General features: G+C 50.4%; 3 protein-coding genes across 11 annotated transcripts in view; 1 reads left to right on the forward strand and 2 right to left on the reverse strand.

Annotated features, from left to right (window-relative positions):
* Positions 1-14,289: 14,289 nt before the first annotated feature.
* On the reverse strand, positions 14,290-88,434 carry DNMT1 (DNA methyltransferase 1). Of its 8 annotated transcripts, none has more exons than XM_055238201.2 (42): positions 88,180-88,434; positions 84,032-84,175; positions 77,992-78,227; positions 64,870-64,906; positions 63,617-63,724; positions 63,199-63,418; positions 59,905-59,980; positions 58,135-58,213; positions 56,513-56,547; positions 55,419-55,503; positions 50,679-50,713; positions 48,963-49,050; positions 45,982-46,016; positions 45,318-45,399; positions 42,440-42,474; positions 42,091-42,136; positions 41,915-41,995; positions 41,731-41,840; positions 38,473-38,591; positions 37,931-38,023; positions 36,981-37,132; positions 36,662-36,849; positions 36,369-36,555; positions 33,753-33,850; positions 33,401-33,548; positions 31,854-31,969; positions 31,454-31,658; positions 30,912-31,045; positions 28,414-28,587; positions 25,824-26,045; positions 23,918-24,110; positions 22,991-23,075; positions 22,667-22,795; positions 21,928-22,210; positions 21,557-21,698; positions 20,028-20,194; positions 19,426-19,603; positions 18,691-18,886; positions 17,733-17,899; positions 17,345-17,461; positions 15,160-15,250; positions 14,290-14,645 (listed from the first exon to the last, which is right to left on the reverse strand). In XM_055238201.2, exons 3-42 carry the CDS (start codon positions 78,069-78,071, stop codon positions 14,611-14,613), a joined length of 4,851 nt encoding a protein of 1,616 aa, XP_055094176.1. In that variant the 5' UTR covers positions 78,072-78,227; positions 84,032-84,175; positions 88,180-88,434; the 3' UTR covers positions 14,290-14,610. The 8 variants fall into 8 exon arrangements, with proteins under 8 accessions (XP_055094176.1, XP_055094174.1, XP_063472052.1 ...); XM_055238199.2 differs by having other exon boundaries at positions 18,682-18,886; XM_063615982.1 differs by having other exon boundaries at positions 48,957-49,050.
* A 17,204-nt stretch (positions 88,435-105,638) lies between these two features.
* On the reverse strand, positions 105,639-115,612 carry S1PR2 (sphingosine-1-phosphate receptor 2). The gene is made up of 2 exons (XM_055238219.2): positions 115,308-115,612; positions 105,639-109,117 (listed from the first exon to the last, which is right to left on the reverse strand). Exon 2 carries the CDS (start codon positions 109,073-109,075, stop codon positions 108,014-108,016), a length of 1,062 nt encoding a protein of 353 aa, XP_055094194.1. The 5' UTR covers positions 109,076-109,117; positions 115,308-115,612; the 3' UTR covers positions 105,639-108,013.
* A 19,970-nt stretch (positions 115,613-135,582) lies between these two features.
* MRPL4 (mitochondrial ribosomal protein L4) overlaps positions 135,583-141,317 on the forward strand; it is an 8,374-nt gene continuing 2,639 nt past the window's right edge. Inside the window, exons 1-6 of one of the 2 annotated variants that reach the window (XM_063616072.1) lie at positions 135,583-135,614; positions 135,790-135,954; positions 136,041-136,107; positions 136,193-136,343; positions 138,555-138,606; positions 140,666-140,783. In XM_063616072.1, coding sequence (XP_063472142.1) covers positions 135,898-135,954; positions 136,041-136,107; positions 136,193-136,343; positions 138,555-138,606; positions 140,666-140,783 — 445 coding nt within the window. In that variant the 5' untranslated portion in view covers positions 135,583-135,614; positions 135,790-135,897. Of the gene's footprint in view, positions 135,689-135,789; positions 135,955-136,040; positions 136,108-136,192; positions 136,344-138,554; positions 138,607-140,665; positions 140,784-141,317 lie in introns of both variants that reach the window. The other variant, XM_063616073.1, reaches the window with a different exon arrangement.

The following is a 141,317-nucleotide window of genomic DNA, read 5'->3' on the forward strand; positions in this document are numbered from 1 at the left end:
GACTACAGGCGCCCGCCACCACGCCCGGCTAATTTTTTGTATTTTTAGTAGAGACGGGGTTTCACTGTGGTCTCGATCTCCTGACCTCGTGATCCGCCCGCCTCGGCCTCCCAAAATGCTGGGATTACAAGCGTGAGCCACCGCGCCCGGCCTTCACCTTTAAAATTAAAATAGGCCGGGCGAGGTGGCTCAAGCCTGTAATCCCTGCACTTTGGGAGGTCGAGGCGGGAGGATCACCTGAGGTAAGGAGTTCGAGACCAGCTTGGCCAACGTGGCGAAACCCCGTCACTACTAAAAACACAAAAATTAGCTGGGCGTGGTAGTGCGTGCCTGCAGTTCCAGCTACTCGTGAAGCTGAGGCAGGAGAATCGCTTGAACCCGGGAGGCGGAGGTTGCAGTGAGCCGAGATCGCGCCACTGCACTCCAGCCTGGCGACAGAGCGAGACACCGTCTCAAAAAAAAAAAAAAAAAAAAAAAAAATTAGCCAGGCGTGGTGGTGGGCACCTGTAATCCCAGCTACTCGGGAGACTGAGGCGGGAGAATCGCTTGAACCCAGGAGGCGGAGGCTGCAGTGAGCCGAGATCGCACCACTGCACTCCAGCCTGGGGCTGCAGAGTGAGACTCCGTCTCAGAAAAATAAGTAAAATTAAAATAAATAATAATAATCATAAAGCTCACTTATTGAGTGCTTGTTGTATATGAAGCATGGTGAGGAGGATATTACTTCCATTTTACAGCTGAAGAAACTGAGGCTCAGACTGGGTGCAGTGGCGCCTGCCTGTAATCCCGCAATTTGGGAGACTGAGGCGTGGGGATTGCTTGAGGCTAGGAGTTTGAGTCAAGCCTGGGCAACATAGTGAGACCCCTGTCTCTAAAAAAGAAAAAAAAAAAAAAGAAAGAAAAAAGAAACCAAAGCTCAGGGAAAACCATCCTTTTGCTTAAACTGTTCCTTGTCTTCTTTCCCGATCGCAATGATTCAGATGCCAAGTGGCCTCCCCTCAGCCACTCCCTCTTCTTTTCTTTGTAGCGTTCTTGGCTTTCCGGTATAATTTTGTGCATTTACTTGTTTATTGCTCAGCTCCTTGCTCTAAGCACAACCGTCCTCAGATGAAGTGATTCATGATGACTCCCCAGGGGAAAAAAACTGGTTTTCAGGGAGGAAAAAAATCTTAGGTATTGTGGTCTTCCAAAGCCAGCTCTATCAGACAACATTTATTCCTAAGTATTTAGTTTCTGCCTTTAGGGAAATATTAAATGTAATTACATTGAAATTAATTTAGTTGATGTAAATTCAATTTTAGAATAATTCGGGTTTTCTCCTAAGGAGGGTGATAATGAACAAAAAAAGCTGACAATGCCAGATGCAGTGGCTCACGCCTGTAATCCCAGCACTTTCAGAGGCCAAGGTGGGCAGATCTCTTGAAGTCCGGAGTTCGAGACCAGCCTGGGCAACATGCCGAAACCCTGTCTTTACTAAAAATACAAAAAATTAGCTGGGTGTGGTGGCCCGTGCCTGTAATCCCAGAACTTTGGGAGACTGAGGCAGAAGGATCAGTTCAGCCTTGGAGTTCGACCAGCCTGGGCAACACATAGTGAGACCCCCATCTCTAAAAAACTTTTGTTTTTTTGGGGTTTTTTTTGAGATGGCGTCTCACTCTGTTGCCCAGGCTGGAGTGCAGTGGCGCAATCTCGGCTCACTGCAACTTCTGCCTTCCGGGTTCTAGTGATTCTCTTGCCTCAGCCTCCTGAATAGCTGGGATTACAGACTACCACCACCACGCCGTGCTAATTTTTTTTTTTTTTTTTTGAGACGGAGTCTCGCTCTGTCGCCCAGGCTGGAGTGCAGTGGCGCAATCTCAGCTCACTGCAAGCTCCGCCTCCCGGGTTCACGCCATTCTCCTGCCTCAGCCTCTCCGAGTAGCTGGGACTACAGGCGCCCGCCACCACGCCCGGCTAATTTTTTTTTGTATTTTTTTAGTAGAGACGGGGTTTCACCGTGGTCCGGATCTCCTGACCTCGTGATCCGCCCGCCTCGGCCTCCCAAAGTGCTGGGATTACAAGCGTGAGCCACTGCGCCCGGCCACGCCGTGCTAATTTTTGTGTTTTGTTTTTTGTTTTTTGTTTTTTGGTTTTGAGACGGAGTCTTTCTCTGTCCCCCAGGCTGGAGTGCAGTGGCACGATCTTGGCTCACTGCAAGCCCTGCCTCCTGGGTTCACGCCATTCTCCTGCCTCAGCCTCCCGAGTAGCTGGGACTACAGGCACCCACCACCTCGCCCGGCTAATTTTTTGTATTTTTAGTAGAGACGGGGTTTCACCGTGTTAGCCAGGATGGTCTCGATCTCCTGACCTCGTGATCCGCCCGCCTTGGCCTCCCAAAGTGCTGGGATTACAGGTTTGAGCCACCGCGCCCGGCCCTTAAAAAAAAAAAAAAATTTTTTTTAAATCATCTGGGCATAGTTCTGTGTGCCTGTAGTCCCAGATACTCAGGAGGCTGAGGTGGGAGAATAGCTTCAGCCAAGGAGGTTGAGCCATGATCATGCGACTGTACTTCAGCCTGGGCAACAGAGCGAGACCCTGTCTCAAATACACACACACACACACACACACACACACGCACACGCACACACACACGCAACAAACAAAACAAAACAAAACACAAAACTCGTAAAGGAGAATGCCCTGAGAAAAATAAATAAGAAGACAGGAAAAAAAAGTTTATGCTTTTTATCCTCTGAGGTGTGAGTGAGGAGGCCACTCAAGTGTTTGGAATATCACCAGCTTTTCTTGTGGAAAAAATTATTCTAGAAGTCTGTAGAGAGCCAAGTGGAAGGGAAAACATTAGCTGGAGACCAGGAAAGAGAGGCACACCGCTGCAGCCTTTCAGGAGGGTGGCCTGGCTATATTGGTGAAAATATGAAGCTGGTCCAAAGGGCTGATAAACATTTTTACAAGCTTACTCAAATGTACTCTTAGCAACACAAAATCCAAACAACCTAGCAGATTGGGCAAAGCTTTAAAAATTCGATATCACCCAGTGGTAGTAAAGATGTTGTAGGGAAACAGGCCAGGCGCCTGTAATCAGGAGGCCGAGGTGAGTGGATTACCTGAGGTCAGGAGTTCAACACCAGACCCTGGCCAACGTGGTGAGATGCCGTCTCTACTAAAAATACAAAAAAAAAAAAAATCTGACCATGGTGGTGGGCGTCTGTAATCCCAGCTACTTGGGAGGCTGAGGCAGGAGAATCGCCACTGCACTGCAGCCTGGGCGACAGAGCAAGACTCCATCTCAAAAAAAAAAAAAAAAGAGGAAGCGATATATAAAATGGCATATATTATAGGAACCAATTTGTGTAAATCTTTAATAGCACATAGATATGCAGATATATGCAAATCATTTCCTGAAAAGAATCAGAACCTGTTAATGAGGAATGCTTTGGAAAGAAGGCACCAAGAAAGGAAAGATTATTTTTGGACATGTATTAATATATAATATGCATTTATGTAATATATGTGAGATGTAACATATAAATATATTTCTTGGCTGGGCACTGTGGTTCGTGCCTATAATCCCAGCACTTTGGGAGGCCAAGGCAGAAAGATTTCTTGAGCCCAAGAGTTCAAGACAGACTAGGCAACATCACTGAGACCCCATCACTACACACAAAAAATTGCTGGGTGTGGTAATGCACGCCTGTAGTCCCAGCTACCTGGGAGGCTGAGGTAGGAGGATTGCTTGAGCCCAGGAGGTCAAGGCTGCAGTGAGCTATGATTGTGCCATTACACTCTGGCCTGGGTGACAGAGCAAAAACCCTGTCTCTAAAAAAGAAAGAGGCTAGCACAGTGGCTCATATCTGTAATCCCAGCACTTTGGGAGGCCAAGGCGGGCAGATGACCTGAGGTCAGGAGTTCAAGACCAGCCTGGCAAACATGGTGAAAACCCATCTCTATTAAAAATACAAAAATTACCTGAGCATGATGGTGTGTGTCTATAACCCCAGTTACTCAGGAGGCTGAGGCAGGAGAATCGCTGGAGCCCAGGAGGTGGAGGCTGCAGTGAGCCAAGTGCTGGGATTACACAGGTGTGGGCCACATCAAGGTTTGGGTGCAAGAGTACATCTGGTTATAGATTACAGAAGCGTAATACCCTAACCCCATTAGATGTTATTTTATGTGTAGGAAAAGGTTTGAACCGGGTCCTTTTTTTTTTTTTTTTTTTGAGATGGAGTCTCGCTCTGTTGCCCAGGCTGGAGGGGCAGTGGCACAATCTCGGCTCACTGCAAGCTCCGCCTCCCAGGTTCACGCCATTCTCCTGCCTCAGCCTCCTGAGTAGCTGGGACTACAGGCGCCCCCACCATGCCCAGCTAATTTTTGTATGTTTAGTAGAGACGGGGTTTCACCTTGTTAGCCAGGATGGTCTTGATCTCCTGACCTTGTGATCCGCCCGCCTTGGCCTCCCAAAGTGCTGGGATTACAGGCATGACCCACCGTGCCCGGCCCAGGTCCTTTTTTTTTTTTTTTTTTTTTTGAGACGGAGTCTTGCTCTGTTGCCCAGGCTGGAGTGCAGTGGTGCGATCTCAGCTCACTGCAACTGCAACCTCTGCCTCCTGGGTTCAAGCGATTCTCCCGCCTCAGCCTCCTGAGTAGTTGGGATTACAGGCATGCACGCCACCACGCCTGGCTAATTTTGTATTTTTAGTAGAGATGGGGTTTCTCCATATTGGTCAGGGTAGTCTCGAACTCCCGACCTTAGGTGATCCGCCTGCCTGGGCCTCCCAAAGTGCTGGGATTACAGGCATGAGCCACCGCGCCCGGCACACCTTTTTTTTTTTTTTTTTTCAGACAGGGTCTTGCTCTGTCACCCAGGCTGTGCAGTGGCACAATCACAGCTCACTGCAGCCTCAACCTCCCCAGGCTAAGGTGATGCTCTTGCCCTGGTCTCCCAAAATGCTGGGATCACAGGCATGAACCACCATGCCCAGACTCATTTAAGGAATATAGTGACTCGGGCAAGAGACATGGGGTGCCCTGTGCTCTATCCTGTTTTGTCTTCAAAGCCTCGTTCTGTAGAGCTGCGCAGACGTGTCTCAGAGTCAGGGGCTTTGTGAAATTACGCTGGAAAACAGAATTGAGCAAACCCAGCTTAACATTAGTTACTTTCTCTCACATTGCCACAACAAAATATCACAGACTAGGGGGCTTAAACAGCACACATTTATTTTCTCAGTTCTGGAGGCTGGAAGTCCAAGATCACAGTCTCGGCAGGGTTGGTTTCTTCTGAGGTGGGGGCACCTCCTCCCTCTGTCCTCACGTGGCCTCCTCTGTGTGTGCCTATGTCCCAAACTCTTCTTCTAAGGACATCAGTCATATTGGATTAGGGCCCACCCTAATGACCTCATTTAGACTTAATTTTTTTTTTAATTTTTTTTTTTTTTTTTTTTTTTTGAGACGGAGTCTCGCTCTGTCACCCAGGCTGGAGTGCAGTGGCGCAATCTCGGCTCACTGCAAGCTCCGCCTCCCAGGTTCACGCCATTCTCCTGCCTCAGCCTCTCTGAGTAGCTGGGACTACAGGCGCCCGCCACCACGCCCAGCTAATTTTTCCATATTTTTAGTAGAGACGGGGTTTCACCGTGGTCTCGATCTGACCTCGTGATCCGCCCACCTCGGCCTCCCAAAGTGCTGAGATTACAAGCGTGAGCCACTGCGCCTGGCCAATTATTTTTTTTAAGGTGAAGTCTCACTCTGTAGTCCAGGCTGGAGTGCAGTGGTGCAATCTCAGCTAATGACAACCTCCGCCTCCTGGGTTCCAGTGATTCTCCTGCCTCAGCCTGCCGAGTAGCTGGGTCTACAGGCGTGTGCCACCACACCCGGCTAATTTTTGTATTTCTAGTAGAGACAGGGTTTCACCAAGTTGGCCAGGCTGGTCTCGAACTTCTGATCTCAAGTGGTCTGCCTGCCACGGCCTCCCAACGTGCTGGGATTACAGGCATGAGCCACCACACCTGGGTTTAATTTTCTCTCTAAAGGTCCTATTTCTGCCGGGCACAGTGGATCACGTCTGTAATCCCAGCACATTGGGAGGCCGAGGCAGGCGGATCCCCTGAGGTCAGGAGTTCGAGACCAGCCTGGCCAACATAGCGAAACCCCCGTGTCTACTAAAAATACAAAAATTAGCCAGGTGTGGTGGCAGGGATCTGTAATCCCAGCTGCTTGGGAGGCTGAGGCATGACAATCCCTTGAATCCAGGAGGCGGAGGTTGCTGTGAACCGATACTGCGCCACTGCACTCCACTCCAGCCTGGGCGATGGAGCGAGACTCCTTTTTTTTTTTTTTTTTTTTTTGAGATGGAGTTTTGCTCTTGTTGCCTAGGCTGGAGTGCAATGGCACGATCTCAGCTCACCGCAACCTCCACCTCCCGGGTTCAAGCGATTCTTCTGCCTCAGCTTCCCTAGTAGCTGGAATTACAAGGCATGCGCCACCACGCCCGGCTAATTTTGTATTTTTAGTAGAGACGGGGTTTCTCCATGTTGGCCAGGCTAGTCTTGAACTCCAAACTCAGGTGATTTGCCTGGCTTGGCCTCCCAAAGTGCTGGGATTATAGGCGTGAGCTGCTGCACCTGGCCAAGACTTTCTAAAAAAAAAATAAAAATAGGCCACGTGCGGTGGCTCACACCTGTAATCCCAGCACTTTGGGAGGCCGAGGTGGGAGGATCACTTGAGGTCAGGAGTTCAAGACGAGCCTGGCCAACATGATGAAACCCCATCTCTACTAAAAATACAAAAATCAGCTGGCTGTGGCCAGGCATGGTGGCTCACACCTGTAATCCCAGCACTTTGGGAGGCCAAGGCAGGTGGATCACCTGAGGTTGGGAGTTCGAGACCAGCCTGACCAACATGGAGAATCCCTGTCTCTCCTAAAAATACAAAATTAGCTGGGCGTGGTGGCGCATGCCTGTAATCCCAGCCACTCAGGAGGCTGAGGCAGGAGAATCGCTTGAACCCGGGAGGCGGAGGTTGCAGTGAGCCGAGATCCTGCCATTGCAGTCCAGCCTGGGCAACAAGAAGGTAACTGTTTCAAAAAAAACAAAAAAACAAAAAACAAAAAAAACAGCTGGGTGCGGTGGATGCCTGTAATCCCAGCTACTAAGGAGGCTGAGGCAGGAGAAACACTTGAACCCAGGAGGCGGAGGTTGCAGTGAACCAAGATTGTGCCACTGCACTCCAGCCTGGGCGACAGAGACTCCATCTCAAAAAAAAAAAAAAAAGTAAATAGAAATAAAAAGAAGGAAATACTAAATTGATGGACATGCAGATGTGGTAACAGTCAAAAAATGGGCAGAAAGGAGACATGGCAATGTCCTTATTGTGGTTTTTCTAGGGAAGTAGACAGGCACCTCAGCCTTACATGTTTATTTCAATAAAAAAACAGCCTTCCACTATGAACTATGGTATGGTGGTTCCTCAAAAAATTAAAAATAGAACTACTAAATGACCCAGCGCTTCCACATCTGCTTTATACTTAAAAGAATTGAAATCACTGGAGACCAGCCTGGGCAACCCAGTGAGACGCCATCTTTACAAAAAATAAAAATACATTAAAAGGAAAAAGAAAAGAAGCCAGGCACAGTGGCTTACACCTGTAATCCCAGCACTTTGGGAGGATGAGGAGGGACGATCATTGGAGCCCAGGAGTTTGAGACCAGCCTGGGCAACATAGCAAGAACTCATCTTTACTAAAAATAAAAATAAAAATTAGTTAGGCGTGGTGGTACATACCGGTAGTCCCAGCTACTCCAGAGACAGGTGGGAGGATCTCTGGAGCGAAGGAGTTCGAGGCTGCAGTGAGCTATGATTGCATTACTGCAGTCCAGTCTGGGTGAAAGAAGAAGACCCTGTCTCTAAAAAGAAAAGACAATGGTTTCTAATTCTTACACCAAAGTACATCCTCAAGTTGTTGTTCTTGGTGAAGGATCGTATACCTGAAACTGTGACCACTGAAAAAGTGGGATTAAAAACAAAGAAATTCAGGCCAGGTGCAGTGGCTCACACCTGTAATCCTAGCACTTTGGGAGACTGAGGCAGGCGGATCACCCGAGGTCAGGAGTTCGAGACCAGCCTGGCCAACATGGTGAAACCCCATCTCTACTAAAAATACAAACATTAGCTGGGCTTGATGGCCCATGCCTGTAATCCCAGCTACTCAGGAGGCTGAAGCAGGAGAATCCCTTGAACTCGAAGATGGAGGTTGCAGTGAGCAGAGATCGTGCCACTGCACTGCAGCTTGGGTGACAGAGCGAGACTCCATTACCAAAAAAAAAAGGAATTCAACAAGTTGGTTAGGTTCAAAAAACACAGTTTACAAAATCACAGCCAATACAAATGAAGCATCTCTCCGTAGGCAAAGGACCACAGTTTAGAAATCAAGAAAACATCCCATTTATATTAGTAATGAAGGGACTAAATACTTAGGGATCAAGTGATGAAGTCTATAAGATCTGGATGAAAAGCTGTGGACACAAAGGAATTCCTGAACAAACAGGACAAACTCTGTTCTTAGTAAGGAAGGCTTGTCATTAACATGTCAATTCTTCCAGAAGTCTGCAAAGTTAATGAAATCCCTATAAAACACCTGCTTGATTTTTAGCGGATGTGCCAGTTCTGAAGTTTCAACCCAGTCATTCAACTCCTAGAAAAGTAGCCTAGATATGGATACACATGTGTATACAAATCTATGTCCAGCCATCCCTCAGTATCCCCAGGGGATTGGTTCTAGGACCCCATGTGGTACCAAAATCAGAATGTGCTCAAATCCCTAATATAAAATGGCATAGGCCGGGCGTGGTGGCTCACACCTGTAGTTCCAGCACTTTGGGAGGCTGAGGTGGGTGGATCATTTGAGGTCAGGAGTTCAAGACCGGCTTGACCAACATGGTGAAACCCCATCTCTACTAAAGATACAAAAAAATTAGCCGGGTGTGGTGGCGCATGCCTATAATCTCAGTTACTTGGGAGGCTGAGGCAGGAGAATCGCTTGAACCCGGGAAGCAGAGGTTGCAGTGAGCTGAGATTGTGCTACTGCACTCCAGCCTGGGCAACAGAGTGAGACTCTGTCTCAAATATAAAATATAAAATAAAATAAAATAAAATGGCATAGTATTTGCATATACACTACACATATTCTCCTGTGTACATTACTTTTTGACAGAGTCTTGCTTTGTCACCCAGGCTAGCGCAATCTCGGCTCAATGCAACCTCCACCTGCTGGGCTCAAGTGATCCGCCCATCTCAGCCTCTGGAGTAGCGGGACTACAGGTGTGTGCCACCATGCTCAGCAAATTTTTGTATTTTTTGTAGAGAGGGCATTTCACCATGTTGGCCAGGCTGGTCTTGAACTCCTGGCCTCAAGTGTTCCTCCTACCTTGGCCTCCCAAAGTGTTGGGATTACAGGTGTGAGCCACCGCGCCCGGCCTCTCCTGTGTACTTTATGTCATCTCTGGGTTATTTGTAATACCTGACATAATGTCTACACATTGCTTTATTCTCATGGATTCCACATAGTACTTGGTAAGTGGCAAATTCAAGTTTTGCTTTTTGGAACTTTGTGGACTTTTTCTGAATATTTTTAAATTCATGGTTGGTTGAATGCCAGAGGTGGAACCCTTGGATAAAAAGGGCTGACCTGCATCACAATTCAATGTACTGCTCTTGAGACTGTAGTTGTTTCCAAACAATATAAAGAAAAAAAGTTCAAATAAAGGCATTCTAAGAGATTTATTGTATAACATAGTGAGTATAGTTAATATATTATATTCTTGTCCATGTGCAGTGGTTCATGCCTATAATCCCAGCATTTGGGGATGCCAAGGCAGGCAGATCGCTTGAGCCCAGGAGTCTGAGACCAGCCTGGGCAACAAAGCGAGACCCTGTCTACAAAAAATATAAAAATCAGCTGCCAGGCGTGGTAGCTCATGTCTGTAATCTCAGCACTTTGGGAGGCTGAGGCAGGCAGATCGCTTGAGCCCAGGAGTCTGAGACCAGCCTGGCCAACATGGCGAAACCCCATCTCTACTAAAAACATAGAAATTAGCCAGGCCTGTAATCCCAGCTACTCGGGAGACTGAGGCATGAGAATAGCTTGAACCCGGGAGGCAGATGTTGCAGTGAGCCGAGATCACACCACCGCACTCCAGCCTGGTGACAGAGTGAGATTCTGTCTCAAAAATAAATAAAAATAAAAATAATAATTAGCTGGGTATGGCAGCACATGCCTGTGGTCCCAGCTACTGCAGAAGCTGAGGTGGGAGGATCATGTGAGGCCAGGAGTTTGAGACCACCCTGAGCAACACAGTGAGACCCCATCTGCACAAAAAAAAATGTAAAACTTAGCTGGGCATGGTGGCATGCACCTGTAGTTCCAGCTACTCAGGAGGCTGAGGCAGGAGGATCACTTGAGCCCAGGAGATCAAGGCTGCAGTAGAACATCGCTGCACTCCAGCCTGGGCAACAGAGCAAGATCCTGCCTCTAAAAATATATACATATATTTTTAAAAAGGACAAAACTGATACACGTATTAATGGCATGGATGAATCCCAAAGGCATTTATGCTGAAAGATCCCAAACACAAGAGCCCATGCTGGCCTGAACAGGCAAATGTCATCTATGGAGAGAAAACTGGATGGGAGGCTGCCCAGGGACCGGGAAGGGGGAGATCAAGTGGGAAGAGGCACGAGGTGACCTGAGGTGACAGAGACATTCTCTATCTTGATAAGGATGTAGGCTACAGTGCTATATTCACTTCTCGAAATTTAAGCTGAACATTTAGGACTTGCATATTTCATATTCTACCCCAATTTTCAAAAATAGAGGAACAAGAGAGATTCCTAGGTAAGACAACCTTCGAGGTGCAAGACAGTTTTTTTTTTTTTTTTTCCCGAGACAGTCTCGCTTTGTTGCCCAGGCTGGAGTGTGGTGGCGTGATCGTGGCTCACTGCAGCTGCCGCCTCCCAGGTTTAAGCAATTCTGCCTCAATCTCCTGAGTAGCTGGGATTACAGGCATGTACCACCACGCCTGGCTGATTTTTGTATTTATACTAGAGATGGGGTTTCACCCTGTTGGCCAGAGTGGTCTTAAACTCCTGACCTCAGGTGATCCACCTGCCTGGGCCTCCCAAAGTGCTGCAATTACAGGCGTGAGCCACCGTGCCCGACCCAGAGCAGTTTATTTTTGAGACAGGGTCTCGCTGTGTTACCCAGGCTGGAGTGCAGTGGCACAATCTCGGTTGCAGTGAGCCGAGATTGCTACTGCAACCTCCACCTCCTGGGCTCAAGCGATTCTCCCACTTCATGCTCCTGAGTAGCTGGGACTACAGGCACGTGCCACCATGTCCCACTAAGTTTTGTAAAGGCAGTCTTAATAGACACTATCACCAGGCACGGTGGCTCACGCCTGTAATCCCAGCACTTCTGGAGGCCAAGGTGGGTGGATCACCTGTTTTCGGGAGTTCGAGATCAGCCTGGCCAACATGGTGAAACCCTGTCTCTACTAAAATTAGCTGGGCATGGTGGTAGGCGCCTGTAATCTCAGCTACTCGGAAGGCTGAGGCAGAAGAATCGCCTGAACTCAGGAGGCAGAGGTTGCAGTGAGCCAAGATCATGCCATTGCACTCCAGCCTGGGCAACAAGACCACAACTCCATCTCATAAAAAAAAAAAATTGACACTATTGGCTGGGTATGGTGGCACATACTGTAGCACTTTAGGAGGCCAAGCGGGAGGATCGCTTGAGGCCAGGAGTTTGAGACCAGCCTGGGCAATATAGTGAGACTGCATCTCTACAAAAGTAAAAATTAGGCCTGGTGTGGTGGCTCACGCCTGTAATCCCAACACTTTGGGAGGCTGAGGTGGGCTGATCACTTGAGGTCAGGAGCTCGAGAACAGCCTGGGCAACATGGTGAAACTCCGTCTCTACCAAAAATACAAAAATTCGCCGGGCACACGCCTGTAATCCCAGCTACTTGGGAGGCTGGGGCAGGAGGATCCCTTGAACCTGGGAGGTAGAGGCTGCAGTGAGCCGAGATTGAGCCACTGCACTCCAGCCTGGGCAACAAGAGTGAAACTCCATCTCAAAAAACAAGCAAACAAAAAAAAACAAGAATTAGCCACATATGATGGTACACTCCCGTAGTCCCAGTTACACGGAGGCAGGGGATCACTTGAACCCAGGAGGTGGAGGCTGCCATGAGCCGAGATCAGGCCACTGCACTCCAGCCTGGGTGACAGACTCCTGTCTCAAAAAAATAGAAAATAAAAAAAGATAATAGGTACATGGGCAATTGTTTTCTCACAAGGTCACACTATGCATTAGTACAAAGATTCAGTTGTCTTGATCAAGGTGCCTCGGAATCCAGAAAAAGAAAACTCATTATACTCATTATATACTTTAAAATGAATTTTTTAGCTTAAAATAGCAGCAGAAAGTATATTTAAAAAAAAATCTCAGATGGGGGAACTTTACCATATGTCAAGCTGAGCTGTTGTACTTTGCTGTGTGCATTTGCTATCAGTCTTATTCAAAAAATAAGCTGAGATCCCCATTTTTAGTCCTTACAAAAGTGATTCATGTGTTAAAATGGGAATGTCAGAAATGTGGAAGATATATGTTTAAGGTCTCTTGGTGGGGGGAGGGAAGGCGTTTCTAAATAGGCTACAAAGGCCGGGCATGGTGGCTCATGCTTGTAATGCCAGCAGTTTGGGAGGCCAAGGCGGAAGGATCACTTGAGGTCAGGAGTTAGAGACCATCCTGGCCAACATGGCAAAACCCTGTCTCTACTAAATTAACAAAAATTAGCCAGATGTGGTGGCAGGTGCCTGTAATCCCAGCTACTCAATCCCCGCTATTTGGGAGGCTGAGGCAGGAGAATTGCTTAAACCCGGGAGGCGGAGGTTGTGGTGAGCCAAGATCGCGCCACTGCACTCCAGCCTGGGCGACAGAGTGAGAATCCATCTCAAAAATGAGCAGGCTACAAAAAACTAAGAGTGACAAATATAAATTGACTTCCTAAAAATGGGAGGTCTCTGTATGGCACAGACATGATAAGCCAGGATGACTGAGCAGGGGCAGTCGTCCCAAATGCCCAGGGAGCTCCCAGCAAAGACAGTCATGTGGCCACCACAGAGAAAGGGTACATCCAGTGGCCACTGGACACCCAGAAGTGTTATGTCACTATTAAAAAATGCTGACCAGGCACGGTGGCTCACACCTATAATCCCAGCACTTTGGGAGGCCGAGGCAGGTGGATCACCTGAGGTCGGGAGTTTGGGACCACCCTGACCAACATGGAGAAACCCCATCTCTACTAAAAATACAAAATTAGTCGGGTGTGATGGTGCATGCCTGTAATCCCAGCTACTTGGGAGGCTGAGGCAGAAGAATCACTTGAACCTGGGAGGCGGAGGTTGCAGTGAGCAGAGATCGTGCCACTGCACTCTAGCTTGGGCAACAAGAACGAAACTGTCTCAAAAAAAAAAAAAAAAAAAAAAAAAAAAAAAAAAAAAAAAAAAGCTAATGGGAGGCTGGGTGCAGTGGGTCACACCCTGTAACCCAGCACTTTGGGAGGCCCAGGTGGGCGGATCATGTCAGGATTTCAAGAGCAGCCTGGCCAGCATGGCAAAACATCATCTCTACTAAAAATACAAAAATTAGCTGGATGTGGTGATGGGCGCCTACATTCCCAGCTACTTGGGAGGCTGAGGCAGGAGAATTTCTTGAACCCAGGAGGCAGAGACTGCCCCACTGCACTACAGCCTGAGCAACAGAGCAAGACTCCATCTCAAAAAAAAAAAAATCTTTGGAAAGAAAAAAAAACCCAACTAAAGAAGAGGTTTTGCTTGGGGATGGGGCAGCCAGGGCTCCAAGGGCAGCTCAGTGGTGACTTCTCTCTCCTTATTCGACCAGTCGCAGCACAGAGCTCTGCCTCATGGTCACAGGATGGCTGCTCTCTGCTGCCAAGCATCGCAGCCCACTCCAGGCCAAAGAAGGGCTACCACATGGGGAAGGCCAGCCAAGACTTCCTTTAAAAGGCTTTCCTGGAAGCTACACTAGCAAGTTCCATTTGCATGTCATGGGGATCAACTCACGTGACTCAGTTCTGAACAAACACAGACACACGGAGTGTCTAGCTTCAAACATGTGCTAGCTTCGAACTCCACGTGGGTCACCTTTAGCATGGAAGAGCTTGTTCCTGTCTGGCCTCAGCCAGAAGTCCCATGCAAATCACGAGTCCCCATCCAGGGTGGTTTATAGGAGAGATTTATTTGAAGAAATATTACAACATATAAAAACTACATAAAGTCTTAATTTCCACTCATACAGTGGTAGATTTGATATAATGCATAATAAAAAACTTTTAAAATCCAGAATGCACAAAGTACTGCACAATTTGATCACTAAATCATTAGTTGATAAGTGAACCTCACACAACAGCTTCATGTCAGCCAAGGCCACAAACACCATGTACCACACATGTGAACGGACAGATTGACATGTTAAAAACACAACATCAGTGCATGTTGGGGATTCCTGGTGCCAGAAACAGGGGTGACAGGAGGGCAGAACTAGTCCTTAGCAGCTTCCTCCTCCTTTATTTTAGCTGAAGGGAAATAAAAGAAAAAGTCACTTTGGGGAACACGCCCAGTGTCACACCACATGACAGGCAAGTAACAGACATGGACCATCAGGAAACGTTAACGTACTGATGTAACAGCTCACCCAATAAGCGGCAGAGTGCTAAGGGAATGTTCACGGAGACTGAACACTCCTCAAATGGTCCCCAGAGGGTTCTAGACCCAGAGGCTCAAGTGAGCAGCTGAGGCAGGTGCCTGCTGAGCCAGATTCACCGAGCAGGAGTGAGGGAAATGGCCCCAGGGCCAGCCCAGCAGCCAATCTGACCAAAGCCCTGATGTGTGCAGCACGCCTGCTCTAAGCACTCGACACGTGCAACTCACTCAATCCTCACAGCAGCCCCTTGAGAAAGATGGGGCCACGAAGGTGGGTAGGTGACCCACCTGAGTCCCAGAGCCCAGAGCGGTGGCCGGCAACTGCCCCCGCATGTACCCCCAGAGGGCAGTCAGGCCCCAGAGGAAGCCCGGCCCACCCCACCATACCTGAGGCACTCTCTCGGGCTTTGGCCAACATACAGAGCTTGATCTCCAAGCCAATGGCTTTGGCCAGGGGCGGCGGCACGGCGTTGCCCACCTGCGGGAGGGGAGAAGGGCAATGCCTGATGTGGACGCCCAGGCCCGAGGCCCGGGGGCAGGTGTACTGCCAGCCCCTGCTCAGATGGAGGACAACCTGGGCATTGCGCCCCTTGGGGAAGGGTTCTGGTCCTGCTCACGTGGGCCCAAATAATCCCTTCCAGCACAAGGTCCTCGGACCATCCAACTGGCCCATCATCCCACCCCACAGCCACAAGTCACTGGGCCTTTGAAGAGCTTCAGAAAGACTTGAGACAAAGACACGTGGGGCTGGGAGCAGTGGCTCACACCTGTAATCCCAGCGCTTTGGGATTAGTTGAGTGGATTAGCTTTGGGATTAGGTGGATTAGTTGAGGCCAGGAGTTCATGACCAGCCTGGCCAACATGGTGAAACCCCATCTCTACTAAAAGTACAAAAACTAATTAGCTGGGCATGGTGGCACATGCCTGTAATCCCAGCTACTCAGGAGGGTGAGGCAGGAGACTCGCTTGAACCCTGGAGGTGGAGGTTGCAGTGGGCAGAGATCATGTCACTGCACTCCAGCCTAGGCGACAGAGTGAGACTCTGTCTCAGAAAAAAAAAAAAAAAAAGACAAATGGGCCACCTAGACACGTTTCACTCCCAGCTAAGAGTGGCTGCTTCCCTGGCCAGCGCAGTGGCTCATGCCTATAATCCCAGCACTGTGGGAGGCCGAGGCAGGCAGATCACCTGAGGTCAAGAGTTCGGGACCAGCCTGGCCAACATGGTGAAACCCTGTCTCTACTAAAAATACAAAAATTAGGCCGGGCGCGGTGGCTCACGCTTGTAATCCCAGCACTTTGGGAGGACGAGGCGGGCGGATCACGAGGTCAGGAGATCGAGACCACGGTGAAACCCCGTCTCCACTAAAAATACAAAAAAATTAGCCGGGCCTAGTGGCGGGCGCCTGTAGTCCCAGCTACTCGGAGAGGCTGAGGCAGGAGAATGGCATGAACCCGGGAGGCGGAGCTTGCAGTGAGCCGAGATTGCGCCACTGCACTCCAGCCTGGGCGACACAGCGAGACTCCATCTCAAAAAAAAAAAAATAAAATAAAAAAATAAAAATAAAAATAAAAATAAAAATAAAATACAAAAATTAGCCGGGTATGGTAGCACACGACTGTAATCCCAGCTACTCAAGAGGCTGAGGCAGGAGAATCACTTAAAACCAGTGGGATGGAGGTTGTGGTGAGCTGAGATCACGCCATTTCACTCCAGCCTGGGCGAAAGAACAAAGTTCCATCTCAAAAAACAAACAAACAAACAAACAAAACAGAGAGAGTGGCTGCTTCCCGAGAACCAGATTCACGGGGAGGGGCGAAACGTGGTTTTCACAAGAACCCTGGACACTGGTTTTTAAGCAATGCGCGTGCCCTATGTTGATGAAAATACACTTAACTAACTCATAGACTAACTCGTTAAGCCAGCCTGACACCTGAGAAGCAGGTAGGAATTAAGGTGCTAGTTCATTTGAACCTACAGCGAGCGAGCTGTTGCCACCATGGGTTTTTTTTTTTTTTTTTTTTGAGACAGAGTCTTGCTCTGTCACCCAGGCTGGAGTGCAGTGGCGCAATCTCAGCTCACTGCAAGCTCCACCTCCCGGGTTCACGCCATTCTCCTGCCTCAGCCTCCGAGTAGCTGGGACTACAGGCGCCTGCCACCACGCCCGGCTAATTTTTTTGTATTTTTAGTAGAGACGGGGTTTCACCGTGGTCTCGATCTCCTGACCTCGTGATCCACCCGCTTCGGCCTCCCAAAGTGCTGGGATTACAAGCGTGAGCCACCGCGCCCGGCCTCCACCATGGGTTTTAACCTGCTCCTTTAGTGTGATGGATTGTCCTTCTGGCTCAATCTCTGCCTCAAAAACAAACAGTAAGGAACCAGCATAGGGACGCAGCCTGACTCGGATGTCTCAGCCCTGTCCCTCCTGTGGGCAGTCTTCCCACTGAGAGTGCTGGGGCTACCCGGCAGCCAGCAGGTGTCCTCCGGAAGTGACTGCGCTGGCCCCAGCCCCACCTGGTGACAGGCACAGAAGCCTCCTTCCTGTCCAGACCCAGCGGGCACCGCCCCACTGACCTGCCGGTGCTTGTCCAGGATGTTGCCGAAGAGCCGGTAGGTGTCGGGGAAGCCCTGGGAGCGGGCACACTCCCGCACGCTCACCACGCGGTGCTGCTCTGGGTGGAGCACGCGGCCCTGGGGGCAAGAGGCGCGGTGGGCAAGGGCAGTAGCACCCAGGCCGGGTCACCGTGGGGGACAGGGAGGGAAATGGCACCGTGGCAGCGTCCGGCCATGGCCTTGGCCTATTAGCCTGTCCCATGGACACGGAGGGGCAGGAGGCAGAGGCCAGGTGCCTGGGGTCCTGGGGTGCTGTCCCCCACTTAGCTAAGCCCAAGTTAGGGGAGCCCAGTTAGGCCTCCAAGTACAGGGCCTGACCCAGGCCCTTGGATGCCCCCTCCCCACCTACCTGCTTGCCCATGGGCTCGGGGTTGGTGACGGTTGTGCTGAAGAAGCCGTCCCACTCGAGCCTTCCATAGAGGCCAGCCCAGTGGTTGTGCCGGTTCCCGGTGTGGGGCAGGCACCAGGGGATGAGGGTGTTGAACTGCCTGGCTGCGGGGTCGCAGGCTTTGCCAGCTGGAAGACAGGACAGTGATGAGGCTGCAGTTATGGGATGGGGTATAGGCTTGGGACGGAGGACAGTGGCTCTTAGAGCTTTGGGAGGCAGAGATGGCACCTCCTGTGCAAGGGGCCCCTTGGGGTGGAGCAGCCAACAATCCTCGTTCTCTGGGCACTGTTTTTATTATTATTACTATATGTCTCACTCTGTTGCCCAGGCTGAAGTGCAATGGCATGATCTTGGCTCACTGCAACCTCTGCCTATGGGGTTCAAGTGATTCTCCTGCCTCAGCCTCCCAAATAGCTGGGATTATAGGCGTGTGACACCACGCCCAGCTAATTTTTGTAGTTTTAATAGGGATGGGGTTTCACCGTTGGCCAGGCTGATCTCGAGCTCCTGATTTCAAGTGATCTGCCTGCCTCCGCCTCCCAAAGTGCTGGGATTACAGGGGTGAGCCACCGTGCCTGACCTGCTTTTATTATTTATTGTTTTTCTTTTTAGAGACAGGGTCTTACTCTGTCTCCCAGGCTGGAGTGCAATGGCATAATCACAGCTCACTGTAGCCTCCTCAACCTCCCAGGCTCAAGCGATCCTCCCGCCTTGGCTTCCCAAAGTGCTGGGATTATAGGTGTGGGCCACGAACCCAGCCTGCTTTTACTACTTAACATGGTCAGCAGCTACCTTCTCTGGGACACCCAGGCTTGGTGTGTCTGTGCCCTGCCCTGGCCTCCAGGTTCACGGGCCAAAGGCCCAGGGCTCTGCCTTCCTTCCCCTCAGCCCACCAGGAACCACAACATACAGGCCCCACCTTCCACGCAGGAGCAGACCCCACGGAGGGCCCCGGAGCTGCTGCGGCCGTTCTTCCTGTCATGGTGGGTATACCGCAGCTTCCTGGCCATGGTGCCGTCCGAGAGCCGCACCTCGATGTTGGGCAGATCGCGCCAGTCTGAGCCAGGGGCCAAGGGGATGTGCCGCATGCGGGCGGCCACCAATGCACTCATGTCCTGAAAGAGTGTGGGGGGCCCAGCTGTCACCTCATGTGAGCAGCATCTAAGCATCCATGGTGGGCTGGGTGCTGGGAACACCATGGTGACCAGGAAGCCCCCTGGGGCTCATGCCCATCGGGAAAGAGACAGTCAGGGATATCGCACTTGGCTCGAGGCCACGGCAGGGACCTGAGGCAGCGCAGGGGTGGGAGAGCGTGGGAATCTAAGCTGAGCCTTTAGGGTGGGGGAAGGGGATGGTGAAAGGGCTGGTGTTGGCATCCTGGGAAAACATGTGGGGAGAGGCAGCGAGGGGGAAGGCAGTGGTGGGTGGGCAGTGGCTTGACACCATTCCAGATCAAGTCCAGGACTGCGGGAGCTCTGACACTTCCCACGACCATGCCAGAGAGGCCAGGGGTCACACAAGGGCTGAGGACTCGGGAGGAGGAGCCTGGGATCAGATTCCATGTCTCCCCTGAGTCTTGGGCAGGCTCTGACTGTTCCCATGGGGCTGCTGGGCTGGGCCTCGAGGAGAAGCCGCTCTGTCGGGGTGCCATTACCTTACAGATGTGGTCCCTGAGGATGGGCTGGTACTGTGTGCCCCGGAGCTGCCTCTGGAACCAGGACTGAGGCTCCCCATTGTAGGAGATCTCCAGCGCTGAGGCTCCATTCCGCACCTCCGGCAGGTCGGACATCGTGTCTCGCACCGTGATGGTCCGGAAAGGACCCGAGCTCAACCTGCAACAGAGGAGGTCAACACCTCTGGGGATGCACGCAGCAGCTGTCCCCTCGTCACAGGTGCCACCCCGCCTGCTCAGACGGCCTTCTCCAGAGGTCACAGCATTGCCCGAGGTCACATGGGTGGCAGCGTGCCTGGATGCCATCTGGAAGTGGGGATGGGGCTATGGCGTGGGCTTTGTGGACGACCACAGCCAAGCATGCGTCTGGCCGCTCTGCATGTGCTATCTACTAGGGAAGCAGATGATGCAACGTCAGAACTGGAGACCACAGGTGGCAGAGCGCCATGTGGCAGAGCACCGTGTGGCAGGCCAGATGCCGTGCCATCCTCTCCTCCCCAGGCCTCACCAGGGAGCACTCATGGGCCCCATGAGCTACTGAGGCCCGTTCGGCAGTGTGTGGAGGAGCGATGGGGGCCACCTACCTGGTTATGTTGCTCACAAACTTCTTGTCATCCACCACCACACTTAGCTGGCAGGCCCGGGGAGCAAACACATGCAGTGGCTCTGGGAACAGGGGGAGCTTCTCTCCAGGGGCCGCGGCCAGGATGATGGCCCGCCTCCGTGTCTGGGCCACGCCGTACTGACCGGCCTGTGGGGGAGAAGGACGGACACCCCCACCATCAGTGGGACACTCCCGACTGGCCAGACCCAGGCCAGGGGTCAGCAGCCTGAGTCAGGAGTGGCTGGCCAATGCGGAGCGCACTTGCAGAATCCCCAGTTACCCTGACAAGCGTGCTCCTGGTCAGAGGAGTTTGGAGCAGATAAAAAACAAAAGCAGCTGGCCGGGCGCGGTGGCTCACGCTTGTAATCCCAGCACTTTGGGAGGCCGAGGCGGGTGGATCACGAGGTCAGGAGATCGAGACCATGGTGAAACCCCGTCTCTACTAAAAAAAATACAAAAAATTAGCCGGGCGTGGTGGCGGGCGCCTGTAGTCCCAGCTACTCGGAGAGGCTGAGGCAGGAGAATGGCGTGAACCTGGGAGGCAGAACTTGCAGTGAGCCGAGATCGCGCCACTGCACTCCAGCCTGGGTGACAGAGCGAGACTCCGTCTCCAAAAAAAAAAAAAAAAACAAAAGCAGCTGAGCCCAGAGGGCAGCCACTGGGGAAGGTGGGAGCGAACCCTGCGGGCAAGTCCAGCCAGCTCTGAAAGCACTGCAAGGGCCCCAAGGTCTTAGCACTCGGGGAGAACACTGGAGACCAGGAACGCTGTCGCTTCCCTGATGGCTGTGGTCACAAGAACAGAGAACGTGGCTGTGACAAGTCTTGCCTGGTGAGCCTGAGTCGCCCTGAGGCTGAGCTAGGGGACCAGGTAGCCAAGTGCTTGCCCACTTAGGCAGACATCCTGTGCTAGCATCTGGATAGCGGTTTCATTTTTAATTATGCCCTCAATCGCTGAGCTGATACAGAGGATGGGGGATGCTTTTCAGATAAGGCCTGGGCCCCACAGACTATGTCCATCCCTGTCCCTGCAGACACAGCCACCTGGAGTGCAACCCTCGGCCATCTGTGGGGGTTTGTGTGTGCAGTTACCCAGAGCAAAACTGTCTTTTAAACCAATCGAACAGCTGCCGCCTACACATGGCTCTGCGCACCTCACTTCCCCTCCCCTGTGCAGACTCAACCGCTCCACGGTGCTCCGTGGTGGGCTGCTCACCATTCCCCATCGAGGGAAAGGAGCCTGGAGCTGCATGGCAAGAAGCCCCTTGTAGCCAGCCCTCCCGGGCATGTTCGAGAACACAGCTCAAGAGACGCTAGAGGTGGACTTGCTGGGGGCCGGCTGAGCAAGCATCTCCCCTGACTCTGCCAATGGGACACAGCACCACGCCAGCCTCTGCCGCTTGGATGGCAGGCCTGTGCCATTGAACCCTGCTTTCAGTAAGGGACGGCTGGGCTGCTGGCCAGGTCACTTGCTGGCCACATCCGTCTGCCCACCCCGGCCCCGGGGCCCACCTGCAGCACGCCGAAGGTGCACTGATAGCCCATGCGGACCAGGCAGCGGAGGGTGAGCTTCAGGACCATGGAGCGCTTGAAGGAGACAAAGTTCCTGACATTCTCCAGGAGGAAGAACCGGGGCCGGTAGTAGTCGCAGTAGCTGTAGGGGGCGGGAGAGACTGCAGGAGTCACCTCCACAGACAGAGGGGAGAAACGACCCACTGTGCCGGAAGCCCCTCACGAATGTTATCAAAGTCTCTCCCTGGTGAGAGCTGAGCTGTGAGCTTCCGGGGGGGCAGAGGCCTCCGTGCAGGGCGAAAATGACCACTGCTGACATGCGGCACAGCCCCGGGCCGTCTGGCAACACTGGGGGGCTTCTACCCGTTTACCTGAGGAAGGAAACCACCAGAGAGTTTTTGAACTTGGAGTAGGTGCGCGAATTGAAGCGGTTCATGCCGCTGAAGCCCTGGCAGGGCGGCCCGCCGCACAGCATCTCTACATCTCCCTTCTGGGGCAGCCGCTGGCCACGGGAGTTGGTGGTCTCCCCAGCCATGACCAGCTTCAGCAGGATGTTGCAGTCCTCTGTGAACACCGTGGAGCCGGGGTTGTTCAGCCGGAACGCCTGGGCCGCGGGGTCCCACATCTCGATGGCCCACAGCGTGTCAGAGATGCCTGGCAGATCAAGCACGAAGCCATGCTTTCAACTCTCCAGAAGGAGTTTTTTTTTTTTTTTTTGAGATGGAGTCTCGCTCTGTCACCCAGGCCGGAGTGCAGTGGTATAATCTTGGCTCACTGCAAGCTCTGCCTCCCAGGTTCAAGCGATTCTCCCACCTCAGCCTCCCGAGTAGCTGGGACTACAGGCACGCACCACCACGCCCAGCTAATTTTTGTATTCGTATTAGAGACGGGGTTTCACCATGTTGGCCAGGATGGTCTCAAACTCCTGACCTCGTGATCCACCCACCTCGGCCTCCCAAAGTGCTGGGATTACAGGCGTGTGCCACCGTGCTTGGCCTTGGAAGGAGATTCTTGAGTCAGGAAGGTGACCAGGGTTGGAAGGCGTTTCAGGTAGCACCTGCCCGGTCTGGGCTCACCAGGTATTCAGAGATGGGGCCTACGGGCGCTCACCTGCTTGGTGGAATCCCTCCGACAACCCCCCGCAGCCAGAAAACACATCCAGGGTCCGCAGCTTGGGTAGCTTGATTTCCATCTCTGGCTCGCTCGGTTCACAGGCTTGGGACTTGGGCTTGCCCTTCCCTGGGGGAGAGAGGCCAGAGGCTAAACCCGATCCTCAGAGTCCAAGTCCACCTTGCTCTCAAGCGCCTTGTTAACTCAGGCGGCCTTACTGTCCCAGAGTCAGTAACCCCAGAGGTGGTTTTACACTGAGGGATTCACAGGCAGCCTCCAAGTTACAGAAGAATAACTTGAAAAGAAACTCATACAATGACGTACCTTTTCCCTTGCCCTTCCCTTTGTTTCCAGGGCTACGGGCATGGTTGGGAGGATCTTCAAAGCTTTTGCTCTTTGCATTATAGGCCTGAAAAGGAGAGAACTGCAATCATTTGGGAGAGAAACGCACCAGTCCCCTCTCTAACACAGGCTAGTAAGAAGGCAATCTGATAGTCACTTAATTTCTCCCTCAGTGGGGCCATGACCAATTAGCCACCAATAAGAGTAGTCTGACTTTGCTACAATGGAAACTCAAAACAATCCATTTTATTAATACTAACATTTGATGTGGCTGACACTGAAATGCCTATTACAAGCACTTGAGAGTACTCTTGCTAGAACAGGAAAAAGTGCGATGCAGAATCTGCTGTCCAACTGGGCTATCCTCATCCAAGCCTGGGAGAACGTGGATGTATCATTTTAAGATAACAACACGGAAAGGCCAAGCCCCAACAATTTACAAGTCATGAGCTTGATCAGCTGACTCGTGGGCCCTCTCCATAACCAGGGCCACCCGCACAGGCATGTGGGCTGGGCCTGGACGTAGGCGCCTGGCCAAAGGGACCCAGGAGCAGGGGCACCTTCTCCAACTCATACTAAGACACCAGTCAGGCTGGTGGAAGCTGCCTCATGGTCCTCAACATTCAGTTGCACCAAGACACTAAAATGTTAGGTTCTCTAATGACATACTTTTTAAAAACCAGGAGTGTTAAACTCCGGAACTACTTGAATCTCATACAACTTGTGCTCTGGAGAACCCTTCCCAGAGCCCCCTAAAGCTCCTGCAGAACAGCTTCACGTCAGCCAACCACCCACTTCTTACAAAAGCTGAAACCCTGCAGCCAAGCCGCCCTGTGCATAACCCGACATCAGACTCCTTCTGGCCAACTTTGACCCCGAAGCCTTCCCTCTAGCAAGCAGGGGCACCACCTCGAGGAAGTAGAAGCGGTTGGGGCCGCCCATGGAGTACACCTGGACGCACTCGGGCAGGTCCTCCCCATACTCCACGGTGCAGCGGCCCTGCACAGCCTTGAAGTCCACCACAGCCTCTTCGTCGCTCCAGTAGAGCAGGTTGATGTCTGCGTGGTAGCTCGCCGGAGTGGACTTGTGGGTGTTTTCAGGCCTGCGAGCAGGAGAGGCCTCGTTAGGAGCTCTCCTTTGTGGTGAGCTTATGCTGAATTAAACAGCACCATGTTCCTGGAGTGCTCAGGGAACTGCTGGGTAAAGACCGCCCCCCCCTCAGTTAGGGAACCACCAGGTAAAGATACCCCCAGTTAGGGAGACACCAAGTAAAGACCTCCCCCCTCCCCAGTTACGGAACCACAGGGTAAGGAACCCCCGCCAGTTAGGAAACTGCAGGGTAAAGACCCCCAAGTTTGAGAACCACAGAGTAAAGACCCCCTCAGTTAGGGAACTGCAGGGTAAAGATATCCCCTCCCCACACTGGGGAACTGCAAGGTAGACTCCCCCCATTTAGGGAACCACAGGGTAAAGACCCTCCAGTTAGGGAACTGCAGGGTAAAGATCACCCAGGTTAGGGACCCGCAGGGTAAAGACCCCTCCCAGTAAGGGAATCATAGGATAAAGATATCCCCTCCTCACATTAGGAACTGCAAGGTAGATTCCCCCACAATTAGGGAACCGCCAGGTAATGACCCCTGACCCAGTTGGGAACCGCAAGGTAGATTCCCCCACAATTAGGGAACCGCCAGGTAATGACCCCCGACCCAGTTAGGGAACCGCAGGGTAAAGACCCCCCCAGTTAGGGAGTCATAGGGTAAAGACCCCCCCTACTTACGGAACCACAGGTAAAGATATCCCCTCCCCACATGAGGGAACTGCAAGGTAGATTCGCCCCCAATTAGGGAACCGCTGGGTAAAGATCCCCCAACCATTAGGTCAGCTTGGCTGCTTGCTCTGCACAACTGGCCCTGCCCTGTAGTGTCTGCCTGCCGGTAGCAGCCTCTCGAGTGTGTTTCTCTCGCCTGTACCACTCAGAACCCTTGTTTTATTTCCTGTTATTACAAAGGCTTCAGGAAATCTTTGATCTATGTTAGCTAAGAGGTGAGGCAAGTGTATAGCTTCCTGTACAGGCTAGTTTCAGGTTAATGCCTAATCACAAGTTACTCGGGTCTTAGAAAAAGAAAACGTAATAGGCCAAAAGCTTAGGAAAGAGAAAAAATCCCAGAGACAGGAGGACCTGGGAAGAGGTGGGGACAGCGGGACAGAACCTGGACAGTCATAGATAGAGCTTGGGAGGTTCTCTGGGGGTGCCCAGACACTCTACCCCTGTTTTTCCTTTTGAAACGGGGTCTGGCTGTCACCCAGGCCGGAGTGCAGTGGTGAGATCATGGCTCACTGCAGCCTCAAATTCCTGGGTTTGAGTGATCCCTCCAGCCTCAGCCTCCCAAGTAGCTGGGACTACAGGCGTGTGCCACCACACCCAGCTAGTTTTTTTTTTTTTTTTTTTTTTTGGTAGGGCTGGGGTCTCACTACGTTTCCTCAAGCTGGTCTTGAACTCCTGGACTCAAGTGATCTTCCTGCCTCAGTCTCCCAAAGTGCTAGGATTAGAGGCGTGAGCTACAGCGCCCAGCCAGCTTAAGGATTTCTTTTGGAAAAAGGGCTCTGCAACATTAAAATAAGGACCTAAAAGTGAGGGCTGGGAACTAGAATTCTAGTCATTATCAGTGCCCACCAATAATCAGAAACACTTGGAAAAACAGCTACTTCAACATAACTCTTAGAACAACCGTGGGTGCTATGCCACAACCCTGTTTCAGGCAGAGCCTTCTAGAAGAGTCTGCGGCCTCGTGGAAGAACAGAGGCCTCTGCTGACCTGTAGAACTTGTTGACCCGGATTTTGATGTCAGTCTCGTTGGGCCTGCCGTTGCTCTTCTTGGGACAGAAGATTTCTTTGATCCGGCCAATTCGGTAGGGCTCAGGGGCATCCAGGTTGCTGCCTTTGATGTAGTCGGAGTATTTCCGGTAGTGCTCTGGGTACAGGTCCTCATCCACAGGCTCCTTCCGTGGGCGTTTCACGGGACTGGACAGCTTGATGCTGCAGAGAAGCACCCACTTGGCATCAATGAACCTTCCACCTTGCAGTGGTCAGTCAGGCATGACTGACCAGTGACAATAACCATTTAAAGTCAAACACCTGATGAATTAAGGTAGGTGTGTACCCTAAGAAATTATTTAGGCTGGGCATTGTGGCTCACGCCTGTAATCCCAGCACTTTGGGAGACCAAGGCAGGTGGACCACAAGGTCAGAAGTTCGAGACCACCCTGGCCAACATGGTGAAACCCTGTCTCTACTAAAAATACAAAAATTAGCCAGGCGTGGTGGTACATGCCTATAATTCCAGCTACTTGGGAGGCTGAGGCAGGAGAATTGCTTGAACCCAGGAGGCAGAGGTTGCAGTGAGCTGAGATTGTGCCACTGCACTCCAGCCTGGGTGACAGAGCAAGACTCCATCTCACAGAAAAAAAAAAAAAAAAGATTTAGCCGGAGATTCAGTCTCACAGTTTGAAGCACGCATTCACCCTCTGCGCATTACTGGCTACGGTGGTGGCTGACACTGCTCAAATACGCCAGGCTCCCGCCTCCCGACCACTTGGCATCTTGTGTTTCCTGGCATGTGACGTGGGCAGAAGTGACCTAGGAGGATGTCACTGCCTGGGGAACGTCCTGTGTGCTTTCCCTTGGGCTCAAAGACTGGCAACTTCTGACTCCAGCAGCCCAGATATCCAAGGGACACAACAGGCGGAGTCCTCTGCTGACCTGTGATGGGCACCTCGTATGAGCAAGACAGCGGCTACTGTGGTTTTTGTTGAGACAGTTTCACTCTGTCCCCCAGGTTAGAGTGCAGTGGCACGATCTCGGCTCACTGCAACTCCTCCCCCCAGGTTCAAGTGATTCTCATGCCTCGGCCTCCCAAGTACCTGGGATTACAGGCGCCCGCCACCACACCCAGCTAACCCTGGCTAATTTATTTTTAGTAGAGACAGGTACGTCGGCCAGGCTGGTCTTGGTCTTGAATTCCTGACAGGCATGAGCCACCGCACCCAGTCCAGCTTCTGTGGTTTTAAGTCACTGTGATTTGGGGTTGTTGCTATGATACAACCTACACTACCCTGACTAAGGCTCTGATCTAGAAGTGACATTGGAGGCCAATGTAAGGTGACACGGGGCCTGGGACAATGGGAGTGTGGTCTGACTAGTGTGGAAAAGCCGTTCTTTGAAGAAGGCCTGCCGTTAGGGAAGGTGGCTGCCACGTTCTCCCCACTAGACCCCCCAGGAGTCTGACGGGCTCCAAAGGCGTCTCTGTGCTGACTCTCCCACTTTGCCAGGAGCACCTGGGCAGAAAACACTACGGGGAGGTGTCCCCTTCCCACCAAGGACAACCAGAGGGGGTAACGTGCCCCAACTGTGCCAAGGCTGGAAGGGACCCTGCTTCTCCAGTTCTCATAATTCATAGTAACTGAACTAAGACAAGGGAGCTGGGGCTCTAAGGAAATGGAATTGTGAGCCAGGAAAGCATCTGAAAAACATGGGCTGTAATTCCAACCACACGCTCATTCTTAGGAAAAACACAGAATGGATCAGTGTGGAAACGATCTGTGGCTTTAGGTTTTTCCTGGAAGAGCCTCGATCCTCTGACACAGAGAAGTCATCTGATGTGATTCCCTCTTACCAAGAAGTAACGCATGTCCATTAAACCTTTACTTTAAGCCAGGTACTGTATGGAGCACTTTCAACTCACTCAACCCTTCGAGCCCCGGCAGGCAAGATCCCACTCTCCCACTTCACAGCAGGGGATGGAGAGGAGGTGTCCTTGGGCAGAGGCAGAACTGGGGAGGGCCCCCAGCTGTCCCTCGCGCTTTAGCCAGTAAGTTCTTTTTTTTCTTTTTTTATTTGAGACGGAGTCACACTCTGTTGCCCAGGCTGGAGTGCAGTGGCATGATCTTGGCTCACTGCAACCTCTGCTTCCCAGGTTCAAGTGATTCTCCTGTCTCTGCCTCCTGAGTAGCTGGGACTACAGGCACGCACCACCACACTCGGCTAATTTTTGCATTTTTAGTAGAGACGAGGTTTCACCATGTTGGCCAAGCTGGTCTCAGACTCCTGACCTCAGATGATTCCCCGCTGCCTTGGCCTCCCAAAGCGCTGGGATTACATACGTGAGAAACCACACCCAGCCAAACCAGCGAGTTGACTTTTACACTCAGCTTTGCTCTGCAATAGCATCATGGTCAGTCTACACTCCATGATTTATGTTGTCTGTTTGCCACCTATGCCAACGTGACAGCTAGGACAACAGCTGGTGCAGAGGGATTGGGGATGTCTGTAAGGAGGGGGAAACCACAAAGCCAGCCTGGCTCGGCCTGGAGTGCCCTGGCCCCGGCTGCTCCAAGGGGGCACTTACTTGAACGTGAAGGCCTCAGGGGGCAGGTATACGCCATCACCGACTCGGTACAGGATGCCATTCTTGGTGGCTGAGTAGTAGAGGACCCGGCTGTCCAGGTCCTCGAGCTGCTCCAGAACCCTGGGGATTTCTTTTTGCCTCATCTCAGCCAGACGGGCACAGCTCACACAGAATCTGAAGGAAACAAAGGGACAGAAACATAAGGCCCTGAGATGGCCAGCAGTGGCCACAGCAGCTACTGCCAGCTTAATCCAGAGACTCTGGTAACCAAGAAGAAAAAACATTTGCAGATGCTAGAAGGAAGAGGTGGCTTTCTTGTGCTTTATGTTGACATTTTGAAGACACTTATTTGAGACCAAAGCCCAGAAAGTACATAGCAAGAAAATCAAACAACTTTTGAGTCATTGATACAAAAACCCTAAGATATCAGTGAACAGTGTCTAGAATACGGTTAAGAACACACCACGAGCAAGAGTCCCGAGTGGCTCAGTCCAGCAGAGACTCCTACTGTTGTCTCTATAAAGGATCAACAGGGATTTGAGGAAATTCAGCATTATTCTTGACTAGTAAGCCCTTAAAGGAGACTTGAAGACGGCCTTAAAAATACAGATCAAGGCCCAGCATGGTGGCTCATGTCTGTAATCCTAGCCCTTTGGGAGGCCAAGGCAGGAGGATCGCTTGAGCCCAGAAGTTTGAGACTAGCCTGGCCAACACTGAGACCCCGTCTCTACAAAAATTTTTTAAAAAATTAACCAGGCAGGGTGGTGCATGCCTGCAGTCCCAGCTACTCAGGAGGCTGAGGCAGGAAGATCACTTGAGCCCAGCAGGTCAAGGCTACAGTGAGCTGTGACCACACCACTGCATTCCAGCCTGGGTGACAGAGCAAGACCCTGTCTCAAATAAATAAATAAATAAATAAAAGAGGTTGGGTGATAAATAAATAAATAAATAAATAAATAAATAAATAAGGTTGGGTGCGGTAGCTCATGCCTGTAATCCCAGCACTTTAGGAGCCTGAAGGGAGCAGATGACCCAAGCTCAGGAGTTCCAGACCAGCCTGGCCAACACGGCGAAACCCTGTCTCTACTAAAAATACAAAAATTAGCCGGGCACGGTGGCAGGCGCCTGTAGTCCCAGCTACTTGGGAAGCTGAGGCAGGAGAATTGCTTGAACCCACGAGGCGGAGGTTGCAGTGAGCCAAGATCGTGCCACTGCACTCCAGCCGGGGTGACGAGTGAAACTCCATCTCAAAAAAATAAAAGATAAAATGAAAATAGAGATCAAGCCGAAGCCAGCATGAGACTTACAGGAGAAGCACAGATGCTCCCGGGTAGCCCTCTTGGCCTCCCTGGGTTTCCCTGGTTGCCACCTGCTCCTCTGGGGGTGCTGGCTGCCGCTTTTAGTTGAAACAAGTGAGGTACGGAGGTTAAAAAGAAGGCATGGGGCATTGGACATTAAAAAATAAAAGCTCGCTGGGCGCGGTGGCTCACGCCTGTAATCCCAGCACTTTGGGAAGCCGAGGCGGGCAGATCACCTGAGGTCGGGAGTTCGAGACCAGCCTGACCAACATGGAGAAACCCCATCTCTACTAAAAATACAAAAAAAGTAGCCGGGCATGGTGGCCCATGCTTGTAATCCCAGCTACTCGGGAGGCTGAGGCAGGAGAATCGCTTGAACCCAGGAGGCAGAGGTTGCGGTGGGCCAAGATCGAGCCACTGCACTCCAGCCTGGGCAACAAAAGCGAAACTCTGTCTCAAAAAAAATAATAATAATAAAAATAAAAATAAAAAATAAAATAAAAGCTTCCCTCAAAGCAGTCACCCAGTTAGAAAAGAATCGAGGCCGGGTGCGGAGACTCACGCCTGTAATCCCAGCACTTTGGGAGGCTGAGGCTGGCGGATCACAAGGTCAGGAGATCGAGACCATCCTGGCTAACACAGTGAAACCTCGTCTCTACTAAAAATACAAAAAACAAGCCAGGCGTGGTGGCGGGCGCCTGTAGTCCCAGCTACTCAGGAGGCTGAGGCAGGAGAATGGCATGAACCCGGGAGGCGGAGTTTGCAGTGAGCCGAGATCACACCACTGCACTCCAGCCTGGGCGACAGAGCGAGACTCCGTCTCAAAAAAAAAAAAAAAGAAAGAAAAGAATCGAATAAAAGTTCTCATTTACAGGAGAAAACATCTAAGAAACAGCCAAAAACATGCAAGAGCTGGGCACACACTGGAGAACACACGGGAAGTCTTGAAATGGGAAGAAGAACCCTGTTTCTGGGTAGGGAACCCTCTTACAAAGACGACGCCAGGTCATCCACATGCTTAAAGCAACTACAGGCCATCTACACACTTGAGCATCATCCATAGTCAGGCTGGCCTTTGACGAGCAAGAGACACAAACTGGGGGGCTGTTGGGGGAAGCCAACCAGATGGAAGCACACGGGAAACAGAAGCAATGTGGGCTGAAAGTGCCTGCTGACCCTGAGCCCGGCCCCAGTGCTCACTTGAACTTGTTGTCCTCTGTTGGCTGGGTTTTTGGAGGGGACTCGAATCTTGCGTAGTCTTGATCGTACCACAGCTGGTAGAAGTAGGTCTTCCCATCGTCCCCCTCCAGCAGGGACTCGGGATCCATGCCTCCCTTGGGAAATAAGAATGCGTGTCAGGCCAGGCGCAGTGGCTCATGCCTGTAATCCCAGCACTATGGGAGGCCGAGGCGGGTGGATCACCTAAGGTCAGGAGTTTGAGACCAGCCTGGCCAACATGGTGAAACCCCATCTCTACTAAAAATACAAAAAATTAGCTGGACGTGGTGGTGGGTGCCTGTAATCCCAGCTACTCAGGAGGCTGAGGCAGGAGAATCACTTGAACCCGGGAGGTGGAGGTTGCAGTGAGCTGAGATCATGCCATTGCACTCCAGCCTGGGCAACAAGAGCGAAACTCCGTCTCAAAAAAAAAAAAAAAATACAAATCAAAACAAAACAGAACGCACATCAGCAGTGACCCTCCATGGTAAGGCAGGGACTCGCAAGGGACACCAAGCACTCACCTCCATGGCCCAGTTTTCGGAGGGGGCTTTGTAGATGACTTTCACTTTGCTGTGGATATATGAAAGCTGCATGTCCTCACATTCATCCACCAAGAACAGCTCCAGAGGGTCCGACGTGGCCCCGAGGACTGTGTCTGTCCCAGCGCAGAACCAGTGGGCGTGAAACATCTGCCCATTGCTGCTGTCCTCCCACAGCGCCGTGACCCTGGAATCAGAAGACAGGCATGGGGAGAAAGTTCTGACTTGGCCAGCAGATATGTGACCGATTCTATGCAGGGGCACTCGTCCTTTTCGGTTTTCATCTAGGGCAAAAAGCTGCTGGTGCTATTTTGGCAAAACAGGCATCTCCTACTTTATGAGAAAGTGCATGCAGAAGTCAAGCAAAAAGAAAGATGCAAACCTTGCTAGATACAGCGGTTTTGAGGAATCATCTGGAATAACAGAGACACAGTCCCCCACTTCCAGGGTTTCTGCATCAATGCACACCTTCTTATAGTAACTCTTCTTCCCATCAGTCTGAAAATGAGAGCATAAGTTCATGGAGGATCATTCTGAGGGTCTTTGCTGGCCTTGACTTGCATGGTCCTCTGTTACTTAAATTAAGACATGACTCGATTTCATTAAGAAGTCAATGAAGAGTTGCTGCTAAAGAGAACATCCTGTTCTACAAGGGCTTCAATAATAAGAAAAAAGAAGAGAACATCCACCTTCCTTGGCCAGATGCTGTGGCCAAGGGCACTCGCGTCCCTCCCACTTCTGCTCAGCCCCTCGGGTCCCAGGATTCGATTTTAACAGCGTAGCCCCCAACACCTCACCATGGTCTGTAAGGCCACAGCCTGAACCCTGACCCCTGTCCTGCCTGTCACCCCCTGGCTCAAGCCACTCCAGCTGCAGGGGCCTCCTTCCTTTTCTCCAACAAGGTAAGCTGACTGCCACCTCAGTGCAGCTCTCCCCCAGGTCGTGTGGCTAGGTCCTACCTGACCTTCTCCATCTCAGCCCAGGTGTCACCTCTGCAAGGCCTCGTGGCCCCAGCCTCCTCCCAGCCCCCTACCATGCAGAGGCACTCATGCCATGCAGCAGTACCCATGTCTGTCCTCCTGCAGGGGCTCAGCCACGGCCCAGGCAGCCAGCAGGTGGCAAGCCTCATGATTAAGTGAACTGATTGCATCTTTAATTTATGGACGTCAGAGAAGCAACACAGAGGATACTCACTCCTCTCTCTCACACTGTGATAAAGGAACTGACCTTCAGTGAAGCCACTGACCACAGAACAGATGGGAGGTCATCTATTGGTGCCCCAAAAAGACCCACCCCACACCAGAGGGGGCTGTGACGGCTCTCTTGGAAACAAGCTATGAGGGGCCAGGCGCAGTGGCTCCCGCCTGTAATCCCAGCACTTTGGGAGGCTGAGGTGGGTGGATTACTTGAGGCCAGGAGTTCAAGAATGTCCTGGGCAACATGATGAAACCCCGTCTCTACTAAAAATACAAAAAAAGTTAGCCTGGCATGGTGGTGCATGCTTGTAATCTCAGCTACTCAGGAGGCTGGGGCAGGAGAATCGCTTGAACCTGGGAGGCAGAGGTTGCAGCGAGCTGAGATCGTGCCACCGCACTCCAGCCTGGGTGATAGAGGAAGATTCCATCTCAAACAAAACAAAACAGAAAAACAAGCTATGAGGGCTCACCTGCCTGACGCCCCTAGAACTGTGTCAAATGCCCATTTTGGGACATTAGGAGAACTGAGCCTTGTGGCCACACAAAAATGCCTTGCTGGTACTGAGCCACGGAACATGGTCTCTTGGCCAGTCCCGCTCCTCTCAGGGGCAAACAGACAGGTTTCTTGGTGCCGGGGCTCAGGATGCCCAAGAGGTCAGGCTGACAAGATATTAGGGGACAACCGGCTTATTGGGAATATGGCAGTGAGCTGACTGAGGGATCCAAGGGTTACCTTGACGGCTTCTCCAACCCAAGAGATGCGATTCTTGTTCTGTTTCTTTTTCTTCCCCTGGTGCATTTTTTTGGGTGACGGCATCTCTGGGATGTTATCATCGACTTCCTCATCGTCATCTGCCTCCTTCATGGCCATATTGGGACACCTGCAATGTCACTGGTTATACCTAAGGCCCCTTTTCTAAGTAAGACCAACCGGGGCTGTTTTCATCATAACAAGGACAGGCCCTGAGATAATGCCTAATGAAGGAATCCTGGTGCTGTCCCACACATGCGGGCCCTTCTCCACAGTGCATCAGCCACCAGCTGGCAAGTCCTCTGCCACAGGAGGAAGACTCGGCCCGACCTACCTCCGCTCTTGGCAAGCCTGCTTGCTCCGTCCACTGCCACCAAATTTAACCATGTCCTTGCAGGCTTTACATTTCCCACACTCAGGCTGCTGACACACCTAAAAAATGGCATTAAAAAGGCAAATCAGGGCCGGGCACAGTGGCTCATGCCTGTAATCCCAGTACTTCAGAAGGCCGAGGCAGGCAGATCACTTAAGGTCAGGAATTCCAGACCAGCCTGGTCAATGTGGTGAAACACCATCTCTACTAAAAATACAAAGATTAGCCAGGCATAGTAGGGTGTAGGGTGTGCCTGTAATCCCAGCTACTTGGGATGCTGAGGCAGGAGAACTGCTTGAACCTGGGAGGTGGAGATTACAGTGAGCCAAGATCAATCACACCACCGCATTCCAGCCTGGACGACAAGAGTAAAACTCCATCTCAAAAATAAAATAAAATTAAAATAAAATAAAATTAAATTAAATTAAAATTAAAATAAATAAAATAAATAAAATAAAATAAAATGGCAAATCACACAGCCCTTACTAACAATGAGACAAATGATGCACTAAGACTTTTAGGTCTCAAAAAAAAAAAAAAAAAAAAAAAAAAAAAGTGAGTCACACAGCCCTTAGTAACAATGAAACAAATGGTGAATTAAGACTTTTAGGCTGGGCATGGTGGCTCATGCCTGAACCAGTAGATTGGGAGGCTGAAGCAGATGTAGATGGATCACTTGAGTCCAGGAGTTCATGACCAGCCTGGGCAATATATTAAGACCCCCAACTCTAAAAAAATTAAAAATTAGCCAGGCATGTGACAAATTCCTGCAGTCCCGGCAACTCAGGATGCTAAGGCAGGAGGACTGCTTGAGTTCAGGCATTCAAGACCAGCCTAGGTAACATGGCAAAATCCCATCTACAAAATGTTTTTTTTAATTAGCTGGGCATGGTGGCGTGCACCTGTGGTCCCAGCTACTTGGGAGGCTAAGGTGGGAGGATCACTTGAGCCCAGTAGGTTGAGAATGCAGTGAGCTACAATCATGCCACTGCACTCCAGACTGGGTGACAGAGCGAGACCCATCTCAACAACAACAACAACAACAACAACCAAGACTTTTAAAAATGTGCCTATTTGGCCGGGTACAGTGCCTCATGCCTCTAATCCCGGCAGTTCGGGAGGCCAAGACAGGAGGACCACTTGAAGCCAGGAGTTTGTGAGACCAGGCAAGGCAACACAGCAGCACAGCAGGACCCTGTTTCTACAAAAAAAAAAAAAAAAAAAAAAAAAGCAATATTCAACCTCATTAGAAATATGGTAAGTGAGAGAAATAAAATTCCCTTCCCATTCTCCAGATGGGCAAAGGTTAAGAAGCCAGATAGGTGGTGTGAGGAAACAAGAACGCACACTGCTCAAATGATAAGTTGGTAGAACCATTTTGGAGAGCAATCTTCTAGATCAAAGTTAAGAATACACACCCACAGCCCAGCAATGCTACTTCTAAGCAGATACACTCGCGAGAAGCTTTGCTCAAGGATGCTGCCATATATTTACAATACTGAAGAGGTGCCTGTCACTGAGGAGTAAGTTAGGATATTCATTTAACAAAATACTACAGAATATTTAAAACGAAATAAATAGATCTACCAGTATCAACACATAACAGTTACACAAATAAAAACAATTTTAGGGCTGGGCACAGTGGCTCACACCTGTAATCCCAGCACCTTGGGAGGCCGAGGTGGGTAGATCACTTAAGGTCAGGAGTTTAAGACCAGCCTGGCCAACATCATGAAACCCCGTCCTCTACTAAAAATACAAAAAAAATTAGCCAGGTATGGTGGCGGGTGCCTATAATCCCAGCCACTCGGGAGGCTGTGGCGGAAGAACTGATTAAACCCGGGAGGCGGAGGTTACGGTGAGCTGAGATCATGCCACTGCACTCTAGCCTGGGTGACAGTGCGAGACTGTCTCAAAAAAATTAAAAAAAAAAAAAAAAAAAAAGATTTTAGAAGTTATAAAACATTGGACACACGTGTGTTAACCAAGAAAAATAAAATAAAACCAAAATAACAATGGTGAGAACACGCAGGCTCCTGTTAAGAGATGCCAGCGGGGATCAAAAGCAAAGCCCTGAAGCCAGTGTTTATCCAAAAGAAAGTCAGGTAATAGGTATCAAAATATTCCTGGTCTTTGGGTCATAGGACTAGGAGGTTGGTTCCTCCTAAGTGAAGTAAACATATATTTTAAAAACTCACAGAAAGGGACACCTCCTAAGGGCCTCGAATCTGAGTTGGACAAAGCGCCCACTTAGATGTGAATACCCCCTTAGCAGTCCAACAGGGGCCTTCAGACAGTGAGATGCAGGCACAGCAGAGCCACCCAGAAGCCAGGCTCTTCAATTAACGACAGTGGCATTATCAGCAAAGCACCCAAGCATGACTCTGTGGACATCTGTCCTATTGACCTTCAATGAAGCATGCAGGGTCCTCCCAGACCACTAACTAATTTCTGTCTCAGGGGTCACATTTGAGCAGCCAGAGTCTCCAGCCACAGAGAGAAAGATGGAGCAGTCCTCAGATCAGGCCAGAGGCTGGGCCACCTTAGGAGAGCAGGAGCCCCCACAGGTGAGGTTACCTCGCAGACGCCACATCGCCGGCGCTTAAAGGCGTTCTCCTTGTCTTCTCTGTCATCCTTTTCAATTTGCTCTGCGAAGAAAGTATCGAAGATCTGGTAGACCAGCTTGGTGGTGGTGGCTTTCGTGGGTCCCCTGTCCTTCTCCCTGGTAGAATGCCTGATGGTCTGCCGCCTCGCCTGGGCTCGCCTACGGGAGAGGTTCCAGCATCTCAGAGGACTGGGACAGAGGATGTGGGCCATGCTCTAGCCTCCCCGGTCTCCAGTCTTCACTCTGGTCCCCGCCGCATCCTCACCTCTGTCCCAGCGTGACCCCAGCCAGCTTGATCAGGTCCCGCATGCAGGGCGTCAGGAAGATGGGCTGCTCGTCACTGTCCCCAGCCTCGTCATAACTCTCCACCTGCTCCACCACAAACTGTGCATGTCGCAGGAGGGAGTCCTCCGTGAAGCGGTTCAAGTTGAGGCCAGAAGGAGGTACTGTGGTCTTGAAAGAGAACAGGTTTCTCTCATGCTTAAGCCAAACTGGCCTAAATCCAACTGAAGAACAGTGTCTGCTGGTTCTGAAGGCAAGCTTCCGGTGGGAATCCTGGATGCTGAGGACCCTCGATCTCTTACCTCGATCTTGTTGATCAGGTCTTCATAGGTCGAGTCAGAATTGCTCTGTAGGAACTCCACCACAATCTTGCTGATGTAGATCTTCTCCTGCATCAGCCCAAATATGGGCGCATACTCGGGACTGGGATCCATCAGAATGTATTCGGCAAACGCTGGGGTGAACAGAGGAGGAGTGAAAAAGGGGCTGGAATCTGATGGCCCCTACAGTGGCCACAGGGCATGGAGGAGTCTACCAAACTCACCCAACAGTCTAAAAGTCATCCCGTACCCAAATGTCAGAAACACAGGGCACAACACATCACAGCTGGCTTGTTCTGAAGAAGCCTGTCTGAGCCAGCCAGAGAGCGAAGACTAGCTGAATAGGCCTTCATTGAGCTCATCTCTGGTGTTTGGAATTCAGTTTGGGTTTGGGTTGCAAGAATAAGACCTCTTCTTTTTTTTTTGTAGGGGAGGACGGAGTCTTGCTCCATCACCCAGGCTGGAGTGCAGTGGCGTGATCTCAGCTCACTGCAACCTCTGTTTCCTGGGTTCACGTGATTCTCCTGCCACAGCCTCCCAAGTAGCTGGGATTACAGGTGTGCACCACCATGCGTGGCTAATTTTTGTATTTTTGGTAGAGAGGGGGTTTCACCATGTTGGCCAGGCTAGGCTGGTCTCAAATTCCTGGCCTCAAATGATCCCCCCAACTCGGCCTCCCAAAGTGCTGGGATTACAGGTGTGAGCCACCACACCCGGCCAAGACCTGCTCTTACAACTGGAGAGTCAGTTCCAGAGCCGGTCATAACTAACACAAGAGGCTACCCCAACTGAACCTGCTAAGGTTCCCACAGTCACATGGCCTTCCGCAAGCCTGCTGAGAATTCCCACAAGAGGCCCCGCCAGCCCCCAGGAAGGAGAACATGAAGGCCCCTTTCAGACCCTGGCCAGCCTATGATGGGCCACACACTTACAGGTGCTGAAGCCGATGAGGGCCTTTTCACCTCCATCAAAGCCGGTGATCCACCATTCATTTATGGGGCCAAGATTTTTGCCATTAACACCACCTAGAGCAGAAAAAGGAAATGGACTAAAGGCTCTGACTCACATCCCAAACCCAGGAGGCGCTCCAAGCGCCCAGCTCAGCAGACATCCCATCAGCCAGGTCGGGTGCTCCTCAGTCCCCACAATGACTTGGCCTACAGCTGCTCCTGGCACAAAGTCTCACGCCCTAACTTTAAGAGGCAGCAGCAGCTCCAGCTGACTGTTGCTTCATAAGTATGTTTTTTATTTATACATATATGTAAGTATATATGTATACTATATATATATGCTATATATATTATTTTTTTAATAGAGGCAGGCTCTTGCTGTGCTGCCCAGGCTCGTCTCAAACTCCTGGGCTCAAGTGATCCTCTGGCCTCAGACCCCCAAAGTGCTAGGATTACAGATGTGAGCCACCCTGCCTGGCTGTTTTTAAAGTGTGCCCCAAACATAATCCTGGACTATTCCTTACCTTCAAGAGATGGGTCATCATCATAGATTGGTTTTGCTGAACCAGAAAAGAAGAGTTCAATATTCTTCTCGATGAGGCCGGTGTCGATGGGACACAGGTGACCGTGCTTACAGTACACGCTAGACAGGAAACAAAGCACATGCTTACCAGCTAAGCCGTGAAGGCGGGCCTTGGTGCAGACTTCAGATCAGGCATGAGGCAATGAGACAATGTACAAGTCCGACACTCTTTTTTTGTTTGTTTTTGAGACAGAGTCTTGCTCTGTCCCCCAGGCTGGAGTGCAATGGCGTAATCTTGGCTCACTGCAGCCTCCACCTCCCAGGTTCAAGTAATTCTCCTGCCTCAGCCTCCCGAGTAGCTGGGATTACAGGCCTGAACCACCACGCCCAACTAATTGTATTTTTAGTAGGGATGGGGTTTCACTATGTTGGCCAGGCTGGTCTCGAACTCTTGATCTCCAATGATCTACCCACCTCAGCCTCCCAAAGTGCTGAGATTACAGGCTGAACCACCACGCCCGGCCCTGACACATATTTTTTGGTTGCAGGAACACTAGATTAAGACAGTGTTCTGTCACCTGGATTTTCTACCTTATTCTCCCACCTAAGCATCAAGAGTATGTGTGTCTGCAACAGCAACACCAAAAGATCAGTCAGACTTACAGTGCGGGAAATACCGGTTTCTAGAACACCTTCCACTATGCAGTGCAGCCACTAGCTCTATTCAGCTGCAGAACATTTCTATCACTCAGATGTTAATAAAGTCTCATTCCCATCAAGTAGCAGCCACTCTCCAGTCTCCTCCCAACTAGCCCTCAGCCCCCAGCCCCCAGCAGCCACCAATCTGCTTTCTGTACCTATGAATTCACCTATTCAAGATACCTCATATGGTTAATTTTATATTATACGAGTTAGACCTCAATTTAAAAAAGTAATAAAGCAGGTTATAGAACAGTGTGAAAAGGGATGTGGGAAGGAAGGACTTCTGCCTCCTTTTGGGTATAAATCTCAAACACCCGCGGCCCCACTGTCCAGATGCCCCTTGACATTTGGGAGCACGTTCTTTAGTGAAGACAGAGAGGCAAGATGTCAGACTTAAGGAAAAAGACATGAACTGGGGGTTCTGCTTACGAACCTGCTCATCTAGACAAGGACCACCCTTTCCCGGCCAAAGATGCTGGGCTATCCTCAGAGCCCCCATATGAAGTCTGCACAGGTCTCGGGAGAGCACCCTCCACCACACTCACCCGGCTTAGTGCCTTGGAAGCCAGAAATGCTCAAACAAAACACTGCACACCTCCTGCAGAGCTCCCCTACTGCGTGCCAGGCATGGCAGACAGAATAGGTTGCAGCCCTGCCCTCAGGACGTAAGGCCCAGAAGAAGAGACAGACAGATGAAGACAGCGTGGATCAAAGGATGGCCTACAGAAGAGGGGGTCCTGCTCCCCGCTGCACAGGTGGGCTGGAGGCTCTCTCCATAGGGGACATAGGGGAGAGAAGCTCTAAGTCCCAGGCGCCGGACCCACTGGTTGGCAGGCCAGACCCCACCCATGACTGGCTTCTATGCCACTTTCAAGCCAAGTACAGCAGTATGGAGAGTCCCTAAATAACTCAGGCAGTCCAGCTCCAGTGGACAGACGGCATGTGACTTCTGGAAAGTGTCCTCCAGGACACCATCCCACCCTCCAGGAACGAATCTATGATAGATCTCAACTCAGGGAGGAAGCTGAGACACTCAGGACTCTGGCAGCCCCAGCCCCAGGCTCCTCCAAGCCTTTGTACTGGTGAAGGCCAGAGTGAGGCCCTTGGGCATGGTTGCCAGTTCTGCCCACCACAGCACACCTCACTCACACCAGCAGGCAGAGGTGTGTGGCCCTGCTTTGGGCCAGGCCTGGGGGGCTAGCGGTTGCTGGTAGACGCAACAGCATCTTGATCTGGATCGGGATCCCATAGAAGGAGAGGGAGGGGAACAACCATCAGCCAAGCACGGGGAATGTATGGGTGCCCTCCCAGTGGGTGCAGGAACCGCTGCCTGGGGGTGCTTCCAACAGGCGTCCCCAAGGCACTTCCCCTTCCTCTTCACAGAGAGGGAAAATACCACCCAGGCCTAAAAGGAGGCAGGGCCGTTCCTGGAGCTGAGGCATTTCCCACGAAGAACAAGGTGAAGCCCTGGAGGGTAACTGCACCCGCAGGGAGAGGCAGCAAAATGGGGCTGGGGATGCCTGAGAGCACGGGGCCTCTGCCCACTCAAGAGCTGACATGAGCCTCGGTGAAGATACAGGCCGGACGCCAGGCACCTTCCCTCAGACAGGAGAGTCAGTGCTGAGGCCTGCAAGGCCCTGTGTGGCCCAGCCCCAACCCACCAACCACCCACCAGACTCACCATCCACCTTCCACAGCTGGCACAGGCCCCTCCAAGCCCTGGTAATGGTGTCCCCTTCTACCTAGGGTGCCCCACCCCAGCCATTCCCTCGGCCTCTTCTCTCGCAGGCCACCAAGGTCTTTACTGAAAATCATTGCCTCTCCCGTCTTCACAGAACTTCCTCCTCCCACTTATTCTCTCCGCATGTCACCAGGCTTTTAAAATCTGTCGTGGCTGTGACTACCCGACAGGTATCACCCATTTCTGGCTCCGTGAAGGCAGGACCTGAGCAGCTACATCCATGACACCTAGATCACTGGTACCTAGCACAGAGCAGGCCTTCATCTGAGCGTGTGACCCTCAGGATGTGGGCAGAATGGAGGGGTAATATGTGTAGTGTAAAAACCCAAAAACCAAACCAAAAATCAGCAAAGCTCTATTGTCCCTTCACTGGCTTTCCACGGTGGCTCTTTGAGACGGAGTCTTGCTCTGTCGCCCAGGCTGGAATGCAGTGGCACCATCTCGGCTCACTGCAGCCTCCGCCTCCAGAGTTCAAGAAATTCTCCTGCCTAAGCCTCTCAAGTACTTGGGACTACAGTCTTGTACCACCACACCTGGCTACTTTTTGTATTTTCGGTAAGTTTCGCCATGTTGGCCAGGCTGGCCTTGAACTCCTGACCTGAAGTGATCTGCTCACCTCGGCCTCCCAAAGTGCTAGGATTACAGGCATAAGCCACTGCGCCCAGCCCTCCACGGTGGCTCTTATCCACGAAGTGTTAGCTTAAGACATGTTGCAGGTCAGGCACTAAAAAACATCACCAGAATCGTGAGCCCATAGGCACCTCTGGGCAAGTGCCTCCTTCCACGAAGCAAACATGCACACAAAAGTGCACTTACCTGAAGCAGGTCAGTTTGTGCTGGGGAAGTGCCTCATAACTCTCAAAGCCAGACTCATTGGCGTCAAAGATGGACAGCTTCTCGTTTGTCAGCATCTGTGGCTCATCCACCTGAAGGACACAGGGCTGGTGAGCAGAGGGACGAGGGGCGGGCAGAAGAAGGCTGGGAAGAGAGCTGCACATACCGCGTCTGGTGGGTGCTGCCCATATTTGAGGTCGGGGTCGTCCAGATACTGCCCGCACTGAATGCACTTGGGAGGGTGGGTCTGTGGGAGCAGGAACACAGATGATGGCACTCAGAGAGCCGCTCCCAGCCGCCTCGTGAGCACCGCCACCAGCTTTATTCCCAGCAGACGTTTACCTTGGAGTTCATGACTGTTTTGGTGCGAGCCATTTTTTTCTCCGTTCTGGGGGAAAAGAAAAATCACAAGATCATTTGTTTAATTGTTTCAGAAAATATCAAAATCGCCCCTGTGAGGTTTCTGCCTGAGGCGCCTGTGGCACAGGGAGGCACCAGCTGCGGCAGTGAGGCCCAGGCGCGTGGTCACAGTGGCTCTTCACCGCAGGGGCGTCCTGCCTGACGCACCTTGGTCCTATGTTCACCAGCCCGATCCAAAATGAGCCTAAGGTTGCTCTGGCAATTACCAAAACCCCCTCCATCATTTTAACATTATCATCTGCTTTGGATAATGTCAAGAATAAATTCTTACGGTTCTTTGGGGGTCGTTTTGCGTCTCTTCTCCTCCTACACAGGGAAAACAAAAGAGGATTAAAGGCTAAGAGAGTGTTTTACACCCATATAGTGCTTCGGTGTTAAGAACTTTGTGTAAGTGATTATCATAAAACAGAGAGAAGGGGAGGGAGGCAGTGAGAGGGCCAGCAGGTGAGCTCTGACTCACTCTACCATCTAAAGTCATATAATCAAAAATCTTATAGCCAGGCCCAGCACAGTGGCTCATGCCTGTAATCCCAGCACTTTGGGAGGCCAAGGCACACAGATGACTGGAGGTCGGGAGTTCCAGACCAGCCTGGCCAACATGGCGAAATCATGTCTCTACCAAAAATACAAAGATTAGCCAGGCGGGAACTTGTAATCTCAGATACTCAGGTGGCTGAGGCAGAAGAATCACTTGAACCTGGGACGTAGAGGTTGCAGTAAGCAGAGATCACGCCACTGCATTCCAGCCTGGGTGACAGAGTGAGTGCGACTCCATCTCAAAATAAATGAATAAATAAATCTCATAACCAAAGACTTCCTGAAAAGATTCAGAGGAGAAGCCAATATTTTAAAACCTTAGCTTTCCTGTGTAAGTGGACACCTCAAGGTAAACAAATAATTGGCCAAGCACAGGGCCGGGCGCGATGGCTCACGCCTGTAATCCCAGCACTTTCGCAGGCCGAGGCGGATGGATCACGAGGTCAAGAGATTGAGACCATCCTGGCCAAGATGGTGAAACCCTGTCTCTACTAAAAATACAAAAATTAGCTGGGCATGGTGGCATGTGCCTGTAGTCCCAGCTACTTGGGAGGCTGAGGCAGGAGAATAGCTTGAACCAGGGAGACAGAGGTTACAGTGAGTCGATATCGCGCCACTGCACTCCAGCCTGGCGACAGAGCGAGACTGTCTCAAAAAATAAATAAATAAATAAATAAATAAATAAATAAATAAATAACTGGCCAGGCACAGTGACCCACGCCTATAATCCCAGCACTTTAAGAAGCCCAGGTGGGAGGATTGCTTGAGCACAGGAGCTCAAGACCAGCCTGGGCAACACAGTAAAACCCTGTCTCTACAAAAATAGAAAGTTAACTGGGTGTAGTGGCATTTGCCTGTAGTCCCAGCCACCTTGAAGGCCCAGGAGGATTGCTTCAGCCCAGGAGTTCGAGGCTATGGTAGCTATGACTGTACCACTGCATTCCAGCCTCGACAAGAGTGAGACCCTGTCTCAAAAATAAATACTAAAATGAGGCCGGGCGCGGTGGCTCACGCTTGTAATCCCAGCACTTTGGGAGGCCGAGGCGGGCGGATCACGAGGTCAGGAGATCGAGACCATGGTGAAACCCCGTCTCTACTAAAAAATACAAAAAATTAGCCGGGCGTGGTGGCGGGCGCCTGTAGTCCCAGCTACTCGGAGAGGCTGAGGCAGGAGAATGGCGTGAACCCGGGAGGCGGAGCTTGCAGTGAGCTGTGATTGCGCCACTGCACTCCAGCCTGGGCGACAGAGCGAGACTCCGTCTCAAAAAAAATAAATAAATAAATAAATACTAAAATGTAAAGGTAAGAAGGCTGGGCGCGGTGGCTCACGCTTGTAATCCCAGCACTTTGGGAGGCCGAGGCGGGTGGATCACGAGGTCAGGAGATCGAGACCACCGTGAAACCCCGTCTCTACTAAAAATACAAAAAATTAGCCGGGCGTGGTGGCAGGCGCCTGTAGTCCCAGCTACTCGGAGAGGCTGAGGCAGGAGAATGGCGTGAACCCAGGAGGCGGAGCTTGCAGTGAGCCGAGATCGCGCCACTGCACTCCAGCCTGGGTGACAGAGCGAGACTCCGTCTCAAAAAAAAAAAAAAAAAAAAAAAAAAAAAAAGGTAAGCAAACAATTGATGAGGGGGTATACAGACCGAGTCATGTCCCCTGCAAAATTCATATGTTAAGACTAACCTGCTATGTGACTGTATTTGGATGTAGAGTCTTTAAGGAGTCAATTATGGTTAAATGAGGTAATAAAGGTGGGGCCCCATCCAACAAGACCAATGTCCTTGTATTTTTTGTTGTTTTTGAGACAGAGTCTTGCTGTGTCCCCAGCCTGGAGTGCAATGGTGTGACCTCGGCTCACTGCAACCTCTACCTCTTGGGTTCAAGTGATTCGCCTGCCTCAGCTTCCCAAGTAGCTGGGATTACAGGCCCCTACCACCACAATTGGCTAATTTTTGTATTTTTAGTAGAGACGGGGTTTCACCATGTTGCCCAGGCTGGTTTCAAACTCCTGACCTCAGGTGATGCGCCTGCCTTGGCCTTCCAAAGTGCTGGGAAGACAGGCGTGAGCCACTGTACCCAGCATTTTTTTTTTTTTTTTTTTGAGACAGAGTCTTGCTCTGTTGTCCAGGCAGGAGTACAGTGGCATGATCTCAGCTCACAGCAACCTCTGCCTCCTGGGTTCAAGCAATTCTCGCGCCTCAGGCTTCCAAGGAGCTGGGACTACAGGCATATGCCACCATGCCAAGCTAATTTTGCTGTGTCCCCAGCCTGGAATGCAATGGTGTGATCTTGGCTCACTGCAACCTCCACCTCCCAGGCTCAAGCGATTCTCCTATCTCAGCCTCTCGAGTAGCTGGGACTACAGGCGTGCACCACCATGCCCAGCTAATTTTTGTATTTTTAGTAGAGACAGGGTTTCACTATGTTGGTCAGGCTGGTCTTGAACTCCTGACCTCATGTGATTCACCCGCCTCAGCCTCTCAAAGTGCTGGGATTACAGGCCTGAGCCACCACGCCCAGTCTTCTTTTTCCTAAGACCAGCCTGGGCAACATGGCGAAACCCCGTCTTGAAAAAAAAAAAAAAAGAAAGAAAGAAAACTGAGACCTTTACCTTTTCATCCTCGTCTTTTTCATCAGTAATCTGTGGATTTACTCTTTCAGGTTCTTTTTCTTCGGGCCTCCGTTTGGCAGCTCTGCAGGGTGAACAGATACACAGCGAGTAGCAGCTTAGAACACTAACCACATTGCCAACTCGCATGGAAAGTGACAAACTAATGCCTCCCCATGGGAAAGCAAGATACCCGTGGGAGCTCTACAGGCATACTGCCAGCTTGTCATCCCGAGACAAGGCCTTCAGAGGCCCCAGGGTCCCCACACATGTCTACATCACCACAGGTTTCTAGAACAGGCTTTTTTTTTTTTTTTTTTTTTTTTTTGAGACAGAGTTTCACTCTTGTTGTCCAGGCTGGAGTGCAGTGGAGTGATCTCAGCTCATTGCAACCTCCACCTCCTGGCTTCTAGCAATTCTGCCTCAGCCTTCCGAGTAGCTGGGATTATAGGCACTCGCCACCACACCCAGCTAATTTTTGTATTTTTAGTACAGACGGGGTTCCACCATGTTGGCCAGGCTGGTCTTGAACTCCTGACCTCAGGTGATTCACCCACCTCAGCCTCCCAAAGTGCTGGGATTACAGATGCAAGCCACCACACCTGGCCTAGAACAGGCTTTCTACTGATTCAGATGACACAAAAGCACAAGCATTTTAAACACTTACAGATCTTTGGGTTGACTTCTGTGCTTCTTCTCATCCTGACAGAAAAATAGGGGGGAGGTAGAGAAATAAAGAAGGGAAAAAGTTAGTTTCTGAGCCAGAGTGAGATAAAATGCAAACACCAAAGTTACAGGTTAGGGATCCCAGCACTGTGGAGCTGGAAGACAGGCAGGCCTGGGCAGATCTACCGGGTAAACACGAGGCTTCACTTTCCCTCCCTTAATTCCCCACCTGAAACTAACAAGAAGGCACTAAAGAACCTCCTAGACCAGGGCTTGGCAAACTGTTTTTGTAAGAGCCAGAGGATCAGTATTTTCAGCTTTGCTGACCATGTGGTCTGTATCAGAATGATCATCTCTGCTATGGTAGCACAAAAGCACCCACAGGCAAAACGTAAATGAAAAAGTGTGGCTCTGTTCCAATAAGACTTTATTTACAGGCTGTGTGCAGTGGCATGTGCCTGTAAACCCAGCATTTTGGGAGGCTAAGGCAGGAGGATTGCTTGATGCCAGGAGTTCGAGGCCAGCCTGGGCAACACGCTGAGACCCCGTCTCTGCAAAATATACATATATATATATGGAGAGAGAGAGAGAGAGATTGATTCACTCTTGCTGCCCAGGCTGGAGTGCAATGGTATGATCTTCGCTCACCTCTGCCTCTCAGGTTCAAATGATTCTCCTGCCTCGGCCTCCCTAGTAGCTGGGATTACAGGCATGTGCCACCACACCCAGCTAATTTTTTATCTTTAGTAGAGCTGGGGTTTCACCATGTTGGTCAGGCTGATTTCGAACTCCTGACTTCAGGTGATCCGCCCACCTCAGCCTCCCAAAATGCTAGGATTATAGGTGTGAGCCACTGGGCGCCTGGCTTACAAAAAATAAATTTAAAAAGTAGACATCCATGGTGGTGCATGCCTGTAGTGCCAGCTACTTGGGAGGCTGAAGTGGGAGGATCACTTGAACCCAACAGACTGCAATGAGCTATGATAGTACCACTGCACTCCTGCACTCTAGCCTGGGAAACAGAGCAAGATCTTGTCTAAAAAAAAAAAAAAAAAAAAAAAACCCACAGGCCAGGCATGGTGCCTCACACACGTAATCCCAGCACCTTGGGAGGCTGAGGCAGGTGGATTGTTTGAGGTCAGGAGTTAGAGACCAGCCTGGCCAACATGGTGAATCCCCATCTCTACTAAAAATATAAAAATTAGCCAGGCATGGTAGCACACGCCTGTAATCCCAGCTGCTCAGGAGAATCACTTGAACCTGGGAGGTGGAGGGTGCAGTGACTCAAGATCACACCATTGCATGACAGAGGGAGACTGTCTTAAAAAAAAAAAAAGAACGAACCAAACAGACCGAGTGCAATGGTTCGTGCCTGTAATCCTACCACTCCGCCACTTTGGGGGACTGAGATAGGTAGGTAACTTGAGTCCAGGAGTTTGACTGAGACCAGCCTGGGAAACATGGCAAAACCCTATCTCTACAAAAAATTAAAAAAAAAAAAAAAAATTAGCTGGACATGGTGGTGCCTGCCTATAGTCCCAGCTACTTGGGAGGCTGAGGTGGGAAGATCACCTGAGCCTGGGAGGTCGAGGCTGCAGTGAACCGTGATTGCACCATTGCATTCCAGCGTGGGTGACAGAGCAAGACCCTGTCTCTTGGGATGGGGGACAGTGGCTCTTAGAGCTTTGGGAGGCAGAGACGGCACCTCCTGTGCAAGGGGCCCCCTGGGGTGGAGCAGCCAACAATCCTTGTTTTCTGGGCACTGCTTTTATTATTATTACTATATATTTTTTTGAGACAGAGTCTCACTCTGTTGCCCAGGCTGGAGTGCAGTGGCATAATCTTGGCTCACTGCAACCTCTGCCTCCTGGGTTCAAGTGATTCTCCTACCTCAGCCTCCCAAGTAGCTGGGATTAGAGGCACATGCCACCATGCCCGGCTGATTTTTGTATTTTTAGGTGACATGGGATTTCACCATGTTGGCCTGGCTGGTCTCAAACTCCTGACCTCAAGTGATCCACCCACCTCAGCCTCCCAAAGGGCTGAGATTACAGTAGTGAGCCACCATGCCCAGCCCTCACATCCCTTTCTACCATGAGGCAAAAGTGCTGGCAGTGTGAGTTCAGGCCCCTGCCAGTTTCCAATAGAGGGCAGGGAGTAATGTGACTACTCCAGTCTGAAGGAGTGCTGACAGTAAGGTGACCAACATTTGGACAGAAGAGGTGAAGGATGGGAGGCTGGAGGCAATACCAAAGGCTCCCCCGCTATGGGGTGAGGATGGAAGCCCATTGGTGACCGGGTCAGAAGTGAGGGTGCTTGTCACCCAGCAAGCCCGTGACCTTGGGCTCCACTCTCTAGAACTAACAGGCAGAAACCCAGAGACCCTCTTGGGGTCTTCAGCATCTCTTAGACAGGGACCCGCCGTCCCCCACTGATGACCTAGCTCCCTTCCCTAGAGTTCATGCAGGAGGGCCTGCAGGCAACCTGGCCATCCTGTACTTTGACAGAGGCCCAGCAGTGTTCCACATGATGCTTTAGGGTTTAAACGCATGCACTTGGCTGAACTAGACTGGGGAGGCTGGCAGGGGGAGAGCTAGACTCAGAAGAACGTAGGAGGCTGGGAAAGAATCAAGGTGTGGCTGACATGTGCGTCGGAGCTGACTGTGTGTCAAGGCTTCTCAGCAGTGAGGCCTCAGGAGAGGATGCTTCACACACATCTCAGCCCAGGCGCACACAGACCCTCTCTAGTGTCAAAGACAGAGGACAACTGAGTGTTTACTAGGCATCGGGCACAGGCATCCAGCCACAAATCCCGGCCCCCAAGAGGAGGAAAAGGTGACCTTCCCAGAGTCTGGACAGCCCCGTGGAGCCTGGGTGGATGGGGCTGGACTTGAACCCAGAGCCCCACCCTGCATACTGCTGCCCAAGCAAACAGGAGCAGAAGAATAAGGGGGAGTTCAGAAACAAATAACCCGCCTTTACTTTCTCGTCTCCGTCTTCGTCCTCATCAGCGTGCATGCCTGCCCTGGCTTCTCTGTCCAGCTCCTCCTTCAGTTTCTGTTTGGGTGTTCTGTCACAGAAGACAACACACGCACAGGCTGGTCAGCTTGGGGGGGCCCTGCACCGGGGCCAACAGCTCCTAAGGGCTGACACAAGCTCCTCCCCAGGTTCAGAGGGCAGGCTGCCTCTCCTGTCTTCACTGCAGGAAGCCCAGAGGGCATTTACTACTCCTGGACTCAAGGTCTTCAGGAACAGCATCAATACCACATCTGAATGTTGGTCAGAGATGCCAGTGGTTTAATACAAAAAGCAGACAAAGGGATGCCATGATTTCTGTGGCCTGATGTGGAGGAAGACCCATGTCTGGCCTGCCCAGGTTGAGAGCTGGGCTGATGTGCAATCTGCGTCAGTCAGTGACCGTGGACAGCTGACTGCACACAGGGGTCCGAGTCTTCACCTCTCCCTCTGCCAGGGCCCTGCCGCTTGGGTGGGGTATTCTGCCCACCTCCGGATTCAGGCTCAGTCTCAACATTTACTTCAGCTAATTGTTTTCTTTTTCTTTTTTTCTTTTTTTTTTCTTGAGGCAGAGTCTTGCTCTGTCACCCAGGCTGGAGTGCAGTGATGTGATCTCGGCTCACTGCAACCTCCGCCTCCCAGGTTCAAGTGATTCTCTTGCCTCAGTCTCCCAAGTAGCTGGGACCACAGGCATGCACCACCACGCTGAGCTAATTTTTTGTATTTTTATTAGAGATGGGGTTTCACCATGTTGGCCAGGCTGATCTTGAACTCTTGACATCAAGTGATCCATCCGCCTCAGCCTCTCAAAGTGCTGAGATTATAGGCACGAGCTACTGCACCTGGCCCAACTTTTTCCAACAGAGGTTTGAAAAAGTGCTACTTTTCATTTCTGCCCTTGTGGTCTGGCACAGCCACAAGCGTGTACCCAGGCTGGCCAAATTGCGGAGGCAGAGCTGGGTCAGCCCAGCCGTCCCCACTAAGCCAGCTCAAGATCAGCCAACAGCCACCAAGCTGTAGACAACTGAGCTTGAAAAATGCTCACTGTTCTAGGCCTCCGGCCTTGGAGCCATTTGTCACACAGCATTTTCACAGTGAAAGGTAAGTGACACAGCTGCTCACTCGACGGCCTTTCACTGCCACATGACACACAGCTGTGTGACCAACCCTGAGAAGGGCCCTGGGGTTGGGAGGAGAAATCGAAGCTAACTTCACCCTGCAATCCCAGCACTTTGGGAGGCTGAGGCAGGTGGGTCATGTGAGGTCAGGAGTTCAAGACCAGCCTGACCAATATGGTGAAACCCTGTCTCTACTAAAAATACAAAAATTAGCTGGTCATGGTGGTACGCGCCCATACTCCCAGCTACTCGGGAGGCTGAGACAGGAGAATCGCTTCAGCCCAGGAGGTGGGGGTTGCAGTGAGCCGGGATTGCACCACTGCACTCCAGCCTGGGTGACAGAGCAGGACTCCGTCTCAAAATTAAATTAAATTAAATTAAAGTTAAAAAAGTTAACTTCAGCCTTCACTTCAGGGTGGTCTCACCTTTCACAAGCAGAACTTGCCCACATAAGAGACATTTGATTAGTACCCACTGTTCCATACCAACCCGTTATTTTACCAGGATACTTATGTTAGCAATTCAGTTTCACAACAAAGCACAAAGGCAGGTTCGCTGCACTTACGGTTCTTTGGTTTGACTTCGGAGTCTCTTTTCTTCCTAAGTTGCAGGGAAAAAAGACAAGTTAACTTTTTCCATTTGGTGTGGATCTTTCTATTAAAGTGTCCTATGGAAATAAAACACCTGAACTGATCCTAGAGTCCAGTGGTGGGAGTAAAGACTGTCTACCAGTGGGCACGGTAGCTCATGCCTGTAATCTCAGAACTTTGGAAGGCTGAGGTGGGAGGATCACTTGTGCCAGGTGTTCAAGACAGCAATTTTCTTTTCTTCTTCAGTGGGGTAAGTAGACAGGAAATGAAACCCTTAGAAAGGAGACACTATAACACTGCAGTTTAAGTATTTTTACTTCAAAATTCCTCTACTACTTGTCATCAGTAAGTGTTGATTCCCTCAGAGAAAGTAACTTTATTATAAATCTCTACTTCCGATATAAAGCAATGAAATAGGATGGCCCAATCTGAAAAGTAGCTCCAACTGAGACACAACAACACAGCCTCTGAGACTGCATTTATTCATTTATTTATTTATGAGACGGAGTCTCACTCTGTCACCCAGGCTGGAGTGCAGTGGTGTAATCTTGGCTCACTGTAACCTCCAACTCCCAGGTTCAAGCAATTCTCCTGCTTCAGCCTCCCAAGTAGCTGGGTTTACAGGCACACACCACCATGACCAGCTAATTTTTGTATTTTTAGTAGAGATGGGGTTTCATCATGTTGGCCAGACTGGTCTCGAATTCAAGTGATCCGTCCGCCTTGGTCTCCCAAAGTGCTGGCATTATGGGCGTGAGCCACCATGCCCAGCCTGAGGCTGCATTTAAAGAACTAGACACATCTTGCCAGAGAATCAGGCAAGTCAAATCCAACCTTCAGAAACTCCATACGTGGTAGTCTGTGAAGAGATCGCAAAGGTCAGCGATATTAAGAAACACTTTGCAGCCGGGCACCGTGGCTCACTACTGTAATCCCAGCACTTTGGGAGGCCGAGATGGGCGGATCACAAGGTCAGGAGATGGAGACCATCCTGGCTAACACAGTGAAACCCCGTCTCTACTAAAAATACAAAAAAAAAAAAAAAAATTAGCCGAGCATGGTGGCCGGCGCCTGTAGTTCCAGCTACTCGGGAGGCGGAGGCAGGAGAATGGCGTGAACTCGGGAGGCGGAGCTTGCAGTGAACCGAGATCACGCCACTGCACTCCAGCCTGGGCGACAAGAGCGAGATTCCGTCTCAAAAAATAAATAAATAAATAAATAAATAACCCCGTCTCTACCAAAAACACAAAAAAAATTAGCCGGGCATGGTGGCAGGCACCTGTAGTCCCAGCTACTCGGGAGGCTGAGGCAGAATGGCGTGAACCCGGGGGGCGGAGCTTGCAGTGAGCGGAGATGGCACCACTGCACTCCAGCCTGGGCGACAGAGCAAGACTCCGTCTCAAATAAAAAAACAAAACAAAACAAAACAAAACAAAAAAACACTTTGCAAACCTTCCTACTACAAGAAGAAATCCTGAAAGTATGCTTACAGGTGAGGGATTTCGATCTTGCCACAGGTTCCTTCTTTGGAGGGTAGTGGTTGAATTAGCCCGTTAGGACTGCTTGTTCTGAAACAAATTCGAGGTATGCACTAACTGCAACTGCTGTCTAATTTAACTAGGATCACGATAGGAAAGGTGATCAATGAAAGACCAACTTCAGCCAGGCGTGGTGGTTCACCCCTGTAATCCTGGACTTTGGGAGGCTGAGGTGGGTGGATCACCTGAGGTCAGGAGTTCCAGACCAGCCTGGCTAACATGACAAAACCCCATCTCTACTAAAAATACAAAAATTAGGTGGACGGGGTGGCGGGCGCCTATAATCCCAGCTACTGGAGAGGCTGAGGCAGGAGAATCGCTGGAACCCAGGGAGTGGAGGTTGTAGTGAGCTAAGATTGTGCCACTTCACTCCAGCCTGAGCGAAAGAGCAAAACTCCATCTCAACAAAAAAGAAAAAGTAAAAAAAGAAAGACCAACCTCAAGTACCGATGGTTCAAAAATTATCGTACAGCGGCCGGGTGCGATGGCTTACGCCTGTAATCCCAGCACTTAGGGAGGCCGAGGCGGGTGGATCACCTGAGGTCAGGAGTTCGAGACCAGCCTGGCCAACATGGTGAAACCCTGTCTCTACTAAAAGTACAAAAAAATTAATTAGCTGGGCGTGGTAGCGGAAGCCTGTAATCACAGCTACTCGGGAGGCTGAGGCAGGAGAATTCGTTTGAACCCAGGAGACAGAGGTTGCAGTGAGCCGAGATCGCACCACTGCACTGCAGCCTGGGCAACTAGAGCAAAACTCCGCTTCAAAAAACAAAAAAAAAATATTGTACATTTTAGTTGATTCCCCAGTGGACAGCCATCCCTTACTAAGCTCCCAAGTAAGGCACTCATCATCTACCTAAGTTGGTAAGAAACTTCTAGTCATCTTTTTTTTTTTTTTTTTTTTTTTAAGACCAGTCTCACTTTGTCATCCAGGCTGGACTGTAGTGGGACAATCATGGCTCACTGTATCCTCAGCCTCCTGAGCTCAAGTGATCTTCCTCATCTTCCTGCCGCAGCCTCCTGAGAAGCTGGAACTACAGGCACGCTGCCTGTTGCAAGGTCCACCACATCCAGCTGATTTTTGAATTTTTTTGTAGAGACGGGGTCTCACTACATTGCCCAGGCTGGCCCCGAACTCCTGAGCTCAAGTGATCCACCCACCTCGGCCTCCCAAAATGCTAGAATTACAGGCATGAGCCACCAAGCCTGGCCCTCAGTCATCTTATTAAAAAACAAAACAAACAGAAAAAAAACAGGACCCAATATCTGTATTGCATAGAACCTTAGACTCAGATTTTACAAAGAAGATGAGGGACTGGGGAAAGAGCTGGTCTGACTTCACAGAGGAGAATGCAACTTTATGTCTGGATGATGCTAAAGAATTTTAGCACCTCCTACATCTGAAAATTAGATCTTCACCAAGATCTCGTCAGCCAGAGAAGGAAGTGGGTGAGAATGAAACTTTGACTAGTTGATTAAGTAGCATAGGTTGGCCTGTATGGTGGCTCATGCCTGTAATCCCAGCACTTTGATGACTGAGGCAGGTGGACCGTTCGAGGTCAGGAGTTTGAGACCAGCCTGGCCAACATGGTGAAACCCCGTCTCTACTAAAAACACAAAAATTGGCTAGGCGCGGTGGTTCACGCCTGTAATCCCAGCACTTTGGGAGGCCGAGACAGGCGGATCACGAGGCCAGGAGATCTAGACCATCCTGGCTAACACGGTGAAACCCCGTCTCTACTAAAAATACAAAAAATTAGCCGGGCATGGTGGCAGGTGCTTGTGGTCCAAGCTACTCTGGAGGCTGAGGCAGGAGAATGGCGCGAACCCAGGAGGTGGAGCTTGCAGTGAGTGGAGATCGAGCCACTGCACTTCAGCCTGGGCGACAGAGCAAGACTCCGTCTCAAAAAAATAAATAAATAAATAAATAAAAACATAAAAATTAGCCAGGTATGGTGGCAGGCGCCTATAGTCCCAGCTACTCGGGAGGCTGGGACATGAGAATTACTTGAACCTGGGAGGCTGAGGTTGCAATGAGCCAAGATTGCACCTCCGCACTCCAGCCTGGGTGACAGAGCAGGAGACTGTCTCAAAAAATAATTAATTAAATTAAATTAAATAAATACCACAAATAAGTAGCAAAGATCCTCACTATGACAACCTCATAACCCACCTTCCATGTAGAGAACTACAAAAAAATAAGTTTGAAAAGTATTTTAGGCCAGGTGTGGTAGCTCACGCCTATAATCCCAGCACTTTGGGAGGCCAAGGCAGGTGGATCACCTGAGGTTGGGAGTTCAAGAACAGCCTGACCAACATGGAGAAACCCCATCTCTACTAAAAATACAAAATTAGCTGGGTGTGGTGGCAGGCACCTGTAATCCCAGCTACTCAGGAGGCTGAGGCACAAGAACCCGGGAGGCAGAGGTTGCGGTGAGACAAGATCACACCGCTGCTTTCCAGCTTGGGCAACAGAGCAAGACTCTCTCTCTCAAAAAAAAAAAAAAAAAAAAAGTTTTAGCACCTCCTAGGTCTGAAAATTAGATCTTCACAAAGATCTCATCAGCCAGAGAAGCAAGAAGGAGAGGTGACAAACTGAAGCTCTGTGACTAGTTGATTAAGTGGCATAGGTTGGCTGCTGTGGTGGCTCATGCCTGTAATCCCAGCACTTTGGTGGCTGAGGCAGGTGGATCATTCGAGGTCAGGAGTTCGAGACCAGCCTGGCCAACACAGTGAAACCCATCTCCACTAAAATTAGCCGAGTATGGTGGCGGGCGCTTGTAGTCCCAGAGACTCAGGAGGCTGGGACATGAGAATCACTTGAACCTGGGAGGCAGAGGTTGCAATGAGCCAAGATCGCACCTCTGTACTCATTCCAGCCTGGGTGACAGAGTGGGAGACTGTCTCAAAAATAAATAAATAAATAAAATAAAATAAAATATCACAAATAAGTAGCAAGGGTCCTCACTATCACAACCTCATAACCCACCTTCCATGTAGAGAACCACAAAAAAACAAGTTTGAAAGGTGTTTAGCCAAAGTCAAAAGCATTTTGATCACTGGCAAAACCCATCTTGTTCTTCCACGTTCCCCACCCCGTCCCCATGTCCTGGAAGGAAATTGGGACCATATAGGATTAAGGGAGAATTAACAAACTTAGAGGTGATAGAGCTTTACTTTTTCATCTTTTTCTTCTTCCTTTTCAGTGCGTGTTCCTGGTTTTGCTCTTTCAGGTTCTTCTGCAGGAAGTGGTCTAGCAACTCTGTCAAGCAAAATAACACAGACCCTAAGTGTGAGTGCCAGGAGCTTCCCCAGAGAAGCAGTTTTCATAAAGCTCCTCTTTCCCCCAAAAGCAATCTTCATTATCTCAGGAGCCCTGACAGACACATACTCATTTAACATTTAGTATTTGTTGGCCGGGCGCGGTGGCTCATGCCTGTAATCCCAGCACTTTGGGAGGCCGAGGCGGGCGGATCACGAGGTCAAGAGATCGAGACCACCCTGGCTAACACAGTGAAACCCCGTCTCTACTAAAAATACAAAAAAAAAATTAGCCGGGCGAGGTGGCGGGGGCCTGTAGTCCCAGCTACTCGGGAGGCTGAGGCAGGAGAATGGCGTGAACCCCGGGGGGCGGAGCCTGCAGTGAGCCGAGATCGCGCCACTGCACTCCAGTCTGGGCGACAGCGAGACTATCTCAAAAAAAAAAAAAAAAAATTTAGTATTTGATATGACTTTTACATCTGGCTCGAATGCCAGCTGCCCTCAACTCATTCCTTCCAAGAAAAGAGGAGAATTCTACTTGAATCTAAATGCTAATGATCTGACCCCAAATTCAGATCCTTCATAACGATATGGTTGCAATGGAAACTCACGATAAAGTTCTTCTTTTTAAACTTTTTTTTTTTTTTTTGGGACGGAGTCTTGCTCTGTCACTCAGGCTGGAGTGCAGTGGAATGATCTCAGATCACTGAAGCCTCTACCTCCTGGGTTCAAGCAATCCTTCTGACCCAGCCTCCTGAGTAGCTGGGATTAAAGGCACGTGCCACCACGCCCAGCTAAGTTTTGTATTTTTAGTAGAGACGGGGTTTCACCATGTTGGTCAGGCTGGTCTTGAACTCCTGACCTCAAGTGATTCGCCCATCTTGGCCTCCCAAAGTGCTGAGATTACAGGCATGAGTCACCGTGCCCGGCCTTAAACTTTCTGAAAAAGTTTTGTGATCAAGATTACACAACTCGTAGAACAAAAAGAAAGGTATAGTAACTATTCTTACCGTTCTTTGGATGTAACCCTACGTCTCTTCTCATCCTGTGTGGAGGGAAGGGAGGAAGAACAAAAAAGATTAGAATAGTGGTTTCAAGGGAAGATCAACACCAAAAGTGTGAGTTGAAATATTAACACATTTGACATGGTTAGAGCAAGAGTGGGAAAGGAAGGGGCCTGGGTTTTGGGGAGAAGATCTGGGAAACTCTTACTCTGGTATTAATCCCCACCAACCCCAAAACAAAAGCAGGTCCGAGAAGTAGGCAGGCACACTGCCCATCACTAGAGATCGCCTAATGATACTATGTAAGAGAATCAAAGATTCTCCATCTTGTGTCAGGAATTTGTTTAATTTATTTGTTAGAGACCAGTCTGGGCAACATGGGAAACCTCATCTCTACAAAAAATACAAAAATTAGCTGATTGGCATGCGCCTGTAGTCCCAGCTGCTTGGGAGGGTGAGGTGGGAGGATCGCTTGAGCCCAGGAGGTTGAGGCTGCAGTGAGCCATGACTGCGCCACTGCACCCCAACCTGGTGACAGAATGAGACCTGTCTCAAAAAAAATAAAAAAGAAAAAAGAAAAGAAAAAAGACAGAACTGTAATCCCAACACTTTGGGAGGCTGAGGCGGGTGGATCACTTGAGGTCAGGAGTTCAAGACCAGCCTGGCCAACACAGTGAAATCCCATCTCTACTAAAAATATAAAAATTAGCTGGGTATGATGGCACATGCCTTGTAGTCTCAGCTACTCAGGAGGCTGAGGATAGAGAACCACCTGAACCCAGGAGGCGGAGGTTGCAGTGAGCTGAGATCGTGCCACTGCACTCCATCCTGAGCAAAAGAGTGAGACTCCATCTAAAAAAACTTAAAAAAAAAAAAAAAAAAAACAAATTGGCTGGGCACGGTGGCTCACGCCTATAATCCCAGCACTTTGGGAGGCCGAGGCGGGCGGATCGCCTAAACTCAAGGAGTTCGAGACCAGCCTGGGCAACATGGTGAAACCCCTTATCTACTAAAATACAAAAATTAGCCGGGCATGGTGGCACGCGCCTGTAGTCCCAGCTACTCGGGAGGCTGAGGCAGGAGAATCGCTTGAACCCGGGAGGCTGAGGTTGCAGTGAACCAAGATCGTGCCATTGCACTCCAGCCTGGGCGACAAGAGCAAAACCCTGTCTCCAAAAAAAAAAAAAAAGTCTAAATACATACATACATACATACACACACACACACACACACACATATATAACATGTATGTATATAAGACTGTCTTGCCACTTGAGCTATGACATCATTTCTCCCCTGGACCTCCAGCCTGCCCTGCAGATTTCAAATTTGCCGGCTTTCACAATCTTGTGAGCCAATTTCTCAAAATAAAGTCTCTCCCCATAAATATATATTCCAACTATGTACCCATAAAAACAAGAAAAAAATAAAACAAATTATATATACATACACATGCATATGTATATATGTACCTATATCTTATACACACATATACATTCTATTGGTCCTGTCTCTCTGGAGAGCCCTAACTAGACAGGGTTTTTATTTACTTGGACAGAACACATATGAAGTCACAATCAAATACACCAAGTTAAGGTAGAGTCAGGAAATGAAAGCACCAGCCCTACCTGGTCTTTGTCTTCTTCCTTCATGGACTCATCCGATTTGGCTCTTTCAGACTCTTCCTGAGGTTTCCGTTTGGCAGGGCTGTCACACACAGTGAGGCCAACCATTAGTGGAATAAGACCCTAGGCCTCCAGCTGGCCTGAAGTGGACCCTCATTCACCAGGATGTTGAAAGAGGCTTCAAGTTTAATGTTTTCTCTGAATGACGGGTTTAGAATGCTGTCTTGCCATCTTGTAAGTCCTAAGAAATCACGGGTCTAAACACCAATCAACAGCTGCTAGTGTCAGAGAAGAGATGTCACACACCTTTCTGATGGAGGGACACAGCACGATCCATAAAGTCAGCCTCAGACCAGGTGCAGTGGCTCATGCTTGTAATCCCAGCACTTTGGGAGGCCAAGGTATGAGTATTACCTGAGTTCAGGAGTTTCAGACCAGCCTGGCCAACGTGGTAAAACCCTGTCTCTACCAAAAATACAAACATTAGCCAGGGGTTGTGGCAGGCACTTGTAATCTCAGCTACTCAGGAGGCTGAGGCAGGAGAATCGCTTGAACCTGGGAGGTGGAGGTTGCAGTGAGCCGAAATCGCGCCACTGCACTCCAGCCTGGGCGACAGAGCAAGACTCCGTATCAAAATAAAAAAAAAAGAGTCAGTCTCAAAAAATAAAAAGCTGGAATCTGATCAGTCCTGTAATCCTATCAGTTTATAGGGAACAGAAGACAAGAGGACCTGTGGAACACCACAAGGGTGCAATCGGCCCAATCTAGGAACTACTGGACAAATGAATTTCTTCAAGTAAATGGCAAGAAGATAAGAGATGAAGGAATTTAAAATCTGCGAGGAATTTTAAGTAAAATAGGAGGAAAGGAATCTATAACTTTAAGGAACAAGTCAACCAAACGCTGTTTGTTTGCCACACGGCTTGTTCACCACAAAGGGAAAAATGTAAATACCAACTATATATCTGATAGTAGGGAATTCTTACATTTTTATAAAGACATCAGAACAGTATTATACTTTGGTTTGTTAAAAAGACTGTTTTGCCTGGGCACGGTGGCTCACGCCTGTAACTCCAGCACTTTGGGAGGTCGAAGTGGGCAGATCACCTGAGGTCAGGAGTTTGAGACCAGTCTGGCCAACACGGCGAAACCCCATCTCTACTAAAAACACAAAAATTATCCAGCTGTGGTGGCGCGTGTTTGTAATCCCAGCTACTCAGGGGGCCGAAGCAGGAGAATCACTTGAACCCGGGAGGCGGAGGTTGCAGTGAGCCGAGATCGTGCCACTGCACTCCAGCCTGGGTGACAGAGCCAGACGCTGTCTCAAAAAAAAAAAAAAAAAAAAAAAGACTGCTAAATGTTAGCAATTATTGTAAAATATGAGTAATTTTAAAAAAGTTGTCAAAAGAGATCTCATTCTCTAGAAATATACTAAACTATTTATGGACAAAGTAATCCAAATGGGGTGTGGACACAAAATATGGGGGTATAGATGAAACAACGGCTGTAACTTTATGACTGTTGGCACTAGATGATGGGTATTTCAGGGTTCATTATACAAAACTCATGAGTTTGTGTACATTTGAACTTTCCTATATGAGTAAAAACAGGTAACGTTTTCAGAAATGCTATTCATAAATGTCTAGAGAACAGAACTGCAAGATGAAAACCTATACAACATGGAAGACAGAATTGCCATGTGACGCCCTACCAATTCCATCCCAAAACAGCCGGCCCCTAAAAAAGGCAGCTGCCAATTTATCGTATACTGACCCCTTTGCAAAATGAGATGTGATGGTGGTTTGCCTGGTGCTTTTCCTTGTAATCCTGGGACTAGGTGAAGGTTCAGCTGTTTAAAGAAAAAAAAGCATTAAAAAGAAAAAAAAAAGCCACTATGAATAGAAAGCCCACAGCAATAACGCAGCTCAACATTACTAAGCTATTGCAGGAAGCCAGGTTCTAAGGACTAAGCATCTTTGCATTTTTATTCTAGTCAATAACCAGCTTGCTAATGTTGGCAGTTAGCACCTGCCAGTTTGCTGAGCCATATCATGTCAGTTATTTGAGGGGCCAAATGCTAAAGAAGGCCAGGAAACAGAGCCTCTTGTTAAAATAACAAAAGATGAAGTGGGCCAGGCACAGTGGCTCACGTCTATAATCCCAAAACTTTGAGAGGCCAAGGTGGGAAAATAATCCAAGCTCAGGTATTCGAGAACAGCCTGGACAATATGGCAAAACCCCATCTCTACTAAAAATACAAAAAAAATTAGCTGGGCGTGGTGGTACACACCTATAATCCCAGCTATTCAAGAGGCTGAGGTACAAGAATCACTTGAACCCAGGAGATGGGGGTTGCCGTGAGCCAAGATGGCGCCACTGTACACAGCCTTGGCGACAGGGCAAGACCCTGTCTCTTAAAAAAAAAAAAAAAAAAAAAGAGAAAAAAAAGAAATAGGCCGGGTGCAGTGGCTCATGCCTGTAATCCCAGCACTTTGAGAGGCAAGACGGGCAGATCATAAGGTCAAGAGATCAAGACCATCCTGGCCAACATGGTGAAACCCTGTCTCTATTAAAAATACAAAAATTAGCTGGGCATGGTGGCACATGCCTGTAGTCCCAGCTCCTCGGGAGGCTGAGGCAAAAGAATCACTTGAACCCAGGAGGTGGAGGTTGTGGTGAGCCGAGATTGTGCCACTGCACTCCGGCCTGGCGACAGAGTGAGACTCCATCTCAAAAAAAATAAAGTAAAGGGCCGGGTGCGGTGGCTTACGCTTGTAATCTCAGCACTTTGGGAGGCCAAGGCAGGTGGATCACCTGAGGTCAGGAGTTCGAGACCACCTTGGCCAACATGGTGAAACCCTGTCTCTACTAAAAATACAAAAATTAACTGGGTGTGGTGGCACATGCCTCCATCTCAAAAAATAAAATAAAAATTAAAAGAAAATAAAATAAGGCTGGGCACAGTGGCTCACGCCTGTAATCCCAACACTTTGGGAGGCCGAGGCAGGTGGATCACGAGGTCGGGATATTGAGACCATCCTGGCTAACACAGTGAAACCCCATCCACTAAAAATACAAAAAATCATCCAGGCGTGGTGGCGGATGCCTGTAGTCCCAGCTACTTGGGAGGCTGAGGCAGGAGAATGGCATGAACCTGGGAGGCGGAGCTTGCAGTTAGCCGAGATCATGCCACTGGGCGACAGAGCAAGATTCTGTCTCAAAAATAATAATAAAATAAAATAAAATAAAAATGAAGTGGCTGAGAACCAGACCTGAGCTCAAGTACTATCCTATTGTTTATTTTTTAAAAAATTCCAGAAGAGGCTGGGCGCGGTGGCTCATGCCTGTAATCCCAGCACTTTGCGAGGTTGAGGTGGGCGGATCATGAGGTCAGGAGATCGAAACCATCCTGGCTAACACGGTGAAAACCCGTCTCTACTAAAAAATACAAAAAAAATTAGCCGGCCTGGTGGCGGGTGCCTGTAGTACTCGGCGGGTGCCAAGTAGTCCCAGCTACTCGGGAGGCTGAGGCAAAAGAATGGCATGAACCCGGGAGGCAGAGCTTGCAGTGAGCTGAGATTGCGCCACTGCACTCCAGCCTGGGAGACAGCGAGACTCCGTCTCAAAAAAAAAAAAAAAAAAAAATTCCAGAAGAGTTCCTTTGCCTACAAACTGGGCAAGAGTCTGAGAATAAATGTTTAGTTTAACCAGGTATATAAGGTCTTAGAAGGAGTAAGTATTTGTAGCACTTGTCATCTGCAATCTGTCACACATGTAGCCATGTTTTGGGATCTAATGCTGCAACTTGGTCAAAAACAAATTTTTTTTTTTTTTTGAGACAGTGTCTCACTCTTGTTGCCCAGGCTGGAATTACAGGTGCCCGCCACCACGTCTGGCAAATTTTTTGTATTTTCAGTAGAGACAGGGTTTTGCCATGTTGGGCAGGCTGGTCTCCAACTCCTGACCTCAGGTGATCCAGCCACCTTGGCCTCCCAAAGTGCAGGGATTACAGGCATAAGCCACCGCATCCCCAGCTAAGACAAAATTTAAAGATGTACACATCTAAGCTAGTTAGGAAGTGTCCAGTAATTACTAGTGAGGATGTGTACAAAAGAAAGGAACCTGGAAACACTGACCCAGGGTCCAAGTTTAACTGCCCTCTTATATGCTACCAAAGCCTCCTTCTAGGTTGAAAATGAGCCAAATGGGGCCGGGCATGGTGGCTCACGCCTGTAATCTCAGCACTTTGGGAAGCTAAGGCGGGAGGACCACTTGAGGTCAGGAGTTCTAGACCAGTCTGGCCAACGTGGTGAAACCCCATCTCTACTAAAAATACAAAAATTAGCTGGGCGTGGTGGTGCCCGCCTATAATACTAGCTACTTGGGAGGCTGAGGCAAGAGAATCGCTTGAAACTGGGAGGCGGAGGTTGCAGTGAGCCGAGATTGTGCCATTGCACTCTAGCCTGGATGACAGAGCAAGACTGTCATGAAAGAAAGAAAGAAAGAAAGAAAGAAAGAAAGAAAGAAAGAAAGAAAGAAAGAAAGAAAGAAAGAGAGGAAGGAAGGAAGGAAGGAAGGAAGGAAGGAAGGAAAGAAAGAAAGGGAAAGGAAAGGAAAGAAAGAAAAGAAAGAAAGAAAGAAAGAAAGAAAGAAAGAAAGAAAGAAAGAGAAAGAAAGAAAGAAAGAAAGAAAGAAAGAAAGAAAGAAAGAAAGAAAGAAAGAAAGAAAGAAAGTCAGTCAGTCAAGCGGGGCCAGGCATGGTGGCTTACGCCTGTAATCCCAGCACTTTGGGAGGCTGAGGTAGGCAGATTACTTGAGGTCAGGAGTTCCGGACCAGCCTGGCCAATATGGTAAGACCCCATCTCTACTGAATATAAAAATTAGCTGGGTGTGGTGGCACATGCCTCTAATCCCAGTTACTTGGGAGGCTGAGGCAGGAGGATCTCTTGAACCTGGGAGGCAGAGGTTACAGTGAGCCGAGGTTACACCACCATGCTCCAGCCTGGGCAACACAGTGAGACTCCATCTCAAAAACAATTAAAAATAAAAGGAATCATCTGCTCTTACGCTTAGCCTCTCCGTCGGACTTGCTCCTCCTGGGCGTGCGAGGTTTGGAAAGGGGTTTGGGGGGGCTGTTGGCATCTGCCATTGCCACTCTACGGTCTTCACTTCTTGCTTGGTTCCCGTTTTCTAGACGTCCATTCACTTCCCGGTTGCAAGCATGAGCACCGTTCTCCAAGGACAAATCTTTATTTAAAAGGGATTTGACTTTAGCCAGGTAGCCCTCCTACAGCAGGAAAGGATAATTTAAGTAGCAGTGAATGTAAACAAGTGTCAGAGAACAAGGAAACACATGTGTTTCCTTCATCATCATCATCATCATCAGGCAATGAGGACAGCTGGGGATCTTGCTGCTCCCTGGTCACAGACAAGTTACTAGGAGGAGACATTTTTCTAGAGGCTGGGATGCTGAGAACTGACTTACCTCAGATAATTCTTCTTTACGTAATTTGGTTTCCAAGTCACATAACTGATTCTTTATTTCTGTTTGCAAAAATTCGTGCAAGAGATTCAATTTCTCCTTCACACATTCCTAAGGGAAGGATATAGGTTTAGCAGTCCCCACATTCCCAAGCTATTCACTAATGGACTAATACACAAATTATTGAGCTGCCTGATCACGTCACAATGACTGAATGGCAGGCAATACTGTCTCGGCCAAAACACTAAACAGTCATGAAATGTGTTCAGGGAATTTCCATTAGGATCACTTCACTCCTATCTCCAAAGTGGTGAAAAATGGGAAAGTTGGAGGCGAGATGGAGATATATCATGGTTTATAAGAATAATACTGTGCTTCTGTAAAGTGTCGGCCAGGCACAGTGACTCACACCTGTAATCCCAGCACTTTGGGAGGCCAAGGCAAGTGGATTGCTTTGAGCCCCAGAGTTCAAGACCAGCCTGGGGCGACATGACGAAATCCCATCTTTACAAAAAATATTTAAAAATTAGCTGGGCATAGTGGCTTGAGCCTGTAGTTAGAGCTATTCGGGAGGCTGAGTGGGAAAATCACTTGAGCCTGGGAGGTGAAGTTTGCAGTGAGCCAAAATTGTGCCACTGCACTCCAGCCTGGGCTACAGAATAAGACCCTATCTCAAAACGATAACAAAAACACAATAAAACAGTGTTACCAGGACAAGTTACAATCCAGAGTAGATTGTTTAGGAACTGAGATTGGTTAAAAAAAAAAAAAAAAACCTGGGCCAGGTGCGGTGGCTCATGCCTGTAATTCCAGCACTTTGAGAGGCCAAGGTGGGCAGATCACGAGCAGGAATTCTGGCCAACATGGTGAAACCCCATCTCTACTAATAATATAAAAATTAGCTGGGCGTGGTGGCACGTGCCTGTAGTCCCAGCTACTTGGGAGGCCAAGGCAGGAGAACAGCTTGAATCCAGGAGGCGGAGGTCGCAGTGAACCGAGATCGTGCCATTGCACTCTAGCCGGGGCAACAGAGTGAGACTCCATCTCAAAAAAAAAAAAAAAAAAAAAAAACCACCACAACCACCCAACTATTAGCAGCAAATTAGTGCTGACATTTAACAAGAATATCCAAATTATCTCTGAAACTTCATGGGAAAAAATGCAAAATCCATTTAAAGAAAACAAACTTATTTTTATGAGCCACAAAGTGTGTCAGTCAGATTTGGTAATAAGAAAAATTTTAAGGTGGAGATTACCTTTTCTGTTAAACTGTCTCTTTCCAAATCTTTGAGCCTGGGAGGAAGAAATAGGGGAGAAAATACAAACACTTGTTAAGCAACTTCATTTGCCTGTAAGAATATCACAGTTCTAAAGAAGTTTCGGACACAAACAAGTTGAACACGAGTGTTAGATAAGCTGGCTTTTGTCTCCCTGCAAGAGTCTAGAGTGTCCTACTGGAATGCCTAATGCTAAGAAGTCATCGATCTGAACAAGGTTCCCCTTCTGGGGGTCATTTTTCTGATGATTGTGAGATTACATAGCAGCTCTGTATCAGAATATGTATATATGTGTATATATATATATATATATATATACACACACACATACGTACACACACACACACGTACACACACACACACAGCAGCTCTGTAACAGAATCTGTGTGTGTATATATATACACATACATACATATACATTATATAGATAGATAGATAGATAGACAGACAGACATGGAGTCTCGCTCTGTTGCCCAGGCTGGAGTGCAGTGGTACAATCTCAGCTCACTGCAACCCTCACCTTCTGGGTTCAAGTGATTCTCTCACCTCAGCCTCCCGCGTAGCTGGGATTATAGGCGCCACCAGCCTCGTTAATTTTTTGTATTTTGAGTAGAGACAGGGTTTCACCATGTTGGCCAAGTTGGTCTTGAATTCCTGACCTCAAGTGATCCGCCTGCCTCAGTCTCCTTAAGTGCTAGGATTACAGGCGTGAGCCACCATGTCTGGTGTGTGTGTGTGTGTGTATATATATATATATATTTTTTTTTTTTTGAGATAGGGTTTTGCTCTTGTTGCCCAAGCTGGAGTGCAATGGTGCGATCTCAGCTCACCACAACCTCTGCCTCCCAGGTTCAAGCAATTCTCCTGGCTCAGCCTCCCGAGTAGCTGGGATTACAGGCATGCACCACCACACCCAGCTAATTTTATATTTTTAGCAGAGACAGGGTTTCTCCGTGTTGGTCAGGCTGGTTTCGAACTCCTGACCTTAGGTGATCCGCCTGCCTCAGCCTCCCAAAGTGCTGGGGTTACAGGCATGAGCCATCATGCCCAGCCTGTATATTTTAAAAGGTACCAGGGACCAGGCATGGTGGCTCACGCTTATAATCCCAGCACTTTGGGAGGCCAAGGCGAGCGGATCACTTGAGCCCAGGTGTTCAGACCAGCCTGGGCAACATGGCGAAACTCCATCTCTACAAAAATACAAAAATTAGTGGCTGGGCTGGTGGCTGATGCCTGTAATTCCAACACTTTGGGAGGCCGAGGTGGGTGGATTACCTGAGGTCAAGGGTTTGAGACTAGCCTGGCCAACATGGCAAAACCCCATCTCTACTAAAAATACAAAAATTAGCCGGGCATGGTGGTGGGTGGCTGTAATCCCAGCAACTTGGGAGGCTGAGGCAGGAGAATCACTTGAACCCAGGAGGCGGAGGTTGCAGTGAGCCGGTCACACCATTGCACTCTAGCCTGGGCAACAAGAGTGAAACTCTGTCTCAAAAAAAAAAAAAAAAAAAAATAGCTAGGTTTGGTGGCATGTGCTTGTGGTCCCAGTTACTTGGGAGGCTGAGGAAGGAAGATCACCTGAGCCCGGGAGGTGGAGGCCACAGTGAGCCGTGACTGCATCACTGCACTCCAGTCTAGGAGACAGAGTGAGACCCTGACTCAAAAAGATACCAGGAAAGAGGGGGCAGGTCATATAGTTGGGGCCCTTCCCTAAGGGAAATGACCTACAGCTGGTCTTTCTCCAGTTGGGTCTGACAACAGCCCATAACAAGGTGTGCCACAGTATGGCCAGTGTCAGAATGAGTAGCCCAGGGCCACAGGACACTGTGGGGAACAGCCAAGCCAGCTGATGTTCCTAAAGGCCTGGTTGGGGGTGGTGGCATTTTAATGAGGATGAAATGGGGGAGTCAAGCATCTAGGGAAGCAAGGGGTACCCATACACAGGGCGGATAGAGGTGAAGTTAGAGGAGGTGGCTGGCGCCTCCCCGAATAACTCATTCTTCAGGATGTCTCTAGCTAATCATTCCTAAATGTAGAAATGCCAGGAGTTTGCCTGGAAAATCGTGGTCTGATTTGATTACTGACAATTAGTGGCTTGACTCTTTCAGGGACAAAGAGGGAAAAAATAAAAACAATAGCCGGGTGCAGTGCTGCAGTGCTGCGTGCCTGTAACCCCAGCTACTCAGGAGGCTGCGGTGGGAGGATGGCTTGTGGCCAGGAGTTCAAGTCCAGCCTGGACAACATAGGGAGATCCTATCTCTTCAGAAAAAAATAAAGGAACAAGAGAAGGTACCAAGGAAAGGGAGAGGAACACAGGCTGTTGTTCCCAGCCTGGGTGCTAACTACAGACTGTGGGGTGAGAACAGGTCTAACCAGCTGGGTAAGTGTCTGTTGGTGGAGAGAAGGTGCCCCAGGCAGGGACCAGGCCACTGCCATCTCTGGACCTTCCCACCTAGCACCTGCACAGACAGGTGCTCAGTTATCATTTGCCGGAAGGGCAGAAGTGGCTCCTCCAGGCTGGCCTTCCTAGAGGGTAAGTGCAGGCAGCAGCATGAGGAATGCTTTGCTGGACCGATGTCTTACAGCGGCTGCTGTGGGTCATGCGGGACCTGATTCCCCATCAGCGCCGCTCACATCTGAGCACCTGCTGAATGCCAGGCCCTGCTCCAGGCAATGAGCTAAGTGATTAGATGTAGGTGTCACTAGGCAGGGACTTCTTGACTTGCTGCGTGGTTAGGAAAGACCATTCTGTAGGGCCGGGCGTGGTGGCTCACGCCTGTAGTCCCAGCACTTTGGGAGGCTGAGGCGGGCGGATCATGACGTCTGGAGATTGAGACCATCCTGGCTAACACGGTGAAACCCCGCCTCTACTAAAAATACAAAAAATTAGCCAGGCGTGGTGGCAGGCGCCTGTAGTCACAGCTACTCGGGAGGCTGAGGCAGAAGAATGGCGTGAACCCAGGAGGCAGAGCTTGCAGTGAGCCGAGATCATGCCACTGCACTCCAGCCTGGGCGACAAGGCAAAACTCTGTCTCAAAAACAAAACAAAAAAAAGGACTGCTGTGTAGAAGAGACACTTAGCACCCTGCAAACACAGTGGTAATATAGACTGTATATTATATACACTGTATCACTTGGACTCAAGGTGCTGCAAGGCCAGGCGAGATGCAGTAACTCATGCCTGTAATCCCAGCACTGTGGGAGGTCAAGGCAGGAGGATCACTTGAGGTCAGGAGTTTGAGACCAGCCTGGGCTACATTGAGAGATCCCATCTCTACAAAAAAAAATGTAAAAATTAGCTGGGTGTGGTTAGTGTGCACCTGTGGTGCCAGCTACTTGGGAGGCTGAGGTGGGAGGATCACTTGAGCCTGGGAGGTTGAGGCTGCAGTGAGTTATGATGGTACCACTGCAATCCAGCCTGTTCAGCCTGGGCAACAGAGCAAGACCCTGTCTCAAAAAAAAAAAAAAAAAAAAAAGATGCTTTGACATTAGGATTTCCAGGAGCACAAGGAACCTCTTCCAGGCAAAAGTCATTCTACCCTTGTAGCAACTGGGGTCCAAGGAGAGCCTTAAGTCAGGAGGGCTACAGAAACTGGTACTTCTGACCAGAGGCACACACGCTGTGGTAACAGCATTACACTTGACTTCTCAGTCACTCCGCTGAGAAAACTGGAAGGACATGGCTTCTACCTCGACCAAGCCAGCCAGTCTCCTGATCCCGAGGTTGCCTGGGGTGTGAAGGACAAGGCTCAACTGATTGTGGAGACCAAGGTGTCCTTGCAGAATGGGTCTGCTTTCTTTCAACCCCTCTTATGAACTGGGATATTTAGCCCGGCAAAGAGAATATAGAAACCTTCAAAACCCCTAGAATGTCTCATCCAGTAGAGACTGGATTTAACCTGCCTGACCCCAGGGTGACAGGTGGGATCCCAGGCAGGCAGTGAGGAGCTGGCGGGAGGGTCACTTTAGAGACATCCCTTCCCTGGTAAAACTGTGATGACACCGATCACACCTGCTGAAACCAGGAGGGTCGCAGACAGCCGTGAAGGACGTAGCAGAGGACTCAGAATGCTGGCTTAGTGCCCAGCCTGAGACCCTATATTCCTTCCTAGTGTTTCCCTTGGAGATTATCCCTCCGCAGAGGGGAGATAAGTTATATATAAACAGCTGGCCCGGCATGGTGGCTCATGCCTGTAATCCCAGCACTTTGGGAGGCCGAGGCGGGCGGATCACCTGAGGTCAGGAGTTCAAGACCAGCCTGACCAACATGAAGAAACTCTGTCTCTACTAAAAATCCAGAATTAGCCAGGCATGGTGGCACATGCCTATAATCCCAGCTACTCAGGAGGTTGAGGCAGGAGAATCGCTTGAACCCGGGAGGTGGAGACTGTGGTGAGCCGAGGTCGAGCCATTGCACTCCAGCCTGGGCAATAAGAGTGAAACTCCGTCTCAAAAAAAAAAAAAGATATATATGAACAACCACAGAGGAATAAGGCAAATACATGCCTGCGGGCTTCCCAAGAGAAAGGGTATAACAGCCTCAGGAAGAGGTTGAGAGCTCTGTGCGAACCGGGCACAGGAAGCTGCTCAAACAGGGGCACCATCGAGAAGCGGCTGGCTCTGGAAACATACAAGAAACAAACGCGAGACTGGCCACATACAGGGAGGGAAAGGCACCTCCAGAGAGGAGGCTGGAGACAGTCAGAGGGAGGGCAGAAGCATCACACTTATCAATCTTGTTCCGTAGTTAACAAACCACCAAAGCAGTCAAGGGGGAGTAGAACCAATGACATCAGAACCATGTTAAGAAAACTAACCCGGCAGAGGTATCTAGTATAGATTGGATAGGAAGAAATTATAAAATGTTAGATTACTGTAACACCTCTACACCAGAAATGCTGGTCTGAAATACAGCAGACCATGGCTGGGCACAGTGGCTCATGGCTGTAATCTCTACACTCGGGAAGCCAGGACAGGAGGATCACTTGAGCTCAGGAATTCGAGACTAGCCTGGGCAACAGAGTGAGACCCTGTCTCTACAAGAAAGAATAATTAGCTGAGTGTGGTAGAATGCACCTATAGTCCTAGCTACTCGGGAGGCAGAGGCAAGAGGATCACTAGAGCTCAGGAATTTGTGACCAGCCTGGGCAATACAGTGAGACCCTGTCTCTACAAGAAAACAGTAATTAGCTGGGTATGATAGCATGCACCTGTACTCCTAGCTGCTCAGGAGGCCGAGGCGGAAGGATCACTAGAGCCCAGGAATTTGAGACCAGCCTGGGCAACACAGTGAGACCCTGTCTCTACAAAAAATAGTAATTAGCTGGGTGTGGTGGCATGCACCTATAGTCTTAGCTACTCAGGAGGCTGAGGCGGGAGGATCACTAGAGCCCAGGAATTCAAGACCAGCCTGGGCAACACAGCGAGACCCTGTCTCTACAAAAAATAGTAATTAGTAATTATCTGGGTGTGCTAGCATGTACCTATAGGCCTAGCTACTCGGGAAGCTGAGGCGGGAGGCTCAATAGAGCCCAGGAATTCAAGACTAGCCTGGGCAACACAGCAGAGACTCCGCCTAAACAAAAAATAGTAATTAGCTTGGTGTGGTAGCATGCACCTGTGGTCGTAGCTACTCAGGAGACTGAGGCAGGAGGATCACTAGAGCCCAGTGAGCTATAATTGTGCCGCTGCATTCCAACCTGGGTGACAGAGCAAGACCTTGTCTCTAAAAATAAAATATAGTGGACCATGCAAGACAAGTTACAAGTCTCTGTCAAACCAGCTTCTTCAGGCTGGCTGCATGGCAGCTGGAGCAGGGCTGCCCAAGAAGGCATCTGCAGTAGGCAAAAGAGTAGACCCACTGGGCGCGGTGGCTCATGCCTGTAATCCCAGCACTTTGGGAGGCTGAATCGGGTAGATCACCTGAGCTCAGGAGTTGAAGACCAAGCTGGGCAACATGGCAAAACCCCATCTCTACTAAAAAACAAAAATCAACCGGACTTGGTGGCTCACACCTGTAATCTCAGCTACTCAAGAGGCTGAGGCACAAGAATCATTTGAACCCAGGAGGCAGAAGTTGCAGTGAGCCGAGATCATGCCACTGCACTCCAGCCTGGGCGACAGAGCGAGACTCCATCTCAAAAAGAGTGGACCCACCAAAAAATGTTCATGCCCTAATCCCTGGAACCTGTGAATATATTACTTTACGTGGCAAAAGTGACTTTGCAGATGTAACTAAGAATACAGCCCTTGAGATGGGGAGATTATCCTGGATTATCTGGGGTGGGCCCAATCTAATCACTTCAGTCCTTAAGAGCACAGAACCTTTCTAGCTGCAGAGAGTGGGCAACGTTGGAGGACGGGTCAGAGAGAGATGCAATCCACAAATGCTGACTTTAAAGGTAGAGGAAGGGGGCATGAGCCGAGGGATGAGACTGCCTCCAGAAACGGGCAACGATCCTCAGAACCAGTGAAGAAAACGGGACCTGAGTCTTACAACTATCAACTTCTGCCAACACCCCAAAATAGGAAACAGATTCTCCCCTGCAGCCCCCAGAAAGGAATGCAGCCTTCTTACACCTTGATTTTCGTCCGGTGAGACCCACATCAGATTTCTGACCTGCCTAAGATAATAAGTGTATGTCCTTTAAGCCAGCAAGTTTGAGGCAAGACCCTCCACCTGCAAAAAGATTATGACTCGCTGAAGACTCAGATTATTTTATTTTATTTTATTTTTTTTTTTGAGAAGGAGTCTCGCTCTTTCACCCAGGCTGGAGTGCAATGGTGCGATCTCGGCTCACTGCAGGCTCCGCCCCCCGGGGTTCACGCCATTCTCCTGCCTCAGCCTCCCGCGTAGCTGGGACTACAGGCGCTGGCCACCTCGCCCGGTTAATTTTTTGTATTTTTAGTAGAGATGGGGTTTCACCGTGTTAGCCAGGATGGTCTCGATCTCCTGACCTCGTGATCCGCCCACCTCAGCCTCCCAAAGTGCTGGGATTACAGGCGTGAGCCACCGCGCCCGGCCTATTTTTTTTTTTTTTTTTTTTTTTTTTGAGGCGGAGTCTCGCTCTGTTGCCCAGGCTGGAGTTCAGTGGCGCGATCTCGGCTCACTGCAACCTCCGCCTCCCAGGTTCAAGCAATTTTCCTGCCTCAGCTTCCCATGGAGGTGGGACTATAGGCGCATGCCACCACACCTGGCTAATTTTTTTTTGTATTTTTAGTAGAGACGGGGTTTCACCGTGTTAGCCAGGATGGTCTCGATTTCCTGACCTTGTGATCCGCCCGCCTCGGCCTCCCAAAGTGCTGGGATTACAGGCGTGAGCCACTGCGCCTGGCTGATTTTTTTTTTTTTTTTTTTTTTTTGAGACAGAGTCTCACTCCTTCACCCAGGCTAGAGTGCAGTGGTGTAATCTCGGCTCACTGCAACCTCCGCCTCCGGGTTCAAGCAATTCTCCCGCCTCAGCCTCCCGAGCAGCTGAAACTACAGACACACACCACCACGCCCGGCTATTTTTTGTATTTTTAGTAAAGATGGGGTTTCACTATGTTGGCCAGGCTGGTCTCGAACTCCTGGCCTCAAGTGATCCACCCACCTCAGCCTCCCAAAGTGCTAGAATTATAGACATGAGCCACCGCACCCGGCCTAGATGACTGTATTTTTTAAGTAATATTTTTCATTAAGGTATGTACAGTGTTTTAGGTATAATACTACTGCATAGTTAAGACTTATAGTGTAATAATTTTTGAGACAGGGTCTTGCTCTGTCACCCAGGCTGGAGTGCAGTGGCACAATCATGGCAAACTGCAGCCTCAACCTCACGGGTTCAAGTGATCCTCCCACCTCTGCCTCCGGAGTAGCTGAGACCCCAGATGCATGCCACCACTTTTGGCTTTTTTTTTTTTTTTTTTTTTGAGATGGGGGGTCTTCCTATGTTGCCCAGACTAGTCTTGAACTCCTTGGCTCAAGCAATCCTCCTGCCTCGGCCTCCCAAAGTGCTGGGATTACAGGCATGAGCCACTGCACACGGCCTAGTCTAATAACTTTTACACATACTGGGAAACCAAAACGTGTGTGTGACTCACTTTCTTGCTAGATTCACTTTACTGCAGTGGTCTGGAACCAAACCCACAGCATCCCCACTGTACACACAGGACCACGTAATAATCAGTGACGAAGGGCTTTGGACAGGTGCTGCTCTCAACACATCTATACCGATAAGCTCAGTCTTCCTAACACCACTGTCGAGCAGGCAGCCCCACCCCCTTTTTATAGATGAAACACCAAGGCACCAAGAAGTTCAATAACTTAGACATACAGCTGGCAAGTAGGGCAGGATTTGAACCCCAGCAGTCTGTACCCCTAGAATTCTACCACAGGGGAGCAAAACAAGAGGTAAGTCAATTTTGCCTTATTCAGTATGTACTCAGTAGTAGCCAAGGAACTGGAGTTAAGAGTTCAAGACCTAGCTTAATCCAATCACAGAATGACTAGCAGTAAGAAAGCTGTAGCAGTTACGAAAGCTAATCAGTTGTGCGAAGGAGGCTGCTAGCATCAGTGTTAATCCAGGCTGTACAGGGGAAGAGCTGGCATGGAAGCATTCAAGTCTACTGTGCTCCAAGATGCAGATACAGTGAATATGGCAGACACGCTCTGGTAACAGACCCTGAAATAATCACTAATTTCAGTGTTATAATGGCACCATGCGGGGTACACCGACAAAATTCAACACTCTTATTGTGGAGAAGCAAGCCTAGCTGTCTGAGAGCAGGCTTAAGAATGAATTAACAGGCCAGGCACAGTGGCTCACACCTGTAATCCCAACAGTTTGTGGGGCTGAGGCAGGCGGATCACTTGAGTCCAGGAGTTCAACACCAGCCTGGCCAACACAGTAAACCCTGGTTTCTACTAAAAATAAGAAAAAGTTAGCCGGGCGTGGTGGCACATGCCTGTAATCCCAGCTACTCAGGAGGCTAAGGCAGGAGAATCGCTTGAACCCAGGAGGCGGAGGTTGCAGTGAGCCAAGTTCGCACCACTGCACTCCAGCCTGGGCGACAGCATGAGACTCTGTCTCAAAAATAAAATAAAATAAAAACAATGAACCAGCTGGACACCATCATACCTGTAATCCCAGCATTTTGGGAGGCTAAGGCAAGTGGATCACTTGAGGTCAAGAGTTTGAACCAGCCTGGTCAACATGGCAAAACCCAGTCTCTAACAAAAATACAAAAATTACCTGGGCTTGGTGGCGGGTGCCTGTAATCCCAGCTACTCGGGACACTGAAGTAGGAGAATCGCTTGAACACGGGAGGCGGAGGTTGCAGTGAGCCGAGATCATGGCCACTGCACTCCAGCCTGGGCGACAGAGCAAGACTCAGCCTCGAGGGGGAAAAAAAAAAAATTAGCTGGGCGTGGTGGTGCACACCTGTAATCCCAGCTACTTGGGAAGCTGAGACAGGAGAATTGCTTAAACTCAGGAGGCGGAGGCTGCAGTGAGCTGGGATCACACCATTGCACTGCAGCCTGGGCCACTGAGCAAGACCCTGCCTCAATTAAAAAAAAAAAAATCTAAGTTTCAGGTACTGTTGGATGCCATGTTTGTTTATTTTTCATTTAATGAAATATTTTCAAAATGTAAAAAAAAAAAATCTGTGGAGTCATGTAAACTACAATTTCAATGTCTACCACATGGTCAAAAGCAGTCCTCCAAAACTCCAATGCCTACAGTGAAGCAATCTGAGTTTAAAGAAATGTGGAACCCAGGGTCAATGGTGGATTGTAAGGCTCACCTAACGGGATTCCAATTCAGCCAAACAAAATATTTGCACAGGGCCAACAGGGCCCCTGAGCCAGTGGCAACCCCAGTTGAAGGGAAAGGCTTTGGCAAGCAGCGGACCTTGGCAGGAATTCCTGCTTCCTGGCAGTTAACTCCTGCAGCATCCACTTTTAAGAACTCTTGAGGAATAATGGCTGGGCCCAGTGGCTCACGCCTGTAATCTCAGCCCTTTGGGAGGCCAAAGCAGAGGACTGCTTCAGCCCAGGAGTTCAAGACCAGCCTGGGCAACAAAGCAAGACCCTCATCTCTAAAAAAAAATTTTTTTTTTTCTGAGACAGAGTTTCACTCCTGTTGCCCAGGCTGGAGTGCAATGGTGCAATCTTGGCTCACTGCAACCTCCGCCTCCCAGGTTCAAGCGATTCTCCTGCCTCAGCCTCCCGAGTAGCTGGGATTACAGGCGCCCGCCACCATACCTGGCTAATTTTTTTGTATTTTTAGTAGAGATGGGGTTTCGCCACGTTGGCCAGGCTGGTCTCAAACTCCTGACCTCAGGTGATCCGCCCATTTCGGCCTCCCAAAGTGCTGGGATTACAGACGTGAGCCACCGTGCCCAGCCTTCTAAAAAATTTTTTAAGGATTAGCTGGGCATGGTGGCATGTGCCAGCCCTCAGGAGGCTAAGGCAGGAGGACTGCTTGAGCTCAGGGGTTCGAGGCTGCAGTAAGCCATGATTGTGCCACTGCATTCCAGCCTGGGTGACACAGTGAGATCCTGTCTCTTAAAAAATCAACTGAAAAAAACAAGCTAAGTTAGCCACTAGCATGTGAACCTTTATGTGCCATGCATATTCTCATTTAACCCAATACCAGCTGAAAACCCATGTCATTATTCCTAGACTATGGATATAGAGGTGGCATACGCTTGTTTAAGGTCGTGGAGCCAGTGGAGGCCATGTTTTCAAGAAGGCTGGGCAGGCTGGGCATGGTGGCTCACACCCGTAATCCCAACACCTTGGGAAGCTGAGGCAGGAGGATCACTTGAGGCCAGGAATCGAAGACCAGCCTGAGCAACATGGCAAGACCCCATCTCTATAAAATAAAAAAAAAGGAATAAAAAAGGAAGGCCGGGTCCAAACTTCTCTGAATTGGGTGTAACATCATGAAGCCAGGCACTTTCATAATTTCACTTCCATTCCATTTTAAATCAAGTTTTATTTTGGGAGGATACTGGCACAGATGATTCAAGAAGATATATACCCACTAACTGGTTAAGAAGTGGTTTGACTATAATCCCAGCACTTTGGGAGGCTGAGGCAGGTGGATCACTTGAGGTCAGGTGTTCAAGACCAGCCTGGCCAACATGGAGAAACCCCGACTCTACTGAAAACACAAAAATTAGCCAGGCGTGGTGGTATGCACCTGTAATCCCAGCTACTTGGGAGGCTGAGGCAGGAGAATCACTTGAACCCCGGAAGTAGAGGTTGCAGTGAGCCAAGATCACGCCACTGCATTCCAGCCTGGGTGAAAGAACGAAACTCCATCTCAAAAAAAAAAAAAAAAACCAACAAAGTAGTAGTTAAGACATGATGGCTCATACTTGTAATCCTAACCTTTGGGACACATAGGCAGAAGGACTGCTTGAGGGCAGGGGTTTAAGACCAGCCTGGGCAATATGGTGAAACCTCACGTATACAGAAACAAAAACTAAGAAAGTCAGCTGGGCATGGTGGTGGGCGCCTGTGGTCCCAGCTACTCAGGAGGCTGAGGATCCCTTGAGCCCAGGAGTTCAAGGCTACAATGAGTTATAATTGTGCCAGGGCACTCCAGCCTGGACAACAGAGTGAGACCCATCTCTAAAAATAAAAAGTGTTTCTTTTTTTGAGACAGTGTCTCACTGTCACCCAGGCTGGAGTGCAGTAGCGCGATCTCGGCTCGCTACATACAGCCTCAACCTCTGGGGCTCAAGTGATACTCCCACCTTAGTCTGTTGAGTAGTTGGGACCACAGGCGCACAGCACTACTCCTGGCTAATTTTTGTATTTTTAGTAGAGATGGGGTTTTGCCCTGTTGCCCAGGCTGGTCTCAAACTCCTGGCTCATGAGATTCGTCCGCCACTGCCTCCCAAATTGCTGGGATTACAGGCGTAAGCCACAGCACCCAGCCTTCAAAAAAAAAAAAAAAAAAAAAGAAAGAAAAGAAAAAGGGGGGGGTTGAACCAAATATCCATCCCTCCCCAAAGACCCAAATCAGAACTGGACTGGCCCAACCAGGTCATTTAACAAGCCCAAGGAAATAGAAAAATGGCAAAGAGTGCTTTCACAAATCCAGCTGGAAGTGTCCACGCCTGGTGAGGGTTCCTATGACTCATGCACACCTCACTTGAACAAATTTTCAGGAATGAACTGATGGCGTTCATGAACAAGGGGCTGGGACCAGTGCTCCCACTGATCCTTGTGCACGGAAGTTGGACAGAGGCATGAACTGCTAAAGCCAGGGCCTCCAACATTAGACACACACACTAAAGAACACACCCATGAACACACACAAACACACACGAAAGTGTAGCCAGTTCTCATTAGCAAGACTTCCCTGATGCCCACGGCTCACAGGCACAGATTTACAGGAAAAGACCAACCATGCAGCCTTCACGTTTCCCGGGCCCTGCGCTGCAATGCACGGTTAAAGTTCCTGCCAAAACATGGACTTTCCCAAGGAGCAAGAACCACACAGTCCCAAGTGACAGAATGAGTTCCCCCCAAGGAAGGCTGGGCTCTCAAACATGAGCCAGCCCAGCCCAGGCCCCGACGGGTGACATCCGTCTCTGGAGGCCGCCATCGGGATGCACAGCTTTGGGGGAAAGGCACTGAGGGACCCCCCACCACAGAAGCGCCCCTGGGGACCGGGCCGGACACCGGAAGTGGAGGCCGAAGTGCCGGTGCCCGAGGGGTGTCCGTTGGCCGCGGGCTGCCCACTTCCTGTGCGACCAAGCTGGAGGCAGGAGCCCGGCCCACCGCTGCTTGGAGAAGGGGACCCCGGAGACGAACCCAAAGCTTGCTGTATTTGGGGATCAAAAGAGAACCCCCACCCCGCCTAGTTTCTAGCCACCAGGGAGCTACGGAGGAATCCACGGCCCATTTTGGCGCCAAACAGCCCGGGCACGCGCGACCGGAAGTGCCACCCTGCCCGCGCCAACTGCCGCTGCGCGCCGCACCACCCCACGCATGCGCGCCCGTCTGTCAGCAGCGGCCACCGGCCACCCCAAGGGGAAGCGACCCCCCACCCAGCTCCCTGCCTGGCCCCCCGAGTCCGCGTTCCCCCCCATGGTACCTACCGCCTGCGGACATCGTCGGGCAGCGAGATGGCCGGGACGGCCAGTGTGGGCACCCGGGCTGGGGCGGTACGCGCCGGCATCTCGGAGGCTTCAGCAGACGCAGCGGCGGGCAGCGCAGGCGCCCCGGCTTTTCGCGCGGAAACCGATGGGGAGGGGCGATGAGGGGAGGCGGCGTCTACCACCCCAGTCCGGGTGTGGGGGAGGAGGGGATGTACCAAACGGAGAGAGGCGATACCCTGTGCAGAAAGATGGAACGGAACCGGCCATGCCCAGGGAACACGCATGCGCAAGGCGGGCACACACCCCCGCGCGGAGCAGTGGGCTCGTCCAAGCTCCACGGTTTGCTGGGAGGTGGGCACGGTGCCCGAGGCATTCATTCATTCATTCTTTCAGGTGTGATGGGGATAAAGCAGCGAGAAGCCCCCAAGGGCTTGTGAGAGCCCTTGAGTGAAGTCCTCAGTTCCAATCCAACCTCCATCTATTTGCTGGCTATACGACCTTGGGTGGGTCACTAGGGCTCAGCCTCTGTGTCCTCATCTGTAAAACGGGGTAATTGCACCTACTCTAGAAAATCTTGAGTATGCACAGAATCTGTAGCTAGTACCAAGAATCTCACAGTGTATAGAGGCCCGTGCCACTTCTATACACAGTGTGTGTGGGGTTTTTTGTTCCCTTTTTTAAGTACCACGTGGTTCACGCCTGTCATCCCAGCACTTTGGGAGGCCAGGGTGGGAGGATCGCTTGAGCCCAGGAGTTTTAGACCAGCCTAGGTAACATAGAGAAACAGCATCCCCCCCAAAAAAAAAAACAAGAAAGAAAGAAAAAAACAAAAACAAAAATTAGCTAGGCATGGTGGCATGTGCCTGTAGTCCAAACTACTCCAGAGGTTGAGGCAGGAAGATCACTTGAACCGGAGAGGCAGAGGTTGCAGTGAGCCATGATTGTACCACTACATTCCAGCCTGGGAGACAGAGCAAGACCTTGTCTCAAAAAAATAAAAATAAAAAGTAAGAATAAATTAAGAAGCACCATGCCAGGCACAGTGGCTCACGCCTGTAATCCTAGTGCTTTGAGAGGCCCAGGTGGGAGGATCACTTAAGGTTAGGAGTTCAAGACCAGCCTGAGCAACACAGGGATATCCCATCTCTACAAAAAATACAAAGATTTGCTGGGCATGGTGACACACACCTGTAATCCTAGCTACTTGGGAGGCTGAGGTGGGAGGATGGCTTGAGCCCTGGCAGTGTAGGCTGCAGTGAGCCATGATTGGGCCACTGGACTCCTGCCTGGGCGACAGGGTAAGACCCTGTCTCACTCTGTCACCCCGGCTGGCGTGCAGTGGTGAGATCTTGGCTCACTGCAACCTCTGCCTCCCAGGTTCAAGCGATTCTCATGCCTCAGCCTCCCTAGTAGGCTGGGATTACGGGCGTACTCCACCATGCCTGGCTAATTTTTGTATTTTTAGTGGTAGAGACAGGGTTTCACCATGTTGGCCAGGCTAGTCTGGAACTCCTAGCCTCAAGCAGTCCACTTGCCTCAGCCTCCCAAAGTGCTAGGATTATAGGCCTAAGCCACCGCAACTGGCCAGAATTTTTTTTTTAAAGCACCAGAACGTGGGGGAAAGATTGTGTCTTTAACAAATGGTGCTGAGAAAACTGTATAACCACATACAAAAGAATGAAGTTGGACCCTTACCTTACACCATATACAAAAACACAAAATTTATTAAAGACTTAAACATAAGACCTGAAACTATAGTGCTCCCAGAAGAAAACATGGGGAAAACCTTCATGACATTGGATTTGGCAATGATTTCTTGGATATGACAGCAAAACACAGGCAACAAGACAAAAGATAGATAAATGGGTTTGCATCAAACTTAAGGATAGCTATACAGCAAAAGAAATGACCAACACAGTGAAAAGGCAACCTACAGAATGGGGAAAAAAAAAGTTTGCAAACTATATTATCTGGTAAAGGGTTAATATCCAGAATATATGAAAAATTAACAGCCAGGCATGGTGGTTCATGCTTGTGATCCCTGCACTTTGGGAGGCCCAGGCAGGCAGATCACTTGAGCCCGGTAGTTTTAGACCAGCCTGAGCAGCATGGCAAAACCTCGTCTCTACCAAAAAAAGAAGAAAAAAAATTATATAAAAAATAAATTACTACCAGTCAGTCTTGGTGGCTCACGCCTGTAATCCCAGCACTTTGAGAGGCCGAGGAGGGTGGATCACCTGAGGTCAGGAGTTTAAGACCAGCCTGGCCAACATGGTGAAACCCTGTTTCTCCTCAAAATATAAAAATTTGCTGGGCATGGTAGCGCGCCTGTAATCCCAGCTACTCGGAAGGCTGAGTCAGGAGAATCACTTGAACCCAGGATGCAGAGGTTGCAGTGAGCCGAGATTGCACCATTGCGCTCCAGCCTGGGCAACAAGAGAGAAACTCTGTCTCACATAAAAATTTTAAAAATAATAAATTTCTACAACGCAACAACAAAAACTCTATTTAAAAATGAACAAATGGGCTGGGTGCGGTGGCTCACATCTGTGATCCCAGCACTTTGGGAGGCTGAGGCGGCAGGTGGATCATGAGGTCAGGAGATCAAGACCATCCTGGCTAACATGGTGAAACCCCGTCTCTACTAAAAATACAAAAAATTAGCCAGGTGTGGTGGCAGTCTCTTGTAGTCTCAGCTACTCAGGAGGCCGAGGCAGGAGAATGGTGTGAACCTGGGAGGTGGAGCTTGCAGCAAGCTGAGATCGCGCCACTGCACTCCATCCAGCCTCAGCAACAGAACGAGACTCCATCTCAAAAACAAACAAAAAGAGCAAATGATTTGAATATATACTTTCCCAAAGAAGATAGGCAAATAGAAAACAAGCATATGAAAAGATGCTCAACATCACTGGTCTTCGGGGAAATGCAAATCAAAACCACAATGAAATATCCCTAAGACCCCTTAGAATGGCCACTGTCAAATAATAAGTGTTGGTGAAGATGTGGAGAAATTGGAACCCTTGTGCACGGTTGAGAGTCGAATAAAATATGGTGAAGCTGCTATGAGAAACAGCGTGGAAGTTCCTCAAAAAATTAAAAATAGAATTATCATATGATCCAGCAATCCCATTTCTGGATATAAATTCAAAAGAATTGAAAAGAGGATCTTAAAGAGATATTTGCATACCCGTCTTCATTGCAGCATTAGTCACAACAGCCAAGAGATAGGGAAAAAAAAAAAAAAGACCATATTGCTGCTAAGAGATGGGGTCTTGCTATGTTGCCCAGGCAGGTCTCAAACTCCTGGGCTCAAGGCATCCTCCCACCTCAGGTAGTAGCTTCTTAAGTAGCTGGGACTACAGGTATGTGCCACCATAATGGGCTAATTTTGTATATTTTTTGTAGAGACAGGATTTCTCCATGTTGCCCAGGTTGGTCTCAAACTCCTGAGCTCAAGCAATCTGCTGGCCTTGGCCTCCCAAAGCGCTGGGATTACAGGTGTAAGCCACTGCACCCAGCCTAATTCAGTCTTTAAAAAAGAAAAAATGGCCAGGTGCAGTGGCTCACACCTGTACTCCCAACACTTTGGGAAGCCAAGGCAGGAGTATCACCTGAGGTCAGGAGTTTGAGACCGGCCTGACCAACATGGAGAAACTCCATCTCTACTAAAAATACAAAATTAGCCAGATGTGGTGGCTCATGCCTATAATCCCAGCTACTCCGGAGGCTGAGGCAGAAGAATTGCTTGAACCTGGGAGGTGGAGGCTGTGGTGAGCCGAGATTACACCATTGCACTCCAGCCTGGGCAATAAGAGGGAAACTCCATCTCAAAATAAATAAATAATATAAAAGTAAAAATACAAAATTAGCTAAGTATGGTGGCATGCACCTGTAAACCCAGCTACTTAGGAGGCTAAGGCAAGAGAATTGCTTGAACCCGAGAGGTGGAGGCTGCAGTGAGCCGAGATTGCACCATTGCACACCAGCCTGGGTGACAAGAGTGAAATTCCGTCTCAAAAAAAAAAAACAGAAAAGAAAAAATATCTTCTTATATGCTACAACATGAATGAACCTTGAGAACATTACTCTCAGTGAGAGAACTTAATCACACAAAGACAAATACCGTACAATTCCACTTATGAAGTATCTAAAGTAATCAAAATCTTAGGAACAGAAAGTAGAATAGTGGTTACCAAGGACGGGGCGGGGAAGGAGGAAAAGGCGTTATTGTTCAAGAGTTTCAGTTTTACAAAATGATTCCAGAGATCTGTTGCACAACAATGTGTATATACTGAACTGTACGCTGAAAAATTGATAAGATGGTAAATAAAATGCTATTAGTAAATGGGGCTAAGTTTTTTTTGTTTTTTTTTTTGTTTTTTTTTTGACAGAGTCTCGCTCTGTCGCCCAAGCTGGAGTGCAGTGGCACAATCTCGGTTCACTGTAACCTCTGCCTCCTGGGTTCAAGCGATTCTCCTCCCTCAACCTCCCGAGTAGCTGGGATTACAGGCATGCACCACTATGCCCAGCTAATTTTTGTATTTTTAGCAGAGACAGTGTTTTGCCATGTTGGCCAGGTTTGTCTTGAACTCCTGACCTCAAGTGATCCACCCACCTTGGCCTCCCAAAGGGCTGGGATTACAGGCATGAGCCACAGCACCTAGCCCTAAAAAGTACTTTACCTTCAACAACAAGAAGCACCAGAAAGGAGTTTAAAATTAGGGCATATTTTTACATTTTTATATTGCAAAATATTTGTATTATAAAATTCATAAGTGAATGTGTTTATATGCATGTACACATACACGCACACACAGTTCCCCCAACAGCTGGTAGGGAAGGGTCATCCTGGCCAGAAGTGAACCTTCACACAGACCCTCCATTTGCTATGAATTACTCACACTTGGTAGGACCCAGGAAGACTGAATAATAAGACTAAAATTCCCAGCGATTAATATTGAATTGCACTTATGTAGTCTACCAGGCTGTTTAGATAATTTTTTTTCTTTTTCAATTTTTTTTTAATAGAGACAGGGTCTCACTCTGTTGCCTAGGCTGGTCTTGAACTCTTGAGCTCAAGCAATTACAGGCGTGAGCCACTGTGCCTGGGGCTTTTTGGTTTTTTTTTTTGTTTTTCCTTTTTTTTTGAGACTGAGTCTCTCTCTGTAGCCCAGGCTGGAGTGTAGTGGCGCGATCTCGGCTCACTGCAAGCTCCACCTCCCAGGTTCACGCAATTCTCCTGCCTCAGTCTCCTGAGTAGCTGGGATTACAGGCGCCTGCCACCATGCCCAGCTAATTTTTTGTGTATTTTTAGTAGTGACGGGGTTTCACTATATTGGCCAGACTGGTCTCAAACTCCTGACCTCGTGATCTGCCCGCCTCAGCCTCCCAAAGTGCTGGGATTACAGGCGTGAGCCATCGCGCCTGGCTGTTTTGTCTTGTTTTGTTTTTTGAGACAGGGTTTCACTCCTGTCTCTCAGGCTGGAATGGAATGGTGTGCAATCTCGGCTCACTGCAACCTCCACCTCCCAGGCTCAAGCAATTATCTTGCCTCGGCCTCCCGAGTAGCTAGGAATACAGGCATGTGCCACCATGCCTGGTTAATTTTTGTAGAGACGAGGTTTTGCCATGTTGCCCAGGCTGGTCTCAAACTCCTGAACTCAAGTGATCCTCCTGCCTCAGCCTCCCAAAGTGCTGTAATTACAGGCCTGAGCTACTGTGCCCAGCCTTCTTCTATTTTGTGACAGGGTCTCACTCTGTCACCCAGGATGGAATGCAGTGGCATGATCACCATTCACTGTGACCTCAGCCTCCCAGGCTCAAGCAATCCTCCCATCTCAGCCTCCCAAGTAGCTGGGACCCACAGGCACACACCACCAGGCTTGGCTAATTTTTAATAAATTTTTGTAGAGACAGGGTGTCTCATGTTGCCCAGCCCGGGAATTATTTAATCTAATCCTTAACCATAAAGGTAGGTAGCAAGACCCTGTTTGCCATGGCCTGAAATATTCATCACATAGGACTCTCAGAGGCCACTTACCGAAGATCATAGATTCACTCAGCAGTAAGGACCATGAATCCAACTGTCTTTCATCCAGAACCTGAAGGCAAAACAGTGGCCCCAGGGATGGCCAGTTGTCCAGGCCATGGGAGACGAAAGGGATAGCACTTGAAGGAAGCTGGACTAGGGTAGGAACAGAAAGGGAATGGCAGAAGACAGTCTCACCAGAGTGAACCTTAGGCCCATAAACCTGTCAGAACCCATGAACAGGGCCCCTAACCCACCTTAGAGCCAGGGTAGGAGATAGGAAGAGGGGACAGATGAACAGATCTCCTACTCAGGGACTTCGACGCAAGGAGACCAGCTGCATTTATTGGGGACTTCCTCTAAGCTAGATTTCCTTTGTAACAGCATTGTCAACCTTGTCAGGAAGAGATGGCTTGACCCATCTTCCAGATATGGGGGAAAAAACTCAGATATGGAAACGATTTGCCTTAAGGGCACCCTGCAAGTTGGAATTTGCTTCCAAGTTGTTTGGGTGAAAAATCCAGGCATCTCCTTTCATGCCTCTCCTTGCCTCAGATGCAAAACATGAGCAAGCTCTGCTGGTTCTTCCTCTGAAATACAAGCCAAGTCTTTCTACTTATCCACGCTCCTGCTACCCCAGCCCAAACTGCCATCATCACTCACCTGGACTTCATTCTAGAAGCCTCCTCCCTGACCTCCCAGCTGCCCTGGAGAATCCCTTCCAAATGCTTTGGCTAGAAAGCTTTATTTTTTTTATTTATTTATTTATTTATTTATTTATTTATTTATTTATTTAGAGACAGAGTCTTACTCTGTCACCCAGGCTGGAGTGCAGTGGCACAATCTCAGCCCACTGCAACCTCTGCCTCCCGGATTCAAGCAGTTCTCCTGCCTCAGCCTCCCGACTAGCTGGGATTACAGGCACTTGCCACCACGCCTGGCTAATTTTTGTATTTTTAGTAAATACGAGGTTTCACCATGTTAGCCAGGCCAACTCCTGACCTGTGATATACCCACCTCAGCCTCTCAAAGTGCTGGGATCACAAGTGTAAGCCACCGCACCAGGCTTTGTTTTTTTTTTTTTTTTTTTTTTTTGAGATGAAGTCTCACTCTGTTGCCAGGCTGGAGTGCAATGGCGTGATCTTGGCTCACTGTTATCTCCATCTCCCAGGTTCAAGCAATTCTCTTGCCTCGGCCTTCCAAGTAGCTGGGACTACAGGAACGAGCCACCATGTCCAGCTAATTTTTTGTATTTTTACTAGAGATGGGGTTTCACCATGTTGGCCAGGCTAGTCTCAAACACCTGACCTCAAGTGATCCACCCACCTCAGCCTCCCAAAGTGCTGGGATTACAGGAGTGAGCTATGTGTCCGGCCTTTTTTTAAACAACAACAACAACAACAACCCAGCTGGGGTCTCACTGTCACCATAGGCTGGAGTACAGTGACATGATCATAGCTCACTACAGCCTCAAACTCCTGGGCTCAAGCAATCCTCCCACCTTAGTCTCCCAAAGCACTGGGATTACAGGCATGAGCCACTACACCTGGCCCTGAGAAATGTTTACAAAAATAAACTGGAACATGCCATCCCCTTCTTTGCCACTAAAACCTTCCAGAACTTCCCATTCTTCTTGAAATAAAATCTAAGCATTTTATTATTTTTACGGGGTCCTGTTCTGGTGAGTCTTATTCCTCCCGTCACTGAGCACCAGTTTTGGGGTGGTTTTTTTTTTTTTTTTTTTGAGACGGAGTTTCACTCTTGTTCCCCAGGCTGGAATGCAGTGGTGTCATCTCAGCTCACTGCAGCCTCTGCCTCCTGGGTTCCAGTGATTCTTCTGCATCAGCCTCCCGAGTAGCTGGGATTACAGGCACTCACCACCATGCCCGATTAATTTTTGTATTTTTAGTGGAGACAGAGTTTCGCCATGTTAGCCAGGCTAGTCTCCAACTCCTGACCTCAAGTGATCTTCCCACCTCGGCCTCCCAAAGTGCTGGGATTACAGGCATGAGCCACTGCACCCGGCCTAGCTTTATTTTAATTTTGTATTTTTGAGACAGGGTCTCACTGTCACCCAGGCTGGAGTGTAGTGGTGCAATCACAGCTCACTGCAGCCTCCAACTCCTGAGCTCAAGCAATCACCCCGCCTCAGCCTCCCAAGTAGCTGGGACTACAGGTACACAACACCACGTCTGACTAGTTTTGTTTTGTTTTTGGTAGAGACAGGGTCTTGCTGTGTTGTCCAGGCTGGTCTTAAACTCCTGGGCTCAAGCGATTCTCCTGCCTCAGCCTCCCAAAGTGCTGGGATTACAAGTATGAGCCACTGCCCCTGGCCTCTCAGGTTCTTTTTTTTTTTTTTTTTGAGACGGAGTCTCGCTCTTTCACCCAGGCTGGAGTGCAGTGGCGCAATCTCGGCTCACTGCAGGCTCTGCCCCCCGGGGTTCACACCATTCTCCTGCCTCAGCCTCCCGCGTAGCTGGGACTACAGGCGCCGGCCACCTCGCCCGGCTAATTTTTTGTATTTTTAGTAGAGACGGGGTTTCACCGTGTTAGCCAGGATGGTCTCGATCTCCTGACCTCGAGATCCGCCCGTCTCGGCCTCCCAAAGTGCTGGGATTACAGGCGTGAGCCACCGCGCCCGGCCCCTCTCAGGTTCTTAAGTGCCCCAAAGCCTTTGTTTTTGCTGCCACTTCTGCCCAAATCAGCCTTCTGGAAGATTCACACAGCTCAACGTTGCCTCAAAACAGAGGCTTCCCCAGACCACTGGGAAGCAACCCTTTACCCACCTAGTCATGCTTTACTATTACTGTTTTTTCGTAGCATTTACCACTGTCGAAGATTCTTTTTTTTTTTTTTTCTTTCTTTCTTAGAGTCTTGCTCTGTCGCCCAGGCTCAAGTGCAATGGTGCAATCTCAGCTCACTGCAACCTGTGCCTTCCGAGTTCAAACAATTTTCCTGCCTTAGCTTCCCTAGTGGCTGGGATTACAGGTGCCCACCACCACACCTGGCTAATTTTTTGTATTTTTTTTAGTAGAGATGGGGTTTCACGATGTTGGCCAGGCTGGTCTCAAACTCCTGACCTCAGGTGATCTGCCTGCCTCTGCCTCCCAAAGTGCTGGGATTACAGGTGTGAGCCACTGCGCCCAGCCTGAGATTTTCTTATTTACTATCTGTGGTAATCTGTCTGTCCCACAAGAACAAAGCAGGAGTTGGCACACATTTTCCATAAAGAACCAGATAAATATTTCAGGTTTCATGAGCCACACATTCTATGCCTCAATTACTCAACCCTGCCATCATCAAAGTGCAGAAACAGCCATCACCAATATGTAAATGAGTAGGTATAACTGTGTTCCAGTAAAACTTTATTTATAAAAACAGATGGTCAGCCAGATTTGGCCTTCAGGCCTTAGTGTGCTGACCCCTCCACAGACTACAAGCTCCAAAGGAATGCAAATATAGGTTGAATTAACATATAGGACATGAGGCTAGGCATGGTGGCTGACACCTGTAATCCCAGCACTTTGCGAGGCCAAAACAGGTAGATCACCTGAGGTCAGGAGTTTGAGACCAGCCTGGCTAACATGGTGAAACTCTATCTCTACTAAAAACACAAAAATTAGGCAAGACACGGTGGTTCACACCTGTAATCCCAGCACTTTGGGAGGCCGAGGCAGGCAGATCACCTGAGGTCAGGAGTCGAGACCAGCCTGGCCAACATGGTGAAACCCTGTCTCTACTAAAAATACAAAAATTAGCTGGGCATGGTGGCATGCACCTGTAGTCCCAGCTACCCAGAAGGCTGAGGCAGGAGAGTTGCTTGAACCCAGGAGGCGGAGGTTGCAGTGAGCCAAGATCGTGCCACTGCACTCAAGCCTGGGCGACAGAGCAAGACTTTGTCTCAAAAAAAAACCTCAAAAATTAGCCATGCATGGTGTCATGCACCTGTAGTCCCAGCTACTCTGGAGGCTGAGACACGAGAATTGCTTGAACCCGCGAGGCGGAGGTTGCAGTGAGCCAAGATCACATCACTGCACTCCAACCTGGGTGACAGAGTGAGACCCTGTCTCAAAATAAATAAAAGTAAAGTTGTTTTTCCCCCAACAACAGTGTCATTTCCATTTTACAAACAGAAACCCAAACCAGATCAGGTTACAAACCTCGTTTTGTCTCCAGTTCCTGGGTCATTTGCTTTGTTCACTTGACCATTAGAAATCTCAAACAGGCCGAGCGCGGTGGCTCACGCTTGTAATCCTAGCACTTTGGGAGGCTGAGGCGGGCGGATCACGAGGTCAGGAGATCGAGACCACAGTGAAACCCCGTCTCTACTAAAAATACAAAAAATTAGCCGGGCGTGGTAGTCCCAGCTACTCGGAGAGGCTGAGGCAGGAGAATGGCGTGAACCCGGGAGGCGGAGCTTGCAGTGAGCCGAGATCGCGCCACTGCACTCCAACCTGGGTGACAGAGCGAGACTCCGTCTCAAAAAAAAAAAAAAAAAAAAAGAAAAGAAATCTCAAACAAAGGGCCAGGTGCAGTGACTCACGCCTGTAATCCCAGCACTTTGGGAGGCCGAGGCAGGTGGATCACTTGAGGTCAAGAATTTGAGACCAGCCTGGCCAAAATGATTAAACCTCATCTCTGCTAAAAATATGAAAATTAGCTGGGTGTGGTGGCTCACACCTGTAATCCCAGCTACTTGGGAGGCTGAGGCAGGAGAATCGCTTGAACTCAGGAGTTTGAGGTTGTAGTGAGCTGAGATTGTGCCACTTCACTCCAGCCTGGGCAACAGAGTGAGACTCCATCAAGAAAGAGACAGAGCGAGAGAGTGAGAGAGAGCGAGAGAGAGAGAGAAAGAGCGAAAGAGAGAGAGAGAGAGAAAGAGAGAGAGAGAAAGAGAGAAAGAGAGAGAGAGAGAAAGAAAGAAAAGAGAGAGAAAGAGAGAGAAAGAGAAAGAGAGAGAGAGAAAGAGAAACAGAAAGAAAGAAAGAAAGAAAGAGAGAAAGGAAGGAGAAAAGAAAAGAAAGGAGAAGGCTGGGCGCGGTGGCTCACGCCTGTAATCCCAGCACTTTGGGAGGCTGAGGCGGGCGGATCACAAGGTCAGGAAATCGAGACTGTCCTGGCTAACACGGCGAAACCCTGTCTCTACTAAAAATACAAAAAAATTAGCCGGGCATGGTGGCAGACACCTGTAATCCCAGCTACTCAGGAGGCTGAGGTGGGAGAATGGCGTGAACCCGGGAGGCAGAGCTTGCAGTGAGATTGCGCCACTGCACTCCAGCCTGGGCAAAAGTGCGAGACTCGGTCTCAAAAAGAAAGAAAGGAGAAAAGAAAGACCAAACAAAGGTCGAGTACAGTGGCTCACGCCTTACCTGAGAGAAGGAAGTGGAACCTCTAGAAGAAAACAGGTACAGATTTTGTGGGCATTCACTCTGCCTCCACCTCTCAGCCTCCAAAGTCACCTTCACTAACATGCCACAAAACAGACTTGCCAGGCCAGTCATGGTGGCTCATGCCTGTGATCCCAGCGCTTTGGGAAGCTGGGGTAGGATTGCTTAAGGACAGGAATTTGAGGCTGCAGTGAGCTATAATCATGCTATTGCACTCTAGCCTGGGCAACAGAGTAAGACCACGTATCTAAAAAACAAAAAGTAAATTTAGGCCGGGCACGGTGGCTCATGCCTGTAATCCCAGCACATTGGGAGGCCGAGGCAAGTGGATCACTTGAGGTCAGGCATCTGATACTGGCCACCATGGTGAAACCTCATCTCTACTAAAAATACAAAAATTAGCTGGGCATGGTAGCAGGCACTTGTAATTCCAGCTACTCGGGAAACTGAGGCACAAGAATCGCTTGAACCTGGGAGGTAGAGGTTGCAGTGAGCCAAGATCATGCCACCGCACTCCACCCTGGCTGACAGAACAAGACTGTCCCCACCAAAAAGAAAAAATGCAAATGAAAAGGAAAGTTCCTTGCTTCCCAGGCCACATTCCAGGGAGGCCAGGAGAGGCCCAGAGATCAGTCTAACCGAGGTCCAGGCAGCCCAGAGCACAAGGGCTGGTGGAGAGCTGGCCACGTGTCCTGAGCTACGGTCAGTCAGAAGGCTGAAGGTGAGTCATCCCAGACACCGTGCTCAGTGCCAGGCCCATCAGAGGCCCTGGGCAGGAACAGCAGCACTCAGTAACAATGGGGACACTTTACCACCCTCACCCCGGAAGGGCCTCAGAAGCACTCTCTCCAGGCTCGACTTGCCCAAGCCAGGAATCAGATCTGCAGAAACCCAAGTCCCACAGCGTGTGCGGGGTAGAGCCGCCTACTCCTTGCGGGGCCTTTGAGCAGGCGGACAGCTCTCCGTTGGGGATCACAAGAGGCTTGCTGCCAAGCCCTCCGGGTTTTTCCTTCAAAGAGCCCTTGAGTCAGCTGATCTGCTCCTCCTGGGCCCCTGGCCCAGGTCACCCTCACCTTTCTCCTGGATGCCTGCCCAGCCTCGTTTCTGGGCTGCTACTTGGCCCCCTCACCATCCATTCACCACGGAAGAAGTTCATCAGAACCCAAATCTGATCATGTTAGCTCCTCCCTACCTCACCGAATGCCCCTGAATGGCTTCTCAGGGCTCTTAGAGTAAACCCAACCCTACCTTCTCCACTGCAGCCCACAAGGCTCAGTGCCCAGCCCTGTCTTGTCCTTTCAGCTCCTGCCACCCACCTATTAACCCACTCCAGTTGAGTCACATCATGGACAGTCCCAGCCTCTTTCTGCCTAAGACCTGTGGTGGCCAGCCTCCAAGAAGGCCCTCAATGTCTCTTGGTATTCATGCCCTGCCAAGCCTTCTTCCATAGTCAGGGCCAGTTTATGTGGCCAAGAGAAGGTGAATGACTTCCAAGGCTAGATCATAAAAGGCATTACAACACCACCTTGCGTTCCCCAGGAAACCAGCCGCCATATTGTAAGGATGCTCAAGCAGCCCTGCAGGGAGGCCCATAGGAAGAGAAACCAATTTATCAGCCAAGTGAGTGAGCCACATTGGAAGTAGCTGCGCTCCAGCCCCCATCGGACCTGCAGATGGGTAGAACCATGGATGATATCTGACTGTAACCTCATGAGAGACCCCTAACAGAGCTGCTCCCAAATTCCCAGCCCACAGAAACCACAGGATATAATGCATGGGTATTGTTCTGAGCCACTAGGGTTTGAGGCTTGTTGCTAATGCAGCCATAGATATGTATTGCAAGGCTTCTGCATGTGCTGTTTCCTTAGCTTGGAAAGTCCTATTCTACACGCCCAGTTCTCCTGCTTGGATAATCTACAATTATTCGCCCTATTGTGGCTCAACCATGACCTCCTTCAAGGAGCCTTTCCTGACCTCCCCTAGCCCTTTCAGGTCTTTGTTCCATGGTCTTTTAGAAGCCAAGCCCTTTCTTTCAGAGCCTTTACCCCAGCTGTTGATCATATATTTTGAGATTTATGTCAGCCATACCCCCACGGATGCCCAGTGCCTAGCAAAGCACCCAGGATGTAGTCAGCACCCAATAAAGTGTTATGGAGCCCTACACAGATGAGAGAGGGTACGATGCCTGTTCTTCCCACATTAAATGCTCAGTTTACAAATATCCATCAAAATGACCAACAGGCTGGGCAGTGGCTCATGCCTGTAATCCCAGCAATCTAGGAGGCCGAGGCAGGCGGATTTGCTTGAGTCCAGGAGTTCAAGACCAGCCTGGGCAACATGACAAGACTCCATCTCTACAAAAAAATACAAAAATTAGGCTGGGTGGATCGCCTGAGGTCAGGAGTTCAAGACCAGCCTGACCAACATGGTGAAACCCCTTCTCTACTAAAAATACAAAATCAGCCAGGCATGGTGGCACATGCCTGTAATCCCAGCTACTTGGGAGGCTGAGGTAAGAGAATCGCTTGAACCTGGGAGGCAGAGGTTGCAGTGAGCTGAGATTGTGCCATTGCACTCCAGCCTGGGCAACAAAAGCAAAATTCCCTCTCAAAAAAAAAAAAAAATTAGCTGGACATGGTGGCAGGCACCTGTAGTCCCAGCTACTCTGGAGGCTGAGATGGGAGGATCACCTGAGCCCAAAGAGGTTGAGGCTGCAATGAGCCATGATCACACCACTGTGCTCCCACCTGGGTGACAGAGTAAGACCCTGTCTCAAAAAAAAAAAAAAACAAAACACACACACACACACACAACTCAGACACCTTGCATATCTAAATACGAATGCAAAGTCAAGAAAGCTTTTGAAATAAAACACAGAACATCTATGTGACTTGTGGACAGGCAAGTGTTTCTTTGGCAGGACACAAAGCACATTAGTCATAAAAGAAAATATGCTGGACTCTATGAAAATGAGTTTTTGGGTTTTTTTTTTTTTTTTTTGAGATAGGGTGTCACTGTCTCCCAGGTTGGAGTGTAGTGGTGCAATCACAGCTTACTGCAATCTTGAACTCCTGAGCTCAAGTGATCCTCTCACCTCAGCCTCCAGAGTAGGTAGTAGCTGGGACTATAGGTATGCACCACCACACCTGGCTAATTTTTTTTTTTTTTTGGTCGACACAGGGTCTTACTATGTTGCCCAGGCAGGTCTCGACCTCCTGGCCTCAAGTGACCCTTCCACCTTGGCCTCCCAAAGTGCTGGGATAACAAGTGTGAGCCACCACGCCCAGCTGAAAACGAGTTTTGGTTCATCAAAAGATGTCATTAAAAAGGAAGCCACAGATGGCCGGGCACGGTGGCTCACGCCTGTAATCACAGCACTTTGGGAGGCCGAGGCAGGTGGATCACGATGTCAAGAGTTTGAGACCAGCCTGGCCAACATGGTGAAACCCTGCCTCTACTAAAAATACAAAAGTTAACCAGGTGCAGTAGCGGGTGCCAGTAATCCCAGCTACTTGGGAGGCTGAGGCAGGAGAATTGCTTAACCCAGGAGGCGGAGTTTGCAGTGAGCCAAGATCGTGCCACTGCACTCCAGCCTGGGTGACAGAGAAAGACTCCATCTCAAACAAACAAAAAAAGGAAAAGCCACAGACGTACGTCTGACAAAAGACTCATACCTATAATACATACAGAACTCCTTCAACTTAATGAAATCACCTTTTTACTAAGTGGCTAAAAGAGCTAAATAGGCACTTCACAAAAGAGGATGCCCAGATGGCCAAGGCTAACGTGGGAAGCTGCTCAACTTCATTAGTCATCAGGGAAATGCGAACTCAAACCTCAATACAATATCACCCTTACACGCACACACACAAATGAAAAAAAATTTTTTCAAGTGTTGGCAAAACCAGAACTCTTCTATGTTGCTAGAGGAAGTCTCAAATGGTATAGCCACTTTGGAAAATGATTTGGCAACATTTGCTAAAGCCAAGTCTGCTGCTGCCCAGGACCCACCAATCCCATGCCTGGAATGAGTGTATGTATCTACCAATTGACATGAACAAGAAATATTCATAATAGTTTACTCACAATAGCCAAAAGCTGAAGACCACATGAACAATAATGGAACAGATAAATAGTTACTTATTCACATGGAATATTATACACAGGGGCCATAAACTTTCTTTTTTAGAGGCAGGGTCTTGCTCTGTCACCCAGGCTGGTGTGTAGTGATGTGATCATAGCTCACTGCAGCCTCAACCTCCCAGGCTCAAGCAATCCCCCTGCCTCAGGCTCCCAAGTAGTAGCTGAGACTACAGGCATGCACCACCACATCCAGCTAATTTTTTTTTCTTTGTAATCCCAAAGTGTTGTGATTACAGACATGAGACACTGCACCCAGCAAAAAAAATAAAAAAAATCAAAATTTAAGTTAGCTGGGCATGGTGGCACACGCCTGTGGTCTCAGCTACTCGGGAAGCTGAGGTGGGAGGATTGCTTGAGCCCTGGAGATAAAGGCTGCAGTGAGCTATGATTATGCCACTGTACTCCAGCCTGGGCAACAGAGCAAGACCCTATCTTAGAAAAAACAGACAAACAAAAAAACGTGAATTTCAAAAACCTTACACTGCATGAAAGAAACCAGTCACAGGAGGGTACATACTGTGTAATTCTGTTGATAGAAATTACCAAGGCACTTATCTTCACTTTTCTCACCCACTTCAAACTTGGGCTTCCTTCCTTCTTTCCAGGCCGCTTACACCCCACCTTCCTCCCTCAACTCTTCCCAGCTTCCTTCAGCCTGCCAGGGTCCATGACATGGCCATTGTCCATGACAGCCACAAGCCCTAGAGAAAAAATGCCAGTTACAGGCCAGAGACTTGCCCACCTCCTGGAGAATGACGTGAAAATACACAGCGTCTGCTCCTGAACTGCAAAGGAAGTTTCCCTGTCTACACCGCGGTGAGCAGGAATAAAAGCTAGGCCTGCCCTGGCCTTAAATTAAGCCGGAGGGATGTCACGTGAGGAGACTCCTTCCTGGAAAAGACCACCAATTAACCACAGCTGATTCTCCAAAAGCAATCTGCAAGTTGGGGATCATTAGTTGGTGCAAAGGTAATTGCGATCTTTGCTATTAAAAGTAATGAGCTGGGTGCAGGGGCTCACGCCTGTAATCTCAGCACTTTGGGAGGCCGAGGCGGGGTGGATCACGAGGCAGGTGGATCACTTGAAGCCGGGAGTTTGAGACCAGCCTGGCTACATGATGAAACCCCGTCTCTACTAAAAATACAAAAATTAGCAGGACGTGGTGGTGGGCACCTGTAATCGCAGCTCCTGGGGAGGCTGAGGCAGGAGAATTGCTTGAACCTGGGAGGCGGAGGTTGCAGTGAGCCGAGATCGCGCCACTGCACTCCAGCCTGGGAGACAGAGTGAGACTCCATCTCAAAAAAAATAAAGTAACATACTCATTTTATAGATGAGGCCAGCTGACAGTTGTCATGTGCCATCCCCAAAGGCTACTTGGGTTGTTGAGTGTTGGATGTGAGATTCAAATCTGCTTTTCCTAACTTGATAGTATGCACTTTTAACAGTTACGCTGCCACAATTGCCGACAACAATGAATCACATCCGACCCACTTCATTTCCCTTTTTTGGACAGATTTGTCTATTCTTGGATAAGACATTCAAGGAAGGGTGGTGGTATTGCTTTCTTTGAATTTCTTATCCGAGAATAGTTAAATCTGTCCAAAAAAGGGGGGAAGGTGGTGGTACTGGGTGTCTGAATTTTGGGCAAGTATGTCAGCTTTGTAGACAAATGGGAAAAAATGGCTAGATATGAGGATGGAGAGACAGTTTAGAAACCATTTGTAGGTTTTTTGTTTGTTTGTTTGATTTTAGAGAGGCAGTCTCACTCTGTTGTCCAGGCTGGAGTGCAGTGGTGGCATTATAGCTCACTGCATCCTCCAACTCCTAGGTTCAAGCGATCCTCCTGCTTTGCCCTCCTGAGTAGCTGGGACTATAGGTGCGTGCTACCATGCCCAACTAATTCTTAAGATTTTTTGTAGAGCTGTGGGTGTCTCACTGTGTTGCCCAGGCTAGTCTCGAATTCCTGGCCTCAAGCGATCTTCCCGCCTGAGCCTCCTAGAGCACTGGAATTACAGACGTGGGCCACACCACGCTCAGCCAGAAACCCTTTGAAGACTGCTAATGAAACAACAGTTTCAGGCAATGGTTATTCATGGATGATCAAACCTTTAGGGAAACGCCAAGTGGGAAATTTACAAAGGCAGGGTCAGGCGGATGGCATCTGAACCCCTGGATAATTCTTAGTTATCAGTGAAAAGTGGAAAGAAAGGCCAGGCACAGTGGCTCATGCCTGTAATCCTAGCACTTTGGGAGGCTGAGGCAGAAGGATCGCTTGAGCCCAGGAGTTCCAGACCAGCCTGGGCAACATAGTGAGACCTTGGTTCTACAGAAAGGTTTTTTGGGTTTTGTTTTGTTTTGCTTTTGAGATAGGGGGGTCTCACTCTGTCACCCAGGCTGGAGTGCAGGGGTGCAATCTCTGCTCACTGCAGCCTCTGCCTCCTGGGGTCAAGCAATCCTCCCCCCTCAGCCTCCTGAGTAGCTGGCACTACAGGTGCATGCCACCATGCCCAGCTTTTTTTTTTTTTTGTAGACACAGGGTTTCACCATGTTGCCCAGGATGGCCTCCAACCTCTGTGCTCAAGCTATTTTCCCACCTCAGCCACCCAAAGTGCTGGAATTACAGGAGTCAGCCACCATACCCTGCCCAAAAAAGGTATTGTAGCATTTTTTTAAAGTGTTGCTACCTTTTAGAGATAAAAAATTTACAAATGAAATTATTTGAGGTCTCAGATTTGCTTCAAAATATCCAGTGAGCCTGGCTGGGTGTGGTGGCTGACACCTGTAATCCCATAATTTGGGGAGGCCAAGGTGGGTGGATTGCTTGAGCCCAAGAGTTGGAGACCAGCCTAGGCAACATGGCGAAACCTTTCTTTACAAAAATTAGCCAGACATGGTGGCTTGCACCTGTAGCCCCAGCTACTTGAGAGGCTGAGGCAGGAGGATTGCTTGGGCCTGGGAGGTCGAGGCTGTAGTGAGCTGTGATCACACCATTGCACTCCAGCCTGGGCGACAGAGTGAGACACTGTCTCAAAAATAAAAAAATCCTTTGAATAATAATTGAATCAGGCAAAAATGAATGCTGAAAGAGTGAAAGTCGGATGAATAACAGGATATTTATAGAGTCTCAACATACCTCCCCACAAGAAACTTAATAATTACAAACCAGAAAGCAGTAACTTTATAGCAGAGACACGCTGGGGTCTTCCTGCCAAAAAGGCACAACCTAAATCTAATCATAAGGAAACAGCATAAAAACCCAAGTTGAAAGACATTCTGCCTAATAACTGACCTACATTTTGGCTACATTTTGGCTCACTACATTGCAGTGAGCCAAGGCTGCACCATTGCACTCCAGCCTGGGCAACAAGAGCAAAACGCTGTCTCTAAAAAAAAAAAAAAAAAAAGGTGGCTCATGCCTGTAATCCCAGCACTTTGGGAGGCCAAGATGGACGGATCACAAGGTCAGGAGTTCGAGACCAGTCTGGCCAACATAGTGAAACCCTGTCTCTACAAAAAATACAATAAAAATACAAAAAAATTAGCCAGGCATGGTGGGCACCTGTAACCCCAGCTACTCGGGAGGCTGAAGCAGGATAATCACTTGAACTCGGGAGGCAGAGGTTGCAGTGAGCCGAGAGCCGCCATTGCACTCCAGCCCAGGCAACAGTGTGAGACTCTGTCTCAAAAAAAAAAAAAAGAAAAGAAAAATTGTTGAGATATTAATCAAAAGAGCTCAGTTACTCAGAGGCTGCAGAAACTAGAAATATGAAATCTAGAATCGCGCTGCCCAATATTGTAGCTAATGATTTCTGTTAATTAAAATTTAATAATATGTAAAATTCAGTCCCTGCCTGCCTCACATTAGTCATATTTGTAACGCTCATGGCAGTGCTGCTCTGAATTATGGAGCTGAGAATGCTTCTAAGAATATGGTGCAAGGGCCAGGCACAGTGGCTCACACCTGTAATCCCAGCACTTTCGGAAGGCGAGGTGGGAGGATCACTTGAGCCCAGGAGTTTGAGGCCAGCTTAGGGAACATGGCAAAAGCCCATCTCTACAAATAAAAAATTTAAAAAGTGGCCAGGCTTGGTGGCAAGCGCCTACAGTCCCAGCTTCTCAGGAGGCTGAGGCAAGAGAATCACTTGAGCCTGGGAGGTTGAGGCTGCGGTGAGCCGAGATGGCACTACTGCACTCCAGCCTGGGTGACAGAGTGAGACCCTGTCTCCAAAACAACAACAAAACAGGATATAGTGCAAAAACTACATTTTTTTTTTTTTGAGACGGAGTTTTGCTCTTGTTGCCCAGGCTGGAGTGCAATGGTGCAGCCTTGACTCACCGCAACCTCTGCCTCCAGAGTTCAAGTGATTCTCCTGCCTCAGCCTCCCAAGTAGCTGGGATTACAGGCATGCACCACCATGCCCGGCTAATTCTGTATTTTTAGTAGAGACAGGGTTTCTCCATGTTGGTCAGGCTGGTCTTGAACTCCTGACCTCAGGTGGTCCACCCGCCTCAGCTTCCCAAAGTGCTGGGATTACAGGCGTGAGCCACTGTGCCCGGCCAAGGACTACATATTTTTAAATTACTAGGGGTTCCTGGTAAGAAACACACATTTCTAGGTACATTCCAGACCTGTTTAGTCAGAATCTCTGACCATAGAGCTTGAGAATTTGCATTTAAGCAGGTTCTTCCAGGTCATTCCTTTGTTGGTCCCTATTAGGCAACAGCCTCCCTAGGGGAAAAAGGAGGTGAAAGTCATCTTGTGTTTCCTGCTGGAAGGACCACTTTAATTTGGGCTCCAAGATTTGAGAGCTATCAACAAACGGGATCTTCAGATCCGGATATTGGGGAGGACCAGATATGATTGTGGGCCTGGCACAGTGGCTCATGCCTGTAATCCCAGCACTTTGGGAGGCCAAGGTGGGTGGATCATGAGGTCAGGAGTTCGAGACCAGCCTGACCAACATGGAGAAACCCTGTCTCTACTAAAAATACAAAAAAATTAGCCAGGCATGGTGGCGGGCATCTGTAATCCCAGCTACTTGGGAGGCTGAGGCAAGGAGAATCTCTTGAACCTGGGAGGTGGAGGTTGCAGTGAGCCGAGATCGCACCAATGCACTCCAGCCTGGGTGACAGTGCAAGACTCTATCTCAAAAAAATTAGCTGGGTATGATGGTGCACGCCTGTAATCCCAGCTACTCGGAAGGCTGAGGTGGGAGAAGCGCTTGAACCTGGGAGGCAGAGGTTGCAGTGAGCCAAGACTGCACCATTGCACTCCAGCCTGGGCGACAAGAGTGAAACTCTGTTTCAAAAAAAAAAAAAAAAAATTAGCTAGGCGTGGTGGTGCGTGCCTGTAATCACCACTACTAGAGAAGCTGAGGCAGAAGAAACTCTCGAACCTGGGAGGTGGAGGTTGCCGTGAGCCGAGACTGTGCCACTGCACTCCAGCCTGGGCGACAGAGTGAGACTCTATCTCCAAAAATAAATAAATAAATAATTTTTTTTTTGAGACAGAGTTTTGCTCTTCTTGCCCAGGCTGGAGTGCAATGGCACGATCTCCTGCTTACCACAACCTCTGCCTCCTGGGTTCAAGCAATTCTCCTGCCTCAGCCTCCCGAGTAGCTGGGATTACAGGCATGTGCCACCACACCCGGCTAATTTTGTATTTTGTATTTTGTAAAGACGGGGTTTTTCTATGTTGGTCAGGATGGTCTTGAACTCCCAACCTCAGGTGATCTGCCCGCCTCGGCCTCCCAAAATGCTGGGATTACAGACGTGAGCCACCACGCCCAGCTGAAAAACATTTTAAGAAGGTATGACTGTGGTCTTCAGTGACTCCCTGGGTTCCAATCCTGGCCGCTTGACTCCCATGCTACTTGACCTCGGGTGAATTACTTAACCTCTCTGTGCCTCAGTTTCTTCATCTGTCAAAAAGCCGACAATAGCACCTACTCTATAGGATTATTGTGAGGATTCCAGAAGTTTGCAGATGTCAAATGATTCTAACAGTGCCCAGCACACGAGCACACATTAGACTTTTTATTTTTTGAGACAAGGTCTCATTCTGTTGCCCAGGCTGGAGTGCAGTGGCATGACCACAGTTCATTGCAGCCTCGGTCACCTAGGCTCAAAGAATCCTCCCACCTCAGCCTCCAGAGTGGCCAGGACTATAGACACGTACCACCACACCAGGGTATATATGTATTTATTTACTTATTTTTACAGATAGGGTCTCACTATGTTGCCCAGGCTCATCTCAAACTCCTGGCCCCAAGTGATCCTCCTGCACTGGCCTCTCAAAGGGCTGAGATTACAGGCATGAGCCACCATGCCTGGCCCTATTTTCTTTTCTTTTTTTTTTTTTTTGAAACAGAGTCTTGCTCTGTCGCCCAGGCTGGAGTGCAGTGGCGCAATCTCGGCTCACCGCAAGCTCCACCTCCCAGATTCATGCCATTCTCCTGCCTCAGCCTTCCGAGTAGCTGGGACTACAGGCGCCCGCCACCACGCCCGGCTAATTTTTTGTATTTTTAGTAGAGACGGGGTTTCACCGTGTTAGCCAGGATGGTCTCGATCTCCTGACCTCGTGATCTGCCCGTCTCGGCTTCCCCAAGTACTGGGATTACAGCGTGAGCCACCGCGCCCGGCCTTCTTTTCTTTTCTTTTCTTTTTTTTTTTTTTGAGATGGAGTTTTGCTCTTGTTGCCCAGGCTGGAGTGCAATGGCGTGATCGCGGCTCACTGCAACCTCCACCTCCCACGTTCAGCAATTCTCCTGCCTCAGCCTCCCAAGTAGCTGGGATTACAGGCGCCCACCACCACGCCTGGCTAATTTTGTATTTTTAGTAGAGATGGGGTTTCACCATGCTGGCCAGGCTGGTTTCAAACTCCTGACCTCAGGTGATCCACTCGCCTCAGCATTCCAAAGTGCTGGGATTACAGGCGTGAGCTACCACACCTGGCACTATTTTCTTTTCTTTTTTTTCTTTTTATTTTGTTTTGTTTGTTTTTGTGGTCTAAAACAAACTTTTAATTGCACATTTGTGTCTTGGGTTATCTGTGGGGTGAGAAACCTCCTCTTCACTTCCAATCCCAGCTATCCAGGTACAATCTGGTGTTGTGGTCTGGCTGTGGGTGAGGGGTAGAGGTGGGTGCAGGGCTGGCTCTCGAGTCTGCACCGACGTCTTCAAGGCAGGGAGCTCAGACCATGGTTGTACTTGCACTGCTTCGGGGCCTCATTGAAGCCCTCACGCAGGGACACGTCACTCTCAGTGGTCGAACAGTCCAGGAACTGCCTGATCTTGTAGGCGCAGGGCCCCATCTGCAGGGGCTGGGGGGCAGCACGAGTGGGGGTCTGGCTGGCCAGTGGGCCGCGCTGTGGCTTCCCCAAGGCCTGGTGGCAATGGTGAGACCTTATTATATTAGATATTAGATATTATTATATTAGATATTAGAGACGGCGATGGCGGCAGCAGTTCTGTCACAGGGACAAATGCCCCCCTTTTTTATTTTTATTTTTATTTTTTTGAGATGCAGTTTTGCTCCTGTTGCCCAGGCTGCAGTGCAAAGGCGCGATCTTGGCTCACTGCAACCTCCGCCTCCTGGGTTCAAGCAATTCTCCAGCCTCAGCCTCCCCGGTAGCTGTGATTACAGGCACTCGCCACCACGCCCAGCTAATTTTTTTTTTTTTTTTTTTGAGACGGAGTCTCGCTCTGTCGCCCAGGCCCAGGCTGGAGTGCAGTGGCGCGATCTCAGCTCACTGCAACCTCCATCCCCCGGGTTCAAGAATTCTCCTGCCTCAGCCTCCTGAGTAGCTGGGACTACAGGCGCGCGCCACCACGCCCAGATAACTTTTGTATTTTTAGTACAGACAGGGTTTCACCATGTTGGCCAGGTTGGTCTTGAACTCCTGACTTCATGATCCACCTGCCTTGGCCTCCCAAAGTGCTGGGATTGCAGGCGTGATCCCAGGTGTGATCCCAAAATTAGGCACATGGCCTAATTTTGTATTTTTAGTAGAAATAGGGTTTCACTATGCTAGCCAGGCTGGTTTCAAACTCTTGACCTTGGCTGGGGACAGTGGCTCACGCCTGTAATCCCAGCATTTTGGGAGGCCAAGGCAAGCGGATCACTTGAGGCCAGGAGTTCGAGACCAGCCTGACCAACATGGTGAAACCTCCGTCTCTGCTATAAATGCAAAAATTAGCCAGGCTTGGTGGCACATACCTGTAATGCCAGCTACTTAGGAGGCTGAGGCAGGAGAATCGCTTGAACTCAGGAGGTGGAGGTTGTAGTGAGTTGAGATCACATCATTGCACTCCAGCCTGGGCAACAGAACAAGACTCTGTCTCAAAAACAAAACAAAAAAAACTGACCTCAGGTGATCCGCCCGCCTCGGCCTCCCAAAGTGCTGGGATTACAGGCATGAGCCACTATGCCTGGCCCTATTTTCTTTTCTTTTTTTTTCTCTTTTTTTTTTTTTTTTTGCTAGATAGGGTTTCGCTTTTGTTGCCCAGGCTGGAGTGCAAAGGCACGATCTTGGCTCACTGCAAATTCCAGCTCCCAGGTTCAAGCAATTCTCCAGCCTCAGCCTCCCGAGTAGCTGGGATTACAGGTGCCCACTACCACACCCGGCTAATTTTGTATTTTTAGTAGAGATGAGTTTCCACCATGCTGGCCAGGCTGGTTTCAAACTCCTGACCTCAGGTGATCCGCCCGCCTCAGCCTCCCAAAGTGCCGGGATTACAGGCACGAGCCACCGCGCCCGGCCCTATTTTATTTTCTTCCTCGAACTTAACACTCACTGAAATGACCATCATTTGCTTTTGTTTTATTTATTCAACAAGTATTTATTGAGAACCTACTGTGTGTAGGCATTCCAGGCAGAGGGAACAGCAGGTGCAAAGGCCCTGGGGTGGGAACATGCCAAGTAGTGTTTAAGATGTTAGAGATAGCCAGGCATGGTGGCTCATGCCTGTAATCCCAGCACTTTGGAAGGCTGAGGTGGGAGGAGCACTGAGCCCAGGAGTTTGAGACCAGCCTGGGCAACATGGTGAAACCCTGTCTCTACAAACAATACAAAAAAGTAGGCCAGTGTGTTGGCACATACCTGTAGTTCCACTTACTTGGGAGATTGAGGTGGGAGGATGGCTTGAGCCCAGGAGGTCAAGGCTGTGGTGAGCTGTGATTACATCACTGCACTCCAGCCTGGGTGACAGAGCCAAACCCTGTATCAAAAAAAAAAAAAAAAAAAAAAAAAAAAAAAAAAAAATGCTGGAGAGCTATAAATAGCCAGGCAAGGTGGCTCACACCTGTAATTTCAGCACTTTGGGAGGTTGGGGCAGTCAGATCTCTTAAGCCTAGGAGTTCAAGACCAGCCTGGGCAACATGGCAGAATCATGTCTCTACAAAAAAAGAAAATTAGCAGGCTTATAATCCCAGCTACTAGGAAGGCAGAGGTGGAAGGATCACCTGAGCCCATAAGCCCAGGAGGTTGAGGCTGCAGTGAGCTGTGATTGCACCACTGCACTCGAGCCTGGGTAACAGAGTGAGACCTTGTTTCAAAAAAAAAAAAAAAAAAAGACAACGCTGGAGATACATTAGTAAATAAGGCAGGTGCAGTCCTATATTCACAGTGCTTGTATTTTTTTTTTTTTTTTTGAGGCGGAGTCTCGCTCTGTCACCCAGGCTGGAGTGCAGTGGTGCAATCTCGGCTCACTGCAAGCTCCGCCTCCCGGGTTCACGCCATTCTCCTGCCTCAGCCTCTCTGAGTAGCTGGGACTACAGGCGCCCGCCACCACGCCCGGCTAATTTTTTTTGTATTTTTTAGTAGAGACGGGGTTTCACCGTGGTCTCGATCTCCTGACCTCGTGATCCGCCCGCCTCGGCCTCCCAAAGTGCTGGGATTACAAGCGTGAGCCACCGCGCCCGGCCAGTGCTTGTATTTTAATGGGGGTAGAGACAGATAAATTGATAGATATTAGGTTGGTGCTAAAGTCATTGCGGTTTTTGCCATTAAAAGTCATTGTAGGCCGGGCGCGGTGGCTCACGCCTGTAATCCCAGCACTTTGAGGGGCCAAGGTCGGTGGATCACAAGGTCAGGAAATTGAGACCATCCTGGCTAACACGGTGAAACCTTGTCTCTACTAAAAAAATACAAAAAATTAGCCGGGCATGGTGGCGGGCACTCGTAGTCCCAGCTACTTGGGAGGCTGAGGCAGGAAAATGGCGTGAACCCGGGAGGCGGAGTTTGCAGGGAGCCGAGATCACACCACCACACTCTAGCCTGGGTGACAGAGCGAGACTCCATCTCAAAAAAAAAAAAAAGTCATTGTGGTTTTTGCCATTAAAAGAAATAGCAAAAGTCATTGCAAATTTTGCCATTAAAGGTGATGGCAAAAACCGCAATGACTTTTGCACCAACTTAATAATATATACTGCCAGGTAATAAGCAAGTGACTCCTTTCTGAGGAGGTGGCATTTGAGCAGAGTCCTGAAGGGGGAGATAGAGAACCCTGTGGGTACTTGGAGAAAATCTATTGACTCCAGCCTGGCCTGTGCCTTTTTCCCCCACCCCACCCCCCATCCCATCTAGGGTTCAGGTTTCCAAACAGAGGTTGTTGTCTCAACTGCTAGAGAAGGGGAATTCCGATGGGGGTTGCAGGCCCTCAGCCTCTGCGGTGTGCCTTCTCTCTCACTGGCTGTTCTAGTCTTTGAGCTGGTGTTGCTGTGTGGGGCTCCAGCTTGGGGGCCTAGGGTCCCCCATCAAAGGGTTCATGCCTGAAATCCCAGCACTTTGGGAGGCCAAGGTGGAGGCAGGAGGATCGCTTGAGCCCAGGAGTTCGAGACCAGCCTGGGCAACAAACGGAGAACCCCTCTCTACAAAAAAAAAAAAAAAAAAAATTAGCCAGGCATGGTGGTGCATGTCTGTGGTCCCAGCTACTTGGGAGGCTGAAGTGAACCATGATGGCACCAACTGCACTACAGCCTGGGCAACAGAGCAAGACCCTGTCTCAAAAAACAAACAAACAAACAAAAGAACTCTAGACTTGTCTTCAAAGGAGCCACTGAGCCGGCTGCCTGCAGACAAAAGAGTATCACCAGGGAACCCACCGAGGGACCCACCCGAGGCTGCATCCTGTCTTGGCTTCTCCTGGTTCTTGATGAACTTCGTGGCTCCTCCTTCCATGGCAAAGAGGGAGCTGAGTGGCCTCTCTCTCTTTTTTTTGTTCTGCTCTGTCACCCAGGCTGGAGTGCAGTGCCGTGATCTCGGCTCACTGCAACCTCCACCTCCCGGATTCAAGCAATTCTCTTGCCTCAGCTTCCTGAGTAGCTGGGACTACAGGCACCCGCCACCACACCCACCTAATTTTTGTATTTTTTGCAGAGACAGGGTTTCCCTGTGTTGGCAGGCTGGTCTCGAACTCCTGATCTCAAGTGACCCGCCCACCTCAGCCTCCCAAAGTGCTGGAATTACAGGAGTGAGCCACTGCACTCAGCTGAGTGGCCTCTCTCTAGCCCAGTGGTGGATCCAGTGTGGTCTGGAGTCAGCCTGCTTGGGTTCAAATCCAGACAGGCGCTACCCTGACTAGCGCTGTGTGACTCTGAGCAGTTTGCTTGATCTCTCTGAACCCCACCTCTATAAGAGTTTATAGTAACTTCTACCTCCTGAGCAGTCAAGTCTTTATGCCTGGAAAGTGCTCGGTGAAGATCAGCCATTACTTTTGGGAACACCGTGTCTAAGAGTGGGTATCTGGGTTCTTTGTACCCCCCTCAAACCATCTCTCCAGCTCCCTGGGAGGCACATACAATTGGGAGGATGTATGTGCCCACCAGGCTGTCTCTTTCAGGGAAAGCAGGGAGATCCCAGGCAGAGTTAATCCCTAGGAGGGGCAGGAGAGTTGCCCCTGGGAAAGATCCCGATTGACCTCTGTTTTCTCCCGGCTCAGGCCAGGTTAAGGGTGTCAGGAGCACAGAATGGGAAGGTTGGCAAAGGATGAGTTACTCAGGCAGCAGCCCCCCTTCCTGTTCCATCCAGCCCAGCCATGGGGCGCTTCTGGGGGAAATTGCTCCCTGAAAAGACACACCAACCACCAGAAACAGAAATTGAACCGTTTATTAGCCTAGGTCTGGGTTTCAGGCAATGCAGGGGCACGTCTGGGGAGCTCTATGAGGGGAAACAAGCCCCTGACTGGCTCCTTGCCCCGCAAAGACCCGCTCCCCCAGGCTTTGCATTCACAAGAAATTACTCTGAGGCATGAGGTTTCCTTCCCCAAGGTGAGCTGCACCCCAGCTCTCCAGTGGGAGGATGGGCCAGCAATTCCAAAGGGGTCTGGGCAGGACCAGAGCTCCCCGACTTTGGCAGCTTCAACACAAACATGAGCAGACAGGACAGCATTCATTCTGGGGGAAATGTGATGAGGAGAGGAGGGTCACAGACATCACGCCTATGTGCACGCGCACACACACACACACATAAATATATGTTTGTACCGTAACATCCCTTCCATTATCCACAGGTTTTTGTGAAGTCCTTCTGGGCAGGTTAAGGAGAGTGTCCCCAGGAAATGTCCCTAGCCACAGCCACCCCCATGCTCCATTCAATATAACTTGAAAGAAGAAGGCCGGGCACAGTGGCTCACGCCTGTAATCCCAGCACTTTGGGAGGCCGAGGCAGGCGGATCACTTGACGTCAGGAGTTTGGGACCAGCCTGGCCAACATAGTGAAATCCTGTCTCTACTAAAAATACAAAAATTAGCCAGACATGGTGGTGGATGCCTGTAATCCCAGCTACTCGAGAGGCTGAAGCAGGAGAATCGCTTGAACCCGGGAGGTGGAGGTGGCAGTGAACGGAGATTGAACCACTGCCACTCCAGCCTGGGTGACACGGTGAGACTCCATCTCAAAAACGAAAGAAAAATCTTGAAACTGTCTCAAAAAAAAAAAAAAAAATCTTGAAAGAAGACACAGCGGAGTTCAGGCTCACGGCTTCTCTCTGCCTTGCTCAGGAGACCTGGTACTTCAGCTGGGGCTGCAGGTGTGGGGCTGAGAATAGCTTGGGGGGTGGCTGTTTTTGAAAGGAGGGTGTCTGTGCAAACATCACACCCAGAATTTTCTCAAGTTGTGCCTTGCATTAAGAGTCCCAAAGCCCCCCCCCAGCCACCCCAACTCGTTTTTCTCAGTTTTGGTGATTCTTCTGTGCCCCAAATAGTGCAACTGACCAATGAGGTCTGAGAATGAGGAATGGACCTCAGCCACCGTCCCCTCCCCACGTCCAGCCGTGGTTTCCGGGCCTCAGAGAGAAGGGGAGAAGTCGTCAAGTGGCAGCTGATGAAATTTGGGGAAGCTGTGGATTTGGGCTCTGGAGGGTCAGAGAGGAGGCCTCTAGCTCCTCAGGACAATGGTTCTGTAGTCGCACGAAGTTGCCCAGAGAAGGTGGCAGGAGGAATACATTCAAAAAGGAGAAATCGGTGCAGGACTGGGGCCAGGGAAGAAAATGTAGAAATTCTTTGTACCGCCAGGTGAGGTGGCTTACGCCTGTAATCCCACGCTTTGGGAGGCCAACACGGGCAGATCATGAGGTCAGGAGTTCGAGACCAGCCTGGCCAACATGGTGAAACCCCGTCTCTACTAAAAATACAAAAAAAAAAATTAGCTGGGCATGGTGGTAGGCACCTGTAATCCCAGCTACTCAGGAGGCTCAGGCAGGAGAATCCCTTGAATCTTGGAGGCAGAGGTTGCAGTGAGCTGAGACTGCACCACTGCACTCTAGCCTGGGCGACAGAGCGAGACTTCATCTCAAAAAAAAAAAAAAAAAAAAAAAAGCCGCGTACGGTGGCTCACGCCTGTAATCCCAGCACTTTGTGAGGCCGAGGTGGGTGGATCACGAGGTCAGGAGATCAAGACCATCCTGGCTAACACAGTGAAACCCCCATCTCTACTAAAAGTACAAAAAATTAGCCAGGTGTGGTGGTGGTGGACGCGTGTAGTCCCAGCTACTCGGGAGGCTGAGGCAGGAGAACGACATGAACCCAGGAGGCGGAGCTTGTGGTGAGCCGAGATCGCGCCACTGCACTCCAGCCTGGGCAGCAGTGCAAGATTCTGTCTCAGAACAAACAAAAAAAAGAAATCCTTTGTACCAGGTGATAAAGTGCTCCTGCCCTGAGCTCCCGTTAAATGCTGCCTGCCCTCACCCTGGCTCTTCACAGGTCCCCTGCCCTGGCCTCCCCAGGATCCAGTTCTAAAGGGGTCACACTAGCCACTGGACTGGCCCTCAGGACCCCACTGCAACACTGCTATGTGACTAGTCAGTGCCTTATCTGACCTTTCCAGGTGTGAAATATTTGCAATATCACCCAGGTCTGTGGGGTGGAGGCATCTGGCTCAGCAGCCCCGCATCTCTGTCTGGGGCCACCCAGTGGCCTCTCCATGAACCCCTCTGCCCTGGCCTGGTTGTTGGTCCACCCCCACCCTCAGACCACCGTGTTGCCCTCCAGAAACGTGGGCGACGTGGGCATGTGCATGCCCCTCTCCAGGGAGCTAGAGCTGCGGAGTGGCAGGAGGTGGTGGCCCGGGGTCCCACCCCGCCTCCGTCCTTGCACCCCCACCCCCGGCCGCCAGCACTGCAGTGGCCGAAGCACCTCCCGCCGCAGGTCCCGGCTGCGCCACGTGTAGATGACGGGGTTCAGCAGTGAATTCAGGGTGGCGAAGGCAAAAAAGTAGTGGGCTTTGTAGAGGATCGGGCAGGAGTGGACGGGACAGGCATAGTCCAGAAGGAGGATGCTGAAGGCGGGCAGCCAGCAGACGATAAAGACGCCTAGCACGATGGTGACTGTCTTGAGCAGAGCTAGCGTCTGCGGGCCGGCCACATCAGCATGGCTTGAGCGGACCACGCAGTAGATGCGCACGTACAGCGCCACGATGGCCAACAGGATGATGGAGAAGATGGTCACCACGCACAGCACATAATGCTTGGCGTAGAGAGGCAGGACAGTGGAGCAGGCCTCGAGGTGGCCCAGGCAGTTCCAGCCAAGGATGGGCAGGCCACCGAGGACCAGTGAGATGAGCCACGAGGCCCCGATGAGCAGGAGCATGCGGCAGCTCTTGTCGCTGCCGTACAGCTTGACCTTGGCAATGGCCACGTGGCGCTCAATGGCGATGGCCAGGAGGCTGAAGACAGAGGCCGAGAGTGTGATGAAGGCAGAGCCCTCCCGGGCAAACCACTGCACAGGCGTCAGCCTCAGCGTGACAGAGCCAGAGAGCAAGGTATTGGCTACGAAGGCCACACCTGCCAGTAGATCGGAGGCGGCCAGGTTGCCCAGAAACAGGTACATTGCCGAGTGGAACTTGCTGTTTCGGGCCACCGCAATGAGCACCAGAAGGTTTTCCACCACGATGGCGCAACAGAGGATGACGATGAAGGCCGAGGCCACCTGGCGGGAGGTCGTCTCCTGCGTTTCCAGTGTCTCCTTGGTATAATTATAGTGTTCCTGGACCTTGTTGGGGTTCAGGTACTCCGAGTACAAGCTGCCCATGGTGGGGCTCAGAGGCCTGCTGGGGCCATGGGGCTCTCAGAACTGCAGAGAAGACAGACAGACAGACAGACAATAGGTCAGAGCTGTGGCTGCTACCTGGGCTCTGGCCTCGGATGGGCTGAGATTCAATTTCCTGCTCTGTTACTCTTCGAGGAAGGGCCACATGAATTCAGAATCATCATCATCCCCACTTACAGACAGGAAACCCAGAGAGGTTAATTCACTTTCCTAAAGTCTCAAATTTAACCAGCGGCAGGGCCAGAGAGACTGGCTCTGCAGCCTCTATAAGCCCTAGGCTACACTCTTTCTTATTTATTTTATTTATCTATATTTTAAAGACAAGGTCTTGCTCTGTCATTCAGGCTGGAGTGCAGTGGCGCAATCATAGCTCCCTGCAGCCTTGAACTCCTGGGCTCAAGTGATCCTCCCACCTCAGCCTCCCACCTCAGCTTCAGCTACAAGCACATGCCACCATGCCTGGCTAATTTTTTTTTTTTTTTTTTTTTTTGAGATAGAGTCTCTCTCTGTTGTCCAGGCTGGAGTGCTGTGGCGCAGTCTTGGCTCACTGCAACCTCCTCCTCCTGGGTTCAAGTGATTCTCCTGCCTCAGCTTCCTGAGTAGCTGGGATTACAGGCACCTGCCACCAGGCCCAGCTAATTTTTTTTAGTAGAGATGGGTTTTCACCATGTTGGCCAGGATGGTCTCAAACTTCTGACCTCATGATCCGCCTGCCTCGGCCTCTCAAAGCGCTGGGATTACCAGTGTGAGCCACCAGGCCCAGCTGCCTGGCTAATTTTTTTTTTTTTTTAGAGATTGGGTCTCACTGTGTTGTCCAGGCTGGTCCTGAACTCCTGGCTTCAAGCAATTCTCCTTGGCCTCTCAAAGCAATGAGATTACAGGTGTGAACCATGACATCTTGCCTCTTTTAATTTTCATTATTATTTTCTAGAGACAGGGTCTTGCTCTGTCACCTAGGCTGGAGTGCAGTGGCATGATCATAGCTCACAGTCGACTCAACTCCTGGGCTCAAGTGATCCCCCTGCCTCAGTCTCCTGAGTAGCTACACGCTTTCAAAGGGAAAGAAGCTCCCCCAAATGGCATGAAAAATATAATGTGGACTTCCAGAAACCTTGCCCACCTACCCAGAGAGCAAGCCCTAGACAGGTCCTGGAGTGTTTGTCTCTTTTCTGGAACACACGGGCGCCTGCGGCCTCATGCTGACCTGGGTCAGGGAGAGTCTCACCACTGATAGCTGCATGCCCTGCTCATTCATTACCACCCACTAACGCTGGATTTCAGGCTGGGTCTAAGCCTTGAGGCCACGGGTGCTCCCAAGATAAGGTCTTGGGGAGACACCAGGGCGGCCCTGAGGTTCAAACATCCCAGAGGTCACACCATCTTCAAGGACACAGACTTTGGAGGCAATCCAGAGTTTGCTCCCATTCCACCTCTGAAACACTGGGCAAGTCCCTAGACGCTGTCTCAGCCTGAACCTCCTTATCTGTGCAATGGAGTGAAGAAAGCCCACTTCATGGGGGTGATGGGAAAATCCTTTTAAATGACGCATGAGGCACGTTTAGCTCATAGTAAGCACTCAACAAATACTGCCAAATGTTATTAGCTCCCCTCTTTCCTCTAATCCTTTGGGAAGGGAAGGGATGTAAGCCAACCAGACGAGATCTCCAACAGCCTGTTCTCATCAGCACCATCTAGCTCTGCCCTGGGACAGAAGGTCCTGCGGGGATGGGCAGGACACTGGCACCCCCTCCCCAGCCAGGATGAAATCCAGATGTGAGGCCCCTGGAACAAACAGGGTGGAGTCCTCACTCTGCAGTCACATCCGGTGTGAGGAAGGCGGGATGTGGGGGGAGTCAGGATGGGAGAGACCCCATCTGGGAGGTCCTGGCTGGGAGGATGGGGCAGCTTTGCTGAAGTCATGTGAGCCGTGGAGGGGTGTGCAGCCCCGCCAGGAGAGGGTAAGGCATTTGTTCCATGAAAGCCTGAGTCACCCCCCCAACCCCCTTCCATCCCTTCCCCTACCCCCTCCCATCCCCCCCCATCACCACCCACCAAGGAAAACTGAGCCGTGGGGGGAGGGGGCGGCACCGCCACCCACCAAGGAAAACTGAGCCGTGGTGGGAGGGGGGCAGGGAGAGGCGCTCCTCAGTAGAGAGGATGAGAAGCAGACACCATGGCCTTCCCCCAGCTTGGGGGTAGGGTTGGGGGGTGTCAGAGGAGCCAGTGCAGTGTATGCTTTTCATGAAGGGAGAGGAAGTTCCAGCCCGTAGCTAAATGGGAGGGAGGGGGGAGAGTAGGGGGAGTCCTCCCCAGGTCCCTAGAAACACGTCTGGCAAGGACTGTGTGCACCGTTCCAGAAAAGTCTGGTTAGGCCAGTTCTCCTGAGCCCAGGAGTGGTGGAGGCTTCCGGAGTCACCCAGCCATCTCAGTCCCTGGCCGCCCCCTCCAAGGGGCATCCTGGCCCCTGGCTGGACAGAAGCAGCTGCTCCCCCAGGGCGGAGGGACATCCGTCCTAGTTTGGGAACAGACAAGGGCTTGTGCACGTCCCCAGGGACTGCTGCCCCTCCCAGATAGCCACACAGAGGCCCCTTGTTCTCTTGCTGGACGGAGCCCCGGGCATCTTGATGCCCTCTGCACGCTGCAGCCAGTCCCAGGCAGGCTTGGGCCCAGGCTGCGGCTGGATCAGACACAGCTGAGGGGCCGGAAACAGCCCATGCCCTGATTGGCTCATTTTCAATCCAAGGGCACTGAGCGATTTGCCTATTGGCCCGGACTTTCCATCTTCTGCCTCTGATTGGTCCAGTTGGGGGCGCTCTACGGCCAGCCCTACTGATGGGGTCCTTTATAGGCGATGGGAGCTCAGGCTTTCTAAGGATAGAGTTAATGCTATGTGGACCTCCCTAGGGGGAGTTTGAACCGCAGCCTGACCGCTGGGTCACCCCGACCAGACGCCCCCAGGCTGCCCTGGCCTGCTGGGCCCCTCCTGGGGTTCATAAGTGAGAATCAAGGTCCCTCTCCAGGCCTGGGAAGTGCGCTGTGCAGTGCAGCCGCCCCCTCTGCTGCTCACCAAGAGATTTACTATGGCTTCCTGGAGAAATAAGAAATGTGTTTAGGCTGGGCGCAGTGGCTCATGCCTGCAATCCCAGCACTCTGGGAAGCCGAGGCGGGCCTATCACCTGAGGTCATGAGCTCGAGACCAGCCTGGCCAACATGGTAAAACCCCCCTCTCTACTCAAAATACAAAAAAAATTAGCCGAGCGTGGTAGTGTGCGCCTGTGATCCCAGCTGCTTGGGAGACTGAAGCAGGAGAATCGCTTGAACCCGGAAGGCAGAGGTTTCAGTGAGCCAAGATCACGCCCATTGCACTCCAGCCTGGGTGACAGAGCGAGACTCTGTCTCAAAACAAAACAAAACAAAACGAAATGAAGTGAAATGTGTTCAGCCCTTGCACCCCAGGGACTAACCAAGCAGCCTGTCTTCTTCCCTGAGAGGAAGACTGGGGGTGCTGCACTCTCACCTTCTGCAGCCCGGAGAGGCTAAGGCGTTCACAGAGGGACAAGCAGCTCTCCTAGGGAAGGGGAAACCGAGGCCCACATTCTATCCAAGCCTCATCTTAACCACTAGGACTTTACTGAGGCGAGCACTTAGGTGGTTGACACCTCCCAGAAAGAGGAAGCAGGGCACTGAGGTTGGAGCTGGCAGAAGAGTCACCCCCTAGGTGGATGGTGTGGCCTAGCCCGTGTCCCCTCCCTGTGTAAGGTTACCAGGTTTTGAGAAGGACACAGAGCCTGTCTCCTGGTCACCTTCACCAAGTCCGTCCTGACTCACTCTCAGAAGCTCAGGAAGAGGCCACTGGGCTCACATAGAATGTCCAGGCCTGAAATGGAACAGGAGTGACAAGTGATGGGGTTTGGAAGGAAGGGAAGAGAGATAGACTCAGACGACTGTTTGGCTGGAGATTAGGAGAGGGGAAGGATGGAGGAAGCCTCAGTGGCTTCCAAGGTCCTCTCCACCCACTCCCAGTTCCAGAAAGGCAGGCCCTGTGGTTACAGTTCCCCCTGGTGACCCATGGAGCCCGTGGTAGCCACCCTACCTTTTGGTTTCCCTGTGGTTGTAAGGACCCCCTACCCTGCCATTCTCTACTAAGCAGCCAGGGGGAGCTTTTAAACTTGTAACTCCATGTCACTCCCCAACTCCAAATTTTTCCATGGCTCCCTATAGCCCAAGTAGCATGGCCCTTGCCGACCAGCCTCCTCCCACTCTCCCCCAGGGCCATTCCACTCCAACCACACTAAACCTCCTCCATGCTACCCCCACCCCTACCTCCAAGCCCTTACCCCTGCTGTTCTTCTTGGGGCACACTCTTTTTCTCAATTTTTTTTTTTTTTTTTTGAAACAGAGTCTCACTCTGTTGCCCAGGCTGGAGTGCAGTGGTGTGATCTCGGCTCACCGCAACCTCTGCCTCCTGAGTTTAAGCGATTCTCCTGCCTCAGCCTCCCGAGTAGCTGGGATTATAGGTGCACACCATCCACACCTGGCTAATTTTTGTATTTTTAGTAGAGATGGGGTTTCACCATGTTGGCCAGGCTGGTCTGGAACTCCTGACTTCAGGTAATTCACCTGCCTAAGCCTCCGAAAGTGCTGGGATTACAGGCGTGAGCCACCTCGGCCTGGCCTTTCCCCAAATCTTTGAATGACTGTCTTTTGTCTTTCAGGTTTCTATTTAAAGGTCACTTCCTCAGAGGGGACTCCCCTGACCCCCAGACTACAATAGCAGCCATCTCCAAGCCTTTTCTAATCACAGAATCTTGTTTTATTATCTGCACAGCGCTTGCCACTATGGGAAACTATCATGATATTTTTCCTTTTCCGTCTGGCTTCCACCTAGACAGTCTATGCCTAAGGCCAGGGAGCAAGTCAGTTATCAGCCCCTACAGGGATGCCTGGCACAAATAAAACACTCAGAAAACGTGTGGAATGGGCAAATGAATGAATGAATGAATGAACCACCGAACAAAGGAGACGCTAGTGGGTTCCCAAGGGTGGAAACTCCTAAGTTCAGCCCAGACCCAAACAACAACAAAGGAGCCTGGAGACACCTCTGGTCCGCGGGCAGCGCCCCCATCGCCCACCATCAACCAGGCAAAGCCCAGCGTGTCTCCATGGAGATGGCAGCAGGACCCGCCCCCGTGCTGGCCCGCACTCTCGGCCTCCTTATCTGGCTTAGGAATGCGCGGTATCCACTCTCGCTCGCGCGGGAGCCACGCCTCCTCTCCCCCCCGCCCCCGAGACCGCCACACGCGCGGGACCCCCACGTCTCCAAGCAGGACTGGAAGGATTCCTCTCCGTCCCGCCAGGGGTCCCGCCTCGAGATTCTGGGAAGACTGGGGGTGGGGGACCAGATCGCAGCAGCAGCTGCACCGCGAGTTCCGCGCCTGCCCGAGTCGCCCCACGAGGGGGACCGTGGGCTCAGCGCGTGGCACCCGAAGCATCTGACAAGGACAGAGACAGAGGAGGGGGTGGAAATCCCCGGGTGAGTCAACCCGTGTCTGAGAAGGGGGCGAGTTCCGACGCTCCGCCCGGCTCGGGGTCACGCGGGGTCCGCGCCACGCGCGCCTTCATCCACGACCCATCCCTGAGCCGGAGTTGAAAGAGGAGGCGCCTGAGCCACGCAGTCACTTTCTCTTTCCTTACAAAACAAAGCCACGCCCCCCGCGGGGCGACCGGAGAAGGCAAACAATTTGGGGAAACCGAGGCAGAAAGCCCGACGTGCGACCGCCCTCCCCGTGGGTGCCGCCCCTTGGCTTGGAGGCTCCACGGCGCGCACATCCTTTTGCCCTCGCTCAGCCGGAGTCAGCGAGGAGGGGTGCTGCACCCCTCCCCCAGACACACTCCCCAAGACCCTGGTCCCCGAGCACGGCGTCCTGCCTCCCAAAGACTCCAGTCGAAAGCGCTCGGATTCCGCCTTCTCCCCGGCGCCAACTTCCTGCCGCTGAGAAAGGCGGGGAGCACAGTCTAGGGGTTCGCGGCTGAGGCAGTGGGGGCCGCCCGGAGTCTTGGAGAGGGCGCACTGTGACCACCCGCTCCGTGCAGCAGGAACCCAGGCGGCGCGTGCGCGCCCCAGCCCCCCGATTGGGGCCCCCCAGCTCGGATCCCGAGACCTCAGGGGACCAGGGCCCGCCCTTTCTGCCTCCCTGTCGCCACGCGCGCTCACCTGGCTAGGCCGGCCCGGCTCCCGGCCCTGGCCGGAGGGGCCTTGGCGTCTGCCTCCCCGGGGCGGCCGCGGCTGGAGCTGGGTTGCCAGCCGGGCTCAGCTACGTCCCGGGGCTGGGACGAGGGACAGATGGGGGGCGGGGAGAGCCGCCGCCTCTGCCCCCCGCTCGCCCCGCCCTCCTCTCCTCCCCTTTCCGGCGGCGGCTGCAATGAATTCCAGATGTGGCTGGCCGGCTGGTCGGGGCGCACGCGGGGGCCGACAGGAGCTGCACGGAGGGCCCTTTGTCCGCCCCCCGACCTCTCGCTCTGCCCCTCCCAGCCCCCACCCGTGAGAACCGGCCGGCGCGAAACGTCACGCAGCCTGGTGACGTCACAGTACTCCTGGCCAGGTGGCCTCAACCTGAAACAACTGTCCTCAACTCCAGGTTACCTCTGGGCTCACCCCTGGGACCCTGGACTTGGAAGAAAACACGAGGTCACCTTTATTGACTCAACAAAGAGCCTTGGAAGTACCTACTAGGTGTCAACGCAGCAAATAGGCATTAAGCCTACTGTGTGTCCACCCAACAAATAATGAAATTCCTACTAAGTGCGATGCCCTGTCCCAAAGACAAAATTGATCTCTTCCTTTTTTTTTTTCTTTTTTTGAGACAGGGTATCTCTGTCATCCAGGCCAGAGTGTGGTGACTCAATCATAGCTCACGGGAGCCTCAACCTCCTGCCTCAGCCTCCAGAGTTGCTGGGACTACAGGTGCGCCATCATGCCTGGCTAATTTTTTGCAGTTTTTTGTAGAGATGGGGTCTCGCTATGTTGCCCAGGCTGGTCTTGAACTGCTGCGTTCAAGCAATCCTCCTGCCTCAGCCTCCCAAAGTGCTGGAATGACAGGCGTGAGCCACTGTGCCTGGCCAGTCTCTCCCTTGATAGAACTCCAGAATTCAGGTGCTGCCCTCTCTCCCTTGGGGGATTGGGGACACTCCACACTCTTTCCTGCCTCTGTAGATCACTGTCCCCTCTGGCAGGGGGACCAGCAAGGCCCAGTTTGTGCCTGCCTTCCAGCGTCGGGCCCAGTCTTCTATCCAGATTTCCAATTTTCACTAATTCCTGGGCATTTCTGTGTGCCTGCCTGTGGAAATGATGGACACTACACCTTCATCGAATGGTGTGTGTGTGTGTGTGTGTGTGTGCGTGTGTGTGTGTGTAACCAGCAGTTCGACAACAGGATAGGAAAGCCCCTCATTCCGTCAACAAAATTTTTTTGTTTGAGACAGTCTTCCTTTGTCTCCCAGGCTGGGGTGCAGTGGTGCCATCTCAGCTCACTGCAATCTCTGCCTCTCAGGTTCAAGCTATTCCTGTGCCTCAGCTTCTCGAGTAGCTGGAAATACAGGCACGTGCCACCACACCCGACTGATTTTTTTGTATTTTTAGTAAAGACAGGGTTTCACCATGTTGGCCAGGCTGGTCTCAAACTCGTGACCTCAAGTGATCCGCCTTCCTCGGCCTCCCCAAGTGCTGGGATTACAGGTGTAAACCACAGCACCCAGCAACAAATATTTTTTATGCACCTACTGTGCACAGTAGTGAACAACAACAACAACAACAAAAAGGAAAAACTCCTTGACCAGATGGATTTTTTTTTTTTTTTTTTTTTTTTTTGAGACAGAGTCTAGCTCTGTCGCCAGGCTGGAGTATAGTGGCACTATCTCGGCTCACTGCAACCTCTGCCTCCTTGGTTCAAGCGATTCTCCTGCTTCAGCCTCCCGAGTAGCTGGGATTACAGGCATGTGCCACCATGCCCAGCTAACTTTTGTATTTTTAGTAGAGATGGAGGTTTCACCATGTTGGCCAGGATGGTCTCGATCTCCTGACCTCATGATCCGCCCGCCTCGGCCTCCCAAAGTGCTGGGATTACAGGCATGAACAACCGCGCCCAGCCAACCCAGTGGGTCTTATGTTCAGGTGGGAAATACGGCTTTTTATGAGGTACCATTTGTGAAAATGTACACATTATATGTTATAAACATAATCTGGCCAGGCACGGTGGCTCACGACTGTAATCCCAACACTTTGGGAAGCCAAGGCGGGTGGATTTCTTGACCCTAGGAGTTCTAGATTAGCCTGGGCAACATGGTATAACGCCATCTCTACAAAAAATACAAAAATTGGCTGGGCATGGTGGCTCACGCCTGTAATCCCAGCACTCTGGGACTCCAAGGTGGGTGGATCACTTGAGGTCAGGAGTTCAAGGCCAGTCTGGCCAATATGTCAAAACCCTTTCTTTACTAAAAATACAAAAAATTAGCCGGGTGTGGTGGTAGGCGCCTGTAATCCCAGCTATTCGGGAGGCTGAGTTAGGAGAATCGCTTGAACCCGGGAGGCGGGGGTTGCAGTGAGCCAAGATGGTGCCATTGGACTTCAGCCTGGGCAACAGAGCAAGACTCCATCTCAAAAAATAAAATAAAATAAAAATAAAGAGGCTGGGTGCGATGGCTTACACCTGTAATCCCAGCACTTTGGGAGGCAAAGGCAGGTGGATCACCTGAGGTCGAAGTTCAAGACCAGGCTGGCCAACGTGGCGAACCCCATCTCTACTAAAAGTATGAAAATTAGCCGGGAATGGTAGTGTGTGCCTGGAGTCCCAGCTACTCGGGAGGCTAAGGCAGGAGGATCGCTTGAACCCTGGAGGTAGAGGTTGCAGTGAGCCGAGATCACGCCATTGCACTCCAGCCTGGGCAACAGAGCAATACTCCATTTTAAATAAATAAATAAAACTAAATAAATAAATGGAGTAGTCTTGTGTGTACTGATGGGAAATGGTCTTCAACATATCAAGTTGAAAAAGTACAGTGTAGACCAGTATGCATTGCATTTCTGGGTGTATTTAGAAGAACTATATAAATACACACGCATTTGCCTGTGACACACAGTCTGTCTCTGGGAGAAGGCACCAGACCCTAGTCACAACAGTTACTCAGGGAGAGGAACCAGGGGGCAGGGAAACGAGGTAAGAAGAAACAGCTTTTCATGGTATACCCTGGAGGGCTGTTTGAAATCTTTTTTTTTTTTTTTTTTTTTTTTTTGAGATGAGGTATCTCCATATTGGCCAGGCTGGTCTCGAATTCCCGACCTCAGGTGATCCGCCTGCCTCAGCCTCCCAAAGTGCTGGGATTACAGGCATAAGCCACTGCACCCAGCCGGCTGTTTGAAATCTTTAGCTTCTATTACCAATTCAAAAAAATGTACAAAGAGGTCGAGGCAAGGGGATCACCTGAATTCAGCAGTTCAAGACCAGCCTGACCAATATGGTGAAACCCGTCTCTATTAAAAATACCAAAATTATTGGGAGGCTGAGGCAGGCGGATCACGAGGTCAAGAGTTCAAGAGCAGCCTGGCCGACATGGTGAAACCCGGTGTCTATTAAAAATACAAAAATTAGCTGGGCACAGTGGTGCACACCTGTAGACTCAACTACTTGGGAGGCTGAGGCAGTAGAATCACTTGAAACCACGAGGTGGAGGTTGCAGTGAGCCGAGATCCCGCCACTGCATTCCAGCCTGGGCAACAGAGCGAGACTGCATCTCAAAAAAAAACAAAAAAACAAAAAAACTAGCCAGGAGTGGTAGCAGGTGCCTGTAGTCACAGCCACTCTGGAGGCTGGGGCAAGAGAACTGCTTGAACCCTGGAGATGGAGTTTGCAGTGAGCCAAGATCATGCCACTGCACTCCAGCCTAGGCGACAGAGTGAAACTCCATCTCAAAAAATATATTAAAATTTTTTTTAAATCGGTCATGCATAGTGGCTCATGTCTGTAATCCCAGCACTTTGAGAGGCCAACGTGGGAAGACCAGTTGTGCCCAGGAGCTTGAGATCAGCCTGCCCAATATAGTGAGACTTCGTCTCTACAAAAGAAACAACAAAAAATTAAACATTAGCCAAGCATGGTTGTGTGTGCCTGTAGTTCCAGCTACACATGAGGCTGGGGTGGGAGGATCACTTGAGCCTGAGAGGTGGAGGTTGAAGTTAGCTGAAATTACACTGCTGCACTCCAGCCTAGTTAACAGAGCAAGACACTGTCTGGAAAAAAAAAAAAAAATCAACAGGCCAAGCACGATAACTCACAACTGTAATCCTAGCACTTTGGGAGGCAGAGGCGTGAGGATTGCTTGAGGCCAGGAATTTGAGACCAGCCCAGGCAATATAGTAAGAGCCCATCTCAAAAAAAAAAGAAAAAATCAACACATTAATGCTACATATAGGCATGCAACATATGTGTGTAACACATATGTAACACAACATGTAATGCTCTGTGCTAAGCCTGATGATGCCTAATTGGTTGCTGCCATCCAAAGCTGACAGTCTGATGGAGGAGACAGAGAAGAAACCAGACAATTATTTTTATTTATTTATTTATGTATTTTGAGACAGAGTCTCGCTCTATCACCCAGGCTGGAGTGCACTGGCAAGATCTCGGCTCGCTGCAACCTCTGCCTCTCAGGTTCAAGCAATTCTCCTGCCTCAGCCTCCCAAGTATCTGGGATTACAGGTGCACAGCACTACACCCGGCTAATTTTTGTATTTTTATTAGAGATGGGGTTTCACCATGTTGGCCAGGCTGGTCTTGAACTCCTGACTTCAGGCGATCCACCTGCCTCGGCCTCCCAAAGTGCTGGGATTACAGGCGTGAGGCACTGTGCCCGGCCGAAACCAGACAATTCTAACACAGGGTGATGGGGCTTTGAAGGGGGGATACAAAGAAAGTCAGAAAGTGACTAGTCAATTCTAGACTTTGCACCTTTTCCTGAGCTCGATTTCAGGGTCTGCTGGGTTCTGGGCCAGATCTTGGGGCACACTTGGACCTTGGCAAAACCTCACTACCTCCTCTACCAAGTGAGAACTGTTGCCTGGACACTCTAGAAACCAGGTGTTTAATCCACAGAGGAGGAAGCACGAAGAAAATTAGGTTTTCTCCTCGTCTGAGAGCTATCAGAGCGGAAATCTCAGTCTTGTGTGGGGACCTGAAGGCTGGGGAGGAAGTGACCGCCCTCATATGCTTGGGCTGGCTCAGCAATTTGCAGTCTCCCCTGGGACCTGGTGGGTTGGGGCAGAGGGGTGATGTCAAGGCTGCAGACATATGTGGCCGTCTGCCAGGGGAACCGTGGCTCCCAGACAAAGGTGATGTCCCTGGGGACACACAGACACACCGACATGCAACTTCCGCCTCCCTCCCACTTCTGAAGCAACACAATGTCTTCGCCAGGTCAGCCAAGGGAGCGGTACAGAGGACTGGAAAACGCTGGAGGCCTGGACTTCCTGATGGTCTTGGGGGGGTCAGGAGGAGAGCTTGGCCGACCCCAGTGGTGGGGGGCGGGGTGCTGAGTGAGAGAACAGTGGAGGAGGAAGGAAACAGGGCCCTTTTCTTGGAGAACTCCCAGCAGGGGAAATAGAGGAGAAGGAAGAGGCTTGAACTAGCTTCCACTAATTATAGGGTCAGTGACAATAATGGCTAACACAGCCACCGACTGTGTGCTAGATATGGCGCTGTGAGTCCTCACAACCCGAGGAAGTGGGTATTACGATAATCATCTTTTTTTTTTTTTTGAGATGGAGTCTCGCTCTGTCACTCAGGCTGGAGGGCAGTGGCGCGGTCTCAGCTCACTGCAACCTCCACCTTCTGGGTTCAAGGGATTCTCCTGCCTCAGCCTCCCGAGTAGCTGGGATTACAGGCACCAGCCACCATGCCTGGGTAATTTTTTGTATTTTTAGTAGAAATGGGGTTTCACTATGTTAGCCAGGCTGGTCTAGAACTCCTGACCTAAGCTGATCTGCCCACCTCAGCCTCCCAAAGTGCTGGGATTACAGGTGTAAACCACCGCGCCTAGCCTTTTTTTTTTTTTCTTTTTTTTTTTTTTGAGATGGAGTCTCGTTCTGTCACCCAGGCTGGAGTGGCAGTGGCATGATCTTGGCTCACTGCAACCTCCGCCTCCTGGGTTCAAGCGATTCTCCTGCCTCAGCCTCCCAAGTAGCTGGGATTACAGGCCACGCCACCATGCCTGGCTAATCTTTATATTTTTAGTGGAGATGGGGTTTCACCATGTCGGCTAGGCTGATCTCAAACTCCTGACCTGAAGTGATCCATTCCATGTACCTTGGTCTTGGCCTCCCAAAGTGGCTCACGCTCTTATAGGCGTGAGTCACTGCGCCCGGCCAATCCCATTTGAAAGAAGAGGAAAATTGACCGGGCGCGGTGGCTCACGCCTGTAATCCCAGCACTTTGGAGACCAAAGTAGGCGGATCACCTGAGATCAGGAGTTCAAGACCAGTCTGGCCGACATGGCGAAACCCCATCTCTACCAAAAAGATAAAAATTAGCCAGGTATGGTGATGCGCGCCTGTAGCCCCAGCTACTCGAGAGGCTGAGGCACAAGAATTGCTTGAACCCGGGAGGCGGAGGTTGCAGTGAGCCAAGATCATGCCATTGCACTCCAGCCTGGGTGACAGAGCAAGACTCTATCTCAAAAAAAAAAAAAAAAAAAAAAAGAAGGAGGAAAACTGAGACATACAGGAGAGGTGAGATTTGAACTAGAGCCATCCGGCTCCTCTCAATCCAGCAGCCCTGGCTCTCTGTCTTCTTGTTCATTCGGAGTCTCCTCCCCATTCCTGTGCCACCACCCCCATCTCTGCCCCAGCACGTAGGAACAGACAGGCAGTGGTTACCAACCAGGACTACATTGGTCAACAGTGAGATGTGGAATCTTCTCCATAATCCAGGAGAAGGGACGCCCTCTGACCCCCATTCCCACCTTCACCCCAGATATTGTGAACTCCCCCAAATCCAAGAGGCCCAGGCCCTTCACACCAGATCCTGTGGTTGTCCACCATGGCCCCGAAATCCATGAGGCGCAGGCCTGTTCTCCATCCTCCCTGGGCCTCCACTCTCCCCCCACCCCCCTGGCTCTTGTCTCTGGCAGGAGGAACTGCCTGGCAAGTGTCTGAGATGGATCCCAACTTTCTCATCATCGCCCCAGTGCTGGGGGAAGGGGCCCAGGCTACAGAGAAGCTTCCCAGATGCTGATCTTGGCAGGCATCAGGGAACTGCAGCAGCCTCATCTCCTCCATGGGCTCAGGGCCCACTTTCAGCTTCAGTGATGGGGTGGGGAGGCTGTCACTGGAGGCCAGCCTCTGCCACATCTGCACCAAAGGAGTCTTGGCCCTTTGAGCTGGGGAAGGGGTGGGCTCTCTTCCCGCTGAAAGCAGGATGAACAATTAGGGGAAAGGGGAACCTCAAAAAGGCTAACTTCTCAGCAAGCCCCTCCCACCCCAGCATGCTCATGACAGCTGACATGTGTATAACGTGCCAGTTACTGCCCTAAGCGTTTTTCAAATATTGACTCACTCTCAATAGCTCACAGCAGCTCCCTCAGCTACAGAAAGGAGAGAGAAACTGCAGTCCATCTTCACGATGCAAGACCATGCCTGTAATCTCAGCACTTTGGGAGGCTGAGGCGGGCGTATCACCTGAGGTCAGGAGTTCGAGACTAGCCTGGCCAACATGGCGAAACCCCATCTCTACTAAAAATGAAAAAATTAGCTGAGTTTGGTGGTATGCACCTGTAATCCCAGCTACTCAGGAGGCTGAGGCAGGAGAATTGCTTGAACCCAGGAGGTGGAGGTTGCAGTGAGCCGAGATTGCGCCATTGCACTCCGGACTAGGTGACAAGAACAAATGAAACTCCATCTCAAAAAAAAAAAAATCAGAAAGAAGGAACTAGTGATACCTAGCCACATGGAGAACTCTCAAATGCATTAGGATGAGGGAAAGAAGTTCAATGCAAAGGTCGCATACTGTATGACTCTATTTCTATAATGTTCTAGGAGAAGAAAAACTATAGGGACAGTGAAACATTGGGACAGGAGAGGTTGACTGCAAAAGGGCACGGTGGGACCGGGTGCAGTGGCTCACACCTGTAATCCCAGCACTTTCAGAGGCTGAGGTGAGAGAATTGCTTGAACCCAGGAGTTCGACACCATCCTGGGCGACAGACAGAGCGAGACCCAGTGTCTACAAAAAAAAAAAAAAAAAATGAGAGGTACAGTGGCACGTGCCTGTACTAGCTCTTCCGGAGGCTGAGGCAGGAGGATTGCCTGAGCCCAGCAGTTTGACACTACTGTCACCTATGATCACACCACTGCACTCCAGCCTGAGCAACAGAGTGAGACCATGACTTAAAAAAAAAAAAAAAAGTTGGGGGGCATGGGGGGAATTTTTTTTTTTTGGCGATGGAACCATTCTGCATCTTGATTGTGGTTTTGGTTACGTGACTATATATGTTTGCTGAAATATGAACAACTGTATGCAAAAAAGGGAAGATTTTCTTAATTTTTTTTTTTTTTTTGAGACAGAGTCTTGCTCTGTTGCCCAGGCTAGTGTGCAGTGGCGCGATCCACTGCAACCTCTGCCTCCCAGGTTCAAGTGATTCTCCTGCCTCACCTTACAGGTGTCCACCACCACGCCTGGCTAATTTTTGTATTTTTAGTAGAGATGGGGTGTTACCATCTTGGCCAGGCTGGTCTCGAACTCCTGACCTTGTGATCCACCTGCCTTGGCCTCCCAAAGTGCTGGGATTACAAGCATGAGCCACCATGCCCGGCCGGGAAGATTTTTATTGTATCTAAATTGTACAAAAAAAGCAATACTTTTGTTTAAAAAATCCTCACAGCAGCCTTATTATTTGTGTGTTTGTTTTTTTTCTTGATCTTAGCCAAAAGGCCGAGAAGCGATTTATTTATTTTTATTTTTTATCTTTTTAGAGATAAGGTCTTGCTCTGTCACCCAGGCTGGAGTGCAGTGGCGCAATCATAGCTCACTGTAGTGTCAAGCTCGTTGAGTTCAAGCAATCTGCTTACTTCAGCCTACCCAGTAGCTGGGACTACAGGCCCAAGACACCATGCCCAGCTAACTTTTACATTTTTTGTAGAGGGTTAGGTTGGTCTCACTATGTTGCCCAGGCTGGACTTGAACTCCTGGGCTCAAGCTATCCTCCCACCTTGGTCTCCCAAAGGCACTGAGATTACAAACATGAACCACTCTGCTTGGCCTCCTGACAGTAGCTTTACATCAGTGAGGGTCTAACCAGGAAAACAGAAGTATCTCCAATAGAGGGGATTTAATATATGGGTCAATTTAATACATAGATAAAAAAATCAAAGGACGGCCAGGCACAGTGTCTCATGCCTGTAATCCCAGCACTTTGGGAGGCTAAGGCAGACAAATCACGAGGTCAGGAGTTTGAGACTAGCCTGGCCAACATGGTGAAACCCAGTCTCTACTAAAAATACAAAAAATTAGCCAGGTGTGGTGGCGGGCGCCTGTAGTCCCAGCTACTCGGGAGGCTGAGGCAGGAGAATGGCGTGAACCCGGGGGGCGGGGCTTGCAGTGAGCCGAGATCGCGCCGCTGCACTCCAGCCTGCATGAAAGAGTAAAACTTTGTCTAAAACAAAACAAAAGGGATGGAGAGATTATTTTAAAATTGGCATAGGCCGCGCACAGTAGCTCATGCCTGTAATCCCAGCACTTTGGGAGGCCGAGGCAGGCAGATCACCTGAGGTTAGGAATTCGAGACCAGCCTGACCAACATGGAGAAACCGCGTCTCTACTAAAAATACAAAATTAGCTGGGTGTGGCTGGGTGCAGTGGCTCATGCCTGTAATCCCAGCACTTTGGGAGGCCAAGGCAGGTGGATCATGAGGTCAGGAGATCGAGACCATCCTGGCTAACATGGTGAAACCCCGTCTCTACGAAAAATACAAAAAATTAGCTGGGTGTGGTGGTGGGCACCTGTAGTCCCAGCTACTCAGGAGGCTGAGGCAGGAGAATGGCTTGAACCCGGGAGGTGATGCTTGCAGTGAGCCGAGATTGCGCCACTGCACTCCAGCCTGGGTGACAGAGTGAGACTCCGTCTCAAAAAAAAAAAAAAAAAAAAAAAAGTAGCCAGGCGTGCTGGCACATGCCTGTGATCTCAGCTACTAGGGAGGCTGAGGCAGGAGAATCGCTTGAACCCAGGAGGCAGAGGTTGCGGTGAGCCGAGATCGCACCATTGTACTCCACCCTGGGCAAGAAGAGCGAAACTCCATCTCAAAAAAAAAAAAAAAAAAAAAAATTAGCATAAACCAAGCATGGTGGTATAGGCCTGTAGTCCCAGCCACTCGGGAGGCTGAGGCAGGAGAATCGCTTGAACCCAGGAGTTGGACTCCAGCCTGGGCAACATAGCCAAACCTCATCTCTTAAAAAATGTAATAAAAATAAGGGATATGGCAGACCGCGTAAAAAATTTAAATAGAAATTACCATATAGGAAGATGATCTCTAACGGGAGGTGATACCAGAGGCATATGGGGAGAAATATCTTGGGCCGGGTGCAGTGGTTTACGACTATAATCCCAGCACTTTGAGAGGCCAAGGTGGGAGCATCACTTGAAGCCAGGGGTTTGAGACCAGTCTCAGTAATATAGGAGACCCCCATCTCTATTTTAAAAATCTTAAAAAAAAAAAAATTCCATGTATGGTTGCACGCACCTGTGGTTCCAGCTACTCAGGAGGTTGAGGCTGCAGTGAGCTATGATTGTGCCACCGCACTACAGCCTGGGTGACAGAGTAAGGCCCTATCCCTAGAAAAAAAGCAAAAAGAGGCCGGGTGCGGTGACTCACGCCTGTAATCCCAGCACTTTGGGCGGCTGAGGCGGGTGAATAACCTGAGGTCAGGAGTTCAAGACCAGTCTGACCAACATGGTGAAACCCAGTCTCTACTAAAAATACAAAATTAGCTGGGCATGGTGGTGCATGCCTGTAATCCCAGCTACTTGGGAGGCTGAGGCAGAAGAATCGCTTGAACCCAGGAGGTGGAGGTTGCAGTGAGCTCAGATTGTGCCATTGCACTCCAGCCTGGGCGACAAGAGCGAAACTCTGTCTCAAAAAAAAAAAAGAAAGAAAAGAAAAGAAGTATCTTGGCTTCTCCCACCTTCCTCTCAGACAGTCTGCCCCCAGTGCCTCCCATTGGCTAAATGTGGCCAGAAGCCAGTGAGCAGGGGAGATATCCTGTGCAGAGGTCAGCCCTGAGCCATGCAGCGAGAACAGCACGGGGACCAGATGATGCCAGGGCACGCAGGCTTAAGCCCTGCACGAACCATGTGGGTAGGGGCGACTATACCCCCATTTTACAGAGGAGGAAACTGAGGCCTGGAGAGCCAATGTGACGTGCCCAGGGTCTCAGGCCCTCAAGGAGGTGGGACTCTCTGGTTCTCGCCAACACCTGCCTGGAGGGTAGTTCTGTGGCTTTTTTTCTACCCTTCACGCCTGTCCTGGTTGCTCAGGGAACTGAAGGGAATGAAAATATCCATGCAAATCAGCCCCACTGCGGGGAGGCTTTGCCCCCTCACGGAGCTTGGCAGTTACACACAAGCTGAGCTGAAAACAAACAAATAGCAGATGTCTGGACAGTTGATGGGGGAGGGGCGCTTTAGGCAGCTCTCCCCAGTATACGAGACCACCCCTCACCCCCCATCAACAGATCTGTATCATCCATCCATGCTCTGTACTTTTTTTTTGAGATGGAGTCTTGCTCTGTCACCCAGGCTGAAGTGCAGTGGCTCAATCTTGGCTCACTGCAACCTCTGCCTCCCGGGCTCATGCGATTCTCGTGCCTCAGCCTCCTGAGTAGCTGGAATTACAGGCACCCGCCACCATGCCGGGCTAATTTTTGTATTTTTAGTAGAGATGGGGTTTCCTCATGTTGGTCAGGTTGGTCTCGAACTTCTGACCTTAAATGATCCACCCTCCTTGGCTTCCCAAAGTGCTGGGATTACAGGCGTGAGCCATTACGCCCAGCCAATCCCATTTTAAAGATGAAGAAAATTGACTGGATGAGGTGGCTCAAGCCTGTAATCCCTACACTTTGGGAGGCTGAGGTGGGCGGATCACTTGAGCCACCGACCTCATTGTCTGTACCTTCTTTATGGGGGGCTGCCCCCCAGTATTGCAGCCCTGACCCCTGGCCTTTGTGAGAACTCTTGTTCAGTAATGGAGGAAAAGCTAAGGCCAGATGTTGAGGGGCCCTCCCGCATCTGATGTGTGCCCCCTAAATTGCTGTGATACCCACGGCCAGCAAAGACCCTCTCTGGATTGCAGAGTTGATGCTGGTCCCACACTACCAAGGACAGAGATCACCTGCAATTGAGCCTTTGATCCACAGGAGAGGGCTGGTTGCATCGACCTTTGACCTCTCCCCAGGCTTGGCTCAAAATGGTCAAACTTTGAGCCTTTTGGTGTGCAGGTCTCCTGGTGGTTACTGCCCATTTATTAAGACTCATAACTGGGGGCCGGATGCAGTGGCTCACGCTTGTAATCCCAGCACTTTGGGAGGCCAAGGCAGGCAGATCACTTGAGGCCAGGTGTTCGAGACCAGCCTGGACAACATGGTGAAACCCTGTCTCTACTAAAAATACAAAAATTAGCTGGGCGTGGTGGCGTGTGTCTGTAGTCCCAGCTACTCAGGAGACTGAGGTAGGAGAATCACTTGAACCCAGGAGGCGGAGGTTGCAGTGAGCAGAGATCATGCCATTGCACTCCAGCCTGGGCTACAAGAGTGAAACTCCGTCTCAAAAAAAAAAAGACTCATAATCAATATGCCAGTTGGGGAATGCTGTGTAAACTGGGGTAGGGACCAGGTGCAGTGGCTCATGCCTGTAATTCCAGCACTTTGGGAAGCCAAGGCTGGAGAATAGCTTGAGGCCAGGAATTTGAGACAAGCCTGGCCAGCATAGTGGGTCTCTGTCTCTACCAAAAATAAAAAAAGTTAGCCGTGTGTGGTGGCACGTGACTGTGGTCCCAGCTACTCAGGAGGCTGAGTGTGAGGATGGCTTGAGCCCAGGAGGTAAAGGTTGCAATGATCTATGATCCTGCCACTGCACTCCAGCCTGGGCGACAGACAGAGACTCTGCCTCTAAAAGATAAAAAATAAAAGCTGGAGTAGGAAGGGAAGGATAAGTTTAGATGCACTGTCATCTGAGAAGGTGGCATTTCAGTAAAGAGCCAAAGGAGATGAAAGAGTGAGACATACAGATATTCAGGGGAGGCTGGGCATGGTGGCTCAAGCTTGTAATCCCAGAACTTTGAGAGGCTAAAGTGGTGAATCACTAGAGGCCAGGAGTTGGAGACCAGCCTGGACAGCATAGTGAGACTCCATCATGTTTTGTTTTGTTTTCTTTTGTTTGAGGCAGGGTCTCACTGTCACCCAGGCTGGAATGCAGTGGCATAATCACAGCTCACTACGACCTCTGCCTCCCAGGTTCAAACAATTCTCCTGCCTCAGCCTCCCAAGTAGCTGGGATTACAGGCGCCCGCCACCACACCTGGCTAATTTTTGTATTTTTAGAGAGACGAGGTTTCGCCATGTTGGCCAGGCTGGTCTCAAACTCCTGACCTCAAGTCATCTGCCCGCCTCGGCCTCTCTAAGTGCTGGGATTACAGGCGTGAGCCACCACGCCTAGCCCTCATCATGTTTTTTAAAAGAATAAAATAATAAAAGAAACAAAAATAGATATTAAGGGGGAAATGGAATGTGATTGGTGGGTTCTGGGTTCTGGTGAGGAGGCCAGGGCGGCCAAAGCCATGGAGGAATGGGAACAGGAGAATGGAAGGTGAGGGCAGGTCCCGCGGGGACTTGAGGGTTGCATGAGGACTTTGGTTTTAGTGCTAAGTGAAATGAAGGCACTGACGGTTCTGAGCAGAAGAGGGAAGTGACCTGACTCAGATGTTTACAGCCTACCTCTAGGGGATGGGTAACAGATGATGAGGAGTGAGGGTGGAAGGACTAATTCATTCTCAACACAGCCCTGTAGGGGAGGGTTTGTGTGTATTTCACTTATAGATTAGGAGGCCACAGCTCCTACTTGCCCAAGGCTATCCAGCCAATTAGTGGCAGCGCCTGGATTCAAACCAGTGTTACTGAATGAATAATCATGTATGGGCACCTGATGTGCCCAGTGACCTCAGGTGGACAGAGATTTGAGACCCAGGGACACAGGGAGAAAGTCCTCTGTTGTTAGCAATACCCCTGCAACAGGATGAACGAAGGAATTCACTCAGGAAACATTTATTAGCTGGGCGTGGTGGTGCATGCCTGTGGTCCCAGCTACTTGGGAGGCTGAGGCAGGAGGATTACTTGAGCCCGGGAGTTGCAGGCTGCAGTGAACTATGATCATGCCACTGAACTCCAGCCTAAGTGACAGAGTGAGACTGTCTCTAAAAAGAAAAACAAAAGAACTAAAGAAACACTTATTGAGCATGTACTGTGGTCCAGACACTATGCTGAGTGCTGAAGCTACAGCAGGTAATAGGATAGAGGAAAATTCCAGCCTTGGGGGAGTTTGCACTCTAATGGGAGATGCAGACAAAAAGCATTTTTAGCCAGGTGCAGTGGCTCACACCTGTAATCCCAGCACTTTGGGAGGCCGAGGTGGGCAGATCACAAGATCAGGAGTTTGAGACCAGCCTGGCCAACATGGTGAAACCCCGTCTCTATTCAAAATACAAAAAAATTAGCCAAGTGTGGTGGCGGGCGCCTGTAATCCCAGCTACTTGGGAGGCTAAGGCAGGAGAATTGCTTGAACCTGGGAGACGGAGGTTGCAGTAAGCCGAGGTTGCGCCATTGCACTCTAGGCTGGGCAACAAGAGCAAAACTCTGTCTCAAAAAAAAAAAAAAAAAAAAAGAAGATAACCATTAGGCCAGATGTGGTGACTCACATCTGTAATCCCAGCACTTTGGGAGGCTAAGGCAGGAGAACTGCTGGAGCCGAGGAGTCTAAGGCTAGCCTGGGCAATGTGGTGAGACCTCGTGTCTACAAAAATATATATATATTTTAAATAGCCAGGTGTGGTAGCACACACGTGTAGTCCCAGCTACTCAAAAGGCCAAGGTGGGAGGATCACTTGAGCCCCGGAGGCAGAGGTTGCAGTGAACCGAGATCTCGACGTTGCACTCCAGCCTGGGTGGCAGAGTGGAACGCTGTCTCAAAAAAAAGAAGATAAATATTAATATAGGGCAAGAGAAGAGGGTCAGAAGGGTCAAGGGTGAAGATTTGCTTTTTTATTTTTTTGAGACGAAGTCTCGATCTGTCACCTGGGCTGGAGTGCAGTGGCGCAATCTCAGCTTACTGCAACCTCTGCCTCCTGGGTTCAAGCGATCCTCCCATCTTAGCCTCCTGAGAAGCTGGGACTACAGTCCCACATCAGCACAGAGGTTTCAGTGAGCTGAGATCACACCACTGCACTCCAGCCTGGGTGACAGAGTGAGACCCTGTCTCAAAAAACAACAACAAGAACAAAGGAAGCATGCAGTGGGTAGTTGGAAAGGTTCAGCCACCTCTGCCCCGTCAGTCTTTCCTCACTCCTGGCCTCTGCGACTGCTGTTCTCTCAACCTGAAACACACTTTCTCCTCTGGACAAAGTCCTCAAGCCTTAGCTCTCAGGCTACAGCTTCATAAGACCACCCCAAGACCCTGCCCCCGTGGGTGGGAATTCCTCCTATGGACGCCCACAGACCCTGTAGACTCCCCTCCTGAACTCTGATCCTTCAGACCTCTGCATTGGACTGTAAATATCTCAAAAGTGTTTGCTGGATTTACTGGTGTACCGGTGGTGCACAGTAGGTGCCTAATAAATCACTAAGAAACTAAGCCAGGTGGCCTAGTGCAGTGGCTCATGCCTGTAATCTCAGCACTTTGGGAGGCTGAGGCATGCGGATTACTTGAAGTCAGGAGTTCAAGACCAGCCTGGCCAACATGGCAAAACCCTGTCTCTACTAAAAACACAAAAATTAGCTGGGCGTGGTGGCGTCCGCCTGTAATCCCAGCTACTCAGGAGGTTGAGGCAGGAGAACTGCTTGAACCCAGGAGGTGGAGGTTACAGTGAGCCGGGATCGCACCACTGCATTCTAGCCTGGGTGATAGAATGAGACTGGGTCTCAAAAAAAAAAAAAAAAGGTACAGGGCATGGATGGATGATACAGATCTGTTGTGGGGAATGAGGGGTGGAATCACGAGGTCAGGAGTTCGAGACCATCCTGGCCAACACAGTGAAACCCTGTCTCTACTAAAAATACAAAAATTAGCCGGGCGTGGTAGTGGGTACCTGTAGTCCCAGCTACTCGGGAGGCTGAGGCGGGAGAATGGCGTGAACCTGGGAGGCGGAGCTTGCGGTGAGCCAAGATCATGCCACTGCACTCCAGCCTGGGCGACTGAGCAAGACTCCGTATCAAAAAAAAAAAAAAAAAAAAAGCCAAGCGAGGTGATTCACACCCATAATCGCAGCACTTTGGGAGGCCAAGGCAGGCAGATCGCTTGAGCCCAGAAGTTTGAGATCTGCCTGGGCAACATGGCAAGACCCTGTCTCTATGAAACAAGAAAAAAGAAAGAAACAAAATACTGTTCCATCATTTGCCACATAAAATCTAAACTCTCTGGTGCGGAACAGACTTGCAGATCTGCCTGTAAAATCATACACCGGATTTTGGAGTAGACACACAGGAGGTTGATTGTAGCGGTGGCTTCTGGGAGAAGAACTGGGGGTAAGGGGCACAGAAAAGAGTAGACAGAATTTTCACTCTAGCAATCTTTTTGTAGTTTTTGAAATCTTCTCTACTAGGTGTATGAATGACCAATGAAAATATACAATAGGCCAGGTGTGGTGGCTCACGCCTGTAATCCCAGCACTTTGGGAGGCTGAGGAGGGTGGATCACCTGAGGTCAGGAGTCCGAGGCCAGCCTGACCAACATGGTGAAACCTTGTCTCTACTAAAAATACAAACATTAGCCAGGTAGGGAGCATCACTTGAGAATAGGAGTTCAAGACCAGCCTGGACAACAAAGCAAGACCTCCGTATCTACAAAAAAAAAAAAAAAAAAAAAAAAAAATTGCTGGGCATGCTAGCACATGCCTGTAGCCCCAGCTACTTAGGTGGCTGCAGCAGAGGATCATCTGAGGCCAGGAATTCAAGACTACGGTGAACTATAATTGTTACACTGCACTACAGACTGGTAACAGGGTGAGATCCTGTCTCAAAAACAACAGCAACAAAATAAAGGATTAAAAGACCTTTTAAAGTTGCAAAATACATAGAGTCTTAAACATGCATCCACAGTTATTTATTTATTTATTTATTTAGAGACGGAGTTTCACTCTTGCTGCCCAGGCTAGAGTGCAATGGTGCGGTATCGGCTCACTGCAACCTCCACCTCCGAAGTTCAAGCAATTCTCCTGCCTCAGCCTTCCAAGTAGCTGGGATTACAGGCATGCGCCACCATGCTCAGCTAATTTTGTATTTTTAGTAAAGACGGGGTTTTGCCATATTGGCCAGGATGGGTTCGAACCCCTGACCTCAAGTGATCCACCGGCCTCGGACTCCCAAAGTGCTGAGATTATAGAGATGAGCCATCACGCCCAGCCGCACTCAGTTATTCTTGCAAAGATAAAATACACAATGAAATACACTGTACTTTTTTTTCTTTTTTTTTTTTTTTTGAGACAGTCTCACTCATCGCATGGGCTGGAGTGCAGTGTGGGATCTTGGCTCACTGCAACCTCTGCCTCCCGGGTTCAAGTGATTCTCCTGCGTCAGCCTCCTGAGTAGCTGGGATTACAGGCTCCCGCCACTACGCCCAGCTAATTTTTTTTTGTATTTTTAGTAGAGACAAGGTTTCACCATGTTGGCCAGGCTGGTCTCGAACTCCTGACTCGTGATTCACCCGCCTTGGCCTCCCAAAGTGCTGGGATTACAGGCGTGAACCACCGCACCCGGCCACATTTTTTTTTTTTTTTTTTTGAGACGGGATCTTAGTCTGTCACCCAGGCTGGAGTACATTGCCATGAACATGGCTCACTGCAGCCTCAATCTCTTGGGTTCAGGTGATCCTTCTGCCTTAGCCTCCCCATTAGCTGGGACCACAGGCATATACCATCACACCTAGCTAATTTTTAAATTTTTGGTAGAGGCCAGGCACGGTGGCTCACGCCTGTACCAGCACTTTGGGAGGTCAAGGTGGGCGGATCACCTGAGGTCGGGATTCCAAAACCAGGCTGGCCAACATGGTGAAATCCTGTCTCTACTAAAAATACAAAAAAAAAAAAAATTAGCTGGGCATAGTGGCGGGCGCCTGTAATCCCAGCTACTCGGGAGGCTGAGGCAGGAGAATCGCTTGAACCCAGGAGGCAGAGGTTGCAGTGAGCCAAGATCGCGCTACTGCACTCCAGCCTGGGCAACAGAGATTCTGTCTCAAAAAAATAATAATAATAATGCTATTTATTGAGTTTTCACCTTGTCCCAGGCATGGGAAGCTTTGCCTCTATTATGTCACTGAAATCTCATAACCTCCTTTTCCAGCAGGGGAAAATGAGGTTGGTTCACAGACCACGTTGTCAGCTGTGCTCTGTCCAGAAAGCACTGGCCTCCAAGTAGACAGCCCTGGACAGGTAGGGAAGTCTGCCATGATCCGGTGGCGCCCCCTGGAGGTCCATCGGGAACATGGTAAAGAACCTAAAAATGGATGGGCCACGGCAGCTCATGCCTGTAATCCCAGCACTTTGGGGGACCAATGCGGGAGAATTGCTTGAGCCCAGGAGTTCAAGACCAGCCTGGGCAACATTGGGAGACCCAACCCCCGCCATCTCTACAAAAAAAAAAAAATTAGGCCGGGCGCGGTGGCTCAGGCCTGTAATCCCAGCAGTTTGGGAGGCCGAGGCGGGTGGACCGCCTGAGGTCAGGAGTTCAAGACCAGCCTGGCCAACATGGTACAACCCTGTCTCTAATAAAAACACGAAAATTAGGGCCGGGTTTGGTGGCTCACGCCTGTAATCCCAGCACTTTGGGAGGCCCAGGCGGGCGGATCACGTCAGGAGATTGAGACCATCCTGGCTAACACAGTGAAACCCCGTCTCTACTAAAAATACAAAAAAGTAGCCGGGGGTGGTGGCAGGCACCTGTAGTCCCAGCTACTCGGTAAGCTGAGGCAGGGAATCGCTTGAACCCGGGAGGCCGAGATCGCACCACTGCACTCCGGCCTGGGCGGCAGAGCGATACTCCATCTCAAAATACAAATACAAAATTAAAAAATACAATACAGGGCAACCCGCTCGGGTCCCCTTCCACACAATGGAAGCTTTGTTCTTTGCAATAAATCTTGCTATTGCTCAAAAAAAAAAAAAAAAAAAAAAAAAAAAAAAAAAAAATACAATACAAAAATTAGCCGGGAGTGCGCGCCTGTAGACCAGCTACTCAGGAGACTGAGGCAGGAGGATCCCTTGAGCTCTGGAGGTCGAGGCTGCAGTAAGCCATGATCTTGCCCATTGCACTCCAGCCTGGACGACAGAGCAAGACCTTGTCTCTAAAAATCAAAACAAAGAAATTAAAAGTAAGCGTTCGGATTTGTTACGGGGTGACAAGGGAGGCAATCCAAGATATGTGGACTCCCCACTCTGTTCTGTCCTTGGAGAGCCCTGGAAGGTCTGAGAGGTGACAGGACCCTGGTCTAGGGGGTAGGGGACACAAATACCTAATCTGAGGGGTGTCGGGGGGACATAGCCCTGCCCTGGGGAATCTAAACTGGGAGGCATGGTCTGCCAATCCTGAAGGCTTTCTGTGGGCAATAAGGCCCTGCCTTTAAACAAATAAAAAAACTCCAGGCGCGGTGGCTCACGCCTGTAATCCCAGCACTTTGGGAGGCTGAGGCGGGTAGATCACGAGGTCAGGAGATCCAGACCATCCTGGCTAACACGGTGAAACCCCGTCTATACTAAAAACACAAAAAATTAGCCGAGTGTGGTGGCGGGCGCCTGTAGTCCCAGCTACTCGGGAGGCTGAGGCAGGAGAATGGCGTGAACCCGGGAGGCGGGGCTTGCAGTGAGCCGAGATAGCGCCACTGCACTCCAGCCTGGGCGACAGAGCGAGACTCCGTCTCAAAAAGAAAAAACAAAAAACAAAAAACAAAAACAAAAAAACAAAAAACAAAAAACAAAACCACGTAACTGGATGAAGAAAAAACCATCGCCCACAGCCTTGGAGGCGGGATGAGGGCGTGGCCCGGTGGGCGTGACCAACAGCAAAAACTTAAGCTTTATTGGCTGTATTCCTAAATTGCTCGTTCCAGAACTGCCCACTTATGGGCGGGGACCACTCCTTCAGGCTTAACAGTCATTGGCTGAATTGGGCCAGAGAGGTCTCATTGGCTGAATTCCTGCACCGGCTCGTCGGAGGCGGGACCCAAAGTAGGCGAGGCCTAAGGAAGCTGGGACTTCTTGCTGTGAGGTCGCGTTGTCCAGTGTAGCGGAGGGTCCTTGAGGCAGGAGTGAAAATTGGGTCTGGGGATTAGTCCTGGGGTGGAGGTCTGGGCACGCCGGGTCGGACCCCCTCCATCTTCGGTTTTGCACACCCGCTTTCCAGCGCGGAGTCGGGGCGGGTCGGGCGGCGTCGCGTGCGTGACGTCATCCAGCAGCGCCTCGCGAAGCTCCAGTGGCCTTGACCTCCCGCGGCGTGGGAGGCTGCGCGGCGATGCTGCAGTTGTTCCGGGCCGGGGCGCTGGCCTGGCTTCGGCCTACGGGCTTCCGGGTGAGGCCAGGGGCTGGAGGCGTGGTCGAAGGATGAAATTTGGGGGTGTCCAGGGGTCGTCTCTCACTTTCGCCCACCCTTTGCAGGGCCTGAGTTCGCTGGCGGAAGAGGCAGCGCGTCCGACCGAGAACCCGGAGCAGGTGGCGAGAGAGGGTAAGGCAACCGGGGTGGCTCCAAGAGGGGCGGCGACAGAGAGGTCTGACCTTGACCCTAACCCCAGACCCCGCAATCGCTCCAGGTCTCCCGAAGCCCGTGCTGCGCAAAGTCGAGCTCCCGGTACTCGCTCATCGACGCCCGGTGCAGGCCTGGGTCGAGTCCCTGCGGGGCTTCGAGCAGGAGCGCGTGGGCCTGGCCGACCTGCACCCCGATGTTTTCGCCACCGCGCCCAGGTGAGCGAGGGCTGTAATGGTAAACTGAGTGGCAGAGGGATGAAGAGCGGGAGTTCAGGAGTCAGGATGACTTTGGGCTTGTACCCTTGGGAAAGTGCTGAATTTCTACAGCCTCCGTTGCTCTACCTGTCAAAGGGGAATGATGACAGTTTCCCCTGCTGTAGCGCTGTGTGAGATTGAAGCCTGGGAGGTGACATCATCTAAGGGTTAGGGAGACAGAATTCTGGAGCCTGACTGATTAGGTTCAAATCCTGCCTTCCCCTCTTGTCTCTCAGTGTCCCTATTTTGTCAGCGGTCGGGAGGTTGCTGTGATGAGTAAATGACTTAATTCTGGCACATAATAAGTTCTATAGAAATGTTGATAATCTTTGTTAACTGGTTTTTGCAAATAAGAGCACTAAAGAAACTAAACCATTCCTAGGTGCCTGGAAGAGGCTGTTTGCATTTTAGTTAACCTGCTGTTCATAACATCTCTAAGAAAATATAGGGGCCACCCTGGGCATGGTGGCTCACGCCTGTAATCCCAGCACTTTGGGAGGCCAGGGCAGCGGATCACGAGGTCAGGAGATCGAGACCATCCTGGCTAACATGGTGAAACCCCGTCACTACTGAAAATACAAAACAAAATTAGCTGGACGTGGTGGCGGGCGCCTGTAGTCCCAGCTACTCTGGAGGCTGAGGCAGGAGAATGGTGTGAACCCGGGAGGAGGAGCTTGCAGTGAGCGGAGATCGCGCCACTGCACTCCGTCCTGGGCAACACTCCGTCTCAAAAAAAAAAAACAGAAAAGAAAATGTAGGGTCCGCGTACTGTGGCTCACATCTGTAATCTCAGCACATTGGGAGGCTGAGGCGGGCGGATCACTTGAAGCCAGGAGTTGGAGACCAGCCTGGCCAACATGGTGAAACCCGGTCTCTACTAAAAATACAAAAATTAGCCGGATGTCGTAGTCCAAGCCTGTAGTCCCAGCTACTCAGGAGGCTGAGGCATGAGAATCGCTTGCACCCACGGAGATGGAGGTTGCAGTGAGCTGTGATCATACAACTGCACTCCAGCCTGGGCGACAGAGACAGACTCCATCTCAAAAAAAAAAACAGGTGAAATTGATTTCAATAATGTATTTAACCTGTATTTAAAACTATGTCGAAGGGCCGGGCGCGGTGGCTCACGCCTGTAATCCCAGCACTTTGGGAGGCCGAGGTGGGCAGATCACAAGGTCAGGAGATCGAGACCATCCTGGCTAACACGGTGAAACCCCATCTCTACTAAAAATACAAAAAATTAGCCGGGCGTGGTGGCGGGCGCCTGTAGTCCCAGCTACTCGGGAGGCTGAGGCAGGAGAATGGCGTGAACCCGGGAGGCGGAGCTTACAGTGAGCCAAGATTGCGCCACTGCACTCTGGCCTGGGCGAAAGAAGAAGACTCCGTCTCAAAAAAAAAAAAAAAAAAAACTATGTCGAAATCACACGAAATCACATTGTAGCATGGGGCGCTGGCCATGTTTCAGATGTTGAGTATGTGACTGTATGGAATGGTATAGAACTAGAGAGGCAAACCAGTCCCAGAAGAAGGTGGCAATAAATGAAGTGTAATAGCAGGAAAAAAGTAATGGTAGGAAAAACAAACAAGGAAGAAGGGGTAGCTTTTTTTTTTTTTTCTTTGAGACAAAGTTTCGCTCTTGTAGCCCAGGCTGGAGTGCAATGGCACACTCTCAGCTCACTTCAACCTCCACCTCCTGGGTTCTAGTAATTCTCATGCCTCAGCCTCCCGAGTAGCCAGAATGACAGACATGTACCACCGTGCCCAGTTAATTTTTGTGTATTTTGGAGAGACATCGCTTCGCCATGTTGCCCAGGCTGGTCTTACTCCTGGCCTCAAGTGATCCACCTGCCTTGGCCTCCCAAAGTGCCAGGATTCCAGGCATGAGCCACCGCACCTGGTCAGGGTGGCTCTTTCTTTAGGAGGCACCTCTCAGCAGTTATTGGAACTGACACCTGTAGGCCGAGAAGGAATCATCCAGGAGAAGAGTGTTTCAGGCAGAGGGAACAGCACGTGCCAAGGCCCTGAGGCAGGATTTCAAGATGGGGTCAGTGAGGGGCAGAGGCAAATCGCACAGGGCCCCAGAGGCACAAGGGAGAATCCTGGGTTTTCCTATAGTGGGGTGGGACCATTTGAAGCAGAGTTGGGCTTCTCATGTGTCCTTCCTCCCCGCAGGCTGGACATCCTGCACCAGGTTGCCATGTGGCAGAAGAACTTCAAGAGAATTGTGAGTGCCTAAATGGAGCAAGGTGGCGGGAAGGAGCTTCCTGGGGAGGTTGGGGATGGGACCCAGAGGAAGCCCATCACTGGGTTTTCTCTGAACTGCTCGGCTGGAGCCTCATCTGTCTCCTGAACCATTCACCAATGGGTCCATTTTTGGTTCTCTTTTTTTTTTTTTTTTCTTTGAGATGGAGTCTCACTCTGTCACCCAGGCTGGAGTGCAGTGGCACGATCTTGGTTCACTGCAACCTCCGCTTCCTGGGTTCAAGCAATTCTCCTGCCTCTGCCTCCTGAGTAGCTAGGATTACAGGTATGCACCACCATGCAGGCTAATTTTTGTATTTTTAGTAGAGACAGAGTTTCACCATGTTGGTCAGGCTGGTCTCAAACTCCTGACCTCAAGGAACCTACCTGCCTTGGCCTCCCAAAGTGCTGGGATTACAGGCGTAAGCCACCGTGCCCAGCTCATTTTCAGTTGTTTTCTGATCACTCACTGACGTGGGCATTGTGGTGGGTGAGAGGATATAGCAGGGACCACAAGGACAAAACAGGCAAGGTCAGGCTGGGTGCAAGTGGCTCAGACCTGTAATCCCAGCACTGGAGGCTGAGGTGGGTGGGTTGCTTGGGGCCAGGAAAGACCAGCTTGGGAAACAGCAAGACCCAGTCTCTACCCCTTCCCCAACAACCCCCAAAAAAAGATGGGCAAAGTCCCTATTCTAATGAAGGTCACGGTGTCATGGGAGAAGTGAAGGTGAGTCAGATGGTCATACGTAATGTGTAATTATGAGCATGTCCCAGAGAATGGGACGTTCAACTTTGGGTCTACCGTAGAAGCTAACCAGATCAAGGAGGCAGTGGGGCTAGGGTGGAGATAACAGGAACGGGGTGTGCAAAGGCCCTGTAGCAGGGACCACAAGGAACCCAGTGTTGCCATAGAGGCCAGTGGGAGCAGTGGGGAGGAGTCTGGGTTTTATGCCAAGAACATTGAAGAATCCATTACCAGTCGGGGTCTTATCCATCCACCCCAGAGGTCCGGCCAGTCCTCCCCCTGCTCACACCTTCCCTGGCTTCCCATCACCCTAGGAATAAAGTCATCAGTCTGCTATTCCGAGTTCTTCTTGATTTCCTTGCCCTGCTCCTCTTTCCTGATTCTCCCTGTCTGCATCATTTCCTGTGGCCCTCCCTCCTTGCAGCTACAACCACATTAAAACTGTTCAAAAAATATGCCAGCACAGTGGCTCACACCTGTAATCCCAGCACTTTGGGAGGCCAAGGCAGGTGGATCACTTGAGGTCAGGAGTTCCAAACCAGCCTAGTCAACGTGGCAAAATCCCATCTCTACTAAAAATACACAAAATTAGCTGGGGCCAGGTGCAGTGGCTCACGCCTGTAATCCCAGTACTTTGGGAGGCCGAGGCGGACAGATCACGAGGTCAGGAGGTCGAGACCAGCCTGACCAATATGGTGAAACCCCATCTCTACTAAAAATACAAATATTAGTTGGGCGTGGTAGTGGGCGCCTATAGTCCCAGCTACTCTGGAGGCTGAGACAGGAGAATTGCTTGAACCCGGGAGGCGGAGGTTGCAGTAAGCCGAGATCGCGCCACTGCACTCCAGCGTGGGCGACAGAGCAAGACGCCATCTCAAAAAAAAAATTAGCCGGGCATGGTGACAGGCACCCATAATCTCAGCTACTTGTGAGGCTGAGGCAGGAGAATCCCTTGAATCCAGGAATCAGAGGTTGCAGTGAGCCAAGGTCACACCACTTGCACTCCACAGCCTGGGTGACAGAGTGAGACTGTCTCAAAAAAAAAATCAATAGTTCAGAAAATACCGAGCACCCCCTGCGTGCCCGGCAGCAGGGCCCCTGCCTTTGTGAGGCTGGCATGAGGCAGGAGCTCTGACTTCTTTACCCTCCCCCTCGCTCCCCAAGTGCTCTGTGCTTGGCCAGAGAGAGCCCCTCATCATGGTGCCTCCTGCCTGACTTCCCCATGGCAGGACTGATCTGCCCGGCTCCCTGACACCTGCCTCGTGGACCTGACCCCCTCCTCACTTTGTGCCTCCAGAGCTATGCCAAGACCAAGACGAGGGCCGAGGTGCGGGGCGGTGGCCGGAAGCCTTGGCCGCAGAAAGGCAGTGGGCGGGCCCGGCATGGCAGCATCCGCTCTCCGCTCTGGCGAGGAGGTAACTGGGGACAGGGTGGAGGGGGCGGGGAGGGGTGGGAGGGCCAGGGAAGGGCATGGGTGTTTACTCACACACAGCTGCGCACATCTGGCGTGGTATTGTGTCAGCCCTCTTCCCTCCACCTCATGGGACCACCTGGGCTGGTGACATCGGAACTGAGGCCCTTGGACCTCACTACCCATATAGGGGGACAGAGATCTGGGAGCCATCCACTCCTCCCTCTCTCATGCCCTGTCTCTTCAGCCTGTGGCCATAGCCCCTCGACCCCACCTCCTGTCACCCTCTCCTGACCCACACTTCCCACAGCACCCAGAGAGCTCTTCTAAATCGTGGAACCTGAACTCCTGACCTTGTGATTGTGGGCCCTGGTGGCTGCACACCTTTCCCCCTCATCCCCTCATTTCCCTCTCTGACCAGGCAGAGATGACTCTCTTTTTTTTTTTTTTGGTTGTAGTTGTTGGTTTGTTTTTAACTTTTTATTTTCTTGAATGCTAACAAGATGACTCAGGGTGGTGCCAGCCACCCCGTCACCTG

This window comes from Symphalangus syndactylus, chromosome 13 (assembly GCF_028878055.3).
Source record: "Symphalangus syndactylus isolate Jambi chromosome 13, NHGRI_mSymSyn1-v2.1_pri, whole genome shotgun sequence".
In the NCBI taxonomy this organism is placed as follows: domain Eukaryota; kingdom Metazoa; phylum Chordata; class Mammalia; order Primates; family Hylobatidae; genus Symphalangus; species Symphalangus syndactylus.

Bases quoted from the DNA above. Each gene is read 5' to 3' on its own strand.
- DNMT1 (XM_063615978.1), bottom strand. From the start codon at position 78,071: ATGCCGGCGCGTACCGCCCCAGCCCGGGTGCCCACACTGGCCGTCCCG. The intron at 64,907-77,991 runs GTAGGTACCATG...TCTTCCTCCCAG, and splicing joins CCCGACGATGTCCGCAGGCG to GCTCAAAGATTTGGAAAGAG. The intron at 38,592-41,730 runs GTAAGTGCACTT...TTTCCTGTCTAG, and splicing joins CACAAACTGACCTGCTTCAG to CGTGTACTGTAAGCACGGTC.
- S1PR2 (XM_055238219.2), bottom strand. From the start codon at position 109,075: ATGGGCAGCTTGTACTCGGAGTACCTGAACCCCAACAAGGTCCAGGAA.